This window comes from Dreissena polymorpha, chromosome 9 (genome assembly GCF_020536995.1).
Source record: "Dreissena polymorpha isolate Duluth1 chromosome 9, UMN_Dpol_1.0, whole genome shotgun sequence".
In the NCBI taxonomy this organism is placed as follows: domain Eukaryota; kingdom Metazoa; phylum Mollusca; class Bivalvia; order Myida; family Dreissenidae; genus Dreissena; species Dreissena polymorpha.
The window spans coordinates 12,882,754-13,022,318 of record NC_068363.1 but is presented as its reverse complement, the minus strand read 5'-3'; the positions used below and the strand labels follow the sequence as shown (position 1 = coordinate 13,022,318).

The following is a 139,565-nucleotide window of genomic DNA, read 5'->3' as shown; positions in this document are numbered from 1 at the left end:
TTTTGGATCCAGATGAGACCGCCACAGAACATGGCATTCATCAGGATCCAAACTGTCTGCTATAATTCTGATAGCATTCTTTGAAAATCGAAGAGAATGCTATTTTAGAAATCAGCAGGACAACATTTTAGCAGACGAAAAATTTCCCAGCATGCAAAGGGGTTAACAAGTGGCTCTTTAGTGTTCAGAATATTTTCCCTCAATTTTTAGAGACCTAGTTTTTGTGCAATGTAACGCAGTTTTGAACCAAGCCGAAACATAACATAAATATTTGACCAAGTTTCACTAAGTTTGGACGATAAATTTGCTCCTCAACTGTGTTCACATTTTGCTTAAATTTAATTGACCAAGTTTCATGCAGATTGGGAAACAAATGTGACCTCTAGTGTTTAAAAGCTGCTTTTTTAATTTGACCTTGTGACCTAGTTTTTGAAATATGTCACCAGTGTCCGCTCAGAGGAAGAATGTTCTGACTAAGTTTCATGTTGTTTGGGCAATAGATGTTAAGTGTTCAATACACTTTCTTTGATTTCACCTAGTGACCAACCATTCGTTTTAGTTTTGGGACCAATTTGGTGACCAAGTTTCATAAAAACTAATGGGAAATTAATGTTGCCTCTAGAGTGTTTACAAGAAAAATGTTAACAAAGTATGACCCTTTGAGTACGCTCACAACACCTAACCCTGAGCATGTGTGCTTAGGGGAACTCAAAATAAATGAAAATGTATGATGACAGTGTTAAATTGTAGAAATACTCATATTTTACATGTAATTACCCATTATTAAAAATAAAGACAAAATATTGTCATCTGAAATATTGCTGTCTGTTCAAATATTAAAATTAATGTTATGGTAGTAGTAAATACATTCTTCAACTGATATAGGCTATCAAATCACCATATGGATTTCGCTTTCTTAAAGAATTGTTTTCAAAAGTAAAATTTTACACTTGAACTGAAAAGTATCAGTCTTGAAATAGTGCAGATGATCACTCATGCCAATTTTAATTTAGTTCATACATGTATAAAACTTGTTTATAAATATACCAATTCCATGTTGATACAAAATAGCAGATTTGCTGTAATTATCTGTCTTTCTGAAATAAAAATGTTCATATTCAATTTAAAAGCATGGGTTACTTTAAATATTATTTAATGAACTGTTACTTCTCACATTTTGAAACAATTCACAAATTTCAGTTATTGCAAACACTACCATATGACAGTAAGGCAAGTAAATGCATCTTAAAAAAGCATATTGATTCTTGATTTGTTTATACAAAACATATATTTTAAACCATTTTAATGAAGAACATAATTTTTTTTAAACAGGTATTTGAATGTTTGTTTATTTATTGATGTAAAAATGCCATTTATTATTGTTGTTGTTTTTTTTTGCTTTATATTACTTTTATGGGAAAACAAATTAGAATTAAAGTGCAATTAAGGTCTATACGTGCAACCCATTCATTTGCTTAAGAGTTTTAAAGATAATGACCCTAATTAATTTATTAAAAAAAGTACAAATAACATACAAATGTATATCACTCTAAAAACAACACTAATTAAACTATTCCAACAACTAACACCAAGCTCAAAAATACAATTTTCTTATCCCTGTAAAGGTGCATTTTATACAGATTTGTCAGACTGAAATTTCACACCCATGTATACTTAAAGAAACATAAACAAATCATTGCACAGAAGTGGTCTTTTTATCAAAACTTAACATCAAAAGATCATAAGCAACTTGTTCCTAATTTAGAACAGAAATCATTGCAAACAGTTTATGACTTAATTTAATTTAAATATTTGCGTAAAGGCAGTTAATATACAACATAACAACAATTTTAGACATTTTCGAACAAAGAATGCAACATGGACAACTATTCTATCTATTCATTTGGGAAACAAGCTATTTGCCCGCTAAATCTAAATGTGTACATACATTCTATATAATATTCATTATATAAATAATGTTAAATGCCAAAAAATAAGCTCATCAGAAATTTAATAAATTACATTAAATGTTAGGTCTAAATAAACATCATGGCACAACAATTGATTAATTTTAATGATTAAACATTTCTAACTATTCCTTGCTTAGACCTCTTATTTGATATACATACACACTTGTTTAAGGTTTGTTGCATAAGTAACTAAATTACATATTTTAAAAGAAACCAAGTTAAATATGAGTTTTTAATAATTGACTTACAAACTTAAATCGATCATCCCCACCCCAACACAAAACAGTAAGAAAAAACAGTGTTTGTTTTTGTTAGTTTTTTTAATAATTTGTCTTATGAAAAGCAAATAAAATTACAGAGAACAGCAAAAAGTGGGCGACAATGGAAAATGTGACATTTTTTATTCAAGCATGCAATTAATTGCATACCTGATTTTTACCTTTTCTGTATTTTTTTACATATTTATATGAACTTTTCTTTTTTTTTTGTAATTTAAGAATAACTATAATACTCAAATTATGGATTCAAACTAAAGGCTAAACTTCAATAAATAGCATAGCAAATGTTTTTCTATAAAAATTTCAAATAGGAAGATTACATTTTAGTTCAACTAAACCAACAACAATACGTCAACACGTCAAAGTAAGCCATAAAACAAGGAAATAGTTTTACATATTCAACAGTGTAAAAATGCTCAAGATATTCACAAGCATCTAAAAATAACATGCTATCCTATTACTGCTTCTCCTCTGGGGTGTGCGTCCATTCATGCGACCGGATGGATTTCGTACACGATTCTTGCGAGAGATGTGCTTATCACAGACTGACACTTTATTCAGCTTCTCCAAACCCTTTTTGTTATTGCGTTTCGTTGTGCGCTGCTGCTGCAATTTTTGAGCATGTTTCACCTTGGATACCTGAGACATGAGTTCAGCCCGCGCAGAGATAGCCCGCGCGTGTTTCGGATCTTGTCTGCTTACCCCATGTAGATCTTTTTGACTTTACAACAACGATTTCACTGGAAGACTCGTCAGAACAGTTACTCTCCTCTCCTGCACTGCCCGAGCGTTGTACACAGACATGCTCGGGTGTTCAATCAGCAAATTCTCCAAGTCCGTAATTCCCACTTTCGGCATCTCGTCATGGCCTGCAGTAAAACATGAGGGTGGGGTAAGAAATCCAGGCCTCCATAGAGTGCCCATGGTTAGTACGAACAAACAAATGGCGGGAGTTACAAACGGGACTAAGAGAACCGGGAGTGGACAGTTTGGACGGACTCGAGGAGTCACTCTTACTACAGGCACTAAGGTCACTCAGAGTGCTGCACATGTCAAAGGCATCACCATGGTATTGGTTGCCAGGGTAACCATGGTATTGGTTGTCAGGGTAACAGGTCACGTTACTCCTCTGCGCTGTCGGTAGATGACCGAAGCAACAGTCTGCAAGAGACAAAATGACCCTTTTGCAAATGATCATCTTTTGATGTTGTAGATGTTTTCTACAATGATTGAATATTTATGAATGATGAAGCTGTTTGCTCTGTATGAACCATCTCATGTCTGGCAAAGGAATTTATTTTAAATCATGTTCAGTGCTCCAGCTAGGATTTGAAAAGGGCAGGGGGGCTTTTTGTCAAAGGGCACTTTCGACGCGCAGTATTTTGTCAAAAGGGCACTTTCGACGCGCAGTATTTTGTGAAAAGGGCACGTACGAGCGCGCGGGGTGTTTCTGGAATGCTTCCTATTGCATGTGAATTTATATATTATAAATAATTGTTATTATTCCCATTATTATTAAACCATTCAAATATAATGTCTACAATGAGGATTAAGTAATTACATTGTAATAAGAGATTTATGATAATCATATGTAAAAAAAAAAAAAAAATTTTTTTTTTTGGGGGGGGGGGCAGGGCGGAGGTTCGGGGGGGGGGGGGGGGGGCAGGGCGGAGGTGCGGGAGGGCAGGGTGCGGCGCCCTTCGATTTAGGCCTAGCTGGAGCACTGCATGTTGCTGCACGAGCAAGTGTGCATTCCTTAGACTGGCAGACTACTGTAAATTTAAGACTAGGCAAATCTAGACATTTCAACAAAGGGATCTAATAGGCATCGAAATTTAAGACTAGGCAAATCTAGACATTTCAACAAAGGGATCTAATAGGCATCGAAATTTAAGCTTAACCAGTTAAATCTGAGTCTACAAAGAGTGAGTATAATTATAAAGCATGTACTATATTAAAGTTTGCCAAGTTACATTAATTTGTATATTTGCAATTGGAAAACAAATAATTTATCTTTTTGTTTTCTGCAGTTTAAGAACATTTTTATTTAATTTTACCTTCAAAGGGAATATATATTGTACAACATACAGAAAATTTCATTATACTAATTATTTGATTTAAATATTATTTCTTTTGCACCAACAAGCATATGGCTAAATGTTTTTATTATAATTTTCTTTAATTTTATAGTAATATTTTAGGATATAGGATCCTTTCTGAAAAATTATAAAATTAACAGTTTCCAATTTTCAGACTCACTATGAGTGCTTTTACTACACATTCATATGCAAGTATAATTTACTAAAACATATATTACAACTTCATTTATTGACTATCAGGTTATTATAAATAATTATAGTTTGATGTTTTTTATTTTTCACTAAACAATTTCAGATTCAATTTTAATGTTGGATGCATATTATATGACATTAGATATAACAATGATTTAACATTGGAAATATAGTCACATAAGTAAAAATTTCTTGTTACATGTTACTTATCAATTACATTTAAGCCACACTCATGGATAAAGTATTGTCCCTGATTACCTTGTGCAGATTGCACAGGCTAATTTGGGATGATACTTTACGCAAATGCATTAACATGAGGATTTTCCAGAGGCCAGCTTGTATCAATAACCTTATTAAAATTTAAACTTTAGGAACTTAAATTTAATATACATTTTAATGTTATAAACATAAGTTCACAGATTTCCTAAAGGTTTAATATTCAATATACTGTTACCCTGGCTACCACTGGAATTCAGAACACCAACAAAGGTCATGCAATACATGGTGGAGTCTATTTTACAACTAACTAAATATAAACATGCACAGAAAAAGAAAATTATTAAAACTAAAGTGCATCAGACAATCCTTATTTAACCTTCATAAACCTTCATACATAATTAAAAAAGATTAGTTAGAACTAGAGGAAATCCACCAAAACAGTATTGCAGAAGCTTAATAACCAAGCTATTTTCAAGGGTATCGCTGCCGATCGCCACTGTCGCAAATTGTGACAAATTCTCTAAAGTGGCGACAAATTTTTCAAAGTGGTGAATTTCATTACATACACTTTAATATTAAGATTGTTTGTTGGTTTTAATGGTTAAAATGATAAGGCTCTGTGTTTAAGAGTCAATAACAAGATGCAACTGAAACATATAAGCTGCAGCATGCGAAAAATTGTTTTATGCCATGTGCCAACCAGTCTAATGTTTCGGACCAGTGTGTCCAATTACGCAATAGGATCTACCCTATCAGTCAAGCAAGGTTTCATGCTCAAAAGCAGATATGGTGGCTGTAACGTCTATACATATGGTACCTGGTCTTTAACTTTTGAAATCTAAAAGACTGAATTTTAGAGTCATGTTTTGGAAGACTTGCTAATAATATTAAAGATTCACAATGTTTGGAAGTTTTGACAGTGTTACTTAGTATTTTAGAAATTAAATTTAAGCATAAATGTCTTTGTTGATGGTATTGTTCATCAGAGTTCTACATGCTCATTCAGTCAAAGAGATTAACATTTAGATAAATGATTGAAATCTTTCTGCTCATTATACATCCATGCATGATGGAACTTCCATAAGCGCAACATTGAAATGCTTGAAATTCCATGGCAGCAAATTTAAGAAGTCCCAGTGCAAAAACGGATAATTTAATACATAACATTCAGTTGTTAATTTCTCATAAACTTCTGATAATGGCAGCCCTTTCAGATACTGCTTCTTTCAATCAGCTGAATCTAACAAAAGCTATTGCAATCCCACACACGCACAACTTGAGACATGTTTTTTGGAAAACAGGGCTTAATGCATGTGCATAGTTTCGTCTCAGTCTGGGCAGTCCCCACAGGCTAACTAGGGACAACACTTTCTGACTGTCTACATTTTCATATCAGAGACTTCCTATAAAACAACAATTCATAAAAGCCTACAGTCTTGTCCCTAACGAGCCTCTGCAGACTGCACAGGCTCATCTTGAATGACACTTAACATACTGTTATTGCATCAAGCCCCGTTTTCCCAGAAAGGCACTTTTATTCTCGAAATGTTTACCTGCATGGTCAACCACCACCCAGTCCTTGTCATTGGACGGAGTCTCTGTCTCCATGGCGACAGTCTGCTCAATATTCTGCTCTTCTGCGGTGGCAGACGACCCAAACAAGTAACTGGCCCAGCTAAGCATCTTACCTGCAAACAGAGATAACTATCATAATTATGAGTCGCACTCTGAGAAAATGGGGTTTAAATGCATGATTGTGCTTTAAGTGTTTTCCAGATCAGCCTGTGCAGTCTGCACAGGCTTATCTAGGATAAAAAAATCCCTGAACTGATTTTCATCAGAAGAGTCTTCTTATCTTGTAAACAAAAAATACAATAAAAACAGAAGTGTCATCCCTGATAAGCCTATATAACTGGCACCCGACTTATCTGGGATGACACTTGAACTTGAAGCGCATATACTTCAATGAAGCTAAATGGGTTATTTTTAAGTTATTAACAGGTGAGAGAATTCCCCTTTGGTCACAGTGACTGATCAGCACTTTATAAGATGAAACATGCCTGTTACAGTGGTTTAAGTAGTTTGAAATTAATCATGGCCTCCAAAGTGGCCAAGTTATGTCCAGATTGTAAGTCCATGTCCTGAGATGACTTGACTGGTCATGCACCAATCTTTCACCTGACTTTCACCTGTCCAGTTAAACAGTTAGTGCTGGCAGCAGTTGCTTTATATAAGATAAACACTCATAGGGTTAATGTCCACATAAACTGACCTATGGTCAAATACTGGGTATATCCAGCCAGCTCAAGGTCAGGCAAATATTAACAAACATGAACCACAGGTGGAAGTAACGTACCCTGGATAGTATTTTTTTTTTTTTTTTTTTTGGAGCCCAATATATTCAAATAAATATATAAAATCATGTTTAAAGAGAAAAAATGACAAAGAGCCATGAAAAAAAAATTCCCCACCCTCTGATATTGGAATCATAACTATGTTATGATTCCAATATCAGAGGGTGTTGTTTTTTTTTTCATGGCTCTTTGTCAATTTTTTCTCATTAAACATGATTTTATACATTAATTTGAATATATTGGGCTCCTAAAAAATATATATATGAAAAATACTATCCTGGGTACGTTACTTCCACCTGTGACATGAACTTGGCATTTGAAAAAAATATATATGAGATGGACTATTTGGGGGGGCCCTGAGGGGACATGCAATAATGCCGGTAATTATTTCACATTCTGTCGAAACACAATAATGCATATTGTTACCAAACAATTCAACATTTAATTTAGTTTTCATTATCATTGAAATAATTAAATCAAACTGATGTCACCAAAACAGATGCTTAAAGGCCAACATTTTTATATTTTTGGTTTGATAGGACTTTTTATTAAGTTTTGGACCAGATAAACAATAAAAATATTATAAAATAATAATTTACCAATGGAACACACTAATAAAATAAAATTTAAATTAATAAGGAGAAAGTTCTACAACCCTCTTCTTTCTTATTTTAAAAACAAGGAAAATTGTTAGCAATCATGGAAGAAAAACAATTCATTCAAGAAATATATATTTCTAACTTTTATACTTTCTCACACAAAAAATGTTTTGCACTTTGAGTGCAAGCAAATACTCAAAGCACATGAATTTTCAGAAAACTTGTATCATGTGATTTTGGGATGTGATTAAAAAGACACCTCAGGGAAGGAAATTAGAAGGCACAGGCCCCTTTGAGAAAAGATGTCACACTCATGCATTTATCTCTAGTTCCCAGAGCCAGGCTCTAATCTATTTTCATCACATGAAATTAAACCTAACAAGTAAAATAAAACTAGCTTTTCAATAAAATAATCACAATCAAGACCACCATCATTAATTAACAGTATCAATTTGCAATTTTGAACACCAAAATAATGATCTTTTTTTATCATCCACTAATGGCATTCTATAAAGCTGTAATTGAGCTTATCATTAACATGCTCCTTCAGTTTTCACTTACATTTCAACATTTGCTGAATATAAATACACACCCAAACAAACATGTATTTGCTAACAAACAATAAGATCATTCTGAAAACAGCAACATGCACATGATGTGCTGAGCTTGCATATTATTTAAGAGACCCTGACAAATTCAACCTTTTACATTCTTAGAACAGAAACCACAATTCAACCAGCAACACATAAATCTGCCATACATGTTTTCATCTCAATTCAATGTAATACATAACTGACATGCACAAGCATCATGTTTAAGCTGGTTTCCAGGCATGTACCGTAATTTTATTAATTTGAGTTTTATGATTTTGGCAGCTTAAAAAAACATCACTTATCGATTCACATGCTTACAGTTAACAGTTTAAAGAATTAATCACTTAATGATTTTCGAAAAGTCCTATGCTAAGTAAAAATACACATGTTTAATTGACATGGAATAATAAGTGTTCTAAAATTAGGTTGATTATTTAAAACAACAAGAAAAACATCTACAGTTAATATAATACTGAATAAAATGTTATTCAACTTACCCGTAGAGTCAAATCTGATCATGCTTCCTAAATAAAAATGGAATGCCTTGAACGTATGAAGTGCATATGGACAGCAAAATTGGGATTTGATTATATACCATGTTCCTTTGGTGTAATCTGTACCTTTTGTCTATAATAAAATCTCCCAAAATAAATCAATTTTCCAATAATAACATCAAAACATTCTGTTAACTGTTGACACCATGAAAAGGCCAATCAGAAAAATCAATATCTGCTAAACATGGAACAAAGGGCCAATAAGGGACAAAGGGCTTTAAAGCGAACAGAGGTAAAACTGATAACATCTGCCCAAGCACATTCCAAAACATGTTTGTAAATGCAAACAAGACATGTTTAAAATTTTTATACTTTACTTTTTATTGTTTCATTTTCATTAACATGTAATTCATTATTATTATTATACTTTAAATTTTATTGCATTAAATTTTGTTTAAAATATATCAGTTTGAAAAAAAACATTATAAGTACAATTACCAAATCTACACATTATGTAACAACCCCTCTTTTCAACATTTTGTGACAGAAAACGGATGAAACAGACGGAATGACAGATGGTTACAAGTCACTCAGAAAGTTAATTTTATTTTAAGACCTTTCTTACTTGATTTAAATATAAAGTCTTCATTTCAACTCTAAGATACTGATGAGCAGCAAACGGCACAAAACCTGAAGAGACTGCAAGTAAGTCATATAGCCATTTTCACCTTGCTTCTGAGTAAGAAAGGGTTAAAAATATTATAATGGCCCATCTTTAGTATCATAAATAAGCCTAGCCCCATAACACATGGGGATTCGTTTTCCAAAACTTTTCTACTATAAAGCCAGTAAGAAAGTGGTTAGTTAACCATATCATGTCAACTTAAAACTGCTGAGTTTTGGTCAAATTTGACCCCATTCTTGATATCCATAATAATATTTTCCCCAAATGAATGCTTTAAATTTCCAATTGAAATTTCAACACCAGACAATTCACCCCAAACAATAAAAGTTAACAGTTAGTTCATTTCTCTGCCCAGCCCTTTAATAATGTAAATATAATATTGAAAAACATTGTAATCTCAATTTTAAATTTATTATTTGCAAACTAACAACAACAAACAAACACAAATTTAACAAAATCAACCAAGTCAATTTTTCCCATTCCAAAATACTTGAAAAAAGCTGCACAATGACTGAACCCTGATTCCCAGAATATTGAAAATAAACTCACTGGAATGGTAAACTGCTTAGATCTGACAGTTAACCAGTGGACAGAAATGTATAGCCTTTGGAGTGTATGTCCAAGGGTTTAATAATAATCCATTTGATAATGTAGTCATGTGCATATGATTACCACTACAACATTAATATACACCCATGATTGGTCTTCACAGTAGTTGATTGACAGCTATCAACAGTTACTGGTCCATGTAGTTTTTTAGGAAGTGCCAGTACAATTGAGAAAGCTCAAATACCTGACCACTGTGATATCATTGATGACCTATACTGTTAAAAATGATGAAATCAAAATAAATACATCTCAATTTTGCTTGAGGCATATTACCTGACAATTTTATGACACTTAAAATACATCTGTTGGAAGATAAGATCTGTTGATAAGGGTTTGTCAATACAGAATTAGTATGTGTCAAACATCTAAAACTTTCTGCGAAAGCTATGCATTCTTTTAAAGACTTCCTTGCTTCAATTAAATAAATCATTCAAGGCATTCCATTTGCATAACATTTGTGTCAAGATAATTATCTATCTTTAGATCAATCTTAATTATCAAACTATTAAAATATGCTTAAGCATGCTGGCATGAAAAAAGATTACTTTATTGTTACTTGTATAGATGGGCTTTTGACGATAACTAACAAAAGCAATTTATTTACACCATTAATCCCATAAATGAAGAAAATCAGAGATAACATTTATTTTCTGAAGCTTAGTCAATAAAAATAAATAAACAACTTTAATTCCCTTATTGAAGCTTATTATTGAAAAAAACCTGTTTATGACAGCAAGCTGTTAACAGCTATTAATCTGCAAGATTTAATATAGATTTACCATGTCTTTTGTTCACATCTTGCATAACAATCAATGTGTAATTGGTTACAAGCTGGTTTAAACAACTCAAACAGCCTAAAGTTGTTGCCTTTGGCAAAAATATTGTGCAACATTTCACAATTAATGTGCAATTCCCTGTACTATTTTGAAACAACTTTGTAAAGGTTATCATAGAAGAGGCACATATATTCAGTCAGAACATGTCAATAATTTCACCCCAGAAAGAGTTAATTACCTGTCATTGACTTAAGTGGATCTGCACTTAATCAGTTTACTGCAGTAGTCTTCCTAGTTCTCACACTGCAATATTAGTTTATTTGCATTCTGACATTTTGTATGCATAACTTTGATTGCATGGTTACAACTTACACATCATAAAATTCATATTTATTTAACCAAAATGTCACTATTTTAAAGCTGTGTACTTCTTTTAATGTATACAAAGTTGAACAGTTGTATTTCGCAAAAACCATAATCAAATGATAGCCTTACTTCCAAAACATTCATTATTTGCATCAGCAGTTTGTAAGACCAACATGTTACAGTTTCAGGTATATCCAGCAATACTGCATTATCAGACATGCACCAGCAATTCTCAACAAGTTATACACATCAATACATGTATACAGGTATTCATCAGATTCAACAGCTGAGCTGAATTAGACTTTTTACAAGTAGCAATAGAAACTGTCTCTATATGTCAACAAGACCTGAGTTTGTGCCATAGCCACAGCTAATTTAGAGAAAACAGTTTTGTCCAAGACCCATAACTTTGCAATAAATCAATGGGACTGTACGAAACTCACACTTCATCTATAAGTCATGTCGGTAGACTTACATCCCAAAAATCTTATACTTTCTTAATTAATTAAGATGAGTTAATTATGGTGGTTGCCGAATCTATAAGAATAGATGAAACTTTAGGAAAGGATACCATAAACATACAAGTCATGCAATATATAAGTTCTGAATTGATTGGACTCGCTAGGATTCTCCGTTTCATTTGGGGTTGGGGTGGTGGGTCCTGGGGCTTGTCAAGTTATTACATTTTGTAGATCTCCAGCAATTAGGTAGATTTTGCTTCAAATGTTCATGACTGTACTCAAATTCTTAGTTGAAATTGACTGAAACTTTTATTTAACCATCCGCTTTCTATTAGCTTCCTGAAAACACTTCAGCATTAACTTGATTAAGAGCGTTATTTTGCCATACCCGTCATTTTAAGGCACTTTTCACCCAAAAAGTAGTGTGGGTCGTGTGACAAAACATAATACTTGTTTGCCTGCATGACAGTGTTATTGCATAATGTTCAGTACAATAGTTTATGTGAGCACTTAACATTGTTAAGGGAAATTACATGTTGAGCTGCAAACTCAGTCCGTTGCAAACCTCAAAGAACAATCGATCAAAGGAAAAAAACATGCCTCCGACTAGTTCATAGTAGATGTAAATTAATTAAGACAAAATTCTTTTAAGAATGACATTCCTGTACAAAAAAACAAGATCAGGCACAAACAAAGACAAAATCAATCTTCTAAATATAGATCAGTTTTTGCAAATTATGCATGAAACGAACACACCCAATCTGATTGCATCAGCAAAAAATACTATTTTGAATTAAAATCTTGCATATCTACACAGATTCTGATAGAAGAGATATTTAATTGTGTGATGCCAACTCGGTATCTCATTTAATGTAGTAGATAATAAGCATTTTGATCGTTAAAATCTTTGACATTTGTCTAGTTGTCAAGCAAAGTGAAGGTCAGCGCTTAGTGAACACAAATCAGCTGAGACGCTGGGATGTTACAACAAGAATATTCACCTAAAACAGCAAAAAATCCAATAGCCACTTACCAGACTCTTGTCAGGAGATCTCCTAGTTGCCGTTTTAAAAAAGTTTCCTATGTCTTCTGTCACGCAGAATGGAGATTTTCTTTAAATTTTCGACGGAAGATTTTCTTCTTAACTGTCAAACTATTCAGGTCGAGAGGGTCGCGCGCAACTGTTGTGTTTACGTTTTGAAATGCCGCTTTCTGATTGGTTGTCTCGATGTTACTGTTCTAAAAATAGTTCATACTGATAAATATTCATAAGCTTGACCTCACGTTGCATGTGTGTGCTTTTATTTACATCATGTGATTAACACGCTCTGTAACATGAGGTACCATACAGGGAATTCGTGCTAACATTCCGGTATAAAACAATACATGTATTATTTAAGGAAATGATTAAAAGTTTTCTTCTGTTTTTAACAAATAATTAACATTAGCACAAAGTATGTATTGACAGTGATTGCAATTTATGGTGGAAAACACTATCCTTGACAGCAATTGCAAGTCATTGTGAAACACACTCTACGACTGTTCAAAGGGTTATTGCGTATTTGAATTGGTAAAGAAGATGAGGTATTGCTGTTATTATTGCTATGTTAAATATGAAAGTAAACTGACCCCGGAACCTTACTGACCCTATTACTTTGTTCAATAAAATAAATAAAGTTGAGTAATTTTTGTTTATGAGTGATATCCCTTGTAGTTTTTAACACAAAATACTTCAATGTATTATTAATGATACGCTTTCACATAACGTATGACGATGATGATGCGAACCCAGCTAGACAGCTGTGTCTACAAGATGATAAGTGCAGTGCATTCATTATTGCTTATACACGCATGATCCATTGACTTTATGTTTGTATATAAGAAAACATAAAGTCAATGGATCATGCGTGTATAAGCAATAATGAATGCACTGCACTTATCATCTTGTAGACACAGCTGTCTAGCTGGGTTCGCATCATCATCGTCATACGTTATGTGAAAGCGTATCATTAATAATACATTGAAGTATTTTGTGTTAAAAACTACAAGGGATATCACTCATAAACAAAAATTATTCAACTTTATTTATTTTATTGAACAAAGTAATAAGGTCAGTAAGGTTTCATGTTTTATGATTGAAACTAATCTTATCATATTTTCGCCCACTCAACAATTCTTCTACAAATCTGATTTCAATACACCTCCGTAGCTCAGTGGAAAAGGCGCTTGCCTTGATATCCAGAGGCCGGGTTCGATCCCGGGTCGGGGCACACACATGCCAGTCATGTTTCAGCGGAATGCTGACTGACAATAAAGGCTTCGCCCGGCATTAAGACGTCCTTGTGTCAATCCGTCCATTCATCCAGGCCTCGCTTTACATCGGTCCCTCTTCCTCCATCCATCCATCCATTCATCCATTGTCATAATGTCATGTCATAATGTTGGTCATTATAATTATGTGTTTGTCAATCTTAAGAAATCCATAAGTTTGTATATACTTTTATTGCGTGTTACTGGTTCAATGGCTACTGTGAAGTGAAGCAACATACAGTATTAAATCAGTAGAAAAATAAATCAAGGGAAGTAAATACTACATGGTAGATATATAAAATCAGCAATGGATCAAGAGTTAAGGAATCAGAGGAATATGAAGGGAACATCCATAAAGCAATCCATCCAGCCATCCATCCAAGGAATCAAGCTATCCAGGCATCCTTCCTTCGAGACGGACTTCCGGCAGGAAATTAAGGCTTCCAGGAAGTTCTTCCTTCCTTCCTTCCTTAATTCCGGAATTAGAAGTTAAGGAAGTAAGTGCGGAGGTGAGTAAGGAAGGGAGGACTTCAGGGTTAATGTGAGTATTCCTTCTTGAATCCATAGGTGAATTCATTCCAGGAAGGCTTCCTAAGGACTCAATGCTTCCTTCCTGACGGAAGTCCTTCCTTCCTTCCTTCGTTATTCCTTAGTCTTCCTTATTCCTTCTTCCTTAGCTTTAATTCGTAGTTCGTTGTCCTTCCTTCTTGAGTCAGGGAAGGAGGGAAGGAGGAGGGTCCGGACAGGGGGAAGGAAGGAAGGAAGAAGGAGAAGGAGGAAGGAGGGAAGGAGGGGAAGGAAGGAAGGAAGGCCTTCCTTGAAGGAAGGAAGGAAGGACGGAGGCCTTCCGGGAAGGAGAATGGAAGGAAGGAAGGAAGGAAGTACTTTAATTATCCACCTGCCTTCCTTCCTTCAGTTCTTCCTTCCTTCTCCTTCACTGGTTCCTTCCTTCCGTGCGTTCGTTCCTATCCTTTTTCATTCCTTCTTCCTCCGACCTTCTTCCTTCCTCCTTCCTTCCTTCTTCCTTCCTTCCGTCCTTCCTTCCTTCCTTCCTTCCTTCCTTCCGTCCTTCCTTCCAGCCCTCCTTCGTTCATCTTTCTTTCTTTCCTTCCTTCCTTCCCTCCTTCAATCCATAGTCAGCCATCAATCGATCATCACTCCATTCGTCAATTATTTCCAACCCTTATGAACCAATCATTCAAAATTTATTTATAGCAGCACAAGTATTATAACTCATATTATTTTTTTGGTCGATTTGTTATTTAATTAAATTATGAAAATTCTCATGCACGGTGTAAGCTATTCTTTCCGGGAACCTAAATGTCTGATGCTGTACGTGCCTTTAATTAAAACACCTTTATACATTACAGGTATATGTCTAGCACGTCTATTGGATTAACGTTACTATAAACCTTAAGTTTAAACCTATTTATTTTAGCTCGATTGCATAGAAGCCTAAGGCTTCTTTCAAACGCTCTCGAGTCCGTTTCCTGTGCCTAGATCAATTACTTGGTGTCTATGGGGAGATCTACAGAACGCTCCCACTGTGCAGATCGAACTCGTGACCTCCCGGTCGCTAAGCGGACACCATCTCCACTACTCCACGGCGACCTTGAGGTGTAACGTTAATGTTTGTTTTGACTGTATCTTTATATTATAACAATTTTCGCGCTGGGTCATGTAACAGCGCAATCGTGATACTTCGGCTATATCCGGAATCCTAAGCAAGATTTATGCAATAAATCGTCTGCTGGCCCATAGTGCATTGGTCTTATAAGGAGCTCAAACCATGTTTACACACTCTGCCTTATAGTATACAAACTTGTAAAAGAATAAACATGACTTCAAGAAACATGCATTTTGCTATGAATTGTATTATGCTATGAATATTGTATTTATTCAAAATTACTTTTTTAACAAACTGTTTTAAGATAAAAAAAATATTCTTATAATTATGTGGTATTCACAATTGAACGTTAATGGATGTAAACACACCGATATGTGGTGCTTTTCTTCAAATAACTTTTTAAAACTATTTGTTTAAGAATTTAAACTTGTGCATTAAAGAAAGTTTTTTAATGCTGCTTAGTGTGATGCGAAATACATCAGAAACTAGATATGGCGCGGCAGAGGCAGACGCTTATCCCTAGGGTTGGTAATGGGGCCATGTATAGTTGAGATTGACCGTATTGTCATAAGAGATGTTCAGTATCAATTGGAAGTGAATCGATGTAGAAATGAAGAAGTTTATGAAAAATAACATAAAACAAGAGATGTGTTTGTCAGAAACACAATGCCCTCTCCTGCGCCGCTGATTTATTTAAAAAAAAATCATTTGGCAGGTTCATTACTTAGCTCCCTTTAAAGCTTATTACTTCTCATGGATTTGTTTTTTTTTACCTTGACCTTTCACCACTCTTAATGTGCAGCTCCATGAGCTACCCATGCACGCCAAATATCCCGTTGCTATCTTCAATATTGCAAAAGTTATGGCCAATGCACCATACCGGGGGCATAAAATGAGTGAAAATCTCTGACCCAGCCCCACCCCCAACGCCCATAACTGTTGACTCAGGTGTCAGATCAAAATTCCAAATAGTGGAGGGTCGCACGTATGCTCATAGCTACCATGTGCGTAAGTTTCAAGGTTCTAGTGCTTACAGTGTAGGAGGAGATAGTGGCAAGGACGGACGGACAGACAGACGGACGGCGGCGATAACCACAAAATACCCACGCTTTTCAAAAAGCGTGGGGACAATTACTTCTGATGCTTCTAAGCTTCTAAGCTTGTGTTTATGGCCAAATATTCGATGCGTAACGCATTGATGTACACGCCGTGACGGGTATGCTGCACGCGACGTGAAATGTTGGCACCGATTTCAGACTTGGTCAATGAATTATTCTTAAAGGGGCCTGTTCACAGATTTTGGCATATATTGAAGTTCGTCATTATATACTTTATATTGATAAATATAAACATTGGATCTAAAAGCACCAATAAACAACAAGAACAAACTTTAAGAAAGAAAAAAAAGTTACCACTGACCCCTCGAGTAAAACTCCTTCGCTTAGACCACTCGGCCATCCGTGCTCATACTATGTGTGATGTATTTATACTTTATATAAGAAATCCTCGTGGTATCACAAAATATAACGAAAAAAAAACAACAGAACTCTCCAAATATATATTCAATCGTTTCGCGTTGCAACGCTGTATAATTTTCATTTTTTAATCGTCAAAAGATGCCTATATTGGATATTTTAGAGCATGGTAAATGTTCAGTATTATTGTTTCCTCACAAATATCACAACTACAACAAAAATTTGCGAATCTGAAACAATTTTTTTAATTTACCAAAACGTGAAAAGGCCTCTTTAAATCCTCAGATATCAACAAAAACTGCAAGACAATCTGTACTTTTTCGCAAATGAATTTTAATACAAATGTATCTACAGATGTTGACAAAAATAACGTTCTTAACGGTGTGTTTACATTCTGTCCAGCCAGTGTGTAAACCTCTGTGAACCCCGTTGATCATGCACCCTGGTAATGGCTGGTATAGCTAATAATGATTGATAACTGCGACATAAGAACTTGTACTTTTTCATCCGGATTGAAGGGACCTAAACACGTAAGCCTGTTCTTAATTATGATGTTATCGAGTACATAGTTGTAGATAACTTGAGAGATATTAACCAGACGTGTAAAATCTTTGTTACATGTCGACGGTTTCTTAATATCAATATCCGTTTCTTAGTTTAACTGCTTTCAATTATATTGGTTGTCTATTTCTAAGGTAATATATCAGAAAATATACGCCAAAGACAAAGAACAGATTTTTTAAATGTGTGTGTAAATAAGATTATATTGAAATGTCACCGTCGGGTCTTCACGATTACTCAAGTTACTTATACTTGCCCATGTGACCTTTTAGGCAAGAAATTTTAATTATGAGCAAAAGAAGATTAAATTCACCCCGGTAACCGAGTATTCGCCAAAGAAATAATTTTGAGAAGACCAGATCGCGGGTGGTAATTGCGACTGTGCTTTTTCTGTAATGCCCTACAGGGCCCCACTTTAATTATGTACTCAAAGTAATTTACCATTCACTGCTCGGACCATCTGCATATTCCAATCACTGCAGCCTCAGCTATTGAACTAACACCGTCCTTAATGATTTATTAGCATAGCTGTTTATCTCATCGAGGATCGCTGTATCGGATATTGATAACCGCCTTGGGAATATGAGCCACGTTAAACGAGCTTAGGAACGGACGAAATCAAATAGCCTCGCTCCACATGCGCTCGATGGCAATGCCTCAATGATCGACTATCCGCTATGACGCAATTTTAGTTACCCGTTGTTTATTATTATGCATACACATACTTCGGTAAATAAATAAAAATCTTCCGACAAAACGTCTTCTTAAAAAAAGATAGTTCGACTTTGTATATAGATGTCAATATCTATTTCGGATAGTCGATCATTTAGGCATTGCCATCGAGCGCCAGCGAATCGCTCTACGAACTTGCGGCTTATTGCATTTGCCTAAAGCACGGCCGTTTATCACAAGCGCCACCTCTTTTTTGCGTTGCATAAATAAATGAGCCAATGCTACTTCCGAGGGTGGCGCTAAGGACCGGATGTTATGAAAATTCAAGGATAATTCTACATGATGAGTAAGTTTTATTTGTTTTTGAACATATTTCGGACTACTTTTAATAATTAATATGCGCCGAATCGCTCTTCATTGTCCGATTTTTTAAATAATGCGAAATATGTTGAAAACACTTATAAAATCTACTCGCCCTGAAGCATAATCCTTTAAATTTAAAGAGAAAATAGTATAATGGTTATATGTCAGTCATACTTTATGATACATTTCTTTAAGAAAGGTTTTAAATGTTAAAGTTGCTTCCTTTTTTCATCAAACATCATACATTTCTGAAATTTTATGCTTTAAGCTTTTGACTTCAGAAAGGTGCTGATTTACTTGTTATATTCCATAAATTTATATTTCAAAATAAGTTTTCAAGCATTAAAATTCACCATAACTGGTGCCAAATTAAAAAAAAATATATGGCAGGGGAGACCCCTCCCGCACCCTCCCCGGTTGGGCCCCCAGTCTAAAATTCCTGCATAAGGCCATGCACTTCACTGAAGTAAATTTATTTAACCATTAAAAAAAGTTATTGATTTTATTTAACATTTCCCGCTTATTTGCATGGTTTGGTTTAAGATTACGAACATTAAATGTTGACGTAGAATCAAATATACTCGCTCTATTTATAAGTATTTATTGCAAAGATGCACTTTCAAAATATTATGTTTAATTAGAAGTATTTGGACAAATACACATACTTGTTCTGTAAACATCACTGAACTATTTAATATACATACCAATAATATTTCATTTTCACTCCCACGGCAGTTTGAAATAAAGGCCAATCAGAAACAACGTTATTTATAAACAAGAGATGTGTTTGCCAGAAAACACAATGCCCCCTTTGATTGATTTTTCTTTTATTATATCCCTAAATATTTTTTATCATTTACCTAGAAGGATGACATTAACCTTGACCTTTCACCACTCAAAATGTGCAGCTTCATTAGATACACATGATGTCAAATATCAAGTTGCTATCTTCAATATTGCAGAAGTTATGGCCAATGTTAAAGTTTTCGGACGGACGAACGGACGGACAGTTTAAATGCTATATGCCATCCTACCGGGGGCATCAAAAACTAAATTAGGAACAGTGCAATAAACAATGGATATAAACAACTTTCTGCGGATGATGGATATTTATGTTTGATTTCATCTTATAAACCATGATGTGCTTAAATATTGAATATAGCTTTACATTTATTAACCTGTTTTGTAAAAAATAAGCTCTGCACCTCATACAAAAATATTATATTAACGGTAAATATAAGAGTAATAACAACAGGGTAATTCAGCAACGGTTTATTTGTATAAAATGCCATAAAATCCAAGGCCATCACCCAAGTAAATTTTAAAATGAGTTGCGGATTGCAAAAAACAAACAGTGAATAGAACACAACAGGTAATATATTTTTTATATTGAATACATTACAAATAACATATATTGCACGGTCAGCAGAATAAAATATAAAAAAAAACATAACAAAGCTGATTTCAATAAAATGGATTAAACATGCGCATGTTAATATCAAAATATTTTACACATGAAAACTTATGGTATTTGATCTTTAAACAATTTGAAATTACATAGAACATTCGCGAATAGTTTTTTATGGCATACGAGCCAGAAATAAATTGTTTTGTATTTAACGTCTGCAAATTTTATGTTTATTTTAAAGCGTTTTTCTGTTTAGTCCCCCCAAGCGATGTAACCGTATGGGACTATGTGTTTACTCTCGATTCATCTGGTGTCTGTCTTAACGTGTGTCCGTTCGAACTTGGCTTAAACATAACTTAAAAAGTTCACGTTTGTTGAAGAAACAATAGCTTTGCTTGAAAAACTTGTGGATACCTGTGGATGCTAATGGAGAAATGTAATGTTTGAGATGCATAGATGTATCATTATACGTTATTGATCTTGCACGGTGAATCCAGCAATATGTAGACGAATAATAACATTAAACATTGTTGATGAGATAACGAGTATTTTACAAGCGTCGATTACAATATTTACAAGCGTCGATTACAATATTTACAAGCGTCGATTACAATATTTACAAGCGTCGATAACAATAATGTAAATTTCACAATCGCACAACAGTAAAGCGGTAAAGCAAGCATGTGTTATTGACATTCTCAAAGTCTTTATACATTTTATATAACACAAACATTTTATCGACATTTTTAAGTCTTTATACAAATCAAAACAACAACACATTGGTTTACAGTCTGGTAGACTGTTGGTCGTCGCCATCATAGTCATCCATGGCAGCCAGCGAAGCAGCCAGAAGGTCGTCCGCAGGCGGTGTTTCCTCACCGGAAGAAGCATCTTGCGGTTCCGTTTGAGGCTCAGGAAGGACAATAATTGGCGCATCAACAATGGCGTCGATTCTTTCCCGTGACATCTCGCGAGATTTCGTCAGATCATACGAATCGACAGGTCCCGTACTGCCTAAAGAGTCAGTGTCTTCCTCGGAATCGGAGATGGAGAGAATCCGCGATTGTGGGGACGCCCGGGATGACTTATCGTCTGGAAGACCTTCGAGAATCTGCAGCAGAGATATCGATCCACGTTTCTCTTTGTAAAAGTCGGATTCATCCGAGACCGATAGCATGTTTCCGGAGTTCTTTGGCGGAGGCCCGTAGCCCCCTTCGTTGCTTGACCCCGACTGTGGTAACAAGGGGCCGCGCCCGCCCAGCTCATTTTCGTCTTGGTTATGTAGACCGAATATGAAGCGCCTATGCTTCTCCTGCCATCGCTTCTGTTTCAACTTCTCGACCTTGCGTTTCTTTTCTACTTCCTAGCCCCCAAATAAAATTGTAAATAAACATTTAGAAATTCTGAAAATCCAGCATTTTACAATTTGATTACAGTTTACAGAAATACATATTATGAAGAAATACTTGTATTTGTATATAAACTTAGTTTGGTTGGAAAGGTGTTTTATAAGAAATTGAACAACACTTATTATTAAAAAAATTAAAATATTTCAACGGGCCATTTGACATTCAGAATCCTATACATAAATCATTCCGTGAATTTGGTTTGAATGTATCTCTCTCTGATCCATTATGACACTTGCCGCTTTTTCAGTTTAACGGAAGTCTTTTCTAAACGAAAATCAATTAAGTACATGCGGAGAATGTGGTCCCAGATTAGCCTGTGCATACTGCTCTTATCGCACATGCATAAAGCCCCATTTTCCCTGAGCGCGGCTCTGGTCTGAAGCAACTTACATCGTCCCGCTGCTTTTGTGCGATGGTAGTGACCTGGAACAGCAATTCGTCGATTTTGGACTCAGTGGAGTCGATATCAATGGAGGACAGGCACAGGGCTCGGTTCATCGGGAAAAAGTCGTAGCTCTCCTGGTCCAGCTGTTGACAAAGGTAAATAAAATGAAAAACATATAAAAATATTTACTTTTTTTTACAGAAAAAAACGTGTTTGATGTTTTTCGATTTATCTTTTTTTCGACCCTAAAATAGTTTGCATTTCCGATGCGTGGCATACGAATTGATTTTTTCTATGAACAATTTGCAAAATTAATCATTATTATTGAAAAACATATTTTTAATGTTTTTTTTTATTACTATGTATACTGATTTCTTCCATATCGGCCTGGTGTTTCGGCGGGTTGAAATGACGCCAAAACGCCGGAACGACTTATTCCGAAGCAATACAAGACGTTTTGGCGTCTCCGCTTGTAGGCGTGTTGGCGGATATGAAAGACTCCGAAACGACGCCACGCCAGAACGTTAATTAAACGCGCCGATAAGAATATTAGATCTTCGTTCTTTGGTCGACACATTTGAGGTGCGCCAATACGCGGACATGCCAGAATGACCATTACCTTCATGTGTCATTACGGCACCCTTTCAGCCCGCCAATGCCCCAGAACGATATGGCAAAATCAGCCACCACATTTAACTGAATTGTCATGCTGTACATTCGACAGGACCTCATTGTATACATGTTCAGCCACGCTGTGGGAAAACCGATCTTAACGCATGTGCGTAAAGTGTCACCCAAGATAATCATGTGCAGTTCGCACAGGCTAATCAGGGACGACACTTTTCGCGTGTCTTTTTCGTTGAAAGGAAGCCTCTTCTTAGCTTAGCGTGAATCGAATTAAGGTGGATAGAATCGTCCCTGATTAGCCTGTGCGGACATCACATGCGTATCTGGGACGACACTTTACGCATATGCATTAAACCCCGTTTTTCCAGATCGCGACTCAATTATGTTCCTCAGTCATTCTGAGAGCCTACTTGTTTGCTGACGTAGAGCTCTATGGCCGTGTAGTCGCTCGTCTTCATATCGTTGAGGTGGATAAAGAAGAACACATAGGACCACATGTTGTGTTCGTTACGCACGTGATAGTCAAAGCCCTACAATAGAAATACGAATTCAAGGCTGTTAACGTATGTACACAGATGTACATGTATGTTTAATTAATTCATTTTATGTGCATGAAAGTGAGTTGTCATAATCTTCGCTTCAATGAAATAAAAACTATAACTGAAATTTATTATTATGATTATTTTAAATATCATCCCTCGAAAATGATTATTTCAAAATTCAAATATATGAGTGGCGAATTGTGGGAACCGGGCCTTTATGCATTTGCGTAAAGTGTCATCCCAGATGAGCCTCTGCGGTCCGCACAGGCTGATCACGGACGGCACTTTCCGCTGTTGTGGTATTGTTCGTTTAAAGTAAGTCTCTTCTTCGCGAAATTACAATATAGGCGGAAAGTGCCGTCCGCACAGGCTAATCAGGGACGGCACTTTACGCACATAAATTAAGCCCGGTTTGTACAAAGCGCGGCTCATTTAATTATTCCATTTCCCAGCTGAAAATGTCATTGTAACAAAATTATCTTCCATGAAACTGAAAATTCGAACTGAATGGCAGAATTGTGTAATGATAATTTATTATTTCGATTCATTTTAAACACAGACGATACCATATAGTAAAAATAATCTTGACCTATAATCCCTACCTTGCCGTGATGCTCAAAATCGTAACTATTTCTGCTACAGATAAAGCAGGTATCTTTCATGTCCGATTCTGCCCTCCACTGCCAATAAAAATAAATAGTGTATGTAGGTTTCAACTTTATCATAGAGACATGATGTAGTTTGAAAACGCCCTCCCTACAAAATAATATTTTTAACGAGATTTTCAATGAAACTAATAATACATATAATAAATATACGTGCATCTCCTTCGTTTACATAAGTGTTAATGCAACAGGCATTGTGTCTATTTGAATAGTGGATACAGTATTTGTTGCCGAGAGTATGTTTGCTGACATTAAGTGAGATAAAGATTTAGTTTTATAAACAATGTTATCTATTGGATGGTTCATAGGGGTGAAACTTTTAGACATCACGCTTGTTCTATATTCGTTATCGAAAAAATAATCGAGTAGTATAATGCACAACTTACTGTAAATAAATTGTTTAAAATAAAATGTGTTAGTAACAAATAATGAATGGGCATCGCTCTGAGAAAATGAACCATAATGCATGCTCTTATGTAGTGACGACACTTTACGCCTAAACTGGATTTTCGCTAAGAAAATAATTCCGTTCAACAAAAATACCATTTAAGCGGAAAGTATCACCGATTTTCCAGTGCATGGGCTAATTTGTTACAACACTTTACGCAAATGCATTAAGCCCAGTTATTCCCAAAACGCGTTCAAATGAGTCGCGTTCTGAGAAAACTGTGAATAATGCATGTGCGAAAAGTGTCGTCACAGATTAGCCTGTGCAGTCCGCACAGGCTAATCAGGGACGACACTCCACCAAAATGGATTTTTGCTAAGAAGAGACTTCATTTTAACGAAAAATGTCATACAAGCGGAAAGTGTCGTCCCTTATTAGTCTGTGCGGACTGCACAGGTAAAATTGGGACGACACTTTACGCACATGCATTAAGTCCAATTTTCTCAGAACACGACTCAATTTATGAATAACACAACCTTTACACACCTTCAGATCCCTCAGCTCGGAGAAGGTGTCGACAATAATACCGAAGATGATGTTGAGGCCAATAGTCGTGATGAATATGAAGAAGGACACGTGGTACAACACGATGGGCCAAAACGTCGCAAACGTTCTCTCGTGTTCGGACTGTTTGACCACCTACAAAACAATACACAGGTTAACTTAACATACAAAGCAATATAGAGTATAAATTAACCTATAAAACATTATAGAGTATAACTTTACCAAACTATACAGAGTATCAAATAATCTACATAACAATACAGAGTATAACTTAACCAACAATACAGAGTATAAATTAATCTATAAAACAGTGCAGAGTATAACTTACAAATCAAGGCGGGTTATTATTGTATAACCTAACCTTCAAAACAATACAGAGTATTACAGTATTACTTACACGATTCATGCCTGGGAGGACTTAAATAAATTTAGGCCTTTCCTTAATATAACTTAATGATGGTATGATTTATTTCTTAAATTTAGATAATTAATTTCAACCCATGTCGTGAAAGTGCGTTGTAATAATAGTCTTTCTATTTTGTGTAGAACACAGCACGGTTTTGATCAAGAGGTATAAGGTAAATCTTTGAAATGACATTAAACATAAATTGGACTAAAAAAGCGTAATGCGCCATGGCATACAAAGGTCTGTGACACAAGATATATTGTGTCCTCATTAGGCATTTCACACTCAGCAGCAAAGTGAAAATGGCTATATACAACCAGCATAAAACCAGAACAGCCTTGGAGTAACTCCGGTTTTATGCTGTTTCATGCACATCAGTACCGTAACTAATATGTTGTAAATGAAGCCTTTAAAACGTGACTCTATGAATGAATGTTTTACATTTAATTTGGTTTTCTTGGTTAACAAACGCCTTAAAGTTCGTGTCTGAGTGGCCAAGAGTTAATAAAAAACAAGTTGTACCTCAAACATGTCTCCTATGAGTCCATATCGTATCACGGTGACCGTACACTGCCAGAGGGTGGAGCAATACAGGTAGTCTCCGGGGGCGAAGTAGGCCCGCAGCAGGGAGAATCCGACCAAGGAGTAGATGTAGATGACGATGAAACCAAGGATACCGACCCAAAGTAAGGACACGCCTGAAACGATATACAATGTAATGCGATCAATTAAATAAAGCCGCGATCTGGAAAAACGGAACAAATGCATGTGCGTGAAGTGTCGTCCCATATTAGCCTGTGCAGTTGGAACGGGCTAATCAGGGACGACACTTTCCGCCCTGACTGGATTTTCGGTAATTAGAGACGCCCTATAAACGAAAAATCCAGCAAAGCGGAAAGTGTCGTCCCTGTTCAGTCTATGCGGGATGCACAGGCTAATATGGGATGACAGTTTAAGCACATTAATTAAGCCCCGTTTTCACAGATTGAGACTCATTTGGATGTCATTTCTTACACGATGAAATCCAGTACGTGTAAGATAGGAATGACTCTATTAGCCTGGATAAATATGTGGTTGGTTTTTATGTGGACAGTATATGTTGTTTTTTCTGCGTAGTTGTCTAAACTCACTTTTATTGCGATAATCTATGCAGCGGTAACATCGACAGCTGACAAAATTGGGAAGTTTCTAAATTTAAGGGAATGCGAACATAATGCACTCGTTTAATGTAAACCAATAACTGTTTAATTCTATCTGACGAGTATAATTTACTCAATAGGCCAAATTAAGCCTTTAAAATAAAAGTACGCAGGTATCTATAGTCACTCCCACCCCCACCAAAGGCTGAACATATTTTGCCAAATTTACATCATTTAATGTTATGCTCAGAATAAATTGTTCGTTCATATGATGAAATAACTAATTTATTTGGCCTAAGAAGCCGCGGCGTGAAAAACAATGACGATTCTGACAGAAGAGTTCAATACACACAATGGAGGGTACAAAAAAGTAAAAAGTATAAATACAGCGTTGTTTGGTTACCGTTTTGTGTGACGGCCTTTATGACCCCGCTGAGGAGCTGATTATTGTTCACGATGTTAAGCAGGTGGAATGCAAAGAAATATCCATGAAACAACGTCCCGGCTACCGACGTTCCAAGGAACAGCTGAAAATAGCGCATGCATCGCTTTGGGTAAAAAGGGTTAAAAATATGGCGCACCAAAGGGGTCGAAACTTTAACTCCTGCTGCAGCAGAAAAATCCTGCTCGACCTGCATTTATTTTTAGATTATGGCATTAGCCAATCAGAATCAGATTACACATAGGCATAAATCATGTAACGTTGGAGCAATTGATCAACCAAATTGGCATATGTTTCTACATGACTTATAGATTTTAAAGCTTAATCATTATTTTATGAACAACTACGAAAAAAGGATGAGAATTTAAAAATAATTGATTAAAACACAGATTATGAGTTCGTTGCAGTTTTTCTTAAGTTATTTTCAGGTCTATTTCGTTTCCGTAGAGGTAGCTTATGTCGTCTGTTTGTAAGCTCAAATTTGAATGGCTGACGGGTTCAATGGCTTATTCTAAAAATAAATGCTGGTCGAGCAGGATTTTTCTGAAAAAAATGCTGCTCGGGCAGGAATTTTGCTGGTCGAGCAGCATCTAGGTACTGCTCGAGCAGCGAATTGCTGCCCGAGCAGTTATTAGCTGCTCGAGCAGCATTTACAGCATTTTTTTTCTGCTGCAGCAGAAGTTAAAGTTTCGACCCCTTTGGTGCGCCATACAAAAGTACAGCAGACTTTTCATGGACAACAGTTCCCGCTTTAATATAATTTTGTTTTTAAAGCAAGTTACTTCTTAGCATAAATCAAGTATATTCGGAAAGTGTCGTCCATGAGTAGCCTGTGATAAGCTACAGGCTAATCTATGATGACACTTTACGCATATACATTAAGACCCGTTTTCCCAGAGCGAGGCTCAATAACCTGAGTTATATTGACAAACATTGGTATAATATTGCATGTAGTAAACATTAGACAGGTTCGTTCAATCCATGTAATAAATTATGAACCTCTACTTACAATGGAATACGTGAATATCCAGTAAACATAAATGTTAAATATAATAATGCAAAAGAAATGCTCAGCAGGATGATGATCGAACGCGAAATATACTTTTTATGAGATAATGACGATGAATGCCAAATGAGAAAGCGACGATACAAAACCTAGCAAACATTTTTAATACAAATGAAATTATAACAAGTTTTGGAATTTGATTTATGCTATATGAGTTATCAAAATGCCGACTATAAGTGCTTTTTGTCGATAATTTAACGTCAGTTACACACCATATAATAAAAAGTGGTAAAACTCAAGAACTTGACGTCCAGCTTGGATGGTTTTTCCTCTGAACTTCTCTTCTGATCCGCTTCTTCGCCGTTGTCATCGCTCCGACAGCATCTGAAATAATTTTAGTCGTGCTCTGAAAAAACTGGGCTTAATGCATGTGCGTAGAGTGTCATCCCAGATTAGCCTGTGCAGTTCGCACAGGCTAATCTGGGACGACACTTTCCACCTAAACTTGATTTTCGGTAAGGAGGGACTTCCTTCAAACTAAAAATACCATAAAAGCGGAAAGTGTCGTCCCTGATTAACCTGTGCGACTGCACAGGCTAATGTGGGACAACAATTTACGCCCATGCATTAAGCCCAGTTTTCTCAGAATATGACTCATTCAATGAATGCGCGCCGTTATGGACAGTTTGGGCTCTTTGCATGTACTGACGGCAAGCATAAAATCTGCCATACACATTATGATTTTGGTAATGCGCGCGCATGTTTCTGCTGGTACAGAATGATTTTCTGTTCAATGTGCTCGGAAACAAGATTTAAATGGATGTGCGTTTAAATCGTCGTCCCAGATGAAGCTATGCAGTCCGCACAGGTTAATCAGGGACGACATTTGCGTCTAGACTGGATTTTCTTGTAAAAGAGACTTACATATGCGAAAAATTCCATAAAACGAAAAGTTCCGTCCCCGATTAGCCTGTGCGTTTTATCCACGCGCATTAATGCCTTTTTTGTTTTCAGAACGAGACTCAAATACAGAGAAACATTATGTACAAGAGGTAACATGCGCATGCTGAACCACAAGCATACCGTTTGTAGCAGATTGTATGCTTTAAATTGGCGTTGCAGGTCTCGTCTGCTGGTTTAAAAGATGGTTCAACCCTCATGTTAGTAATAAAGTATTTTAGCCTCGCTCTGTAGTCCGCACAGGTTAATCAAGGACGACACTTGAAGCTTTTACGGGGTTTTGTTTATCTCAAAGAAGTCTTTTCTAAACAAAATTCCAGTATATGCAGAAGTTGTTGTCCCTGACAAGCCTGTACGGACTGACCATGCTAATGTAGGACGACGCTTTACGCACGTGCATTAAGTCCCATTTTCCCAGAACGAGGCTATATATTTATCGGACGTCGGAAATGTGTATGCATTTATAAAGACTGACTTTATAGCATTAATTCAAAGCAAATGTGTCTAGCTAAGTGTATTAAGACTTTTATTCAATTGTTCAACAGCAAGCGAATGGGCGGCTACTGATGTTAGCCTATTAGAAACGCCACTTTAAGAGTCTACCCAAGGCCCCTAAACAAAATTTAAAAAAAAAACATAACAAAAAGAAGTTAGATAAAGTGACATCAGGCCAGAAAAGTTTGACGGAATTTATGATAAACAAACAAAACGAAAATAAACAAACCCATGTAGAAATGTCATGTGTTCAAAAAAGATTAGAAGAAATCAGCTCAAAAGTACTTACACAGAGCGATACTCTGACATTATGAAAACAGACATATAATAAACACTTTAAGGAATAAAAGAGAAATAGTTTGGATCAGTCGTTAAGCAAATTTTAGAAATTATCGAATGCTATATGCTCGAACAGGCACTATAATTGGCGTCGCTCAAATCTTCGTACTTAGTTAGCAGTCTTGAAATAACATGTGCTGGAAATAAACGTGAATTCCGCTAACTATAAAGACGAAGAGTATACATTTGCACTTACATCAACAGTTCCTTGATCTCAGATAGCGTCGGGAGTCGCGGATGATTAGACAGGAAATAGCTGATGAGGACGAACAGGGAAAAGAGATTGTGAAGTCCCATCAGAATGTACATTGTGATCGTGTACTCCTGAATGGGTAGGCCCTTTATCTCCGGGGTGGGACTGAAACATAAAGACACGTGCAATCGTTGTAACATGTAACCCACGTGATATCTAAACAAAATTAACTCATTTTCGGTATTTTAATGTATATGTATTTTTTTTTATATCATGACGTGTTGTTTAGAAAATCAGTACTTCCCCCAAAATAATGCAATATTTAATCAAATGACACTATTTTAGACACACTTGCTCACTTGGTTTAAAAATATCATAAGTACAAACATTCAGTTATGTGAACATAACGACATTAACTTGACATTACCACGTCTTTTGCATAGCACAGTTTTCCTCACATGCAACGCCATTGGCTTGCATTGGCTGTGGTTCCATTATGAACCACAATAGAAACAAAGAAGATGTCACAATGAGGTAAAAAAAAGTGCTGATTACGAAATACTTAAAGTTAATATTCTAAAGGACTACAAACAGGTCAACATGTGTATCTGAATTGAAAATATAACATAAATTCAGTGCAGTGCAACCTACTCTCTCAAAAGAGCCCAGTCAAAGGTCTGGTTGGTCGAATTGCCCAGTGCTTGCACTTTTTGGTAGTCTTCCACGGTCGCCTTGGCGTTCCACGTGAACAACATCATGATGTTGATGGCAAAACTAAGAAAGGTTACTAAGTGGTTCCATAGCAACCTGAAAGTGGAACGCTAGTTGATAACGTAACTGGATGGTAACCATGCAGTTCAATAAAAACATTTTCATCATATAACTGGAAGGTAACCATTTTGTTAAAATTGCTATTTTCGAAATCTATATTTGCCTCGTTCTTGGGAAACCATGCTAAATGTATGTGCGTAAAGTGTCCGGACAGGCTAATCAGAGTCGATACGTTCCGCATTTATGTAATCTTTCCTGATTAGTCCTTTTGAACTGAAGAGGCTAATCTGGGGCGACACTTTACGCACACGCTCATGCATTAAGCCGTGTTTTCTCTCATCCATGCTCATATCTAACTTACCAGCCTTTTGTGAACATTATAGCAATTGGGTTGAAGAGAATCTTCCGTTGGTATGAGATGTCCTGCATGATGTCACGTGTCCAGTCCATAAGGTCCCGGATCTTGTTGCTAGGCGACGTTCGGTCAACGTTCCACTTGAGCTTTTCTTTCACTTCTTCGCGGATGAGAATCTGTGTAACACATTTCATGCATCATCGTCAAAATGGAACTGATCAGGCTACTGATGATCATATCATCACCAGCATCATCATCAACGACGACAACACCATCACAATGATCTTAATGCTCAGTCTGACCATCGAAATCACCTGATCAGAATTTTAATATTGAATGTGCGAAGTGTCACAGGTCACAAGTAAGCCCGTGCAGTTTGCACAGGCTTGTCACATACGACATTGTCCGGTTAATTAAAAAATGTTTTAAGAAGGTCTCTTGAAAACGAAAATCCAGTGTAGGCGGAAAGTAACGCTCCTGATTAACCTGTGCGGACTGCACGGGCTAATTTCGGACGACACTTTACGCATATGCATTAAACCCCGTTTTCCAGTGAGGCTAATGTATTTATCATTTATAAGAACACTTGTTGCAACAAGTGTTACTTGCAAACTGTTAATACTTGCTACACAACAAATATAAAACTGTACATAATTCTTTGAACAGTTTGAAGATCTCGTGTAAAGATACACTACGTCACCTTGTTTTTAATTCTGAAGTTAATTTTTTGCAGCACGTCATCTTTCACTATTTCAACAGAAGTGGAATTCTTCTTGTAGTACTCAAATGCCTTCTCTTGTTCCGGTGTCAGATTTAGACCTGAAATATAAACATATACTAGTTATATGTAATATTTACATAATCATAATTGGATCCATGCTTGATTTCTTCATGGGTTTAATAAATGAAATATTAGTGACTGGAACGATTTGAAATCTTAAGTATAAATTACACTGTTAATTAACCATGGAAACTTTAAACTTAAAAACAAAATAATCATATCAAAACTCGCATGTCACTAAAGTTTCGAAAATCGATTTGGTTGGTATTTACGCTAATTAATAAAATAAGTAAAATACCTAAAAGTCAGTGTTGTTGATTATAAGTAACACGGCTGCAGAGTTTGTGTGTGAAGGCATGAAATCACGAAAGTAAAAATCATGAATATTTAAAAAAAGTGTTACATGTATATGGCAATGAATAGCGATTAAAAGATCATTTGGATGTGAGCCTCGGTCATGGGACACGGGGCTTCATTAATGTGCGTAAAACGTCGTCCGCAGGTTAGATCGCACCTATAGTTGTAGGCTAATCAGGGACGACGCTTTTTGCCTTTATCATTTTGTTGTTGAAAGGAAGTTTCTGCTGAATGAAAATCAAATTGAGGCGGAAAGTGTAATCCTAGGATAAAGTTAATCTCCCAGTCTTGGAAGAACGCGGCTCATTTGTATAGTATTTCTTAAAAAATTGTTTTACAGGACTTTCTGTTTTGGCGAATTTTTTGTAAGTTTATTTTTTTCAATATAAAACACAAGATCGTTGCCCCATACGTTCAGCGAGTTGCGGATGGATATCTGTCATCCTTGCAAGAATAAGGTAGTAGCGGAAACCAACTGCCATCAGTGACTCCTTTAGGGCATTCTTACTTGGTCCCTTCTGGAAATAGTTAAAAACAACAACAATCGTGTAAATATATTATTTTTATTATTATTTTTTTACGGTAGATCTATTACGAACGAAAAATAAGTCATTTACATACACTTACCTAATTTCAAAGACTAGTCACACGAATTTCTCTCCAGATTATGCTTTTGGACTTTAATATTTTCTTTATTTGAGCCTGGCTCTGGGAAAACCGGGCTTCATCCATGTGCAAAAAGTATCGTCCCAGATTAAAATGTGCAATCAAACCGGCTTATCAGAGAGGACACTTTCCGGCAAACTGGATTAACGTTAAGAAAAAACTTCAATTAAACAAAAGCCACCCTTAAAGCGGAAATCGTCGTCCCTGGTAAGAGTGTGAGGACTTCACAAGCTAATCTGGAACGACACTTAACGCACATGAATTAAGCCCCGTTTTCCAAGAGCGCGGCTCATTAACAACTTAATTCTGAATACGGATCTTAACTAATTGGTCATATATGTGGCGTAGTGGAAATGTTGTCCGCCTACCGACCGAAATGTCATGGGTTTGATATCCCGCTGTTGGAGTGTGCATTATTTTTTCCTCATAGACACAAAGTACTGGTTGTACCCAGGAAACAGACTCGATAGCGTTTCAATAAGTTGTATGCTTTAGATGCCATCGAGGTTAAATAAATAAGTTTGAAATGTAAAAACTGACCATCTACATACCACGACCCCCTGCAGTAGACTTCCACCGAGCGAGACCATGGACTTGGCGGACTTCATGTATCCCCCTTCAGACTTGACGATGTCCTCGAGTTTGGGCTTCTCTGATTGATGCATCTCGTGACACTGCGTCATGCAGCGGTATATTGCCTCCTTATCCAACGTGTCGGTTACCTCCTAATATATATTACTGGTTCACTACATACTATCGAACGAAAAATGTAGTTCCCTTTTGCGTGAATTTCGAAGTTAATGAGGCCCTTCGCGCACAAGACTGCATTATGGGAGAAGCCAGGGCGTGTTCCAACTAATTTGCTTACAATATCACAAAAATCGGCCACATTTAAAATTATCTCTGCAATTTCCAGCTATTTCGTTTTTTTATAAAAGATTTTCAATGTAGGGGTTGTCTCTTCTTGTGTGTGTGTGGAGGGGGGGCGCAGTACTCGGAGGAAATCACGCCTTTCCGGTATGATGACCACCAACCAAATTATGTAAATATATGTGTGCATTGATATTGCAACGTTAGTTTTAAGTGATTTTACAAGGAATTACAGATTTACGAATAGATTACATTGAATGTAAAATGATAGGTTACTCAAATTTGCAACCGGCCTTAAACTTGCCACGGTCCTTAAATAAAATACTAGCGTTGGTAAATACGAATTTTTCTCTAGATACTGTTGCTGGGGTTTCGTAATTAATATTTCTTGTATTAAATACTCGTGTAAACTTCAAGATACAGCAATAATGCATATAATTACGGTAAGGTCAATATCTCGAAAACTAACAACGATAGAAACCTAATTTGTTTTGAATTGTGTTACTAAAAGTAACTGGAAATAAAATATATAAAAACCTGAAAATACGACTTTTGAGCCATAATACCCATTTTCCCAGCCACTGCAACATATATCTAAATACAAGGTACAAAAGGCAGATACGACACACACACATTTCTAAGATTTATTATTCTTGTTTTGGAACTGTTATTAACGATGCTTTAAAGTGCCTAACATGAACGATTGGCAAAAGATCGCTCATTGCACGGACAGCTGTTGCAGATGCCTTCAATTGCGACATATTGCAACACAATCTCCGTGATAAAAACCCGCTACAAACCTTTGCAACTTGGGTAGCCGCAGGTCCGTTTTCTTCAATCAGAGACAGAATCAAACCTGCAATCGATTCTCGTAGTTCCAGGACCTAAAATGTCAAAGAAAATTCATATTTACTTCAGCAATAAAGCAACATACGAGTAAATGCTGATATGGTTTTCAATGTCCGATAGGAACGGAACTTTACTTCATTGGAGCCTCGCTCTGGAAAACTGGGCGTAATGCATGAGCGATAAGTGTCGAACGAGATCAGCCCTCGCAGTCCTCACAGGCTAATCAGGGACAACCGACTTACCGCCTAATCACGCTTTTCCTTTAGAAGAAAATTCCATAACAGCGGAAAGTGTCCGCGCAGGCTAATCATGGAGGACACTTAACGAACATGCATTAAGCCCAGGTTTCCGAGAGCGCGGCTCATTTGCCTTTAGATTCGTGACGGATTGGTACAACGTTGAATCCTCATAACGATTCCGGAGTTGAAGTAGTTTTAGTAGTGATATTTACCTTCTCTGGGGGACAGTCAGCGATTTCGCCCGCTCTCAGAATGAAGTTTATGTAATCGATGGCCTTCTTGTTGTAGATAACCTCTCGATTCTCTTGGTTGCCCTAATAACATACTCTCTGATGTTAAATTTTGATATACGCAGTTTAAAAATTAAATACAGTGGTGAAAATTGGTGTATTTAGTAAACAAACAGCTTTTACAATTTATTTGTTTTTGTTTGTTTGGTCATCTAGGCCTAGGGGCGACCTCAATATATACGTTGTTAATAATATGGGTTAAGTAGAGAAACTGTCAGCCAACATTATATAGCAAACAGCTTGATGGAATTTCCATCTACTGGTTGACATACATTGGATGTCAAGTGCAAAAATACTTTGATCAGTTATTGATTTTGTTCATACACTCCATTTATCACTGTTCTCAATTTTATCAAATTACATACACGGAGTACCTTTTATGCTTATATTTTTACTGGCAAAAAATCAGAAATGTGCGATAAATGGGGACAAAAAAAAGGACATACTGACAGTAATTGAATTTCATTTTCATCTCTTTCGAAATGTTGAATGTAGTTCGCTCTACAAAATAAGAACATATCACGCCGACAAATTACCCGACCGACCGACAAACGCACCCACATAATGATTCCGATATATCCCTCTAAAAGTTCGTTTTTTTGGGCAGGAGGTGTAAAAGGTATCTATAAATGACCGACGCTCTGGGAAAACGGGACTTTATGCATGAGCGTAAAGACTTTATGCATGAGCGTAAAGTGTCGTCCCAGAGTAGCCTGTGCGAACTGAGGGAAGACGCTTTACGCTTTTCGTTTAGAAGATATTTCATTATAACGAAAAATATCATAATAGCGGAAAGCAGTCTGCAAAGCCTTATCTGAGACGACACTTGACGCACATGCATTAAGCTCAGTTTCCCCAGAGCGAGACAAATATACTTGTCCCTGATGTGTGCGCTTACCGAGCAGAACTCGTTGAGGGTGCTGAAGAGCTGTATAACGAGGTCCACGGTGCGACTGTTGATGCTCGAGTAGACGACATTGAGGAACTGCGCGGTCTCGCCGATGATGTTGAATGACTTCACGTTGTCAGGCTGCTCTCTCAGATAGTTCTGAATATCGATGGTAATACATGTTAAGTTAAAGGGACATCATCCCAGATAAGCATGTGCGGACTGGACATGCTAATCTGAGATGACATTGTACGCACATACATTTCCGTGTTAACTACAGGTCTGTCACATTCTTCATATATATTGTTTTCGAACAACACTGTTTTTGTCATTTTAAAAGTTAATTAAGACCTGATGAGAAAAAATCGTGTAGGAAATTGGTCAAAAGGCTCAACAGATGGTGGCTTACGTACAAAACTGTTGAAAACTCGTTTGATAAAATAATATAAGTTTGTTATATGGACATATTAACGGATTCAGTATAAGATTGTTTTTCAAAAATGAAATCACATTGGTATTCTTTAAATTACTGCCTAAAACACAGCTGAATTCTCGTGATAATAAGAGCGTTGCACCGGGAAAACTGGGCGTAAAGACTCTATTCAGATGAGACTAGCCTCTGCCAGTACGGGAAAACTGGGCGTAAAGACTCTAATCAGATGAGACTAGCCTCTGCCAGTACGGGAAAACTGGGCGTAAAGACTCTAATCAGATGAGACTAGCCTCTGCCAGTACGGGAAAACTGGGCGTAAAGACTCTAATCAGATGAGACTAGCCTCTGCCAGTACAGTCTCTCAAGGCTAGTCAGGGACGACACTTACCAACAACACTCTTGAAAACTCCTTTGATAAAATATTATACATTTGTTATATGGACCTATTTACGTATTCAGTATTAGATTGTTTTTCAGCATAAATTGGATTTTCGATTTGAATACCTATAAACAATAGATGTGGTCCATGCACCAGTCTCTTTTTCAGGTGGAGTCCTCCTTCTAAAGAGACTTCTTATCAACCCAAGAAATCTTAAAAAGCGGGAAAAGTAGTCCCTGATTTGCCTGTGCAGACTACAAAGGCTAATCTGGGACGACACTTTAAGCTCATGCAGTTTGTCCAGTTTTCTCAAATTGCGATTAATAATACTTTTGTAAGATGCGAATTTACCTGAAGCCCCACATGCTGCCCGTCACAGATTCTGGCAAGGACCTTAAGTACCAGTTCTATGCAACCGTCGTCTTTGTACTGTAGCATATCCGCAACACTAGCGTCCATTTCGGCAGACATGGCCTCGGGACTTTCGTCATCAGCATCGTCCTGTAACAAGAAAATATGTGAATGATCATTCTTCTCATGAGAAAATGTTATGGTGAGTTAAAAAAAGCCTTGCCACAAGAAAACCGGACTAAATGCATGTGCGTTCAATGTCGGGACGACACTTTTCCTTCTCATAGAAGTTTTCGTTAAAAGGATTAAGCTTCTTAACAAAAACAGTGTAAGCGGAAAGTGTCTTCCCTGATAAGCTTGTGCGGACTCTAAATGCTGATTTGAAAAATACTGGCTCTGTATTAAGACGGAATAATTAACAAAGTAAAAGCTCAGGCACGTACAGGTAAAATACAATGTAAAACATGATTAAATGTCACGGTGTTCTATGTATTTATACTATTTATACAATATACATTGTCTTTATTTAATTGTAATCCGCTCTAACGTCATTTAACCAAAAGAGTAAAGTATTTCTCACGTACCTCCACTGCAACATTCACGAGTTCGATTTCACCAGTTGCGGGTTTGTAGTCAATGTTAAACTTATCCGGTGGTGACCGTGACTCCAGCAGGTTCTCGTGGCTTCGGTCAGTGATGACGTCACTGATGACGTCCTTCGTCATCCCATTCGTCATTTGCGTCTTCGACTGCTTCTTCGAGCTCTTCCGCTTCTTGGATCGTCGCCTCTCTTTGTCAGACATGGGTTCTTTTGCTCTGCTTAGGGCTCGCTGTGTTGAGAGAATGCCAATGTGTACAATATTTTTCGTGGACGATATCAGTGGATATCGCTTTATATTAAAATATAGTTTTGTTAGATCATTCATTTGTTTTTGGTTCACTTCATGTATTTCTGGGGCCGGCTAACTCAGTGGTAAGAGCGCTTGCTATAATATACCATAGATACAATTAAATTGTTATCTGGTGATCTTAAGTTTAAATCACAACCCGGATGTGTTGAGATTTCCTATGAAAATATTATATGGCCATTCTCATCCTACTTATGATTACAGTAAACCAGTTTTCAGTTACTGTCAGAGGAAGGGCACATATATTCTACAAATATTCGAATTTATTGCTGTTCAGAAGTGTTCATAAATAAACACACACACTAATTCAATGTCACACCACAATTTATTAATTTGTAAGTTTAGGCCGACTGTAAAATCGTGTATTTTTTAATTTATTTAAAAAAAGCTAACACCATATGTTTCGTGCTATGAATGACTAATCGCCAGAAATTATGCAACAACACAAAAAAGAATATAATGGATAAATATTCAACAATATTAAAACCAGACCCGACATACCCATCCTGACATACCCAGCCCGAAATACCCATTGCGATATACCCAGCCCGACAAACCCATCCCGACATTCCCATCCCGACATACCAATTCCAACATACATGCCCAACATAACCATCCCGACATACCTAGCCCGACATACCTAATCCGACAGACCCAGCCCGACATACCGAGCCAGATATACCCTTCCCGACATACCCAGCCCGAAAACCCGACCCGACATACCCATCCTGACATATCCAGCCCGTCATAGGGGCCCGACAAAACCAGCACGACATACCGAGCCCGACATATCCATCCCGACATACCCTTCCTGACATACCCAGCCCGACATACCCAGCCCGATATATAATCCTGATATACCCCTCCAACATACCCATCTCGACATACCAATCCTGATATACACATCCCGACATACCCATCCTGACATACTTATTCCGACATACCTAGCCAAACATACCCAGCCCGACAAACCCAGCCCGACATACCCAGCCCGACATACTCAGCCCGACATACCCAGCCCGACATACCCAGCCCGACATGCCCAGCCCGACATACCAATCCTGACATACCAATCCTGACATACCCATTCCGATATACCGAGCCCGGCATACCCATCCTGACATACCCAGCCCGACATACCCAGCCCGACATACCCAGCCCGACATACCAATCCTGACATACCCATTTCGATATTTCCAGCTCGACATACCCATCCTGACATACCCATTCCGACATACCCTTCCTGACATACCCATTCCGACATACCCAGCTCGACACACCCAGCTCGACATACGTATTCCGACATACCCAGCCCGACATACGCAGCCCAACATAACCCATCCTGACATACCCAGCCCGACATACCAATCCTGACATACCAAGCCCGAAATACCCATCATGACATACCCAGGCCGACATACCCAAGCCGACATTCCCAGCCCGACATACCCAGCTCGACATACCAAGCCAGAAATACCCATCATGACATACACAGCCCGACATACCCATTCCGACATACCGATACCGACATACCCGACATACCAAGCCCGAAATACCCAGCCCGACATACCCATCCTGAAATATCCAGGCCGACACACCCAGCCCGACATATCCAGCCCGAGATTCCCAGCTCGACATACCCATCCTGACATTCCCATTCCGACTTACCCATCCCGACATACCCAGCCTGACATACCCACCCCGACATACCCAGCTCGACATACCCTTCCGACATACCCATCCCGACATACCCAGCCTGACATACCAAGCCTGATATACCCATCCTGACATATCCAGCCTGGCATACGAATCTTGACATTCCCATTCCGACATACCCAGTCCGACATACCCAGCCCGACATACCCAGCCCGAAATAGCCCTCCCGATATACCCCTCCCGACATACCCATCCCGACATACCCAGCCCGTCATACCCAGCCAGACATACCCAACCCGTCATACCCAGTCCGACATAACCCATCCTGACATACCCAGCCCGACATACCAATCCTGACATGCCAAGCCCGACAAACCCATCCCGACATACCCAGCCCGACATACCCAACCCGACATACTCAGCCCGACATACACACCCCGACATACACACCCGACCAACCAATGCCGACATCCCATCCGGATATACCAAGCCCGATATACACATCCCGACAAACCCAGCCCGACATACCCATCCTTGCATTTTCTCTTTCTTCAATCTCAATTCATAATGTTGTATTTTCTGGAAGGCCTTTCTTCCCAAGGTCAAGGACGTATGAAGGCTACCAAAGTTGTTCATGAACTCGGCTCTCCTCATCTCATGCTGTGCTAGTAAGGCGCGCCTACAAATTGAAATTCAGTGCTTGTTTATCTAGAAAATTGTAATGCTTCTCTATGACTTTTGATATAGTTTATTCTAACAAGTAGTAATTCAGGTAGAAAATGATCACGTGGTCAAAGCTGCAGATCAATAAAATACGAAAAGGAACTATTCGAATATTGTGTTTACATTATCAACTGTTATATTGACGGCGGCACGAATGGATGAACAATTCATAAAAAAAATATAATACTTTACTTGAAATATAAAAAAATCACTCATTGATTACACAACATGAAAGCATTATAATGCAAAATAGATATTTACTCTTTTTTTCATATCAAACATTTCATCGATCTCTACACACACAGAACATCGGAGATTGGTATAAAAATAAGCGTTACCATTACAACATGCTTTTCTCTTTTTAAGTTTACTTTTTGAATGAAACCTAAACTGAAGACAAACAGTTATGAAGACCCCTATGGAACTGAGTCTGAATACAAACAGACATATCTTACATGCTTATAAACGTACAGCAAACGTGCATACTGTGATACCATAGTATCAACATAACATTTCTTCTAAACTACGTCTTGCATAAACAGAACTGCGTTCTTTATGAAAACTGGGCTTAAAGTGTGTGCGTATAGCGTCGTCTCAGATTACCCTGTACGGTCCGCACGTGCATAGACTGGAGTTTCGTTTAGAATAGACTTCCTTTAAAGGGATCTTTTCACAGATTTCGGCATATACTAGTTGAAGTTTCTCATTAAATGCTTTATATTGATAAATGTAAACATTGGATCTAAAAAGCTCTAGTAAAAACAAGAATGACCCCTGGAGAAAAGTCTTGTACTAAGACAATCCGTGCTCATACAATGTATGATGTATTTTATACTTTATATAAGAAATCCTCGTAGTGTCACAAAATATAACGACAGCAAAAGAACTCTCCAAATTATTCAATCGTTTCGCGTTGCAACGCTTTATAATTTTCAGGGTTTTAAATCGTCAAAAGATGAATATAGTGGATATTTTAGATCATGGTAAATGTTCATTGTTACTGTTTCCTCACCAATATCATAACTACAACGAACATTTGCGAATCTGAATCATTTTTATTTATTTTGTCAATTAACCAAAACGTGAATAAGTCCCTTTAAGCGAAAACATTAGTAAACGCGGATTATTCTGGGACAACACTTTACGCATATATGTTAAGCCCGGGTTGCCAAGAACGGGCCACAAAAGAGCCGCGTTCTGAAATAACTGGACATAATGCATGTGCGTAAAGTGTCGTCCCAGATTAGCCTGTGCAGTCCAAACAATCTTACCTTCGACGACACTTTCCGCCTAAATTGGATTTTTGCTAAGAAGAGACTTTGTTTAAACGAAAAATGACATAAAAGCGGAAAGTGTCGTCCCTGATTAGCCTGTGCGGATTGCACAGGCTAATCTAGGACGATACATTACGCACATGCATTAAGCCCTGTTTTCTCAGAACGCGGCTCAAACGATAAATCAAAACTAAACTGCATTGATACTAAACGCTTTTTACGATACCTATTGCTCCTTAATGACTTTTTTATCATGAAAAGCCTGTGTTGAAAAAAGTGTAACAATGGTAGATTATGTACAAAATTTGTCCAAATATCTTAATTAAGGTTTGATATTATTATTATATTTATTAGAATTATTATTATTATTATTATTATTATTATTATTATTATTATTATTATTATTATTATGCAAACAAACTGGTTAACCTGTAATAAACACATACACCATCATTGCTTACTGGTAACGCCTAAATACACTGTATGTATCATTGTCAAGCCGCAAGCGTTGATGGACAATTAAAATAACGTGAAAATACTTCACAAATGGCATGATATATGCATATGCACTCACTTCTCTTTGATGGAGTTTGTTGACACTTGCATTCTGTCCCTGACAGCCATGAAGAAAACTTCCTCTCGAGTGGAGAAAAAGTAATCCAGTAAGGATTTCTGGAAGAGAAATTGAATAATTTAATAAAGTTATTTCAAAATAAAGATAAAACAAAATGTAGTTTAATCGTAAAATATACTCTAAACAAACTCTGAAATCTCGGGAACGGAAGTCAAGCTAACGCTTTCAGAAATCTAGTTTTAACCAACTGAATCTTACGCGGAGGTCCAAAAAAGGAATGTATTCCAACATAAGTAATTCCATAATTAAGATTTGAAAATAAACATGGGTTTTCAAGAAGACATAAGTTAAACAAATAGTGTTTTACCGATAGTGTTCAAAATATTTAAATGGTTCAGTTTGGTTGTTAACCACATATTAGTATTTTTTGTTTCAAAATTTATGTTATTTTATGGTATTTTTCGTTTAAAGGAAATCTCTTCTAAACGAAAATCCGGATAAGGCGAAAAGTGACGTCCCTGATAGGCCTGTACGGACTGCACAGGAAAATTTGGACGAAAATGTGATCACAGCCCTGTTTTCCCAGACCTCGGCTCAGTTTATACCTGTACTTCTCTGTTTGCGTTGAACAACATGATGCTGACGAACGCCAGCACTTCACGTGCGATGGCGTCACTGCGTCGCGCCAGATGAGGGAGCACTTTGTTTACGACGTCATGTGCGTTGATTGCCGTCTGTATGTCACGGATGTGGTTCAGTTGCCTAGCAGTGGATTATATCAATCTATGTTAATAGTCCATATGTTGTTGGTGTTTAGTTTATCGAGCCAAACGATTTTTTTTTGACAAATTGTAAACAGGTCGATTTTAAAATACAAAATTTGCGCACAAGTATCCATTTATTATCATTCGGTATTCTTTGTTTATACTTGCATTCTGTGTCCTCCCAGATTAGCATGTGTAGTCCGGACATGAAAATCTGGGATGACACTTTCCGCTATTATGGACATTTTCGTTTAAAGAAGATCCCTTCTTATCGCAAATTCACTTTAAGCGGAAAGTGTCGTCCCTGTCCGTCCCTGTAAATCTGGGACGATACTTTACGCACATGCACTAGGTCAAGTTTCCCGGAACGATGCTCATTTGTATGGACTTATTGTCCACATTGAGAAATGAACCTACTTTTTGACTTTGACATCTGAGGCGCGGTTATGCCAGTCGTCCGGGAGTTTCCGCTCCTCATTGTGGATGAGGGTTCGCAGGATCTGGAGACACTTGACGTCCAGTTCCTCTTGGGCGCGTGACGACGACACGGCGAATCGAATCTTCGTAGAAGATATTCTATGTTAAGAAAACAAATATGCCTTCACCAACTTTTTCTAAGACTTAAAAACAAGAACTTTGAATACGTGTATTCCAATATATTGAAGAGAACTTGAAGAGAACTTTAATCTTTTTGATGTTTTATGTCACACTGAATGCTGTATCATCATGTACTATGTGCGTCAATTGCTTTAAATACTAGTAAAAAGACTAGCGTGGGTCAATACAAATTCCTCTCATGATAATGTTTCTTGAGTTTCATTTTTCCTTCAGTAAATTTAACCCATTTATGCCTTGTGGACTCTCCCATTCTTTGTAAATTGAATCAATTTATTTCCAAAAATAGGGATGTCTATATTATTTATTTCAATATTTAGAATATTTCTTACAGAAATTCCTTTTAGCAAACAGCGCAGACCCTGATGAGACGCCGCATTATGCGGCGTCTCATCTGGGTCTGCGCTGTTTGCCATGGCCTTTTTTTCTAGACGCTAGGCATAACTGGGTAAATTCGCAATCTTATTTCTGTTCATGTCTCTTTAAAGCATAATCAGCACTGGTTTCCATCAAGTTTTTTTTTCAATCGCATATGAATGCATGCGGTCTACAGTTTAGGAAGTTTCTCCATATTGTTTCGAGCAAGATGGCGAATACTTTGCTAAAGGGTTAACTCTTTCAGTGTGGGAACCGAATTTTGGAGGCCTTTGCAAACAGTTTGGATCCAGATGAGACGCCACAGAACGTGGCGTCTCATCTGGATCCAAACTGTTTGCTATTCTGATAGTATTCTTTGAAAAAAAATCGAAGAAAATGCTAATTTTAGAAATTCAGCAGACGACAATTAAGCAAGACGACACATTTCCCAGCATGCAAAGGGTTAAAAGAAAATAACGTAGTAATACAATGCATGTGAAAAACAAAACGATGGACATTGTTTGATGTAATAATTTGGCATCTTGGATCGACAAGGCTGCTCGTGCACTGAAAAACTGGAGCCTCGTTCTGGGAAAACCTGGCTCAATGCACGTGTGAAAAGTGTCGTCACAGTATAACCTGTGCAGTCCGCAAGGATTTACCAAGCACAACACTTTCTGCTTTCATGTTGTTTTTCGTTTAAAAGAAGTCTCTTCTTAGCGAAAATCAAGTAAAGGTGGAATGTGACGACTCTGATTGACATGTGCGGACTGTACAGGCATATCTGGTACAACACTTTGTTCACATGCATTTATCCCTGTTTTCACAGAGCGAGGCTCAAATGCGACTATCAGGATGTCAAGGAGTGTATCCCGTCTTTATGTTTTTTTCCAAATCTGTGTAGAAATACGTATACTCGTTCTATCACGGAAACAAGTTTACATAACAAATTTTAACAACAATTTTTTGCGTATTATATATTTTTGGTTATAAATGGGCAAACGGTGTCGAATTATGAATAGACACTAAGCTTCGTAAAATTTAAATTGATATCCCAAATGATTAACAAAACACGTCATGATAGTGCATTTAGCAACTTCGCAGAAGTGCGACACAGGCTGAATGACGTAGAGTTTTGAAATATTATAGTGTTTGCTGATATCATAAATATTACCCACAAATAACAAATACGGGACTTTATTCAATGCTATCCAGTGGTTTATATGGAAATGCAATTGATTTAAATAAGATAATTCACGGTTTTAAACCTTGAAATAACAGTGAAAGTTATCGTAAGGTAACACTGTTTGACTGTGAAATGACGTCGTTTTTCGACATCATGACGCCATTAATCCACTGATACTCTCTATTTTTACTCTTTTAACATGTAAATAAACGGTATACAATCATGAAAAAATAGTATATGTCGGTGTTCGGTAGGTTAACTCTTTTAATTCATTCGTAATCATAGAAAATAAATTGAACCATCAAATATCCTCGATATAAAATAGAAAAGAATGATCGGAGCCGTTGAATAACATCCAGATTATAAGTATGCCTTTGTCAAAAGTGAATACAAAAAATCTGTACATATAGAAAAAACAAGCAGCCAAGTACTAAAGTGCAAGACATATGCGCTTTCCGACCTTTTCTTAATACTTGCCCATACATTTATATTTACATTTAAAAAACTTATTACATGCATATTCAATAAAACGTGAACAAAATCACTACGAGGAGTGACAAAATGATTAGCACTGCATATTATTATTCATCAATTTTTAACACATGCCTAAAGCGTGGTACAAAGTTTTCTTTACTTCACGATATACAAAATACAATATTTGATCTAACATTTGGGCGTATTTTTTGTTTGTTTTAAAGGAAACATGCATAAAATGATTGTTATAATTCAAATTTATATTTAACAAAAAACCAAATCGGTGTAGCTGTTTAGGCATTCGAAATAAAACAATAACAACACTAACAACGATGCAATACAAAATTATGAACGCGATCGATCATGCAAATATAGTAAGACGGTGTGATGTGAATATACAATTCACACATACATGAGTGCATTGAGACAGATTAGAAGTTGCTGCATCCATAGCGCTACCTACCCACGGCCCTGGTTGCGACTGCGATAGTAACTGGCGCCTATGCTATATGATGGTATGAAAACATAATACTAGTCATCAGTCAATGCAAAATAGTTTTTCTTATACCACCCTCATAATGTGAATGTTTCATGTCTGCAAAATGGTATTCACATATTTTAAAAGCAGCTGCCCAATTAAACAAGGGCATTGTTTTGATTTAGATGATTATTTACAGTACTGAAAACGTTAACGCTCGCAAGGAGGCATTAACCTATTAATACCTAGTGGACTCTCCCATCCTTCTGAATTGGATCAATTTATTTCCAAAATTAGGGATGTCTAGTATATTTATTTCTATATTTATTATATTTCTTACAGAAATCCCTTTAAGCAAACAGCGCAGAAGAAAATAAAGCGTTTGCAAAGCTTTTCAACGATAATTTACAATAAAATTGTTTAACGACAATAGCGTTTAAACTTTATCATGAATTCTACAACAAGCGTGGTGTAGTGGCAGAGTGTTACCTTTTGCTTCAAGAGGCACAGGGTTCTTACATTTATTCTTTTTCTTGTTATTATATTACTTATAACTACTCAAATGATGCATTTTTTCTACGTAATTCATTTCAACCCGTTTGTCATACACAAATCTGTGAATGAGTTCATTTCAAATATAATCGAACTGGTGGTGTAATGGATGTGTTGTATGGAGTCGCAGTGGTGTCGTGGATATGGTGTCCGCCAAGCGATCGGCAGGTCATGGGTTGGATCCACATTGTGGGAGCGTTCTTTACATTTCCCCATAGACACTTTGTACTGGTTCAAGTCCTAGGAAACGGACTCGAGAGCGTTTCAAATAAGCATTAGGCTTTCTATGCAATTGAGATAAAATAAATATGTTTAAACTAAATAAAAGCGAACATAACCTATATAATACAAGTATCAATAAACTAACAAGCAGCAAGTTATGTTGTTTAACTTATAAAATAAATAAAATCATATGAACTTATTAAACAACGGTTGCAATTAAAGCGGGGCAAAACTTTAAAAATCACCACAACTGACTGAAACTTACGCAAGTTGTTCGAGCAGTTTATTCGTTAGTGCATAGCGTTTGTTAGCCTTCTTTTCCTTCGGGTCGATGAAACACTTGACCAGGTTCTGAAACTCCTCTCCCAGGGGTAACTCCTCGTTACTTCCAAGCTCAGTGTATTCTGTAATAATATAGGCCGCGTTCTGGGAAAACTGGGCTAAATGCATTCCGCACAGGCTAATCTGGGACGACACTTTCCGTTCTATGGATTTTTTCGTTCAAAGGAAGTCTCTTTTAAACAAATATTCTATCGAGGAGGAAAGCCTCTGAAAGCCTGTGCCGGCTGCACAAGCTAATCTGGGACGACACTGTGCCGGCTGCACAAGCTAATCTGGGACGACACTGTGCCGGCTGCACAAGCTAATCTGGGACGACACTGTGCCGGCTGCACAAGCTAATCTGGGACGACACTGTGCCGGCTGCACAAGCTAATCTGGGACGACACTGTGCCGGCTGCACAAGCTAATCTGGGACGACACTGTGCCGGCTGCACAAGCTAATCTGGGACGACACTGTGCCGGCTGCACAAGCTAATCTGGTCGACACTGTGCCGGCTGCACAAGCTAATCTGGGACGACACTGTGCCGACTGCACAAGCTAATCTGGGACGACACTGTGCCGGCTGCACAAGCTAATCTGGGACGACACTGTGCCGGCTGCACAAGCTAATCTGGGACGACACTGTGCAGGCTGCACAAGCTAATCTGGGACGACACTGTGCCGGCTGCACAAGCTAATCTGGGACGACACTGTGCCGGCTGCACAAGCTAATCTGGGACGACACTGTGCCGGCTGCACAAGCTAATCTGGGACGACAGTTTTCGCACATGCATGAAGCTTAGAACACACAGAAAGCGGTTCGTATTCTTAAATATGCTAAATAGCAGTTTCCATTTGTTGTCAGTTGAATACAAAATGTATATCGAGCACATTTTGACACGATTACTTTGTATTTGTGTGAGTAGTCAGTGCAATCTAGTACATGCCTATTAGCCATTGAAAACTTAGATGATTTGTATTTAGTTGTAAATGGATGAAACATCCATGAATTGCTATGTTTATATCATAAAAATAGGTGTTCTCTTCAATATTAAACTGCTTTCAACACGGAAAAATATGCAACCTTTACATAAATAATAGAATATGTCAGTGCCATACAATTACTTTTACAGCGTGGTGTAGTATAATTTGACCGCACTTAGGGAAAATAGAGCTTAATGAATGTGCCTTAAGCCTTTGTAATGCACACGAACATATCAATAAAGTGGAATGTTTCTTCCCTGATTAGCCTGTGCACACCGCACAGTTTTATCTGGGACGACACTTTACGCACATGCATTAAAGCCCTGTTTCTAGAGCGAGGCTGACTTTTCTTTTAGAAGAATGCCCAAAGTTCATTCAAGTACGATAAGCTATAAGCTGAAACTATGAAGGATTCTTCCGACCTACTATGAAGGATTCTTCCGACCTACCTCGTTTAGACTTGCTTCTGTATTTCAGTTGTTGAAGTACAGTGTTATGACCGACATGAACCCGGCTGCAGTTCTGTGCAAAGGTGTGGAACTTGGCATTCAGCTCTAACTCCGCTGCATAATACTCCATGTTGCCCTTCAGTAGTAATAATTATAATGATAACAAGATAAGTATTGATGCAAAGCATCAAAGGGCGTCGGGAATTTCAGTGTAAAAGGCACTCAATGAAGTTGCATGGAACGATTTTTTTTTCTACTGTAAATATGAATATATTGGGCGATTATTTTAAACAAAATAGAAAAAGATACTGGTATAACCATTATCTATGATTTTGTGTTATAACTCCCAAATGACCATTATTTATGATGTTGTGTTATAACCCCAAAATAACCATCATCTATGATTTTGTGTTGTAACCCCCAAATATTTTATAGTTCATTTCATTTACATTGGTTTCCCCTTTTTACTGGTATCCGCGTGCAGTACTTATTAATGGAACAGAACTGTGTAGATTTTAAAAAATCTGCTTCATCTTGTAAGCGTAATTTCATATTTTTCTCAACTTCAAGGGGAGATGATTCTGAACTTATTCTTACGTTGCTCATTTACGATAAGGGTTGAGTACTCATTGATATGAAAACACTGTAAAAGTGTGAAACAAAATTGGATGAAAACTGTAAATTGTATAAAGAAGCTGCATTTCACAATACTTTGAAATTAAGTAAAAGATCATAATAGATTTATTGATCCGATATTTATCATTTTCAGTAGGGTTCGAGTAATACTGATATAAAAACACTTCACAAGTTTGGAAAGATTCAGACGAAAGTTGTGTATCTTTTAAACAATTATTTAATAGAAAAAAATCTGGACTTATTGTGAATTTGTCCCGATGTTTCTCATTTTAAATGAGGTTAAAATGCTCATTGATATGAAGACACTGCAAGTTTGGAAAGAATCTGATGAAAAATGTTGACATAATCATCTAACCAAGCATTTGTTCACATTTATTTTTAAATTCAAAGAGACTTAATTCTGGACTTATTGTCCGATATTGCTCATATAGAGTTTGGGTTGGGTCCTCATTGATAAAAAATACCTGTGAAAGTTTGGGAACAATCGGATGAAAATTTTGGACTACGAACAAGGATTTCAAAATTTCTCAACTTCTAAGGAAGATAACTATGGACGTAATGGTCGGATAATGCTAAAGGGCACATACCACCTGGATAGTAATACGTGTCGCGCTTCGCGCTCTATATGTGTTTTTTTTTTATATTAAAAAAACTCCGAGGAGTGCTTGACTCTAGGGAAACGGGTTGCTGGGACACAGCTCATCCTTGATAAGCAGCTGCTTCCGTTATCGCAACTATTGTTACAATCAAAAATACGTGTCGCGCTTCGCGCTCTATATGTGGTAGTGATAGGCCTATGATAGACAACCATAAAAATACATGGATAAAAGATGTGTTGTTTGCATTTATTTGTTAATATAAAAACACGTGTATTTTTTATAAGATATTTAAGTGATGTAAGAAATTTTAATTAACGTTGTCACCACGTTGCATCCATTAATTTTGATAAAAATGTCCAATTGTAGTAAAATGGATTTTAAAATGTCTACATAAATAAAGCTTTGTTATATTTATTAACCTGACTGAAAAATGGTCAGCCGCCGAACTGTGCCGTGTCGTGCCGTGGAGTTGTGTATAGCGATCGTTATTATATGTCTATTAATAAACTAATACATTGTACGTGTTCGTACCACTACGCCTTCCAATAAACTTGCTTGCGCGATAGGTCGTCAAATATCGTACTACATTGATTCTCCACTAAATAAGCAAATTAGAAAAACCACAAAATGAATATATTTTGATTATGTTTTGTTTTATACAAAACAACATTTGTTTTTATACAAAACCAGAAAGTTTCGCGTATTTGCCCAGTCTCTGTGATCTTTCCCCTGTGATCAGTTGTGGATCAGTTATTAATTAAAACAATTAGCTTTGCATTGTTGGCAATGTTGTAATAAATGTAAAAGGCACAAATGCAGTACTTATTTACACTAATTTACTCAAAAAATCACCACTATGCAAGATTTGTGAAAACAAAAATATATACATTGATCCGTAAAATAACTTCTCTTCCCATAAGCGAAATAAAATCATTACATACTAGTCGACGCCCTCCAGGGTGACGCCAATAATAATAATAATAATAATAATAATAATAATAATAATAATAATAATAATAATAATGATGATGATGATGATGATGATGATGTTGTTGTTGATGATGATGCTGCTGCTGATGATGATTGATAATGATGATGATTGATGCTGCTGCTGATGATGATGATTGACGCTGCTGCTGATGATGTTGTTGATGGTGATGATGATGATGATGATGATGATGATGCAACAGTAACAGAAGGACAGGAAGAACTTTTATAACCTACATACATTACGTTTCATGCACAAACAGCATAAAGTAAATATAGGATCTGGCGGGAGTTGTCATATCATACCATATTTTAATATTAAACGAGTTCAGGAATTGTGTTAGTAAGCGAGCCTTGGGCGAGCTTACTAACGAATTTCCTAGAAGAGTTTAATAAAATATGGTATGATATGACAACGAGTGTCAGATCTTTTTTTATCACAGGCTTTTAAATGAGCAAATTAAATAAATATTTACGCAAACATAATGATAAATCCCGAATGATGTTTACATTTCGTGACGTCATTTGACGTTGCAACGTTATTTCAGTAAAATAACAAAATGCGATTGGTCAATAAACGAAATATAAACCAATGAAAACGCTTTAAAATGTTGTATTACACATGTGTTATATAAATAAATATGTTTTGGCTATATTTCATGGGAAATAGGGTATGACATGTGATAAACATAATTGTGTATCGGTAAAAAGCATAAATTCGTCACTTACCTTTCTAACCGCACTTTTTGTGTCACCAACTTTCATCTCATTGGTAAATTTTTCCAACACGTTGACAAGCACCTTCAAGCAAATAATGTTTTTCAGGCTTTCTGGTTTAGTTGTATTAGACAGACAATTAAACTTAATAATGTATCATAAGATATGTAACTATTGGTTTAGTTATACATGTATAACTCAAAATAATCGTTCGAAGAGAAAAAAGCGAATGGTTTATGATTGACATTTCAATAAACCCATTTTAATCACAGGTGGTTAGCGTGTGGCTATGATATTTATTAGTAAAAACATCATTTTGAATGATAAATAATCATATTATAACGAAAAATTAACTTTTCTGAAAAAACAATTTCACTATCAAATATATATATAACAAGGTATGCAACTCAAAATCAGCCAAAAACGGGGTGCATCGCTTTGAACAGCCATATCTTCATCAATTGTGCAGCGATTTTCACGATCTCGGTCTTATTCAACGCAGAAATGAATTTCCTTTCTGGAAATGTATATGTATTGCAATATTTTTACAAATGCTGTGTCAACTTTTAAGAAATAACACGATACACAACTCGCATGACCCAGTTGACAGTGATCATGCTGTCTTGAAGACTGAAATCTTCACGGAGTAAAGGGCAACTTCCCTACAAAGTTCATGTAGTTCGATACTATAATTCAATAAAACGTATGAAAAAAACATTATTACCGTTCCTGTCGTTACATTATGCACCAAGACTAACTGTCCAGCGCCGTTTGATACCTTTGTTTACATACATTTCAACTAACTGACATTTTAAACATACGAGTGATTTCATTGGTCCAATGCGGAGGTGTGTCTTTACAACTGGAGATTTCATTCATAAAGACTGCATGATCACTGTCAATTGGGTCATGCGAGTTGTGTATCGTGTTATTTCTTAAAAGTTGACCCAGCATTTGTAAAAATATTGCAAGACATATACATTTCCAAAAGGGAAATTTATTTCTGCGTTGAATAAGACCGAGATCGTGAAAATCGCTGTACATTTGATGAAGATATGGCTGTTCAAAGCGATGCACCCCGTTTTTGGCTGATTTTGAGTTGCATACCTTGTTATATATATATTTGATAGTGAAATTGTTTTTTCAGAAAAGTTAATTTTTCGTTATAATATGATTATTTATCATTCAAAATGATGTTTTCACTAATTAATATCATAGCCACACGCTAACCACCTGTGATTTTAATGAACCAAAATAAGGACAAACACAACTAATGGAAGTACTCACTTAACGTCTTTTTACTGGAAAACGACATCTATGCCAAAAGGTCAAAACCTCGATCCCGGCTACATTTATTGTTACATCTTTACATATGTGTCTTGTTCTGTGAAAATTGGGCAAAATGCTACGCACACGCACACACTAATCAGGGACGACACTTTCCGCTTTAATGATATTTTGCGTTTAAAGTAAGTCCCTTTTTACCATAAATCTAGTTTAAGCGGAACGTGTCGTCCCTGATTATCCTGTGTGGAATGCACAGGCTAATCTGGGACGACACTTTACGCACATGCATTATGCCCAGTTTTCTCAGAACAAGACACATATGTTTACTTTGTGTTATATTGTCAACGGCCCATTTGCACGTTTCAAAACACATTTACTACGCGTAAAATCAAAGTGCAGCATAGGGCAAGTTATATCATAACCACAGGTCTGCACCGTGAGGTGTAGCCTGGGTATTACAATAACGACATCAAACACTATGTTGAAATGGTATTTCATACCGACTTGGGTGTGCTGGAGGCTGTTACGACTGCTGTGAGGGATGTTACTACCGCTTTCATGTGCAAAGGTGAAGTCATCAAAGAACCAACGACGTCACTGAAGGACTGCAAAAAAGATATAATGTTTGAGCCGCGTTATGCGAAAATGAGTCTTATGCAATAAGCGGCCAGTGGAGATCCAGTCCAGACCGAACAATTGCGTGGTCTGTTCAGAAACTACCCTGTCCGCCACAAAAGTGACGCCGAGTTTCGTCGTCTCTTTTCGTCGTTTCAAGGTAGCTGCAGCTACGTTGACCGCATGTGGCGTTAGACCAATCTTCAAATGATATTGGTGAGCTATTTAATTTTATTACAATCCTATGACGACTTCAGTCGTGGAAGAATAGGAATTAATAAACAATTCTGCAATAATAACAGCCTTGTATGGCCGTAGTGTGGTCGCATGGCAAACGCCAGTGTCGCAGTATAGTTGTATTAAACACGCCCATAATGTAGTATCGGTGATGTTGGCCGCGTGAACGTAGGGGGAACAAAGTATAAACGTAATTGAAATGCTTACTACCACTATCTTTAAGAGGACGCCAGTCCAGTGTAATGGGGGTACAATGTACCGTCTAACAGTAAATAATCAAGTGTTTTACCACGAGGGCGGTAGCGAGACTGTCGGTGTTGAAGATTTCATCTGGATACAGATCTTTGTCTTGCACATAGAACGATGTGTAGAACACCTTTAAAATAAAACAAATACACTTATCAGAATAAACGTGAACGTAAACAGTGAAACATTAAAGGACAAGATTGAGGACTAACGTCATTGAAGAACAAATATAGTCATAGCGTTCTACTGAACAAGGGTAGTCGGCAAATTCGTTAACCCGAAAAATTAATGAATGGTAAGTTATGTGCGTGTCGATTAACTATAAAAAAGCAAATTGTTAGCCATTGGTATAAATAAGCACTACCTAAACATAATCCCAATATCAAAACTTATTTCAAAAGACAGTACAGTCACATTGTACCTAGCGACCGGGAGGTCCGGGATTCGAACCCTACTGTGGGGGAGTTCTTTAGGTCACCCCTAATACACCATACTAGCTTTACCAAGCAAACGGACTTAAGAGCGTTTCAATAAGCGTTCTGCTGTCGATGCAATCGAGCTAAAATAAATGGGTTTTACATTTTAAATATGCGTACCTCCAAAAACGGCATGACTCCCTCCAGAATGTAGAACAGGCCTCCATGCACGAGACTGGACATGTCCCTTGTACTAGAAACGTTGCTGCAAAACCAATTAATCGCGCTCAGAGAAAAGGGGGTTAAATGCATGTGCGTAAAAAATGTCGTTCCAGATTAGCCTGTGCAGTTCGCACAGTCGAATCAGGGACGACACTTTCCGCTTCAATTGGATGTTTGTCAATAGGAATCTTCGTTTTTTACGAAAAAAATACAATAAAGGCGGAAAGTGTCGTCCCTGATGAGCCTTTGCGAACAACATGCTTCTTTATTAAAATAAAAGTGTTACACAAGAAGAGATAGATCAATCTGCCATAGTGTCTTTTCTTCGAAATGACTTACATTTACGTTCCATTAAGTAGTGATGTATACCCAACAACCTACTACAAAGCAGATAAAAGCAGATTAAACAAACACATAAAAGGAACCTTTTTGACGGAGATGCTTTAAGCAGCTCAAACGACTTTTCTCTGTGGTTTTTCACGTTCTCTGTCAGTTGATTGATCTCACCAACAACCGTTTCAATGAAATCCCAGAGTTGCCTGCAAGTATAAGAGACGACAACTGCTACTGCTGAAGATTACTGCGTGTTAAAATGAAGTGATATATATATACAATATAGATGTTAGTTCAATAATTCAGATTGTTAACTTACAGAGCTTGTATATATTACACGTAATTTTTTCCAGATATACTATGTTTACGTTCATGATGATATCCTTCACAAAGACGACAGTAGCATGTACTCGTATGGCTTTATATAACTGTAAAACATCCGTGTTTATATTGTATTATCCTACATATATTACATGGACATTTTCACAGATCAAACGATATTTTGTGTAGAGACATTGTGCTGTATCAACAAAAGCATAAACATGATTAAACCATTTATTCCTAGTGGACCCTCATATCCTTTTAAATTGGATTAATTTATTTCCACCATAAGGGATGTCTAGTGTATTTATTTCTATATTTAGAATATTTCTTACAGGAATTCCTTTAAGCAAACAGTGCAGACCCTGATGAGACGCCGCATCATGCTGTTTACGCTGTTTGCCAAGGCCTTTTTCTAGACGCTAGGCATTAATGGGTTAAAACAAACTTTGTTCTCATTATACTATTTAGAGGTGTATATCAACTATCAAAATATTTGCTTTGAATAAAGTTCCTAGACAAATGTCAAATTGTTAAAAACAACACACATTTTCGAAAGATTGCAACCGCAGATTTTCCCTCCATAGTCAACATGTGTCACTCGCGAATGCCTGACAGAAGACTAAAAGCGAATGCTTGCTTTTTAGCAACAACTTTTTAATGCTTTTAAAAAAGACTTAACATGTCTACTGAATTTAATAGACGCCTTTTATTATACAAATATATACTAGTATAGGAGTAATAAATAAATACATAAACTCAACTCTGAAACTGTTACCGCCTGGACTGGATTTTCTTAAAGAAGATAATTCCTTTTAACGAAAAATTTCATTAAAGCGGAGGAAGAGACTTTCTTTTAACGAAACATTTCTTCAAAGTGGAAAATGTCGTCCCAGATTTGACTGTGCGGACTTCATATGAAATCTGGGACGACACTAAAAGAAAAAAACTATTAAGCCCAGTTTTCCCAAGAGCGCGACTCTCGTCTGTTATCACGTACTTGTGGTGCTGCAGGTCGGCCGCCCCGCTCTCGATGATGTTCTCGGCGGGCTTCATGTAGACCCACATCATGAACTTGATGAAGGGACGCTTGATGTTACAGTCGATATCGGGGTGATTGATCACCCAAAGGATCTCGTCCACCGGAAGTATGGTCTGGCACAGGGACTCGATGAACTTGTTTTCACCCTTGGTGGAAAAATATCTATTTAGTTATTCGTAAACACATATTAGCAATGTAATGCAAACACATATACTACCTTCGACAAAATATGCTCAACAGTAAGACTGCAAAGTAAATGTGACTGAATTCAGACAAAAAGCTCGAGGCTTATAAACGTTAACTACAAATAATTGCTGTTTTATTTTCTAAATGCTTGATCACAGAAAAAACACTTTATGTTTGAAAGTAGCATTAACAAGTTGGCTTTATTAAATGATCACACAAAACACTGAATATTGAGATTAACATTAAATGATGAAACTAATTTAACAATGTGACATTATTAGACTTCGAATGTTCGATTTCATACTAACTGTTGAAATCACGCAAATGTTATCTCACGGATATGATTCATTGAATATTGATAAGCACTTTATGTTCGTTTTTCATGATCATGTTATTTTTCATTTAGCGCAGAATCAATGTCAAGAATAAATATAACAAACATTATATAGCATCATATAACCTTTATTTTAGATTTGGTATGTGTTATCTTTGCTTTTTGCAATGGACACCGAGTAAATACCAAATGACAAAAAGGCTCACTCATAACTCATCACTTACCTCAGCACAAGTGGCCAATAGATCAACAAGGTGAGCGAAGTACGACAGATGTCCTTCCTCGCCTCTGTTGGTCAAGATCAGCTCCCTACAAGATGTATGTTGTTCATATAAAACTTATACAGAAATCTTCTTGTAATCTACATGTATACCGAGGTCCAGCACAAAACTAAGAAAAAAACAAGCTATGGTTAAATTTGAAATACGAAGAATTTAGTTCTTTTGCGAAAAGGAAACCTACTTTAATATCAGTAATCTCAAACAAGAAATCGAACAAATCACATTGCTTCTCTGGATTGGTCAAGTTCATATGCCGCTTTTTTGAACGCTCTATGAAAACGGGGCTTAATGCATGTGCGAAAAGTGTCGTCCCAGATTTGTATGTGTAATCCGTACAGGCTAATCAAGGACGACACTTTCCGCCTATAAAGACTGCACAGGCTTATCTCTGATGACACCTAACGTACATGCATTACTATTTTACAGTATGATAATAAGGTATCAATAAATCACCTGGCTTCTCTGGACTGGTCGAGTACATATGCCGCTTTTTTGAACGTCTGCATGATGTACTTCATGACGAGAGCCTGGTTGCGCTTGATGGTAAGGTCAAGACCCTCGACCTTGACCAGGACGTTTAGAAGGTCAAGGAACTCCGATGCGTTGTGTTGGTGTTCGGCCGCTAGGCGGACAATCTTCTTGACCTGCTGGGGGTGGACCTTGAGGCACGTAGCTTGATTCGCAATGAACACCTGAAGTGGGAAATGAACTCGTTTGGAGTTGGATAATCAAGTCTTTAAGTCTTTAACGGTCATTTATATAGGCTTAGATGTTCTAAGGTGCAAACGTGCGATGATTGTAATAACACATTGCATGGGAACTCATCTTATTGATAATAGCTTAAATTCTTCCAATAATTTGGATTTTTTATTTTCGCGTGCTAGTGTGCAAACATCTTAATTAACTCAACTCGCAAATATGTTAAGAAACTAAACTGAACTTTATTTACAAAATGATTTCGTAATGGTAGTTTTTTTTCCAAATTTATTTCTTCGTGTATGATTGCATTAAACATATCTAGTATCCGAACGAAAACATGCAATATAATACGGACTTTTTTATCTTTCAACATAAAAAGCATTTAGATACATTACAAACAACTCCTTGTATAATAATTGCTTACGAAATTGAGTTTATTGTGATATACAACACAAATACTTTAAAGCGACTTTTTCATAGCTAACAAAATCTACGAACAACTATTTATACAAACAGCCTTCTGGGAAAAGTAGGCTTAACCCTTTGCATGCTGGGAAATTTGTCGTCTGCTAAAATGTCGTCTGCTTAATTTCTAAAATTAGCATTTTCTTCGATTTTTTTTCAAAGAATACTATCAGAATAGCAAACAGTTTGGATCCAGATGAGACGCCACGTTCTGTGGCGTCTCATCTGGATCCAAACTGTTTGCAAAGGCCTTCACAACTCGGTTCCCGCACTGTAAGGGTTAATACATCTGCGTTAAGTGTCGTCCTAGATAAGCATGTGGAGTCTACACGCACTAATCAGGGACGACGCTCTCCCCTAGACTGGATTTTCCTTTAAAAGAGATTTCCTTTAAAAACGAAATCCTAAAGAGGGAAAAATGTCATCCCTAATTAGCCTGTGCGAACAGCAGAGGCTAATATGTGACGAAACTTTACGCACATGCATTAAGCCCCGTTTCTGAAGAGCGCGGCTCATTTTGTTGCTAATTTGAATTTTGTAAAAATGTGGAAAAAATCCTGTTAAAGTGTTACTGTTGTTATTATACAATAAACTTGTGTGTGAATTAGCCTCATCAATCACCTCTTTCAGTGCCAACGCGAGATCTGACGGCACCACGGTGACGTCAAGAAGCACGTCGAGGTGGTTGAAGATCCGGAACTGCACGTTGTCGTTCTCTCGGATGAGGAGTTGCAGAAGGTACAGCGTCTTCTGGAAGATCACGCGCATCCCGCAGTACTGATCCTTCTGGGCGGAAGGCAGCGCGTTAACAAATGTCTCGTGTATCAGTTACCGTACCGCATGCATTGTATAATGTTTAAATTATTTCTTGAATTTTAGAACAAATATATTCATAAAAATATTCACAATACAATAAAAATTAACTTAATATTGCAACTGATTCCATACCGGAAAATTGCCTTATTCAAAACCGCACTTCAATGTATCATATTAAATGTATACATTTTGAATGGAACAGCAAAATTTTGGAACAATTAACTCAAGGAATGACTATGTATAAAGATATAAATATTTCGCGATCGTTTTGCTCTTATAAATTAAGTGGACCAAATGCCACAAGGCCCATAGCTTAAGCTTCAAACAACGGATGTTTTAATGCCGTTTGCAAGTTTAACAAGAAGTGGTTTCAATATTTGATTTGAACAGCGTTCAAATGGTTTTACGACAGCCTTTTAAACGAAAACTGCCCCCGCTTACGGAGGCTGTATTTTCCAATGTCCTAATTTAATTTGACCATATGATATTATTATTATTATTATTATTATTATTATTATTATTATTATTATTATTATTATTATTACTATTATTATTACTATTATTATTATTATTATTAATTTATTATTATTATTATTATTATCATATTATTATTATTAAACTTATACTAAAACTAATACTAAAATAAAACAAATAATCAAATCGGACTTCACTTTTCCAGTTAATTAAAACAATATACCATTGCGCAACGTTTTGCGCGTTTGAATATTGAAGGGCGACATAACGTTACAAAACCGAAAAACATAACAAAATAAAGCTCATTTTGAAGCAAAATGGCAGACTGTATAAAATACGTAAGTACTAAGTAGCATCTATACAGCGAAGAATGTAATACTATGCACAATTAGGAAGAAGCTATCTATCGCATTGATAAGAATACCTAGACTAAACATGAGTAGTTAATTGGACCGTTCTAATTTTACTACCTAATAAACTTACTTCAGATCCTTTTGTGTCTGCCTGATGCATATTTAAAAAAAATTATTAAAGTAGAAAACTGATTTACTCATAATTGCGTGATAATTATAATAATGCACACATATTGTAAATTCACATTAAATATGATGCTAACTACTTACTAAAAGTTTGGCGTCGATTTCCTGGGACAGTATGTCGAGAACGATGTCCAATATTCCTAAAATTTAAATGTAAATACAAATTGATTGACGTCCAGTAAATGAATACGGGCAGAGTGTAACATTGCAGAAGAATTGATAATATAATATAATATAAGTCGCGTCGTGCGAAAATAGGTCCTATGCCATATGCGGACAACATAGCTTCAGTCCAGCCGTCTGGTCAGGAGCTTTCCTGTTCGCATATTAGACCACGAAACCTTGCGAGACTTTATAGCGGAGGGCATTACTCGTGACAAGACTACGCGATACCACAGGCTGGAGCTACGCTGGCCGCCTATGGCAGAAGACTTGTTTCAACATGACACGGCTCGGCTGGAGCTACGCTGGCCGCCTATGGCAGAAGACTTGTTTCAACATGACACGGCTCGGCTGGAGCTACGCTGGCCGCCTATGGCAGAAGACTTGTTTCAACATGACACGGCTCGGCTGGAGCTACGCTGGCCGCCTATGGCAGAAGACTTGTTTCAACGTGACACGGCTCGGCTGGAGCTACGCTGGCCGCCTATGGCAGAAGACTTGTTTCAACATGACACGGCTCGGCTGGAGCTACGCTGGCCGCATATGGCAGAAGACCTGTTTCAACATGACACGGCTCGGCTGGAGCTACGCTGGCCGCATATGGCAGAAGACTTGTTTCAACATGACACGGCTCGGCTGGAGCTACGCTGGCCGCATATGGCAGAAGACCTGTTTCAACATGACGCGGCTCGGCTGGAGCTCCGCTGGCCGCATATAACAGAAGACTTGTTTCAACATGACGCGGCTCGGCTGGAGCTACGCTGGCCGCATATGGCAGAAGACCTGTTTCAACATGACGCGGCTCGGCTGGAGCTACGCTGGCCGCATATGGCAGAAGACTTGTTTCAACATGACGCGCCTCGGCTGGAGCTACGCTGGCCGCCTATGACAGAAGACTTGTTTCAACATGACGCGGCTCGGCTGGAGCTACGCTGGCCGCCTATGGCAGAAGACTTGTTTCAACATGAAGCGGCTCGGCTGGAGCTACGCTGGCCGCCTAAGGCAGAAAACTTGTTTCAACATGACGCGGCTCGGCTGGAGCTACGCTGGCCGCCTATGGCAGAAGACCTGTTTCAACATAACACGGCTCGGCTGGAGCTACGCTGGCCGCCTATGGCAGAAGACCTGTTTCAACATGACACGGCTCGGTTGGAGCTACGCTGGCCGCCTATTGCAGAAGACTTGTTTCAACATGACGCGGCTCGGCTGGAGCTACGCTGGCCGCCTATGGCAGAAGACTTGTTCAACATGACGCGACACATTGTAATTGTTATCGCTCAGCAGTCTGTATGTATGATTTACCCATTTATGCCTAGTGGAATCTCCCATCCCTCTAAATTGGATCAATTTATTTCTAAAATTTGGGATGTCTAGTCAATTTATTTCTATATTTAGAATATTTCTTACAGAAATTCCTTTAAGCAAACAGCTCAGACCCTGATGAGACGCCGCATCATGCGGCGTCTCATCTGGGTTTACGCTGTTTGCCAAGGCCTTTTTTCTAGACGCTAGGCATAAATGGGTTAAGTATACAGAAATACTGTTTGAACAAACCACAAGTGATTTTATTACAAATCAAATCGTCAGATTTAGTGTAATTGATGTAAAAATAGCTTTTTACTCATAATAAAATAATGTACTCACCATGGCTGATCATTATGTTTTGGTTCATGAAATGAGGCTCTTGTGGATTCTTTGGCAAATGACAGAACCTGCAAAGAAATGAATTGCATCACATGACAAAAAAAATAATAATCCAAAAGATTTCAAAATATAAGCTTGTATTCCACGTGTCGTACATAAATATCGATTGCGCGAATTCAATAATGCATGAGCCAATTATAAATCAATTAAACCAGTTGCATGACTTCAATCTAAGGAAAATATAACAACAAATTATCGAGTGAGTCAATGACAACATTTAATCACAGTGACTATAAAAGGCATTAAAATAACAACAACAGCTAACGCAACTTGCGTCTGTTGAATTTGAAAGTTAGAGTTTATATCCCTATACATCTACGTTAATCGAACCTTATACATGTCGTCAAACAATATTAGACAATTAGAAGAAAACTCCAAAAAGAGATCAACTGATGAAATAAGTTGAAAGCTAAACCATATTCCCGCGTTAACTCTTTACTGCTTAGATACGCATATTGATACGTTTGTTGTTCTTAATAAAATCAAACTAAACTAACGAATTTTCTTCTGAATAGATTCAAATTGTGGAGGCTTCATTTCCAACCCTAACGTACTGATGAGAGGCAAACAGATTAAAGCCTGAATAGACTGCAAGTTACTCGCAGGCAATTCTGGTTTTATACTGGTTGCATATAGACTTGTTCACTTTGCTAGTGAGTTTGAAAAGATATAAAGACACTAATTAATTACTCTGCCAGCTCATCCAGTATCTCGCTCATGAGCAGGACTTGTTGGTCGTTGAGTTTCTGTTTCGCTAGCCGACGCAACACGGGCAGGCTACGCTGAACCTCTCTGTGCACGCGGGCCGAGTCTTGCGACAGAAGAATCTATGTACCAGACGACAAGTTAGTAGAATCTATGGACCAGACGATATAGTAGCAGCATATATTAACCAAACGAAATGTTAGTAGAATACAAGATGTATATAACCCGACGAAATGTTCTAAGAATATATGCACGAGATGAAACATTAATAGAATCTGTGTATCAGACGTAATGTTAGAAGAATCTATAAACCAGACGACATGTTAGCAGAATCTATGAACCGTACTAAATGACAGCAGAATCTATGAACCAGACGACATATTAGCAGATTTTTTTTAAATTTCTCGTTTAAAGTAAGTCTCTTTTAAACATACATCGAGTTAAGTCGAATAGTGTCGTCCCTGATAAGCCTGTGTGCACTTCACAGGCTAATATGGGACGACACTTTACGCACATGCATTCGGTCCGGTTTTCCCAGAACGAGACTCATATAGTGGACTCTTATCGTGAATTTGCGAGTTCGACGAGTTTTTAAAATCATGTGATTAACCTGAGCCTCTACTGCTAACCGGAACATTACCTGAGCCTTAACCGCTAACAAGATTATTACCTGAGCCCCTAATGCTAACCGGAACATGACCTGAGCATCTACAGCGAACCGGAACATTAACCTGAGCCTCTACAGCTAACCGGAACATTACCTGGGCCTCTACCGCTAACCGGAACATTACCTGAGCCTCTACCGCTAACCGGAACATTACCTGAACATCGACCGCGAACTGGAAAATTACCTGGGCCTCTTTCGCTAACCGGAACATTACCTGAGCATCTACCACTAACCGGAACATTACCTGAGCCTCTACCGCTAACCGGAACATTACCTGAGCCTCTACCGCTAACTGGAACATAACCCGAGCCTCTACCGCGAACCGGAACATTACCTGGGCCTCTACCGCTGACAAGAACATTACCTGAGCATTGACCTCTAACCGGAATATTACCTGAGCCTCTACCGCTAACCGGAACATGTCGCTCTGGGAGGAGTACAGCTTGTTCAGAATATCCAGAGATTTAGTCACCATGATATCGTACTTGTAGTTGGACAGATCCTGCAAATGTGGTCCATTTTTGTTAACAATACACAACACCACCTGTTTTATCGCCATTCTTATAAAAACTCAAATAACGGGCCGCTTATGAATTTTCTACAAACATGATTTTGTTCATCTTAAAGCTTTGATCGTGCTGCTTTTAATTGAAAAAAAATGGTTTTCAATTGACTGTGCTGACTAACTTAACTTATCAGTTTGTTCATTTATTGTTTACAATATACACAAATTGCCAACACATTATAACTAAGTTCATCTAAAATAATAGGCTAATAAGTTTTCTCTAAACAAGATGTTTTTAATCGTAAATCTTGGTACATGATGCCAATTCAATTCTTCATTTTTTAATAACTGCAATTACTAAATACAATAAAATATTCATTAAGAAAAAGTAATACGACTTTATATGGATTTACTATTGCATTATCCGCGGATTTGACGTTAAAATAAAAGTAAGAGAATTTTAAGATATGACTTTTATTGAGCATTATTCTGGGTTAACTGGGTTAAATGCATAATCTTTGAGCGTCGTATTAGATTATTAGCCTGTGCAGCATACACAGGCTAATGAGGGGCGGCACTTTCCGCATCGACTGGATTTTCATAAAGAAGAGACTTTATTCAAAGGAAATTTTCATAAAAGAGGAAAGAGTCTTCCTTGAGTTCCCTGTGTCGACTGCACTGGCTAATCTGGGACGACGCTTTCCGCAAATGGATTGAGCCCAGTTTTCCCAGAACGAGGCTAAATTGAACAAGAGACTTGTGCGTAAATGTCAAATTTTGACTCACTAAGAGGACGGAGGTTGTGTGATCGATGTCAAATATGGCGGATGCGTGAAACATGTCTTTCAGTTCGCGCAAAACTTCCTTCTGCTTTTTCAACGCTTTTCTGTAATCGACGTACACGGTAATCAAGTTTAATTTGACTTGCTAAAATATTTTGTGTACATCTTATTTATAATAAAATGTTTGCAATTACCTGAAATTTGTACTTATAACCAAGCAAACAAGCACTGTATTGGAAAGATCCAGGTATATAAAAGATTATTTATTAGACATTTAAATAAAAAAGGACAAAACATGAATTTGCCACAATTACTTACTTGGTCGTATCTTGTGGGTTAAATGATTCATACAGCAAGGGCTCCATTGTGGTCTGGTTCCTCCTCTTGAGCGCATTCTGCTCTGCCACTTTGAACTTCTCCACAAATGTCTAAAATAGAGCCAAATGGGCAAATTGAGCCTCGTTCTGTGAAAACGGGGCAGAATGGATTTGAGTAAAGTATCGTCCCAGATTAACATGTGCAATCTGCACAGTGTAATAAAGGATGAAATATTTTGCCAGACTTGATCAACGGTTAGAAGAGACTCCTTAAATCGAAAAATGTCATACAAGCGGAAAATGTCGTCCCTGATTAGCATGTGCGTTTTGCACTGGCTAATCTGGAGCGAAAAGTTTCGCACATGCATTAAGCACCGTTTCCTCAGGGCGAGTTAAATTTTCTTTCATCGTTGATACATGTTTATCATGTATTTTGTATAAACACATGAACACCATTTTAATGTTGCATTTTTTATTCGACGTATTCTATCGAAAATAAGTATGTCCAGATTGCTTAATTTAAAGATTATGTTATTTGTATTCATGTCGTAATCATCTGTTAGAGTTAAATTTAATAACAACACATACACGAATTCACATACTGCTGTGCAATAATCCATCAATGTACGGTTATTTGATATCTCCTAATTTCGGGCCAGCAAGTTTTCCATTTCCGCTACACGCCGAAAAAAGGCACATATAATTTGCAGCTTAACTTCTTATTTAAGAGATGAAGTTGCATGTGATAAGACTGCCCTTACCATGACAACGTCAAATGAGTTAAAATGAGCAGCGTTCTGTGAAAACTGGGAATAATGCACGTGCGTTAAGTGTCATCCCAGATTAGCCTCTGCAGTCTGCACAAGCTTATCAAGGACGACATTTTCCGCCTAAACTGGAGACTTCTTTTAAACGAAACATTCAATAAACGTCGAAAGTGTCCCTGATAAGCCTCTGTTGACTGCACAGGCTAATCTAGGATGACACTTCACGTACATGCAGTAAGACCAGTTTTCCCCAAATGAGGCTCAAATAATACCTTGTGTATAGAAAGGGTCCTACCTTTAGACGGATATTTCTTTGAAACGTCAATAAAAGATCAAGCACTTCCATAGCTCTGAAAATATGTATATATATATATAGACATTAGGGAGTTAAATGATGAAAATGAATATATATAGAATTCCATAATCTTTAAGCATTCAGTATTTATAGAATATACAAGGCTTCTCAATGGTGTGATGAACCAATGAGTAAATTAACGCGCTAATAGTAAAAACATAAATAATGAATACAATACATAATAATGTATGCATACTGGAATTTTGCTTTCACGACGGCTTCCGTTTCGGGACATATATCAAATCTGCCCGATTCTCTGTATTTGTTGACAGTCTTCTGGCCTTCCTTTGAATAGCCTGTAGTGCAGAAGTACCAACAAAATTGATACGAGCCTCGCTCTGGGAAAACGCGGCTTAATGCATGTTCGTAAAGTGTCGTCCCGCCTGAGTGTCCTTTCGACACTTTCCGCCTTGATTGTATTTATTAGTTTAAAGGAAGTATTTTCTTAACGAAAATCCTGTCTAGGCGGAAAGAGTCGTCCCTGATTAGCATGCAGACTGCACAGGCAAATCTGACTTAACTTTACGCACGTGCATTTAGCCCCGTTTTCCCAAAGCGAGGTTTATGATATCTGATTAATGCATTTAAGTCTGCTTCAGACTTTAAGGATATATCCTCATAAAGGTTTCAGTCATTCAATCATTATTTCATGAAAGAGCAAATCTTACAAATACCACAAACAAGCAGTAGAATTAAAAATACAAAACGCATGACACACAAATCATGTAAATGATTTTTGACCTTTGCCTTTATCTTTCGGAAAGGGGACGTCATGGCGTCCATCCAGTTGACTAAGAAGTGGCGTTAGGAGACGTCTGACGTCATCCAGGTCGCTATAGTAACCAAACTTAACCAGATGTTGTAACAGTCGCAGAACCTGGAACAAAAGCAACAAAAGATAAAGAATGTCTTTGCTTACTTCAAAAGTTATGTGATGTGTTTCACGTGTTTGAATTAACGCATCTTGTAAACGCGTTGAACGTTTTCAGCGAGTTTGCTTTGTTTCGTAAACAAATAAAATGGCGTGCGTCATTCGAAATACCATATGCGGCCCGCGAAGTCCCTGATCAGCCTAAGCATATGCCAAGTCTGGAGCTTCACTGACCGTTAATGAGACCACAAAACCTTGCGTGACTTTATAGTGGTCAGTATAGCGATCGCGCGGGCTGGGCTGGAGCAACGCTGGTCGCATTTTTAACTGGTACTCACCTGTTCAATGAGGAGATTGTGGCCAATGTCAGAAGCTGTCATGATGCAGTTGTCATTCAGAAACTCGGCAAGCCAGTCTCGTAACACCGGAAATATCGTCACCAAGTCCTTCACCACCTTTCAAATAACAAACGTATCTTTTAAATGAGTCGCGCTCGGTAAAAAGGTGGCTTAATGCATGTGCGTTCAGTATCGTCCTAGATAAGCCTGTGTAGTCCACACTGGCTAATCAGGGACGACACTTTCCGCGTAAACAAGATTTGTGTTTGTAGGAGATTTCCTTAAAACGAACAGTTCCATTAAAGCGGAAAGTGACGCCCATAAGTAGTCTGTGCGGACTGTAGACTGCGTACTGCTCATTCTAATTTTAACATCAACACTGTAATAGTGTTTCGACTAAAATACGATAAAGAAGGTGTGAACATAAAAATTATAAAACTCATGAAACATGATCTGCAGAAAAGGTTATGTTTACCACCCGCTTGAGTTGTATTTAACGCAAACGACCGATTGCCTGCACAGTGTGTAAAAATATATGTGTCGCGTTCCGCACAGGCTAATCAGGGACGACACTTTCCGCCTTAATTGGATTTTTGCTAAGAAGAGACTTCATTTAATCGAAAAATGTCATAAAAGCGGAAAGTTTTCTCAGAACACGACTCATATCTATATATATATATATATATATATATATATATATATATATATATATATATATATATATATATATATATATATATATATATATATATATATATATATATATATATATATATATATATATATATATATATATATATATATATAGGATCTTGCATGATGAGTGGTCGTTTTGTATTGAATTTATTAAACAAGTCATCTAAATAAAGATAACAAGAGTGCCAAACTGTCACAAGATACGCCCGTTCGAAGGTTTTGGACACCATGCTCAATGCTTGAAATGCACTAAGTGACCTCAAGACCTAGTTATTGACTTGGCATGACCCATATTTGAACTTGACCTAGATATCATTTAGATGTAACATCTGACTAAATTTGGTGAAGATCAGATGAAAACTACTTCAATTAGAGAGCGGACACCATGCTAAATGCTTTAAATGCACCATGTGACCTCGTTTTTGACCGGGCATGACCCATATTCGAACTTGACCTACATATCATCTAGACACAACTTGTAACCAAATTAGGTGAAGATCAGATGAAAACTACTTCAATTAGAGAGCGGACACCATGCTAAATGCTTGAAATGCACTAAGTAACCTCGTGACCTAGTTTTTGACCCGGCATGACCCATATTTAAACCTGACCTACATATCATATAGACACAACTTTTGACCAAATTTGGTGAAGATCGGGTGAAAACTACTTCATTTAGAGAGCGGACACCATGAAATCCTTGAAATGCACTAAGTGACCCCATGACCTAGTTTTTGACCCGGCATGACCCATATTCCAACTTGGCCTAGATATTGTCTAGACTCAACTTCTGAGCAAGTTTGGTGAAGATCGGATGAAAACTATTTGAATTAGAGTCCGGACAAAGTGGCGCCGTTGAAAATGCACTAATTGACCCTATGACCTAGTTTTTGACCCGGCATGACCCATATTCGAACTTGGCCTATATATCAACTAGATGCAACTGCTGACCAAGTTTGGTGAAGATCGGATGAATACAATTTGAAATAGAGTCCGGACAAAGTGGCCCCTTTGAAAATGCACTTATTGACCCTATGACCTAGTTTTTGACCCGGCATGACCCATATTCGAACTTGGCCAAGATATCAACTAGATGCAACTGCTGACCAAGTTTGGTGAAGATCGGATGAATACAATTTGAATTAGAGTCCGGACAAAGTGATGCCTTCCGCCCGCCGCCCGCCGCCCGCCCCCCGCCCGCCCGCCCGCCAAGGGGTTTCACATAATACGTCCCGTATTTTATACGGGCGTATAAAAACGAGGCTTGCCGAGTTTTTATCTTTATTTAGATGACGAGTTTAATAAGTTCAATACAAAATGACCACGAATCTAAGATTCTATTTATAACATAACCAACAAATTTTCTTTTTATTTAATGCTCTTTTCACCGTTTATTCACATTGTAAAAGAGTTAAACTGACGAAAATCGCTGGAATAACGCCGTCATTTTGTCAAAAATTGACGTCATTTCACAGATATATATTTAGTGTAATAACACCCGTGTAATAAACCAAATTTAGCATTACGTTATTTCACTCCTGGAGCTTAGGTCATGATATAAATAGAGGATATTTGTTGGATTCGGTGGAATATCGATTTTATTTCACGAGTGGAAAATATTTTATATTTTCTATGATCTCGAGTGAAATAAAATCGATATTCCATCGAATCCAACAAATTTTCTATTTATTTTATGCTTTTTTCACCGTTTATTTACATTGTAAATGAGCTAAACTAGATACTTTCGCTGAATTTATGACGTCATTTCGTTGAAAAAATGACGTCATTTCACAGTAAAACAGTGACAAATATCGATATTTTTCACTGTTATTTTTCACTGTTTAAAACAGTGGAATACCAGTTTTATTTCACTGATATTGCTCTATAAACCACCGGAAAGCATAAAATAAAAGACAATAATAAAACATAGACATGGTTGAAGCTGTGTTCAGCCATAAATGTTGGTTGCTTGGTTGATTGACAAACATTACAACATATGATGTTTCTTTTGCTACAAGAATTGTTCAAGGGTCATCATATATTTAAGAAAAAAGAACAGGTGAACATTGCATGCAAACACGATATCAATGAAGAGAAGTTTCTACGTACAGACTGACAGACAGGTGATTTACGTACAAACGTGCAAACATAAATTGATTTGAGCTCCCTCTTGTACAACGGACGTTATGCATGTACATAGTGTCGTCACAGATGAGCCTCTGCAGTTCGCACAGGCTAATCTGGATAACACTTTACCCACATGCATTAAGCACTGTTTCCGTAGAACGAGACTCAGTTGCTATAGATACCTGGGCGTTTCCAGCAGATCCGCTTGAGGACTAAGGAGTGCATGGAAAGGTAAGCCATAACATGCGATTAGTAAGCGTGGCATTTTAAACGAATTCGGTAGAGATTGAAACTCAACCATTGTATTATATAATTGTTATAGTGATATAGTACATACGTAAAGACCTAACACTTTTCCTGTGATTTGAACTTCAATACACGTGTACCGTTTATTTACAATGTTACAAAATATATTTTGTTATCGATATCAATATCTTTACAATGTTTCAAATTATATTTTGATATCGATATCAATATATACATATAAATAAATAAAATATATTTACTGCGTTCATGGAAATGGCAGGTTTTATAATAAAGCTGTATGATTTCTACAAAAACTACTCAAGTCAATCCCATGCAATTTCAGTAAAGCTATCTACGGTGGATAGTATACATAAGAACGAGATAAGTGAACAATCATACGAAATAATAGTAAAAAATGGTTTAAGTTTCAGCCTGGGAAATCTGGGATTAATGCATGTGCGCAAAGTGTCGTCCCAGATTAGCACAGGCTCACCAGGGTCGACACTTTCTGCTTTTACTGGATTTTCGTTTAGAAGCCACTTCCACCAAACGAAAAAGCGGAAAGTGTCGTGTCCCTGCGGACAGCACAGGCTAATCTGGGAAGTCACTTTCTGCACATGCATGCAGCTCGTGTTTTACCAGAGCGAGGCTCGTTTGATAACATTGAAAGAATGAGGACATACAAACTGGCTCTGTTCCCGCTCCGCGTCCTTTGAGCCGACATACTCGTAGACGAAGCAGATGTTGGGATTGTCCAGGACAGAGTAGTTGTTGCCGACATCCACAAACAGACCTGATGATAATAACACACACACACATCGATCAAATTTTATAAATATTCAGTTATTTTTATGGTGACTCACATATCGATCAAATTTTATAAAGATTCAGTTATTTTTATGGTGACTCAATTAAACTTGTGATAATAACGCCCAGTGCAGTATTGCGCAAGTTGGCAAGGCGATTTCAGTTTAGCAAATTTGACCAACAATACAAAAATTCGTTCAGCTGATAAAAAAAATGTCTATTAAAGGACACGTAACCAACTTTGTTGCGAATAAAGTAACTGAGTTACAGTTTTGAAGTGTTATTTAACAGTTGACAACACACATTTATCATTGCACACCAAATATATATCGAACAACAACACTTTACAATAAATTTATCATACACTATAAACTTCGGAATGCATAAATTAAGCCTCGTTCTGGGAAACCAAGGCTTAATGCATGTGCGTAAAGTGTCGATTCAGATTAGCCTGAGCAGTCCGCGCAGGCTTTTAAGGGACGACACTTTCCGCTTTTATAGCATTTTTCGATAAAGCAGGTCACTTCTAAACGAAAATTCAGTCTAGGCGGAAAGTGTTTTCCTTGATAAGACTGAGCGGACTACACAGGCTAATCAAGGACGAAACTTTCCGCACAAACATTAATTCAAGTTTCATAAGAACGCGGCCCAATGTAAGACTACTGTTCGAAATGTTCCGCTGGGTATTTGTGTAACTCACCGATAATCAGTTCGCAGTATCTCGCCCGGATGCTGTCGGGCAGGAGGTTTGATGTGATGCAAAGGAAGGCGTCCTCCCAGGTGAGGTAGCCGAACTCACGCGTGATCACGTGGATACCGAAGTCATTCCGGCCCTAAATGTATACAATAACTCGTTATACTTCACAATTTTTCAACTAAATGATCCAGACAGTTCATTAAGTTTCTGTTAGAATGGTCCGTAAAGATACTTTGTCACAACTACCGGTACTCGCAATCAATAATATCATATCACGTCTGAATAGAGACTCATTCTAGGAACAGTAGGTTTAAACCATGTGACCAAGTGTCATTCTAGATTAGTTGAAGTAGTCGCACGAGCTTGTCAGGAACCACCATCTAAACTTGATTTTTTAAATAAAATAAATTTCCTTTAAACGAAAAGTACCGTTCATGCGAACAGTGTTTTTCCTGCCTTAGCTTGTGCGGAAATATGGGACAAAACTTTTCGCAAATGCATTAAGACGAGTTTTCCCGAAGCATGGCTCTAAATTACTTACGTAAGTTAGGGCTTTGAAGAGCTCCAGCTGATGAATGAGAAAGTCATACTGTTCTTGGTTGTATTCTGGACTGTCCGGCTAGAATGGCAACATTCACGGATTGTTACAATAAACATAACAAAATGTATTGTCATAAGCATAGATATATCTATGACCTTCCTTATTCGTGTTCAAATAGACAACTTTGTCGTAGTTTTCCGATCATTAAAAAATAATAATTTGATATTTTCTATATAAAATGCAGTCGTAGTATTTTGTCCTGTTTTATTTATTCAATTTATTCAGATTTATTCAAATAAATAAGACATATTTTAGCTAAAGCATGGCCAGCTCATGATTTCAAAAGCCTGTCCAATATGTTAGAAAGAAACAAACAAATGCCTTTTATTTGGCGCCAGGTATGCACATGCGTGTATAACTTACATTCACAAATTCATGCAAAGTGACCCAACTCTGAGTGTTGTTTGTGGAGACATAGATAATGTTTGGTCGTTTGTTGATGTTCTGACCCCGGTCAGTGAGGAAAACGCTGTCCTGTATTGAACGAACGAGAAAGAATACACAATACGACATTACAATAAATGTTATAATATAATCAAATGTCATTCATATATTAATTGAACATCTACGTATATAAGAGGATATCTGGTTGGATTGTATCTATGTTAATACATCATGCACCCAGCGTTCACTTCTGTATTTATCAGTATATTGTCTTATAGTCCTTAACAAATATATGTATAAAATGTGCACATACATATATCAGTCCTTAACAAATACTGATTAAGATCACGAGTTAGCTTCTATGAGCATTTTAAGTTTGCTTATTGTTTTACCTTTTCTGATCGAAAATTAAATTTAAATAAGAGTCATTTTTTATCAGCATATTAATTCAGCATATGAAAGTCTTACCTTATATGTCCTCAGCCATTTCTCTGTGATGTACGTCTGATTGTTAGGAATAGATACCCCATCGCACACACACAGCACTTGTAACAGGTCCAGGAACCGGTAGTTCTACACGTATGGGAAAACGAGGCTTAATGCTATTGCTTAAAGTGTTGTCCCACATATGAATGTGAAGTCCGCACAGGCTAATCAGGGATGAAACTTTCCGCATGTATGGTATTTTTCGTTTGAAAAAGTCTCTTCCTCTCGAAAATCCAGTTTTAGCGGAAAGTGTCGTCCCCTATTAGCATGTGCGAAATGCAGAGGCTAATCTGGGACGAAAGTTTACGTATATGCATTAAGTCCCGTTTTCCCAGATCTAATTGCACAAACAAAGCACACGTTACAGATTCAGAAACCAATAGTTCTTAACTTATCGAGGTAGCAAAATAAAAAACTAACTTTAATTTACTATATTTTTTATTTCCGATCTTAGATGCGCACTCGTCATTTATATAAATTGCATGCATTATTCGTTATTCCTACACTGAATAAAGGATTAAAATATATAAGGCTCAACGAATGCTTTACTTTACTTAGATGACCATAGCTACCAAATAACCTGCTCAATGAAATGGCCCTTATTTCTTAAAAAAGATAACATTTCAGCTGCATCAGCAATTGATAATATTTCGTCACCTGTTCCTGAATGTATTACCAACTCATTGTAATACAATAATGCCGCTATTTTGCAGTATATGCTCAAGTATGCATTTATGTACACATGAATGTAATTCACAGATTGATTAATGCAACATTCTATACCTGGTGTTTTCTGAGGAGGTCGATATATATGTCCAGGTGGTTTTTCGTGATGCGGTCTACGATCTTCCTCTTGTCCCTTATTAGCTCTACAATCATCTGTGCCACGTTGAGGCCGATTCCCCCCTAAAACACACAAGAATGTTACGTACTGAAGGTATGAACCTCTTGCAATGGCCTAAAACACACGAGAATGTACTGAAGGTATGAGTCTCTGTCAATGGCCTAAAACACACGAGAATGTACTGAAGGTATGAGCCTCTGTCAAGGGAAAATCGGGCTTCCTGCATGTGCGTTAAGTGTCGTCATAGATTAGCGTGTGCAGTACGCACAAGTTAATCTGGGATTACACTTTTCGTCTACGCAAGATTTTTGCAAAGAAGATAATTCATATGAACGAAAAATACAATAGCAGCGTTCAGTGTCGTTTCCTATTAGACAGTGCGGTCTTATCTCGGAATTCACGTTACGAACATACATTTGAGTCGCGAAAACTGGGCATAATTCATGTGCCTAAAGTGTCGTCCCAGGTTAGCTTGTGCAGTCCGCACACGCTAATCAGGGACGACACTTTCCGCCCAAATTGGATTTTTTGCTATGAAAAGACTTCATTTAAACAAAAAATGTCATAAAAGCGGAAAGTTTCGTCCCTGATTAGCCTGTGCGGATTGCACAGGCTTATCTGGGACGCCACTTTACGAACATGTGTTATGTCCAGTTTTCTCAGAACGCGGCTCATTTAATCTTGTATTCCGATAGCGAGGCTCTTATTGAGAGACATGGTGAATAGTTTGAATATGCTGTCATGTGATTTGGTATAATATTATTGACATACAATTGCGAATTCGGTACATTTTTTTACACAAATGTAAGCAAATTGTAATCTAGGTGGAAAATTATAATATATTTGCTTTTCAAACTGTTTTTTTTCGTAATAACGTATTAGAGCAACACTTCTATCAAAATTATTTAAAAATCACTTATATACGTTTAAATAGTTTTACTTAAATAGTAATTTCTCGATGGGCCCAGACAACGGACTTAATGACCGCCATTTGCAATTTTGGTTACAGTTGTGTAAAAAACGGCTTGCTTCGAACCGCATTATCGTTCAGTTACTTTTAGACAAAGTTTATTTGTCTATTAACATTACATTTTACGCACGGTTGCTCTATCAAACACGAATAATTCGTCAATATACGTTAAACTCTGAAGCAATGCGTCTTTTGTGTGGTATGTGAGCATATATTTCACAACGACCTACTGACACAACAATCGTTTTATAGAATGCATTTTTATTGAAATATTAGCATTTAGACAGCGCTGTAAAGGGGATTAAAATACCATTTTATTAATTATCTATACCTATAACACAGCGGAATTAGAATTAAAATTCAAAACAAAGATACACAAGAAGAATATTAATCGTTTATTTTTTGTTTCAAAATGCTCTAATGCATTCAATATATTTCGTGAATTAGACAAGTTAATTTGTGTATGTGAAATGAGACTGAACATGATCTGCGTATTTTTAAATACGTTTCATAATAATACTTAAACGTTCTTTTTATGTTTTTGTGCTAATTTGTACTGAAACGAATTGCTGTTATTGTAAACGTTAGCTTAGCCTGACGGCGCCAGCACAAGGCTGAATACAGGTAGACCGTACAAACTATCGCGGATGAATATGTATCACCTATTAAAACATAACTTTCAATATGTCACACGAACGTGTTGTCCTAATTGCAAATGAAATACATATAACTATAACAATGTACTAATTCGTGAGCTTTTACCAGGAAAAAAAATAAGTGAATGTTTAAAAAAAACTACGCTATAAATGGCCTTGGCAAGCACACTAATTCAAGCACAGAATTCAAGAATTTACGGAAATAAAGAACAACATTTACAACGACCTAGCCAGGCGGAATTGTGTTAGTATTCTTTTAAATTTTCCCTTTATAATATAACGTAAGGCAGACATCTCGAGTAGCCCCGTTGTTACAATCGGAGATTTGGTTGATGCCAGATATTTGCCACGATATAGCCGGTAATATGTAAGTATCGGGTACCAAACTAAATGCGCCTTATTCTAGCTAATCTATGACGACACTCTCTGCGTTAATGGTATTGTTCGTTTTAAAAGAAGTCTTTTGTAAGCGAAAATCCCGTTTCGGGCAAAAGTGTCGTCCAAGATAAGCCTGTGCGGTTGTTGCACGATTATGCATTAAGCCCAGTTTTCACAGAACGACGCCAAACTAAAGCCCTCGTTCAAAACGAAAATATACATGCTTGCGTTTCGTGTAAAGTGTGTATGTTTTTGATTGAGATTGACAGAAGTTGTTGTACTAAAATTGTACTGCACATAAGACACAAACATATGATTACTTTCTGAGTAAACAAAGTCGGGAAGAAGTCGACGCAATCAAAATAAGTACTGAGCATAAGAAACAAACAAATTCTTTCTATGGAAATAGAGGCTTAAACAAAATCGAGTCTGTAACATCAAAGTACTATCCGTAAGAAACAATCAAATGATTGTAGTCTGTGTTATATGTGCATTGCTATGTTGTCTTTAAAACTAGAAATAAGCAAGTTTTCTTGCTGTGTCACCAGAGTGAAAGGAATCGATTCTACCGACGCAAAGGTTACTTATGAAGCAAGATAAAGCGAAGGCTGATCAGGGACGACACTTTACGCCTAAACTGGATTTTTACTAAGAAGGGACTTCTTTCGAACGAAAAATACGACTAAAGCGGACAGTATCGTCCCTGATTAGCCTGTGAAGACTGCACATGCGTAAAGCCGAGATTTCCCATAGCGCGGGCGGCTTTTATAATTACTTTCTGGGTGAACTGGGTCTGAAAGAAGTCGATGTATTTGGCGAAGTAGAGCGCGTTCTTGCGGCTCTTCCCGATCATGTACGCATGCAGGACGTCGTAAGCCTCCTTGAATATGCGGATCATGTGTGTCTCCTCGTCGCCTTCCTTCAGCGAACATTGCAGCAGCTTCACCAGCAGGTCTATCACCTAACAAGCAGTTACAATATTAACCCATTGATGCCTAGTGGACTCTCCCATTCTTCTTAATTGGATCAATTTATTTCCAAAATCAGGGATGTCTAGTATACTTATTTCTATATTTAGAATATTTCTTACAGAAATTCCTTTAAGCTAATAGCGCAGACATTGATGAGACGCCGCATCATGCGGCGTCTCATCTGGGTCTACGCTGTTTGCAAAGGCCTTTTTTTCTAGACGCTAGGCATAAATGGGTTAATTCTAAGCAATAAAGCAAGGTCTACCAGTTTGGCATATTTTGTCAAGTATGTTGTAAAACACATTATTAAATAAATATATATAAACCAAAAGTAGTTTGTTTGTTTGTATTATATTGCTTACATGTGTAGACGAATAACAAATGCATTACCGTTTGGTAAGATACTCTACATGTTTTCTTAGCCTGAACAACAGATGTGCCAACATTTATATGTAATAATTTAAACTTCAGAATATTTGACCCACGACAGGCGAAAATGGGCGTTATACCTTGTTTTGCCCATCGTATCTCCAGCCCAGCCTGCGCATCCGCGAAGTCTTATCAGAAGCTACCCAGTCCGATAATAAGACACCAAAACCATTCGTGACTTTAAAGTGGACAGGGTAGCTCCTGATCTTGAGCTACGCTGGCTGCATATGGCATAACACCCATTTTCGCATGACGTAGGTCAGATGTTATACATACAGAGTATTCAGTCACTTCTTGTTTACTTCTCGTTTCCAAATACTACAAACCCAAATTCAGTTAAATGGCGTAAGGGTAGCCGTTGATAACGTTACGATGTAGGTCTATAATAATATGAATACTTTGAACTATGTGAAAACTCACAATGCAGAATTTACTTATTTTTTCTTGTAAATAGTATTTTCTGATATAATATGTAACTATATATCAGGGATCAAACTGCAAGAGCTCCGTTCTGAGAAAACGGGGTTTAATGTGTGTGCGTAAATTACCGTCCCAGGTGAGACAGTGCTGTAGGCACAGGTTTGTCAGGGACGATGCTTTTTTGGTATACTTCATTTAAAGGAAGTCTCGTTTTAGCAAATATCCAGATTTGGCAAAACGTGTCGTCCCTGATTAGCCTATTTTGGACTGCACAGACTAATATGGGACGACACTTTGTGCATGTGCATTAAGGTCCGTTTTCCCAGAGAGAGAGGTATTTTACCCTCAGATTCCTCATTAGCTTCTGCCTATCCTTCACCGGTTGTCCCTCTATGATCATGAACGTCTTCAGTTCTTTCACAGCCTGGTGTAATTTCAAATCAACAGTATTAAAATATCAAACACAACACATCGTTCAATATTGTATATCACCAAGAAATACGAGATCTTTCCAGAGCAAAACAAAACGGGATAAGCACACACATACCAAGTCTGAATAAACGATATCATGGACATACAACATTCAGTTATTACTATTCATCAATAGGTGAAGATCCTTTGTTTCGGTCTTTAGGGTGTAATCCTAGTTTAGATGAGCCTCGTTCTGTGAAAAATTGGGTTTTATGCATGTGCGTTAACTGACGTCCAATAAAAGCATAAATTTGCTGTCCGCAAGAGGCTATTCAAGGACGACACTTTCCGAGCTTATGGTATGTTTCGTTTAAATGAAGTCTTTTTTTTAGCGTTAAGTCTGTTGAGTCAGAAAGTGTCGTCGCTTATAAGACTGTGCGGACTACACAGACTAATCACGGGCGACACTTTTCGTACATACAATATACCCGTTTCCGAGAGCGAGGCTCACATATCTTGTGTCGTAATTTAAAAAGAGTAAGACACATCATAGCATATTAGAATGTATGAGCCAGTTTGTAAAACTGTGTATTCTTTTTGCAGTGAAAACTGTTAAATATTATTTGCAATACATTGACTTAAATAAATTGGTTAAAATTCTCCGAGTGTTCAAGAATAATTACCGCTATAATTCCATGAGTCTTTTTGGCGGTCAGGGATGCACCATTCTGGAACTGAAAGATAAGTAAAAGTCAATTTAGATAAGCATAAAGATTATCGTAGGTCAAAAATACGTTCTTTAGATATTGAGATGAAACTAATTTATACAAGCCACCTTCCCCACGTGACCTTTTTTGACGTGGCGACCTCAAATTCAAAATGCGTTATCGTAGATATAAGCGTTAGCGCTATCAAAAATAGTTCAGAAACGAATTTTCTGCTACAAGCCCATGTGACATTGACAAAGGGCATGGTGACATCAACATGAGTAGGCGTCGTTCCGTTCTGTTCTCTTTACTAGACATTTTTCTAATTTGCATGCTTTTATATCAAATCATTCTCATTTTATCGTGCGGAAAGTCATTGTCTCTAACATGCCCCTGTGACCCTTGACAGGAGGATTTCAAAATCAATCGGCGTCTTTATTTCTTAACAAACCAACATCATACCCATTGGTATGGTTTAAGATGAAAGCGTTTTCAAAATATCGTGGTGAAACGAATGGTGAAACGAATTGTCTACAGACCGATATTCCGACAAAGCAACCGACAGACCAAGCCTATCGAAAAACCGAAGGAAATGGGAAATGAATATATCATCTCATCTACGAAATGGAGAACCGACCAATTTACCGAAAAGCCGACGGACAGGGGCAAGCTATATATCATCTCATCTACGAAGTGGAGCGTTTTCAAAAATATATCATCCCTCCTTGCCTAGCCACATTTCTGATTTTGAACACGTAGGAATATTGATACTTGGCTTTATTCCAGCAAAAGAATACAGTTGCAATAGATACTTTAACCATAAATGGTATGATGTTCGGCTATTAAATATATATATATATACATATATATATATATATATATTTTTTTATAAACTGTTTTTTTTACTAAAAATGTTTCCTTACATCCTGGATAAGATTGTACAGGAAAGGGACCATGCCGGCGACGTAGTTCAGGTTCATGACGTCACGTTTCTCCACGAGCTGTAGCGTGTAGGCGTCATCATACATACTCTCGCCGCTGGCGGACACCTGCGAGATTAGTTAATTGAAAACTGGGCTTAATGAATATGCGTTAAGTGTCGTCCTATACATACGTGTACAGTCCGCACAGACTTATCAAGGACGACACTTTAAGCCTGGATTCGATTTTAATTTAGAAGATACTACCTTGAAACGAAAAATTTAATAACATCGGAAAGTGTGAACCCTTACTAACTTGTGCGGACTGCAGATGCTAATATGGAAGACACTTTACGCACAAGCATTAAGCCCAGTTTTCACAGAGCGCGGCTAGAGTAATGTGTTTGCTGTCACTGTTGTGTTTTCTGATTTATACAAAGGGAGAACATTTTATCGCTTAATTGACATTGTCCAAACAAGGTTCATATTTGAGTTTGACCGACCATCTTTATCATAAAACTTGTAGAAACATACTGTTCCAGTACACTAAGTTGTTGGTTGTTAAACGAGTAATTGATAATCATACACAAACATAATTATCATGTAATCTAAATTCGGTCAAAATTTGTATCCAGTCTTGTATGTAAATAATCAAAATAATGCCAAGGGAATGATCTTTCTACATATCATGAGTTTTTTTTGTACCTATAAATTGCAAACTGATAGACAGAATATAGTTTATTCGTTTGCGGCATTTGTAAAACGTTTGTTTTTTCTGTAATACACTTGTGAAGCATGTGTTATAGCTGTCATACACTTGTGAAACATTGGTAACACTTGTCATACACTTGTGAAACATTGGTAACACTTGTCATACACTTGTGAAACATGTGTTATACATGGCATATACTTGGGTCACGTGTGTTCTTTCAGTTGCATATGGGTGACAAGTGTGTTCTAGGCATACACTCGATACATAAGTATACCAATTTAACACGCATGCCTCGTATGTCTTCCAGTTATCCCTTTCCGACTCAAAAGTAAAGTGAAAATGGTTATATGCAACCAACATAAAACTATAACATACTCGAAGGCTGTTAAGGTTTATTGCTATTTAGTTTAAACCTATTTATTTTAGCTCGATTGGATCGAAAGCCTGAGGCTTATTGAAACGCTTTCGAGTCCGTTTCCTGGGCCTAGAACTTGGTGTCTAAGGGGGAGATCTTAACAACGCTCCCACAGTGAGGATCGAACCCATGACCTCCCGGTCGCTAGGCGGACACCATATCCATTACACCACGGCGACCTGGCATATGCTATTTGATGTCTAGCAGTATCTTAGTCTAAGAGTTTGAAATAAAGCCTTTAAAGGGGCCTTTTCACGTTTTGGTAAATTGACAAGATTAAAAAAAAGGAGTTTCAGATTCGCAAATTTTCGTTTTAGTTATGATATTTGTGAGGAAACAGTAATACTGAACATTAACCGTGCTCTAAAATATTCATTATATGCATCTTTTGACGATTTAAAAACCTGAAAATTATAAAACGTTGCATTTCGAAACGATTGAATAATTTGGAAAGTTCTCTTGTTGTCGTTATATTTTGTGAAACTACGAGGATTGCTAATATATAGTATAAAATACATCACTAATTGTATGAGCACGGCTAGTCGAGTGGTATAAGTTGTAGACTTTTGTTCAAGTACTCCAGAGGTCAGTGGTTTGAGCCCAGTTGAGGGTTACTTTTCTTTTTTTATTGCATTCTTGTTTTTTTTTACTGGAGCTTTTTAGATTCAATGTTTACATTTATCAATATAAAGCATTTGATGACAAGCTTCATTACATGCCAAAATCTGTGAAAAGGCCCCTTTAAACTTTGAATTTATTTAGAAAGGTCTAACCTTTGTGTCATTTATAAGGGACTACAAATGGGTCAAAATGCGTATCTAAGGTTTAAACATGTAACCTTGCGCGTGGAGGCTCCGTCCCATCTCAGACCATACATAGACGTCTCCTCCGTGTCGTTCGTCCGGAACTCGCGCTTTTCATAGTCTTCATCTGTAAACGGGGAAAAACGATTGTCGATCTGAAGAGACTTACTTTAACGAAAAATACCATAAAATTGGAAAGTGTCGTCCCTGATTAGCCTGTGCGGACTGAGCAGGCTTATGTGGGACGACAATTAACGCACATGCGTTAAGCTCCGTTTTTACAGATTGAGGCTCAGTTATATTTTTGTATTATCATTGATTTGAATTTGATGCTATCAGATTAACCATAAATGTTTTGTGTAGAATTCTGGGTCAAGTCTGAGGTTTTAGTTCTCCTAAACCGGTTAGAAATGTCAATGCTTTGCACTTACTATTTTAATGCGACGGCCAAGTTTCATGTCTGTTGTGTTCATCTTTGCTAATTATTTTGTTAATACGTGATGCGTTTTATTTGTTCAATTAATAAATAACCAATGTAAGAAATATTCTAAACATATAAATAAATATACTAGATATCCCTTATTTTGGAAATAAATTGATTCAATTTAGAAGGATGGGAGAGTCCACTAGACATAAATGGGTTAAGAACTTTGCCGTTTTTTAATCGATGAACATACTTGAAAAATACCAAGAGACTTTTCCATAAATCCCTGTACATGAATTTACTCTTTCTGTAGGATTTTTTTTTATTTTCTTATTTCCATTTCGGTATTATTTTATACCAGTTCTGCAATTTAAGTGATGATGATGATGAGCGAACATGGACCAAAACGGTTGTTATCGCGTGGATTGATTTTAAAGATTGTAGCATATTCTGTTCAATCAAACGAATACCTTTGAGGGCATGCAGCCAACATCCAGTGAGGACATGCTCGATTCTGGCATAACTTTCATACTGAATTTCGTCTTGTTCCTGCAAAAAATATTAAATATATGCATACATTAATATCCTTTATTTCATTAATAGATTTTCTTTACTTCTATATACAAATTGGTGTAAACACTTTCTATTAATGATAACGCTTTGAAGTAAACATTATCATTATTTTGACAACACATGGCAATCTTAGCTATATAAACGAACGATTTTCCTTAAATATACGTTCAACCGAAATGTCATGCATAAAACGGCTTGAACGGATGTAAACGCTTGCTTGATGCCAAAATGTTATTTTAAAACAGAGATGAAACCTACGATCTGTTTAGCCGATTAACTTCTGCCAACACTACATTAATCTGGCATAAAGTATAAACGGAAGATCGATTGTGCAAGCAGACGACTTCAATGTTCACTTGTCAATTATATCATGTAATACATTCTAATTAATCGGACCATATCACTGTGCCATTAAAGAATAGTCAATATACACCATCGCTCTTAACTTTGGTTCCAATACCAGACTTGGGTCGGAACGAAATAACGTTGGAGATTAAACAGGATGTGAGTTTATTCACGAACGCGTCTAAAGAATTCCTGACATTATTTGATGTTTAATTGTACTTAATTACAAATGCATGTTGTGTTGGCGTCATTGAAAACGCAATTACTTCAAGAGATGTACTCAAATTGAAATTAATCAACATTTCTCTGTGAATGGGTGCAAAAAGCATTCCTATATCAATGTGACATACATATCAAAATACCTCTCTCTGGAACATGAATTACAATCAATACTAAATATTTCCCTTTGCCCGTATTAACCAATCAATTCTTAGACTTAAGAATAAAGAAAATATTTAGACACGAGAAACGTGCTGCAGAGTGGGAATAATACAGGTAAACAGTGGCGAATATGTCATTAACAAAATGTTCTTAATGAAGAATAATGTAATAAGAGGTCGTTAATACCAACTCAGACTCGAAATGAAAGCTCCAATATATCAATTTAAATTTATATATGAAATGAATGAATATTTTTCATATTTTAAATCTTATGGCTAAGAATTGAATGGTTATTACGGGCTCTGATTTTGTAATTGCTCTTTTTCATTCTGCAAGCGTAATTGTCCTTTCTAAAACATACGTAGGAACATCAAAGGTAATATTGAACATACTTTGAGGACGGAGTGTAGCCTAAACACAGTTCTAGGGTCGGCTGGGTCAAGCACCAAGGAAACCTCACTTCGAGAATCGATACACAAATATTGGCGCGTCAGCATATGACGTAGGCGGATTTGTTGTTCCCAACGCAAAACATCCCCTGAAAGCAACGACATACGCAAAGATGATTGATTTTCTTTTTATGCTTTCGTTTTATATAATTTGTTTGTAAATAATGGTCGTTTTAAAATGTCTTTTGGTATGATTTGTTTCATTTTGTTATCTTGCATATTGGCAAAATAAATTACCGTAATTAATCTAAGTTTTGTAACACTAAAAATATTTTTTTTCGTGTCTGAAAATTAAGATACGAAACATATTCAAAAATTACAGGTGTCCGAAAATTTAGAGACAAAAATTAAGGTGCCCAAAAAGTTTAATTATATTGAAATAAATGCAATAAATTAATGTACAGTAGTTTTCTTGTGACTAACGCTTTTTTCTGCTTAAAAAAAATAAAAACAAATTCACAGCATTGTTAACTCTTGCCAGAAAAGATATAGAGCAAAAACGTAAAAACAGAAAACATTCTGCTTCCTTAATAGGACGACATTGTTTCAAATGCTGTTGGTTATGTTGGTCTATATTATCGAAACTCATACTCAAAAAAAGAGAAGTTTGTTTAAGATAAACAATATTGTTATACGGTAATCGGTAGTGCTTTTTACGACATCGGATTTTTGGCGTGTAAACTCGGGTAGAGTCTAATATCGACCGGGTACGTTTAAGTATATTTACCGTTCTCGGGGTACATATAAGTATACTTAAGAGTACCCGGGGTACATGTAAGTAGTACCCGAGCCGACAATGACCAATCGAGCGTTGTTTACCCAATTTCGCGAATGTAATGGTCCATTTCCCTCAGGCATACATCTGCAAGCGTTTATGACCTTAATCCCGTTGTAAAAATCTATGATCGAAGTGTAAACAATAAGCGAAAACAGGGTCGAAATCTGTAGAAAAGCGTGGTAAAATATACTGTCCGAAAATTTAGCAACATTAACTAATGGAAGAAAACCCGTATGTCCGAAAATGTAGAGTCACCAACATAATTTTTTTTGCTAAAAAAGAGGGTGTCCGGAAACTTAGAGAGTCCGAAAACTTACAGTAATTACGGTACCCCACACGTTTTGATATATATAAATTTAGTGATCAATGCCTCTGCTGTTTTGACACGATAATTAACATCACACGCGTCACATAGTGCAATAACAGTTCCATGGTTTATTTTGCGACCCATGTAGAATGTAAGAAATCTAAACAACTTGCCAGACACGCGCAGTGTGCAGATGCACGGGATGTTTTCATTACCTTTTTTAAACGAGATTAATGGCATCACTTATGTTATGTTTAGAATCAACTTTCGCGCAGATATTTGACTGGAACCAGCATAGCTGGATCAAATCCCTGCCTTCATAACCAACTACGTGATGATAGCCTAGCCACGTGGTACATTAATTTTACCGTTGTTATGTTTCCTTTTTTTTTAATGAAGGTTATTTATTTTTAGTAGGGACCTAAATTTATACACTATTTTCAAAATATAAAAGAAAAATGAAATAACTTTTCATAATATAGTACTTAAACAAACCTGGTAGGATTGTCTTGTGATGGCAGAGGTTGTATGTGAAAGCATGAAACGACGACTTGCATGGAGATTGATTTAGAATATGATCGGAATCGGCACTATGTAATCAAACGTAATTTGTTCTGTACACGCATAAACAATGTTTACTTAATTCTTTTATGTAATGAAAAACATCAATATATTCATATATTTTCTACAAATGCATTTTGGAGCATGTCCTATTGGTAATTTAAATACAAAGTAAAATCTAGGACAACACTGCATATTAGACAATCAAGCTGAGTTATAAATGAAACCTATCTTTAAAAATTGATGTTTGTGTATTAGTGTATTAGTGCATGAAAGTTAGTTAGTAAGTGTAAAGTTAGTGAATTTTGCATATAAAAGACAACACATCTGTAACGGTATTGAAATACGTTTTCTTGCGTAATTGCGTAAGTTCAAACCATATCTTGCGTTGCAAAACAACATCCCATTCATTAATCATCTTACGAAATAGAATTGCATCGCATTATTTAAAACATTTCGTCAATTAGAAATATCATTTGTGCAATTTCATGTCCCACTGGGTTCACTTAAATCACTTGATAGATAAAATACAATGCCATGGCGATGTGGCTACAGCACAGGACATAGGACGATGCCGTGCGGTGATCCGGCCATCATGTCTGTTGGATACATTCGTTAAATGTCTATTTCCGACCGTTTAAGTAATTAAGTAATGAGTTAGTTTACAGGGAGAACTGCATGGCAAAAATATAAAATCAATTACTTCAATAATAATCACATCATACGTATTACTCAAATGAGTCGCGTTTTAAGAAAACTGGATTTAATGCATGTGCAGTCCGCACATGCAAATCAGGGACGACACTTTCCGCTTTTATGGTATTTTAAATTTCAAGGAAGTCCCTCCTTACCGAAAATCAAGTTTGGGCGGAATGTGTCGTCCCTGATTAGCATGTGCGGACTGCACAGGCTAATCTGGAGCGACACTTTACGCACATGCAAGAAGCCCAGTTTTTGCACAACGCGACTCAAATCAACTGCAGTCGATTAAAAAAGTATCAAACTCAAATTGGTTTTCTGGTGAATCTTATCAGCCTTCTCAGTGCTTACAGCTGATGGATTATGTATGTATCCGAAAACAGGTAGTACGCGACACATGCGCCATTTATTGAACTGCGCCGTGCGAAAATGGGTATAATGCCTAGTGTGTCCAGCGTTGCCCCAGACCTGACTATGGCATTACGCAACCTGGTCAGGAGCTGGGCTGTCCGCTATAAAGTCATACAAGGTTTCATGGTGATAATAAGCGGTCAGGGGAGCTCCCGATCACACTGCGTGGATGCGCAGGCTTTGATTGAGATACGTTGGCATAAACCCATCTGCGCGTGACGCTGGTATATTAAAACTTTCCAATTGACGTTGTATATATACAATACGGACATTTGATTGACTAAAAAAGCCTCATGTTAACAATCTATTTTTGTATGTGTTTTATTACGACACTTTGTTAGGTTATACATTACACAATCCAGACTCTTCTCGTTTGTACAATAAAGAGCACTGTCCTTTACCGCTAAGCCTATATTCAAACAGTGTTCTGGTTTTCGCACTCTGTTGTCAATACTTACGGGGCTTAAAGTAACAATAAACAATCGACGTTATTTGCATATTACAGATACAGCTATGATTATGTTTCTCAAACTTATACTTGATTTCTTGTTGAGGTTCTTATAAAAAATAGGATTCTTTTTATTTATTCGCATTTAGCACCAAATGAAAAATCTTTGGTTTATCCAGTATATTAAAATTTTGCCGCGCTTTGGGAAAACGGGGCTTAAAATATGGATTAAGTGTTGTCGTATATCAGCATGTGAATTCCGCACAGGCTAATCAGGTAAGACACTTTCCGCCTAGACAGGATGTTCATTTGAAAATACTTAATTTAAACGGAATATTTCATAAAAAGACTGCACATGCTAATCTAGAATAACAATTTAGGCACGTGCATTAAACCCCGTTTTCCCAGAGAGCGTGTAAATTAGTAATCAGCATGATACATTTCAACATTCAGTTCTCAAAGGTCTGCCCAGTGTATTTCCAAACAAACAAGCATTAGTATCTATTGAAGTAGCGGAAACCACTTCCCCAAAAATACAGCCCATCAGGTTTCATTATTGCTCGCGGGTCCGGATGTATTACAGGTGCATCTGTTTTGTAATACCTGCCAACATTGCGCTCTCAGCGTGACGCTGGAACATGCGTTTCATGACTTTTTTTACGTCTGCAAGGTGATTAGTCGCGCGCAATTACAGGTGTGCTTTAAGCCATCCGTTTACAAACGAATTCCAAGAAATTAATGTCAGATTGAAACGTTTTACCAACAAACATTCGAACTATGATGCCAGATTGTGTTTCCAAACTTCAACATATTACGCCTACTTGAGATGAATAAAGAAATTGCAGTAATTATGGCACTTAAACAGATTAAACAGATTTTGATGACTTTTGCACAACAAATTCAAAATGTTTTTTTTTCTGGGAGAGCTATTTAAAAATAGTTGATTCACATATTTCTGAGGACAGAATACTGTAAAATAATTAGTTTTCGCGGGGCATTACATTTCGTGGATTTCGTGGATTGACCGATCAACAAATTTAAACGAAAACACATAAGAAAATAACCGACGAATTTCACTTGTTTTTCACCGAAATGAGAAATCCGCAAACTACCGTGATCACAAAAACAGTTATCTTGGGATAAAAACACACGAAATTTCATGCCGAAAAATATAAATCGACTTTACAGTGCATGTATTCCCACAAGCGAGCAGTGCCCAAATACACGACTGACAACATTATATATGCACTACCTCAACTTGTTCAGATTCGGACAATTCGCGTAATTAATTACAACAGATGTGCGCAACACGGATAATTCACTTCATTAACCCATGTATACATAGCGTCTATTTAAAAGGCCTAAGCAAACAGCGTAGACCCAGATGAGACGCCGCATGATGCGGCGTCTCATCAGGGTCTATGCTGTTTGCGTAAAGGAAAAATTTCGTAAGAAATATTTTAAATATAAAAATAAATATACTAGACATCCCTAATTTTGGAAATAAATTGATCCAATTTTGAAGGATGGGAGAGTCCACTCGGCATAAATGGGTTAATTACAATAGATGAGCGCAAATCATTCGTGACGTTTCTTACCATCCAGCACGCTGTGTTCGGACTCGATCTGCCAGTATGTGATTCCGGAAGTGGACGGCGACAGAGACTTTGGCCGATGCTGGTCGATCACCCGGATGCGGAAATGGACTGGTAAATAGATAAGATGTAGTAATAAAAATAAACACATAATTCACTGATGCCGTGTGTTTTATTTTATAATCCTAATAGAAGCCAATCTTATACAAATTAAATAAACAACCACCATTTATATATTATTTTTGATGTAGAAATTAGAAGACCTAAGAATGAATAAAAAATTGTAATTATTTGTTGGTGTTCGCATCGTTTTGGGAAAACTGGTCTTAATGCATAAGCGTAGACTGTCGTCATAGATCAGCCCGTGCAGTCCACACAGGCTTATCGGGGAATGAAATTATTCACGTTTCTACATTGGTTCTATTTATAGTTTTCGGTATTGATCGTACTTGTTCGTTTTACCATTTGATTTGGCGGGAAATGAGCTCGTGCATTGCAAGGTTTCGTGGCGTCATAAAGGTGTATAGAGGCGTTTTTTGTCATTCGAGCTTTTATTGGTAGCAAAGAAAGGTCGTTAGATTAATTTCACTATGTCTGATTCAGAAAATGATAAAAAAAAAGAAGTTGTGAATGATTTAAATGGCTACTTTGACGGCGAATTTAAGGATTTGAAGAGAAGCTTCCAGGAAGAGTAGGACTGGATTTGAGAGAACGTGCGGGAAAAGGTCAGACTATAGTCTAACATGGTGTTTAAATCGGCTGCTAACAGCTCTTTTGTATTTTCTTAGGTAATGAATGTTTAATTGCATAAGGTATTATTATTTTTACTTTTACTTATTTTTTTTCGTTTTTGTTTTAACTTGTTAGATGTTGACGTCGGTTTAGTACAGTTGATGCAAAATTTCGCCATATGCATATATATATTACTCTGAATACTTTTTATCTACACTCTTTTTAGGTATTAATTTATGGATTTAACGTTTGAGTGATTTGTTTGATTCTTGTTGATGTTCGGGGTGCATGCGGGGTGCTTTTGATGTTTGTTTGTTATGTTAATTTGCGCAATTAGTTTGATAATGTGTCATTTACACGTTTTTGCTAAAGAATACTTAATTTTACAATACAATAATAGCTGCTTATTTGTGTGTCCTGTGTGCGCTTTGGGCATCGGCGTGGATCAGTTTATTCAAACCTTAACTCTTGATTTTAGTTTTCGACTTGCCGTCTGATTTGTATGAATATATAAATTTGCACTATTCACTTGCCACACATCTGCATATTAAGTATACATAATGACATGTCCTACATAATTTAATTAGTATCGTTTCAGTTCTTTAGACATCTGAACAAGGATGTTACAACGTTTACAGTCGGCTCGAGGCTAATCAACTGAAGTTATGTGCTCTGCAATTGGCGGAATGCCAAGTTATGTGCTCTGCAATAGGCGAAATGCTAAGTTATGCGCTCTGCATTTGGCGGAATGCCAAGTTATGTGCTCTGCCATTGGCGGAATACCAAGTTATGTGCTCTGCAATTGGCGGAATGCCAAGTTATGTGCTCTGTAATCGCCCGATTGCCTAGTTATGTGCTCTGCAATCGACCGAATGCATAGTTACTTGTATGTGCTCTGCAATTGGCGGAATGCCAAGTTATGGGCTCTGCAATTGGCGGAATGCCAAGTTATGTGCTCTGCAATTGGCGGAATGCCTAGATATGTGCTCTGCAATCGGCCGAATGCCTAGTTATGTGCTCTGCAATTGGCCGAATGCATAGTTACAGTTATGTGCTCTGCAATTGGCGGAATGCCAAGTTGTGTGCTCTGCAATTGGCGGAATGCCAAGTTATGTGCTCTGCAATTGGTGGAATGCCAAAGTGATGTGCTCTGTAATTGGCGGAATGCTTAGGTACGTGCTCTGCAGAAGAAGCGCTCATTCTGATGTCGGTTGCTGTAAGAGGATGAGGATAGACCTCTGGCTGTCTAGATATTTGCAATAGTACAGAATGGTGATAAAATTGGCTAAGTATACTTTCTATTTAATTTATTTTAATAACTAAGTTTAAAATTACATAATTTTATACTGACACAGGAACCTCTCTTTGTTTTACTCGATATTGTGCCAATAACATGCCTTATACCTATCTGTTGTGTTGTTGTTAGTTTTTGTTTTGTGAAGCAATTTAGATTAGGGAATAATTGATTTTCTCACAATGAAATAGTGAGTAACTACACTTTCCGCTTGTATGGTATGTTTCGTTAAAAGGAAGTCTTTATAAGAAATATCAAGTGTAGGTTGGAATTGTCGTCAATGATTAGCCTGTGTGGACTCTACGTGCTAATTTTGGGCGACACTTCACGCCAAGTTTCCCCAGACCGATGGTATTTTTGTTGTATTTACCGTCCTCCGTGACCCCCTCATCAAACAGGCCCTCTGCCACCAGGTAAGCCTCCAACTCCTTGTGGAACAGGCGTATCACGGAACCGCCCTTGAAATTGAAAACAAGATTTGGTAATTAAATAAGCCTGGGAGACGTTGGGCTTGTTAATCATGACATTGTCAGCATTTGCACGTAATATTGCTAAACTACGGGATTTTTTACATTGTTGTCGTGGTTGTCAAAACTGAAAATGATGACTCAATAAATTATTTTGAGAAGTATAATGAACATAACATTTACGGACATAAATACCATTAAACCTGATATAACAATTATAACAGTCACCTTGGTATAAGGTCGCTAACAACGCTGTAGTATGAAACAATTATTAAAAAGCATACAATTCCAGAGTGGCACTTACCCTAACGAACCTCTCCTGTTCTAAAGTCTCTCCAAAGCTGCCAATAAGAGTGAAGCTAAACCTCTCCTGTTCTAAAGTCTCTCTCTAAAGCTGCCAATAAGAGTGAAGCTAAACCTCTCCTGTTCTAAAGTCTCTCTAAAGCTGCCAATAAGAGTGAAGCTAAACCTCTCCTGTTCTAAAGTCTCTCTAAAGCTGCCAATAAGAGTGAAGCTAGACCTCTCCTGTTCTAAAGTCTCTCTAAAGCTGCCAATAAGAGTGAAGCTAAACCTCTCCTGTTCTAAAGTCTCTCTAAAGCTGCCAATAAGAGTGAAGCTAGACCTCTCCTGTTCTAAAGTCTCTCTAAAGCTGCCAATAAGAGTGAAGTTAGACCTCTCACTAACCCTAACGAACCTCTCCTGTTCTAAAGTCTCTCTAAAGCTGCCAATAAGAGTGAAGCTAGACCTCTCCTGTTTTAAAGTCTCTCTAAAGCTGCCAATAAGAGTGAAGCCACTAACCCTAACGAACCTCCCCTGTTCTAAAGTCTCTCTAAAGCTGCCAATAAGAGTGAAGCTAAACCTCTCCTGTTCTAAAGTCTCTCTAAAGCTGTCAATAAGAGTGAAGCTAGACCTCTCCTGTTCTAAAGTCTCTCTAAAGCTGCCAAAAAGAGTGAAGCTAGACCTCTCCTGTTCTAAAGTCTCTCTAAAGCTGCCAATAAGAGTGAAGCTAGACCTCTCCTGTTCTAAAGTCTCTCTAAAGCTGCCAATAAGAGTGAAGCTAGACCTCTCCTGTTCTAAAGTCTCTCTAAAGCTGCCAATAAGAGTGAAGCTAGACCTCTCCTGTTCTAAAGTCTCTCTAAAGCTGCCAATAAGAGTGAAGCTACTTACCCTAACGAACCTCTCCTGTTCTAAAGTCTCTCTAAAGCTGCCAATAAGAGTGAAGCTAAACCTCTCCTGTTCTAAAGTCTCTCTAAATCTGCCAATAAGAGTGAAGCTAGACCTCTCCTGTTCTAAAGTCTCTCTAAAGCTGCCAATAAGAGTGAAGCTAGACCTCTCCTGTTCTAAAGTCTCTCTAAAGCTGCCAATAAGAGTGAAGCTAAACCTCTCCTGTTCTAAAGTCTCCCTAAAGCTGCCAATAAGAGTGAAGTTAGACCTCTCCTGTTTTAAAGTCTCTCTAAAGCTGCCAATAAGAGTGAAGCCACTAACCCTAACGAACCTCCCCTGTTCTAAAGTCTCTCTAAAGCTGCCAATAAGAGTGAAGCTAGACCTCTCAACTTACCCTAACGAACCTCTCCTGTTCTAAAGTCTCTCTAAAGCTGCCAATAAGAGTGAAGCTAGACCTCTCAACTTACCCTAACGAACCTCTCCTGTTCTAAAGTCTCTCTAAAGCTGCCAATAAGAGTGAAGCTAGACCTCTCAACCTACCCTTACGAACCTCTCCTGTTCTAAAGTCTCTCTAAAGCTGCCAATAAGAGTGAAGCTAGACCTCTTACACTTACCCAAACGAACCTCTTCTGTTCTAAAGTCTCTCTAAAGCTGCCAATAAGAGTGAAGCTAGACCTCTCAACTTACCCTAACGAACCTCTCCTGTTCTAAAGTCTCTCTAAAGCTGCCAATAAGAGTGAAGCTAGACCTCTCAACTTACCCTAACGAACCTCTCCTGTTCTAAAGTCTCTCTAAAGCTGCCAATAAGAGTGAAGCTAGACCTCTCAACCTACCCTTACGAACCTCTCCTGTTCTAAAGTCTCTCTAAAGCTGCCAATAAGAGTGAAGCTAGACCTCTCCTGTTCTAAAGTCTCTCTAAAGCTGCCAATAAGAGTGAAGCTAGACCTCTCCTGTTCTAAAGTCTCTCTAAAGCTGCCAATAAGAGTGAAGCTAGACCTCTCCTGTTCTAAAGTCTCTCTAAAGCTGCCAATAAGAGTGAAGCTAGACCTCTCCTGTTCTAAAGTCTCTCTAAAGCTGCCAATAAGAGTGAAGCTACTTACCCTAACGAACCTCTCCTGTTCTAAAGTCTCTCTAAAGCTGCCAATAAGAGTGAAGCTAAACCTCTCCTGTTCTAAAGTCTCTCTAAATCTGCCAATAAGAGTGAAGCTAGACCTCTCCTGTTCTAAAGTCTCTCTAAAGCTGCCAATAAGAGTGAAGCTAAACCTCTCCTGTTCTAAAGTCTCCCTAAAGCTGCCAATAAGAGTGAAGTTAGACCTCTCAACTAACCCTAACGAACCTCTCCTGTTCTAAAGTCTCTCTAAAGCTGCCAATAAGAGTGAAGCTAGACCTCTCCTGTTTTAAAGTCTCTCTAAAGCTGCCAATAAGAGTGAAGCCACTAACCCTAACGAACCTCCCCTGTTCTAAAGTCTCTCTAAAGCTGCCAATAAGAGTGAAGCTAGACCTCTCAACTTACCCTAACGAACCTCTCCTGTTCTAAAGTCTCTCTAAAGCTGCCAATAAGAGTGAAGCTAGACCTCTCAACTTACCCTAACGAACCTCTCCTGTTCTAAAGTCTCTCTAAAGCTGCCAATAAGAGTGAAGCTAGACCTCTCAACCTACCCTTACGAACCTCTCCTGTTCTAAAGTCTCTCTAAAGCTGCCAATAAGAGTGAAGCTAGACCTCTTACACTTACCCAAACGAACCTCTTCTGTTCTAAAGTCTCTCTAAAGCTGCCAATAAGAGTGAAGCTAGACCTCTCAACTTACCCTAACGAACCTCTCCTGTTCTAAAGTCTCTCTAAAGCTGCCAATAAGAGTGAAGCTAGACCTCTCAACTTACCCTAACGAACCTCTCCTGTTCTAAAGTCTCTCTAAAGCTGCCAATAAGAGTGAAGCTAGACCTCTCAACCTACCCTTACGAACCTCTCCTGTTCTAAAGTCTCTCTAAAGCTGCCAATAAGAGTGAAGCTAGACCTCTTACACTTACCCTAACGAACCTTTTCTGTTCTAAAGTCTCTCTAAAGCTGCCAATAAGAGTGAAGCTAGACCTCTCAACTTACCCTAACGAACCTCTCCTGTTCTAAAGTCTCTCTAAAGCTGCCAATAAGAGTGAAGCTAGACCTCTCAACGCCAAGATTAAGCTCCGACCTGGATCGTTTTCATACAAACATGGTGTTAATAATTTTCTTTTCTCATGATATCAATAACATAATGAAAATAGATATAGACCGTGCTGTGTAAAAAAGGGGTTTAATGCATGTGCGTAAAGTGTCGTCGTAGGAGAGCATGTGCAGTCCGCACAGGCTAACCTGGGACGACACTTTCCGCTTTTATGATATTTTATGTTTCAAAAAAGTATCTTTTTTTGCAAAAAGCAAGTTCAGGCGGAAAGTATCGTACCTGATTAGCATGAGCCGACTGCACCGGCTTATCTGGTACGACACTTTACGCGCATGCAGTAACCCCCCCTTCACAGAGCAAGGCTCACATATATTTGTTGTCAGAGGCTGGACTCTCAACGCTAAGATATTAAGCTCCGATCTGCATATTTTTCTTTTCTTATGCTATCAATCACCTTTTTAGAAGTACATATTTTTTACCTCAAATGTCATTAACATTGAATTTTAAAACGATGTATGTTTTCGTGTGTGTTTGTTCAGATATGCATGCGTAATGGCGATATAGGAACATCGTAATAAAGGCTGGTATTGATGAGCCTCACTGGATTATTGCTAAGAAGATATTGCCATAAAATGTATAACACCATAAAAGGAGAAGGGGTACTGTATACCCATGTGACTTGTAGTCGATCTGATGTGGCTCGCTGGCATGGAAGTAATGTCCGGGAGACTTGACACTTTCAAACACGATCTGGTCATATAACTGCACCTGATTGAGGTATTAAGTGGTTCGTTAAAATCTTAAAACAAGCATAAAACAAACAATGTTACATGTATAGCAACATCAAACAGATTAAGAGGCGTAAATATTACACCAAATCCTATTAAATTAAAGCGTGCTAAAAGTATTTTTAAATACAAAACCAAAGCAAAACTCTAAAGCGACGACATACTTTGATGATTAGAATTTTATAAGTGAACCAACATCTACTTTCTATTTTGGACAGTTAGAAATCATAAAAAGACCAAATTAAGCCGCTCTCTGTGAGTGCTTTTCGACGTGATTTTATAGGTGATTAAGTAGATGAGGCTGCATTATGTGAGGACCCGGAGTGCATTAAGTAGATGAGGCTGCATACTGTGAGGACCCGGAGTGCATTAAATAGATGAGGCTGCATTATGTGAGGACCCGGAGTGCATTAAGTAGATGAGGCTGCATTATGTGAGGACCCGGAGTGCATTAAGTAGATGAGGCTGCATTATGTTAGGACCCGGAGTGCATTAAGTAGATGAGGCTGCATTATGTGAGGACCCGGAGTGCATTAAGTAGATGAGGCTGCATTATGTTAGGACCCGGAGTGCATTAAGTAGATGAGGCTGCATTATGTTAGGACCCGGAGTGCATTATGTAGATGAGGCTGCATTATGTGAGGACCCGGAGTGCATTAAGTAGATGAGGCTGCATTATGTGAGGACCCGGAGTGTATTAAGTAGATGAGGCTGCATTATGTGAGGACCCGGAGTGCATTAAGTAGATGAGGCTGCATTATGTGAGGACCCGGAGTGCATTAAGTAGATGAGGCTGCATTATGTGAGGACCCGGAGTGCATTATGTAGATGAGGCTGCATTATGTTAGGACCCGGAGTGCATTAAGTAGATGAGGCTGCATTATGTGAGGACCCGGAGTGTATTAAGTAGATGAGGCTGCATTATGTGAGGACCCGGAGTGCATTAAGTAGATGAGGCTGCATTATGTTAGGACCCGGAGTGCATTAAGTAGATGAGGCTGCATTATGTTAGGACCCGGAGTGCATTATGTAGATGAGGCTGCATTATGTTAGGACCCGGAGTGCATTAAGTAGATGAGGCTGCATTATGTGAGGACCCGGAGTGTATTAAGTAGATGAGGCTGCATTATGTGAGGACCCGGAGTGCATTAAGTAGATGAGGCTGCATTATGTTAGGACCCGGAGTGCATTAAGTAGATGAGGCTGCATTATGTGAGGACCCGGAGTGCATTAAGTAGATGAGGCTGCATTATGTTAGGACCCGGAGTGCATTAAGTAGATGAGGCTGCATTATGTGAGGACCCGGAGTGTATTAAGTAGATGAGGCTGCATTATGTTAGGACCCGGAGTGCATTAAGTAGATGAGGCTGCATTATGTTAGGACCCGGAGTGCATTAAGTAGATGAGGCTGCATTATGTTAGGACCCGGAGTGCATTAAGTAGATGAGGCTGCATTATGTGAGGACCCGGAGTGCATTAAGTAGATGAGGCTGCATTATGTGAGGACCCGGAGTGCATTAAGTAGATGAGGCTGCATTATGTTAGGACCCGGAGTGCATTAAGTAGATGAGGCTGCATTATGTTAGGACCCGGAGTGCATTAAGTAGATGAGGCTGCATTATGTTAGGACCCGGAGTGCATTATGTAGATGAGGCTGCATTATGTTAGGACCCGGAGTGCATTAAGTAGATGAGGCTGCATTATGTGAGGACCCGGAGTGTGCACCAGCACTCGTACACAATGAACTAATCTCGACTCACAAAAGTTAGGGCGGATTTTGAATTATCTCTGTTAATTGCAGATATTAAGTTTTTACTGAAAGGTATTTATTTGTGGGTGGTCGTTTTTTTGTGGGGGAAGACGGTAGCAACCGGTCGAAACGCCCCCTGTCCAATATGGTGACCACCAGCCATGCTAACATGCGCCGGGAGCGCAGATTAAAACCGGGTCGCCCAAAGAGAAACGCGTTTAACAACTACTGCGCTAGCCGGTAAGCCTGTTCAAGTTGCTCTAGGTAAACGACTTGCGTTATATTTTCTCTGCTATAAAAATCTTTATGAGTCTTGCTCTAGGAAAAAAAGGCTTAACACATGTGCTTAAAGTGTCGTCCCGGATTAGCCTGTGCTGTTCACACAAGCTAATCAGAACGACATTTTCAGCTTTTAAGGTATTCTTCGTTCAAAGAAAGTATCGAAAATCCAGTTAAGTCGCAAAGTGTCGTCCCTGATTAGTTTTTTCGGATTGCACAGGCTAATCTGTGACGACACATTACGCACACGCGTCATTCCCCGTTTTCCAAGAGCGAGATTCATGTATTTTCTGTATTACTTACAACTTCTCCTTCCGACTTGACCTTATAGCGCGGCAGGATCCTGAATTGAGCGTTCTTTGCGTTGAAATCATGCAGAGACACCTGCGGAGTAATATGGGAAACACATTTCAAATACCCTCACACTGAATGATTGAGGCGCAGGGTGGAACTGACCCATAGGGGAAGAAAAGTGCTAACGCATGAGCCAAGTTGATAGATAAATAGACCGATATACCAAAGCAAGTAAACAAAGCGAAGTGGCCTAAGGTGAGTTCGAAGTGTGCCGTTAATTGGACATCACTTATGTTATTTGTGACCCGGATAAAAGCCGTTTGCGATTGTTTTATAAACAAGTTCTTGAAGCAAAGGTTAACCTCCAATTCATGTTGGTATTTTAAATTCACCACAAAGAATGTTATTGTTCATAACTCCGAACTTGCATCGCCCCGTCTAAATAAGAAAACATAAATTTAACAAATAAGAGACACTGTTGGTTTCCGTAAGTTATCGGTTTTAATTCACAAGTGAAAATAAAATAATATCGGACGCACGCATTACAAAGCCACGTGTAACACTATTTATTTTCTTTCATCACGCGTGGGCAAATCAATATTTTACCGAAATCAATGAACATAATTTATTACGCCCGGAGTTAATGTTACTTCTAATTGGATAGACATTTATGCATTCTCTTGATTTAATAAACGTTATCATTACATCCTTACTACATGTATTTACGAGACTGAACGACCTGTTCATTCGGAAGCTAAGGTCAAAGTTATATCTAGATTTTTTTTATTGATTTGTTTGTCAATATTCATTATACTGTTATGATCGCTTCATTCTCATTTCAGAAGAAAGAAACAATTCGTTGTTGTGTTGTTGTTGTTCTTGCTGTTGTTATATATACCGACTTGGTTACATGCGCAAAATATTGCATGCATGCTATATTTTGGAGTGTTTAATCCTTATTCAAATTATTAAAATATGTACGAATAACATGCAACACAATTTGCAGATTAATATCAATATACTGTAATTTGATCCCCTCTCTTGCGCGAGGTCAATTTTAAACGTTACAAAATGTAATGATATTACAGCCCTGAAAAAACTCGATATTCTTTTGCAAGAAACAAAACAATTTTCTAATCGTTAAAACTATAACAGTAACGTTCCCCATAAATAAATACATTTAAAAAGTTTGTCGAAATCAAATACGATGATTCACTTTGTAAAAAAACAACTCTGAGTATACAAAATAAGCAAAGATTGTTAGGAACATATTTATTGGAACTTATTGGAATTATGGCATATGAAACAATCGGAACTTCGATAATTAAATAAAAAATCTCTTTCCCATCCACGTTTATATGGGCATTGTTTTGGCTCTTTTTTCAAATGTCATTTGATATGATTGCTTAATAATATTTAATGTTTTAACAGACTTAACTAATTTTTATAGTAAACAAACAATGAACGAAAAAACTGACGTCGTCGGTATTAAAACCATTTTCGTCCACAGGTGATTAGCGTGTGGCTATGCTATTAATTAGTGAAAACATCATTTTAAATGATAAATAATGATATTAAAACGAAAATTAAACTTTTCAGAAAAAAAATATTTTGACTAGCAAATATATATAACAAGGTATTCAACTCGAAATCACCCGGAAACAGGATGCATCGCTTTTAACAGCCATGATGTCATCAATTTTGCAGCGTTGTTCACGAACCCGGTCTTATTTAACGCAAAAATGAAAAATGAATTTCCTTTCTGGAAATGTATATATCTTGTTATATTTCTACACATGCTGGGTCAAATTTTAAGAAATAAAACGATACACGATTCGCTTGACTTTAAGGCGATCAGACAGTATTTATGAATGAAAACTCCAGTTGTAAAGAAACACCTTCGCATTGGACCAATCAAATCACTCGTGTGTTTTAAGAGTCAGTAAGTTGAAATGTATGTAAACAAAGGTCTAAAACTGCGCTGGACAGTTAGTTTTGATGCATAATGCAACGGCAAGCACGGTAAGAATGTTTGTTCATACGTTTTATTGAATTATGGTATCGAGGTCCGTGAACTTTGCAGGGAAAATTCCCTTTTCTCCGTGAAGATTTCAGTCTGAAATCATGTCGGTATCAAGTGGGTCACGCGTGTTGTTTATCGTTTTATTTCTTAAAAGTTGACCCAGTATTTGTAAAAATATTGCAAGAAATGTACATTTCCAGAAATTAATGCGTTAATTAATGCGTTAAATAGGACCGAGTACGTAAAAATTGCTGCAATATTGATAAAGTAATGGCTGTTCAAAGCGATGCACCCTGTTTTCGGGTGAATTCGAGTTGAATACCTTGTTATCTAGTGATTTTTTTTTCAGAAAAGTTGAGTTTTCGTTATAATATGATTATTGATCATTCAAAATGATGTTTTCACTAATTAATATCAAAGCCACACGCTAATCACCTGGGTTTTCGTCAGGATTCGAAGGCGTATGCGCTCTAACACTGCCCCACGCTTACTATCATGACCTGTTGCAAAACATATTACCTATTGTAAACGTTATTTAGTTTTGCCAAAAACAGAATTTTTATTCACGACCTAAATTAATTCATAGTCTTAGAACGTTTTTTTCACCAAAATGGTCTTAAAACATTCACTAAAAATGGTCTTATAAAAAAATGCACAAAAGAAAATCTTCGAAAAAGTTTTTAAGTGAAACATTGTAAATATTATAAAATTACTTTTAAAAATCGTATCTATTTTGTCTGCCAACATCAAACTACATCCGGCATTTTTATCCGGCTAAACACGCAACCGACCGCGGAACGTATTTCTGATTTGCGGTAATATAGTTGATTGGCTAAAGCAAATGACATAAAAATGATTATAAAGAGTGGAATTTACTTTAAGATGAACGAGTGTCGATCCCTTTTAAAAGAGGAAAGAGAGTCATTCACTTAAAGCACGGACGTTAATCACGGGCGCCGCCAAGGTAAAGTTGAACTAGAAAAGATATCTTACAAAAAGTATGCAATAATGAAAAGCACAAAGACCTTATTATATAAACCTTCTTTACTGAATAAAACAAAGACAACATATGATTAGGCCATCAATCATTTACCGGTAAGCATCGTGTATATTATATTTCTGGTAATTGAAACGCGCTGGTCGACATACCTTCATGTAATTCTTGTCTATCTGACTGGTCTGTGTGGTGCTCATGTGCACAAACTTGCCGGTGAACATGTGTTTTAACTGGAGCAGGAATGAAACAACATATTGCAATGCGTTAACGTGTAATTGGTTCAACCTAATAACGTAATTTAACAACGCCATTACTATTATCGTAAGTTCGTTTTCTGGTTATGTAAATACTTTAGATAATTATTTAAGCAAGAAGAAATAAACGTAGTGGTTAAGTTACGGTAATTAATCGTAATAGTGGGCAAACTTCTTTATATATAGAAATTCCTATGTAGAGTATTATACTTTTTTTTGTTTTATCATTTAAGCGAATTAAAATTGTGTTTTTTTTAATGAAAAACAGTAAGTTCAACTTTTTAGTTTAACTTGAACGTGGTTATCAAAACATAGAATAAAAGGACAATTAAAATTCAGTTGATAGTCCATACAAATGTAATGATTTTTCCAACTAGCTTAAAGTTACTCTATAAATGTAAGTGAAAAACGATGCTTTTTTTCAGACAGATCTTTGTTTCAAACACTGGTAAGATGTTATTTGTCACCTGGACTATTTCTCCATATCTGACACGTTTTCCATGCTGACGTTTCTGCTCCAACTCATTGTCGTTGTCTTCTGCCTGCGCTGCCGCCTGCAAGAATGGTATATCATGACGTCATCATAAATACAGCCGTGCCATGGGAAAACAGAGCTTAATGCGTGTGCGTAAAGAGTCGTCCTAGATTACCGAGGGCGGGCCGCACATGCTCATCAGGGACAACACTGTACGCTTTTACTGGATTTTCGTATGGAATAGACTTCATTTAAACGAAAAATACAATAAACGTGGTAAATTAGTCTCGCACAGGCAATTGCGGGACGACACTTTACGCATATGTATTAAGCGGGGCTCTTTTTTTCCGTGGTATAACGTGATTCACTGTTTAATGCGAGTTTACAAGGAGCTATGCTATCATATAAACGCGTTTGTTATCAATTCGGGTTATAAAAAATATTGCAAATACAAACAAAAGCGCAAACACATCTTGTTTGAAAAAACAATACACTAAAGTACAAACTTTTTAGTAGTTTACATCATTCCAGTAAGTTACATAATGTTTCTTATCATTTAAAGAAATATGCAAACAATTAGACATTAATCAAAAACATCATAATACAAGTATTTTCTATTACACATCATTAAACAATAAGGCAAAATTTACATAAACAGAATGTTGAAGTGTCTTGACCTTCGATTGTGCAAGAACCGATTTAATGTTGAACTCCGCGCCATCGTTGGCCACTGTGGACAGCCACTTCCGGTACTTTTTGTTCAGCTTGTAGCGGTTCTGAATGCACACTTGGAACACCACCACTGCAAGATAAACAAATAAAATAATTATACCTCAATATGGCTTGTCTAAAACATTGGAACATGGAAATATTAATTTCCTAGGGTACTTATTTCTGATACAGAAGATTATTAAGTGTAAACAGGTGTACAAGTGCAGTGAGGTACATATTAATGTACAGTCCACAAAAATGTTTTCAAATCATGCATTAAAATATCTGTTTTCGTTTTATTTGCTACTATTAATACGTATTATTTACAATCCTATATGAACTAGCAAAAATGATAATTCAAATGGGCGAGTATCATACCATTGTGTAATTTTGCTGAATTAAATTTAATTACCATCAGAAGGCATTTTAAACATTGAACCACGCGGTCAAGGTCAAACTCACCTTGTTGATTCGGTATGTTCGTTGGCCGATTTCTGTCTTGGTTGTTGTAAATGCATAGACCGTTATCGGTGGCACTGAAATATAGACATTCGCCACTTTACAACACATTACTGGGTTTATTAAAACCACGTGTATAGGCTTATCATGACGAGTTCCAGATACATACGATTAACGAGAATAATTACCCTTTCTTCCAACCCGAGCCATAAAGAAGTTATTTCTAATTTCGAATCTAATTGGTCGTCAAAAACAGTTAATTATGTACCTGAGGGGAAATTGTCATTGTATCATCTTTTATTTCAAACAAATGAATTTGCATTTATCATACAAGGGCTTTGGTTTATAACATAGAAAAATGAATTTTTAATTGAGCACGTTTTTAGTCCGATCACTGTTAATAGTTTCGTTCTGTCATGCTTTACATTGTTTCCGGTTAAATACAACCAACACTAAACATGTTAAACTTTGAGCGTTTTAATGGTTACGCTTTCCTTAAATGACCCATTAATAAAACTATTTTATTTAATGTCAACGTTAAATTTAAAATGTATTTGGATTATCAGCATATCTTCGTAAAGATGAGAACTCTTGTCTTTGGAGCTCATGTGATAAAAATATTAAGACTCCTTTTTACGACAAAACTTTATTTAACTCGTTACGGAATGCGTTTAATAATGCATTTATTATACTAACAAAAAGCTGGCATACTCAAACATGAAATCGTCATTTAAAGCATGGTATAAACTGACAAGTCTTGTCAGATCCTATGTATTCATTTCAGAGGTATTGCCTGAAGATTAATATATCCGTTCTGTTATTCTAAGCCTCGCCCGATATATTGCACAACGAAATGGCAGTAGCCTGTTATTATTTATGTTTCAGTACCTTATTCATTGTACACCAACATGTACAAGAAGCCTAAAGCAATGTTGCATGGTTATAAAGTATTTTTTACATTTTCTATTAACGAGATTAACGCTCCGTTTGTTCAGCTGATAAGAAACGTATAACTTGTTTCTACTTAATTTATGTTGTACTAGTAAATTAATTAATAATGTATTTTGGAAACTGTCATATCTCAGATACACACGAAGTATAACTTTTTTATTGGACATCGTCGGTATAATGTCGAAGATGTATTCATTAGACTAATGTAAGTAACAATTTGCATCGCATTCACAAAATATGAGACAAACACTGTCTTAGACACATATTCCTAAAAGTATATACATCATTTCAAAGGTAAAGTAGCCTTACAATATCTTATAATTTCCGTAACTGGTTTTTGATCGGACCCATTTAAATTAAATTGCATTTGAACTTTTCTTTTCTTTTTATTTGTGCATTTAGACTGAATAAGCTGGCGGTAAACGGTCCAAAGAGCAAACCGTACAAAATCTTATGATTTCCAATCTGTGTTTTGATCGGAGAGGTATTAAACATTGTACACCAAGTTAAATTAAAATACCATTTCCATTTCAACATTTATATTTCTGAATTCTAGAGACTGAATTAGCTGGCGGCAAACGGTCCAAAGAGCGGATCACAGTAGCTCTGTGTGCGTCTATGACAGGGGAGAAGCTGCCACCTCTTGCCATTGGTAAATCTGCAAAGCCACGGTGTTTTGGGAAAATCAAGACAGAGAAACTTCCTGTTGTGTACAGAAACAATAAAAAGGCATGGATGAACACAGATTTAATGAAATAGTGGTTAACGTCCGTTGACCAGAAGATGCGCCGACAAGGTAGAAAAGTGCTCCTGTTTCTTGACAACGCCCAATCCCATCCCAAAATCAACCTACAGAACGTGAAAATTGTGTTCTTTCCGGCAAACACAACGTCGTTGTCCCAGCCAATCGATCAGGGAATCATCCAAACCCTGAAACTGAAGTACCGAAAACGACAGCTTCAGTACATTCTAACTTAGATGGAGAGAAATGACAAGGTTGGATCTCATGTATTGCAGCAGATATCCATTCTAGATGCGATCTATTGGATCAATGGGTCATGGAAAGACATCGAAGTGTCAACGATCCAAAAGTGTTTCGCCAGATGTGGGTTCGTCATGACCATGTTTCCCAGTGATTGTCCAGTTGTCAGTGCTAGTGAAAAAACTGATGATAAAATTGATGAGGTCAGTGTTGAATTCGACGATGATGATGTGCCATTGGCAGCCTTGAAAATGTCAAATGAGTTGTTTGGGGTTAGTTTCAGTGATCTTGTCGAGATTGATAAGTGTGCCCCAGTGTGTGAAACTGAAACTTATGGGAAGAGAATGCAACAGACATTTTGAAGTCATTGAAGTCATCTGAAAATGTTGATTAAAATTATGAAGATGATGCGTTGGATACTGGGACATCTGCAGATGAAACTGTAACTATGGATGAAGCATGTGATATGGTAGAGAAATTGAAAAGATTCGCACTAACCATGGGGCAAGACAAAATGCTAACAAACATCATGGAATTGCAGGAGCTTTTTGTCGCTGTTTGGTGCGAAGTGCACAGCAAGCAAACAAAAATTGAAGACTTCTTCTACGCAGAGAAAGCAATATAGAAACAGAAAGAGAAATTATAATTATGTGATAAAATATCATAAGTTTTGATTTCTGACATTCATTTCTAGTTTTAGATGTACACATGTATATGTACACTGTTCCACATTTTTAGCCAAATTCTTTGTTCTCAGGAAACAAAATCCTTGTCTATGTTGTTTTTACAAATAAATATATACAAAAAATTCATTTATAATAAATAATAATTTATAATAAGAGGAAAAATAAAACACATTATAAGTAAAATATTGTTTATGTATTGTGTTTATATTCATTTTTTTATATAAAAGTTGAAATCATTGTGGATAAAAGAGATTATCCTTCATATAGATTAAAATTGAGGGTAAGCATTCTTCCAGAATAGCTTTTTTATTTAAAAACCATTTTATTAAGAGATCACTTTTGGTTACTCCCTTGAGTGGTCTTTAAATACAAGATTGACTGTACGAACGTTTCTAACCAACGAATGGGAAACTTCAAAAGAAAGAAAGAGTTATTCTTAAACCTATTTCTTTTCTGTTTATAGAAGCAACATCAATAACGCTTGGTGCATATTTATAAGCCCACTATAGCCGATGCAGCCGATTATCGTAATTATTCAGGCGTCTGTCAGGTGATTATAACATACTTTTTTCTCAGGTAATTGCTATATCACGTGTAATTTTGTTTGTATAACAAATACTCCTCAAGAATGTAACGTTTATAAATCTTCCGTTGTTATTGTGATATTGGTATAGTAATGGGAACTTCACTTGTATGATACATTTTCTACCATTTAACCTGTCTTCGTATGGAGCCAACAAACTGAAAATATAGGTACTATCTCCTGCAGATAATGTTTATTCACCGTGGTGATAAATTACTTTTGTTTTCTTCATTGTTACGATTGTTCAAGTCTCCGTTCGCGGAGATATTTATGGGCAGAATCGTAAGAAAACGTGTTTTTATTGAGGATATCACTGAAAATCCGGTTAAAGTCGGTTGAAAACAAACACTAAAGCGATTTTTATTTTGCAGTCGAGTACGGTAATGTACGAAAACGACCTAATTAATATTCATTTATCGACACGTTATTTCATACCTAAACAAACACAATTGCGGATACAGGCGAATTTTATCGGAGAGAAGGGAAGAACAAAATGCAAATACATCTGTTACAGACGGAAACTGAGTTGCAACGCTACGTTTTTGCTAAATCTATGTATTTATCTTTCATATGCTTATAATGTTAAGCGAAAGCTAAATATAGATATAATTTGCATAACTCGCGACGCTGCAATGATTTTCGCCTATTGCATGCATTTATGATCATTTATATATTATTGTATCCATTCAAAACCGATTTGACCAGGTTTTCGATGTCAACCTCAATAAAAAATTTCAATGAATTTATGTAAAGTTTATTTCTCGCTATACGATTTATATGCAAAACAACGATCTATTCCGCGAACGGGACTTTAATTAAAGTATTGCATAAGTTTATCATATTTCATAGTAAAAACACTCTTTTATTAATATTTCGCCCAAACGGGCTTTATCAAAGTTTACAAACACGAATTCACTACATAGTTATAACTGTCGTATACACCAATAAAGTAAATGTAAATTGGTGTATACGACAGTTATAACTATGTAGTGAATTCGTGTTTGTAAACTTTGATAAAGCCCGTTTGGGCGAAATATTAATAAAAGAGTGTTTTTACTATGAAATATGTATATCTTTATCCCTACTGGATATAAAACTAAGTTTATCATATTAACTATTCATCATATAAGAATTACTGCATAATTATAATTATTATATATTCGTGACCGATATGAGCACATTAACGAAACGTTGGGAAGGTTCTAATTTTGTATCTTTTTATTGGGTGTGTATATATGGTCCGTGCTCTACGAAAAGGGAGTTTCATGCATGTGCGGAAAGTGTCGTCCTAGATTGGTCTGTGCAGTCCGCACAGGCTAATCAAGGACGACACTTTCCGCTTTTCTGATATTTTTCGTTTCAAGAAAGTTTCTTAGCAAAACATTAGTTTAAGCGGAAAGTGTCGTCCCAGATTAGCCTGTGCCGACTCTTTACGCACATGCATTATACCCCATTTTCATAGAACTAGGCTCATATATATTTTATGTTAGCCACTGAAAATAGCAAACTTAAATCAGGGATTCGCTATTTTACTTAGTTCAATTATCAAGCAGTTTGTATACAAATATGCATCACAGCCCCATAAAATATACATTCACATACATATGTATCTTGGGCACATGCTCTTTATTATGGTTTTATTACACATCAAACATCAAATTCTTTACCTGCATAGCTTATTTAAGAGGAACTAGAGCAATGTAAAGCCTTAATTACAAGGGTACGGTTAAAAAGGATTATAAGTAATAACACAGTAGTTATTTTATTACTAAGTTGCCCTCATACGCAATTGCAAACCAAATGGTATATCGCATGCAACGTTTTAAAGGTAGCACGCGGGGTAGCAAGGCTTTTGTTAATGACAAGATTTGATGATATTTGTATATACCAATTCAAGTTTATTGGAGAAATTGAAATAATTATTTTGGCCCAATTTTAGTTCGGTGATTTAGTCATCACTTTGCTTTTTATGAATTGATAAACCCGTTCACACATGTTTGTTATTTGAGTAGAAAACTTTCACAATTTCATGTTTATCGTATATTTCTTGGTATATTTATTGATCCATCCACACTGATTTCAGCATGTTTCCGCAGGTTTGTTTGGTTAAACTTAGTCCTAAGTGTTTTTGCATCTTACTTCGTTATATTAAGTGGTATTTAGTGGCATAAAGGGATTTTATAAAAATAATGGCTTGTAAAATCACTTACTACGGCACTATTACACGTACCCCTCTGTCTAGAAAGTTAATACAAGGACGCTTTACAAAATTTGACCACTATCAAGGACAAGTTCCATCCATATGGGCTGCTCATTGTATACGAATCCCTCCGGGCTGTTATTGATAGCTATATGAAAACCGACCCCTGGCAGAAACATGCTTCAGGATCATTATATTCTTGCTGCATACACAATCGTTGGTCTTCTTAGCAACGACTTAACCGAGTTGCTTCATGAACACAGGACCCTACCTTAATTGATTGCTGCTTAAACTAACTTTAATATGTACAGTTACTATAATGACGGTTTATAGACATGGGTGCCAGGTCAAACACGTGCTCTTCCCATATGTACTGTTTGTAGACCCCAACTCGACAATATGTACCAAGACTTCTCACTGTGCACCTATCTATCTGTCTCATAAATTGGACAATACTAAGGCGCGCTATGACTTCTGATCCGAAGCAGTGCGAACTTAGACAGCCCGCTACAGACGCATCAATAATTTTCGTCAGTTATGATAATAATAAGACGTTTCATGAAATTTCGCCCCCAACTACATATATAAACACTATCAGAGACGACATATTTCGCTTTTTCATTTAAAGGGAGTCTCTTCTTATATAATATCTAGTTAAGACGGAAAGTGTCGTCCCTGTTAGGCTGTGCGAACTGCACAGGCTTATCTGGGACGACACTTTACGCACATGCATTTAACCCAGATTTCCCAGAACGAGGCTCATAAAATGACGGTTAATAGACATGAATCCCAGCATAGACATGCCCTGGCTCCTACTCAACACTACGTACATTAACTGCTCGCTGTACACATATCCATCTGTCTCTTAAGTTATGGAAAATAAATCAATACATACTTAGACTGTCCGATGAAGAACTACCCATCGTTTTCATAAGTTAGGACCATACTAAGACACTTTAAGGTATCTGACCCCAAGCACTACGTACCGGTACTTGGTTCGTCGGCTGCATACCTACCTTCGTTCTCGTAAGTTAAGATAATGCTGAGATGCTTAATGAAATCTGTCCAGCAAATATCAACAAATGAAGTCCCAATTACAGGTCTGCAGCTGAACGTACCTAGATTGCTCGCTGTAGACATATCCCTCTGTCTCCTCGCAATACAGGCAGATGTAGTCCCCGATACACAGGTACTCTCCCATCATGCCGCCTTGGCAGTACTCGTTCAACTGAAAAACAAAAACAACAACAGCATTGATTAAAAATGATAACACAAGACGTCAAAATTGTAGTAACATGAACATGCGTTTACATGCCAATGCGCGTTATGCACTCTCGACTTCCGCTCAGAAATTGAATGACTCCGATCAAACATGGCTGCAGCCTGCCACAACAAACCACGTGATGATGATCCGTAAGGGTCTTGCTCTGGGACTGTGCATGTGCGTAAAGAGTCGTTCCAGATAAGACTGTGTAATAGTCAAAGGCTAATCTGGTACTACGTTAAGTGTCGTACCAGATTAGACTGTGTGATAGTCAAAGGCTTATCTGGTACTACGTAAAGTATCGTACAAGATTAGACTGTGTAATATTCAAAGGCTAATCTGGTACTACGTTAAGTGTCGTACCAGATTAGACTGTGTAATAGTCAAAGGCTAATTTGGTACTACGTTAAGTGTCGTACCAGATTAGACTGTGTAATCGTCAAAGGCTAATCTGGAACTACGTTAAGTGTCGTACCAGATTAGACTGTGTAATATTCAAAGGCTAATCTGGTACTACGTTAAGTGTCGTACCAGATTAGACTGTGTAATAGTCAAAGGCTAATCTGGTACTACGTTAAGAGTCGTACCAGATTAGACTGTGTGATAGTCAAAGGCTAATCTGGTACTACGTTAAGAGTCGTACCAGATTATACTGTGTGATAGTCAAAGGCAAATCTGGTACTACGTTAAGAGTCGTACCAGATTAGACTATGTAATATTCAAAGGCTAATCTGGTACTACGTTAAGTGTCGTACCAGATTAGACTGTGTAATAGTCAAAGGCTAATCTGATACTACACGCATTTAAAGTATTTCTCTTTTAAACAAAGTCACTTCTTAGCAAAAAAACAACAGTTTTTGCAGAAAGTGTAGTCTGTACTTATCATGTTCGGAACGCACATGCTAATCTGGTACTACGTGTAAAAGATACGTGTATACGCGCATACAAATATAGCTACCATATCGGTATTTGCACAAAATAACAAAAAGTAAAGAAATAAATATTCGTAACATTCGTGTTTATTCGGATGTCACACTTTTGCACGTAGTCATAGATGTAGACCGAATCCTACTTCTCATAACTCTCCTAATATGGCAAATTAGATTTTAAAGTAACTTTGTAATGGACAGTTGACCTATGAGGTATTTTATTGAAGTATTTTACTAAGGCGTAGTTTTTATTTCCACGCATTCAAATGTTGAAAAAAATAAACAAATATAAATTCGATTTACATTATATCTCATTGCGTCTTGAAAACAGATAATAGATACTTTACTAATGTAAAACATTTGAGACAGAGTTATAGGCAAACGCGCAAATATAGATTGTTAAATGCTCAATACTTAGCAATAATTGTCAACATAACAATATTTTCTCTGTTTTGTTAGAACATAATGATGCTCCATAAGGAAACAATAATATTTTTGTAGTAAAAACCATAGTGTATTTCGAAAGTTGAGCGTGAAACGGGTGCACCCGTTAACCCATTTGTTATGCCTAGCGCCTAGAAAAGGCCTCGTCAAACAGCGTAGACCCAGATGAGACGCTGCATGCTCATCTAGGTCTGCGCTGTTTGCTTAAAGTAATTTCCGTAAGAAATATTTAAGCAGGATTCAAGCACTAGGCATAAATGGGTTAAACCTTTATTATTTATAAACGATATTCATGTGCACTAGTTTCCCGATCTGCATCGTGGCAAAACGCAATTCTGATTTCCTTATATTTTTTTAAAACAGCATGTGCGAAATGAGAATGTATTTATTTGAGCTTTGAGAATGGCTTTAACTTGTCTTCGTTGTATATACTTAAGTATTAAACAAGGACACGTCCCAGCATTTCAATTGTAACAGCATTAACATCATTATGCAGACAATGACGTTGAAATAGTCTATGATAGCATATATTCAGATAACGACATTTATCGAATGATCGTGAAATACAAGGAATGGTGCTCCGACTTAACACCGTATTACATAATATAACCGAATTACACGTTCATAAATCAAACATGTGATTTTCAATTAATAATATGTTTAATAAACCAAAGTTTACATATTTAATTTAAATGTACAGTCTATAATCCAAATAATTATAAACACCAGAGTCAGTTCTGTCTTAACGTCCAGTACATAACAAGTAACACCGTCGATTATCGAATTTAGTTTATGAGTTATTTTTCTAATATGCATCATATAAGAGTGTAAAAATGGTTCACAGTAAAAGTGAAAGTAAAATGGTTCACAGCACAAACCTCTGTCAGAGACGTCCCAATATTCCAGTTCATGAGAAGCATGATAATCTCAATTAACCATTTGTTGAATGTAGGTAAAATTGTTGGCAACCGAACAGACAAAATTTCGAAGTGCCAAATGGTCAGCATGTAAACACTTGCACACGAAACCTATACTTAGCGCCTCGAAAGGGCTATGCTAACCAGAACACGCTTTGCACGTGGTGAAAGCTCGTTTTTTGTTTGAACAAGACGTACTTGATGGGTTTATCGGACGCCTTGTTCTGGGATCATTGTTTGAACTATCCATACCCTTGCCGATTATCTGAAGGCCATCAGGTACCAGCCCGATAATGAACTTATAATAAGCCAATAATGGCGATATTTTTATCCTCTAAAATGATGTCGTTATCACATATCCCATCGTGAATCCGTGCTCATGATTGATATTGTTGACTTTTTTATTGTTGTATTTGTGTTGTTTATATTTTCTGAATATTTTTTATTTTTTTGTTGATGACAATCACAGTCTCCATGTGCAATAAATGACCGTGTTTTCCTGCCAGACAGCCGTACAGTTGCTCGTGAAGTGGCTTTCTTCACAGACTGGCCACACACGTTTCGGTCTGTCAGCACGTGTCAGTTTAAACACCAAGATTAGCACTAAGAATGAACTCTCTATCTGCCGTCTGGACATAAATGCTTAAACGGTCTAACAAAACATCCATTGATAAGGGCATCCTAAAACAGGACCAGTTGCTGCTGCTGAGTTAAACGAAATAAAATGTATACTAAAATTACCTTTAGTTCAAGGCCAACATTTTAAGACGTTTTACAAGTTTGTTATTGTTCATTAAAGGGGCCTTTTCACAGATTTTGGCATGTTTTCAAGTTTGTCATGTATATTGATAAATGTTAACACTGGATCTAAAAAGCTCAGTAAAAAATCAAGAATAAAATTTAAAAAAGAAAAAAGTAACCCTCAGCACGGCTCAAACCACTGACCCCTGGAGACCTGGAGTAAAAAGTATCCAGTTAGACCACTCAGCCATTCTTCCTGATACAAGGGCAGATGCAAGGGTATACTTGATATAAGCAATCATCGTAGTTTCACAAAATATAACGACGACAACTCTCAAAATTATTCATTCGTTTCGCGTTGCAACGCTTTATAATTTTCAGGTTTTCAAATCGTCAAAAAGTGCATATAATGGCTATTTTGGCTATTTTAGAGCATTGTAAATGTTCAGTATTACTGTTTCCTCACAAATATCATAACTAAAACGAAAATTTGCGAATCTGAAACAACATTTTTTCAATTTTGTCAATTTACCAAAACGTGAAAAGGCCCTTTCAAGTGTGTGGTGCTGTATAAGGGTGTTATATATTGGCGTCGGTGACGTTGACTTAAAATACGACATGACGCAGTTTAGCATAACCTATATCTATTGGGTATTTTGTAAGTAATTCCATCTTTCTCAACGTGTATGGAAAATATTAGTAAAACATATTACTCCATTTCACATACTTACAAACGAATATTTATTTTTATGTTTATAAAATTACAAACAAACTTTATTCATGTAAATGTGATTAGAAGATTGTAATTCTTATATATTCATTTTGTTGTAAAACTCTACCCACTGTTCTTTTTTGTCCAATTAATAATATTTTCATAGTTTCTGTTAACAACATTTGTGGCTCATTAATTGAGTCGTGTTCTGAGATAACTGGGCTTAATGAATGTGCGTAAAGTGAAATCCCAGATTAGCAGTCCGCACAGGCTAATCAGGGACGACACTTTCCGCCTAAACTTGATTTTCGGTAAGCAGGGACTTCCTTGAAACATAAAATACTATAAAAGCGGAAAGTGTCGTCCTTGGACGACAATTAACGCACATGAATTATGCCCAGTTTTCTCAGAATACGACTCAATTATAACCGTCGGTACTCGTTTGTTCCATAGCACAGTATCGCTTTGGTTGGATATTGGCTATTCTCAACAATTAACACTCAAGAAAACTGTTTGTCTTACCTCGTCCCAGGTATTTCAATTCCCAGGAGCCTAAACGTGGTCCGGAGCTTATTGATCAATTGCATTCACCCATGTTTTACAAGGTAGAATCATGGCGTTTGTCAGAACCATCGTGTTACAAGTCTAATAGTTACATGCGCCATAAAATCCACACCACGCACTAACCAGTCACGATAGACCGATTTCATTGGTGCTTTATTCAGCATCAAAGCGCTTGCAGAAACATTCACATATGTTTGTGTTTTTTTTTTAATTTCGGTCTTTAAAACAACTTTTCGTTTTTTATGAGATATATCCAAATTTTTCGTAGTATACGTTGCAACACAAACATTTTATCTCGTGTACAACAAAGAATCTTCTCATAGCTTATGAGCCAATATAATTGTAAATCGGCTCATATGTGATATAAAATCCAGATACATTCGTTCTTTGTTAATATAACTGTAATTATTGTGGGGGGATGGCAATTGCTTGAAAATTTGTTCGGATGAAAATTGTTTTACTTAATGATCTCCTTTACATTGCAAAGACGTAACATTTCGCGATGTGCCGATGGACGGAAGGTTGGAAAGTCGACTACAATGCACAGTACGGCCACGTTGTTAGGGCAAAACAGAACCGCACATGTTGCTTTAATTAAATCGTTGAAATGTTATTATTTCAAACAATACCATCTCCGTCCGTTTGTAGCTAAAACTTCTTATTTAATTCGAAAAAATATGTTTATTATTTAAATTTTTTGGTAAAACCCCACATTATATATACCGAATACATGGTTAGTGTCGTATGATAAAAGATTGATATCGGACGAGGATAATATCGGCAAAGGAAAGATTGCCGAGGTTTTCCTGCTGATATCAATTCGAGTTTATGTATTAACATACGAAAGCAACAGGCTGCAATGTACACACACAGTTGGGTTAAATTCTATGAAATGTAAATATTGGATAATTACACAAAACATTAAATACCCGGATTCTAAATAGTGAAAATCAGCGGATTTGTTTAGACAAGGGAGTTTTAAATTGACTTAACACGGGAACGCAAATTCACATTAGTAATAGAAATATATATTCTTTATTAAGTTGGTTGTATAGTCCTCTGTACGTTAGTTGTCGTCGTTTGCAAAGAACTTGCAACGCGTAAGTCGTTAATATTTTTAATAAGACGTATTTCCGTCCGAGAAATATAAATTACATTCGTTGCTGCTGTGTGTTTTTGGCATACATGTCCCACAAACCAATTTGGTATTTCCGGCGAAAGTAAAACATCAAGTAATCTCACTTGCTCCTGGGCGATGACAAAAGTCCACGTAGGAACTCGGGCGGTTACGAACGTGAAAACGGGTTTAAACAGGTTTTTAAAATTTTTGTTTTTTCCCACCACGCAATGATTTAATTCAAGATACGCTTTAAACGGCCCTTAAAAATAATCCCTTTCTTTATTGATCTTTATTCTGAATACACAATTAAAAAAATACAACACTAGTTCACAATCAATGTTCACGCAGAGTTGTCGTTTCTTGCTCTCACATACAATCTCTGACATCACAAGAAAATCCTACCAGATTTGGAAGGATTTTTATGTGAGTATTATTTAATGAAAAGTAGTATTTTTTATTTTGAAAATAATGTACAGTATAAGTTTAGGCTGATAATAAACAAATAATTACATAAATTTTAAAAAAGCGAAAATACCAACGGTAAAATTATTGTACAACGTTGCTAGGCTATCATCACGTGGTTAGTTATGAAGGCAGGGCTTTGATCCAGCTAAGCTGGTTCCAGTCAAATCTCTGCGCAGAGGTTGGTTCAGAATTATCCTTGTTCTGATTACAATTTCCATGCATATTGTAAAAGGCCTTACAAACAGGGTGCAGAATCAACGGTGTTTTCAGGGGATCACATACGGGCTGGACAGAATGTAGTCACACCGTTAAGAACTTAGTTTTTCGGCGTAAGCTGCATAAGCCAGCTTTTCACCTTAGCCTGACCTTTGTAAGTGTCCAATAAAATTCCAATAAAAGTTCCCGCGGCTAGGTACGAATGAATACACTTCATTTATTCCATTGGCTGATTTGAGTATACCACCAGAACATTGGAAACATATCCGCGTCTTTGTAACACTGTTTTACTGTATGAAACAATTTTATCTCGAATGAAAAGGCTTAATAGATAGAACAGTTTTACACTCAATTCTCGACATCAATACAGTTTGTGCGTACACCTTTTATTTTCAGAGTATTACTAGCGCAAGAGCGTTTATATTTAAAAGGCTATGTTCTCATATTTAGTACTTACTTCCTTATTCCTGTCAACATGTTAACATGTAAAAGTATAAAGAGCAATGGAAGCGAGGCCTCACTTTAAAGCATTGCATTTCAACCCGCGAGGTATATCGGGTCAATTCGCGGACATTCAGAGTTTATATACAGGTCATCACCGGAGTTGGCGGCCAGTAAAATAATCGTTATATAATAAAGACGCTATCCGTGAACTAGGTGACCTGGAACTTTCTTTAGACCAGAAATATGTTAAATGAAGATATTCAGCAATATAATTATGGTATGTAAATAATAGATTCTTAATGTGTTTTCAACAATACAATGATAAATATTATTGTTGATAAATTTAACAATAATTATTCGTCCATATTGCCTAATGTACTAAAGTGATATTATGAGCATGTAACAGTTTATAGGTGTCTATCGCAACCGTTGATTATTTTTGATGTTTCTACTTCATATACACTTATATTAATTAATGCAGCATCATCATACTAAAACAATATACCAGAAAGAGAAAAATAATGCATTTGAATATCAACCGTACTTTCGTTTGACAACTGATCATGCGTTTACGAGTTGAACCTAAATTTAGTTTTAGTGCAGATTTGTTCATACGACACAAAGACACGAAATTGTTTTACGGATCATTTCAGCTTACAGGACTGGGTGGGTCACGTAAGAATATCGAATATAAAATATATTTTTATAAACAACTGGTAGCAAGGTGAGTTGCAGATAATTAATCAGTAACCACATTTTAACTAACTATTTTGACCTGTTAATTCTTTTCAGCTCAATTCAACAGTGCAAAATGCCCATAATATCACTTTAAGCATTAGCACGATGATAATTGATACTGTTAATAATCGTAATAAAAAAGCAATGCCCGACAAACCACTAAAACAGGTTTGTTCGAAGAACGCGCCTATAAATACGGATACTTCTCGTGTGGCCGGCTGACTCATATGTTTAAATTTCACTTCCATTCTTCTTTTGGTTTTCTGTTTTGTATCTATAGGTTTATGACCAGCAATATGTTATAATGTAAAATAAGCCGCGAAAACTCCCCGTAACATCCCGTACTGCGTGTGATGCAGCTAAGAACTGCACAGAAAAAGACTTTCGCTATCCTTGATCTCATTCATTAAACTATTTACGCCGTATATCTTTTTTAAAGATATTTCTTGTTGGAAATATCGTAAGTTATTGAAATACATTTGCAAAGCTCTATTGTGCATAAAAGACAGTTGTTCTTGCAGTTTGTGCCCATATCTTAAGGTATAAGAATAAATCCTTGAATACTTCTGAAATCGGTGACAAAAGTGTACGTTGCGTGAAGCCATTGATCGTGTACAACATATGCAGTAAGAATGATTTTTTTACAAGAACAATTGCTTATTTAATAAAGTAATTCTGATGTATTTAACATTGCCATAAGCAGCATAAAATCTGTCTTTTATGCAATAGTTAAAATTCTTAAGAAAACTTGTTTTAAAAGGTTATTCGAAATAAAGCACCGTTTACCGTCGTGTTAAATCTATTTAAGTTAAAAAGTGGAACCCGAAAAAGTCACGTGATCACGCACCTTGCAACAAGTTCGGTGCAAGATTAGAATTGTCGATCACCGCCAAAGCGCATTAGACGCGAAACGCGTCATAAACTTAAATTAACGAGAAACAAACATTGAACGAACAAATTAACGTCACATTTGTATTGCAATGCATCGAATTACTCCGGACAAAAATATCCTCATAGATTATCGAAACAGCGGATAATTTGAAAATTCACCGGCAATGTCCAACGTATCCGGTGTATTCCGTTAACGCTGTGTAACAGTAAGGAGGCAGAGTAAGTTTGTGTTATCAATCAGTGTTCTAGTAACACTGTTTACCAAAAAAATATCTGAAAGATGTAATCGGTCGTTATCATGAACAATGCATTATAAATTACGCTACGACTTTATAACATCAAGAAACAAAACAGATCTTAGAGTTTGCTATGAAGATGCTTTATTCTAAAAAATAAACATTTATTTCTTTTATCTTGTTCCCTCTTCAGAAGAAAAAATCTATAAAAAGAAGAGCGAGTAATCCTGCACAAAACCGTCAACCAGGACGTAATAACATTATGTACCGCAACGCAAATATACTTATGCCAAATTGACGCCACATACACATGCCAGAATGACGTCACATACACATGCCAGAATGACGTCACATACACATGCCAAAATGAAGTCCTTGTGAGGCGATTGAATTGTCCGTGTGTGTTTTTCAGCAATTGAACACTTAAACAAGAATATGTATTGTTATATATGAGAATATGTTATAGACTACAGTATTTTACACTGAAAATAAAAAAAGTATTTGAGTCGTATTACCAAGTATTTAATAATATTATTTATATTTTTTGTACGTCTGTTTTGGTCGCTATAATAAAATAATAATTTGAGTGCGATTAAGTACGATAGTGTTATTGCATAAACTCACTTCATTGCATTTTGATTGCATGTAATAATTCAGTTTCTTTATTATAGTGTAAATCTGATACGTGAGAAAAAAAATCTTACAAAACGTCATATTTTTAGCGTGAAATTTACCTTACCTTGACCTGACTACCAGTATCTTGTAACGATGGAGACCTGGGTCGAATCGACGCTGACCTTGCGCGGGTCATGGTTGACCTACGACGCTCCATTTTGTAACGTTAGATATAAAAAAAAACAATTTATGCACGTCGGTGTGTATCAAAATGACGTTATTGTGTACATAGTAATGCAAAATATGAATGTGTTAACAAACGCATATTATATATTCCTAGAGTTTTTACATTTATATTTTAATATTGCCAGTCCATTTCACCTCGAAGTAAGCTGTTTAGCAATTGTTTTGTTTCGCTTTCACGGTCCTTGAGGTTCGTTCAATTTTTTGATTAAAACTTTGACATTTTCGTGTTCCACAAAATAACACTAATTTGTAATTGACTCTATTCATCAAGGTATTGAATTTGTTTCGAGAACGATGCCCACATGAGTCGGAGTCAGCATGGATGCATTTTTTCGACACATTAACTTGATTGATCAGAACCTATGTTGAGAGCTTGCTCTGTATAGAGAGCAAATTCTAATTATATTAATCCGCTGATTGTTTCCTCAGACGCGCAAAACATCCAGCGGGCATATCTGTATTTCAAGGAGTTATGAGCTGACGAATCATTGAAAATGAATGTTTTCAAACACAAACGCATATATTTGAATTTGTGTTTATGTTATTTCAAGAGCTATTGCATTTTGTAAATAGACGAGTTTTCCTTCAATTAATTATTTTGTTGATGCGCGCAGAATATTTTCTTTGCAACTTAATCCCGTCCACATTTGCAAAAATCTCTGACTAAGTATGCACTTCTTTCATTCACATTAAAACAAAATAACTACAAAATGTACTTTGCATTGAACAATATGTAACATCTTGAAAAACACTAACTGAACTGTAAGTCCGATTCAAGTACAATAACCAACTTCTGCAAAGACAATTCTGATACAAAGCCAAGAGCAAACGCTTTTCCTATCATCCGGTGTAGAGATTTTTGTCAGTCATACGCTTAACATTACTTTATTATTATTGCGCGGTAACGGCTTATTGTTCTGCACAATGCGCACATAGAATAACAATATTGTCTTTATTGCTTCTGCAGAATTACTGAAACCGAGTTCCGTTTGTTAGTTAATTAATAAACCGATCACATTACACTCATCTCTTGGCACACCACACTATATTTGTATGTGCAGTGTCTATCATAGGACAGTTTTAAGTGAGAGCCCATCATGAATCCCACTGGCATAAATGCTAAATCTGCAAGTGGCACACGTGTAATACAACCATCACCTTGCAAGTTTTAGTGGTTTCGTATCCGCTGTAAAATGCCATGTACTATCATAACATAATACATGACAAGACAAACGGGTAAAATTAGTTGTTGTGACGTGCTTTGTTACAAATGTAAGGTAATTTATCTTGGTATGTGAAGCGAATGCCGCTTTGTTTTAGTGTACTGTCAATTAACCAGAGAGATTTAGCGCAAAATCACAGCATTCCTTTAATATGTTTGTTTTCTTAATATATAGCGCTGTTCTAGCTAATGATATTTTATAGTAAAGCAATATTTATAAACTGGTTTACGGATTATTACTATTTTTAAATAAAACATAAGATGAGTGAACGGTAAAAACTAATTAAAGTACATTTAAGGGATTAAATGAAGTCCACTTTTCATATCATAAGAATACATGTATTGTTTTGCTGTCTTCGCTGCACCTTTTCAATTACAAAGTTATAGATCGCACATGATATTAGCCGTACAAAAATAAAAAATAAAATAAAACATTTTTTTGCAGCGACAGAAGGTAGGTCAAGTTGTGAGTTTAAGCTCTCTGAGTAAATATAATAGGTCGCGTTCTATGAAAACGGGGCTAAATTCATGTTGGTAAAGTGTCTGCACAGGCTAATCAGGGACGAGTCTATCCTCTTTTATGAAATTTAATGTTAAAAGAAACTCTCTTTTTAGTTTGAACCCCACCTTAAATTAAAGATAGAAAAGATGATAATCCAGAAACTGACAGTTCTCGCCCTAAGAACAAAAATCAAGGAAATAACGTTGGAGGCGGAATGATCCTTGATTCTAAAGTTTGAGACCTTACACAGATTAAAGGCAGATTCTAAACGACATCGACCTGTTCTTACTGATCCATCAATTAAATCATGGTTTGCTCATCCTACGTTGTAGCAGCTATATGTATACAATTGAACTGGTTCTCCAGCGTTTGAAGAGCTTAGGAAACGAACGAGTACTCGGAAACAAGAGCTTTGTCATAGGAGTGTGGCAAACCAAACCAAAGCGCTTTAACATGGAGCCCTTGACATTTACCCGAAATGAGGTCGGGGTCCTAAAGATATTGGTAATCATTTTTACAAATTTAGAGGAACTAGAAAAACAAGGATATCAGTAAAACTGATGGATGCTACAATGATGCTTTGTCGATATATGGTTTAATTGTGTGGAAAAAAGTATGACCTTGAGAGAATCTATTATTGACCCCAGTGACCTCAAACCTCATCAAAAAGGTAGAGGTCCATGCAAGGTACCTACATCCCAAATATATTAGAGATCGATCACATATTACAGGCGCTATGAGAAACTGTAACCAAAGTGTGACCTTGAGAAAATCTATTATTAGCCTCGGTGACTTGACCTTGACCCCAAAGACATCAAACCTCATCAAAAGGTAGAGGTCCATGCAAGGTACCTACGTGGCAAATATGTTAGAGATCGGTAAAGTATTGAAGGCCCTATGAAAAACTATAACAAAAGCGTGACGGACAATCTATTATTAACCTCGGTGACCTTGACCCCAGTGACCTATAACCTCAACAAAAGGTAGAGGTCCATGCAAAGAACCTACATTGCAAATATGTAAGAGATCGGTAAAGTATTGAAGGCGCTATTAGAAACTGTAACAAAAGCGTGACGGAAAATCTATTATTAGCCACTGTGACCTTGACCTTGAACCCAGTGACCTCAAACCTCATCAAAAGGTAGAGGTCCATGCAAGGTACGTACATGCCAAATATGAAAGAGATTGGTAAAGTATTGAAGGCCCTTTGAGAAACTAATAAAAAAGCGCGACAGAAAATCTATTAATTGCCTCGGTGACCTTGACCTTGAACCCAGTGACCCCAAACCTTATCAAAAGGTAAAGGTCCATGCAAGGTACCTACATGCCAAATATGAAAGAGATCGGTAAAGTATTGAAGGGGCTGTGAGAAACGGTAACAATTGTGTGACGGAAGGAAGGAAGGAAGGAACCTCAAACTGGCAACTATATACTCCCCATATATATATTACTACTTTTTTCCACAAAACATTTGCTAAGTACCAATTGCATAACGTCGCATATGACATAACTTTAAACATACACAAATATATTTAATGTAATCACTACCAAAATACTGATTCTTATACAGTGTATGTGATCAAAACACAAACATAGTCGTATCAAATGTGCACGCCTTTTAGAACAAATAAAGCAATATTTCGAGCATTGAATATTGATATAATGTTATGTCATCGAGTTTAGACAACGCTTTTGTAAGAATATAGGACATTATGCTTGTTTAAATCAATCATATCATTCACCTGCGAACCGAATCCTACTGTATGCTCTGTAATGCTCATTAAGCTTAATCTGCTGTGAGAAATATCACTCTGGTATAGAGGTACAAACAAAGCGACCTTACACCGCTATAAATTGAATCATTATCAACCAACCGGGTCATACTGGCCATATGGACGCTGCAGTCTATATATATATATAATTAAATGGGGTTGTCAGAGTTAGATCCCAATGGCTAGAAATTAATTTATCAATAATTAGTAATAGCTACTGAAAATCGTTAACATCGAGAGTATATACGAAAACCATTTGATATATACGCTAGATGTATATGTACAGATTAAGAACGTCGATTGTCAAGGAAATGACAAGATTTACTGCGGAGTACTGAATCTAAAATAATATGAATACAAAATATAAAGAGTCGTTGTATTTCATAAGGTCAAATGACTGAGTTAAAACACATACATTACTTTTGAAACCACATAAATACAATATTTGTTCAAACTCTTGCCAGAGTATACACCTCCACTAAAGGAGTAAAGGCAGCTACTGCCGGTTGGAGAACTGTACTAACAGTTGAATGACAAGAGCCAGCAAAATAATATATTCCATTCGCTTTTCGGAGAACTTTTAGATGCTTTAATCGCTTACTCTATATGTGGTTAATCTTGGTCTGCAAAATGACGCTTATAATAAGCAAAAATGCATTATAAAGATTCAAGATTGTCCTTGATAACGAATTAGAGACTTTCTACGATACAATTGTGTTTAATTTATTCAGATTTAATATTCTTATGAAACGATATTTAAGATACAACTGTGAAACTATTATCGACGCAAGGCAAAATATGCGTACTGTCATTGATTTGTTTGGTTTGAAAAATATCAATAACACAGACACCCGTATTGTATACCATTTATTTACAAACAAATGAAGTTCAACGATACGAACTAAGATACTTATTTTCAGTTTTGAATTAACAATGTATTACAACAAGCACAAAGTTGTTGACAAACGTTAAAATGCAATTCTTATTCGATACGACATGTATAGTTCGACAATATAACTGCACATTGATAATACATTTATTAACGAACAAAATCGAAAGTCTTAGTATAATATTTATGTAAGCTATGAGTATTGTGTATTATAAATACCGGGACACTGACCTCGTACAATATGAATGAATACGGCAGTAGCTAAGGCATTGTCATTTGCGAAATATACCCGTACACTATGAATTCGTCAAAAGCCAGGAAGTGTCTTTTAGCGCTTTATATTTGTACAACAGGGATACGGAAATAGGTAGGGCAGTGTGCTTACTTCGAAATATACCTATACAATATGAATACGGCGATAGCTAGGACAGTGTCTTATTGCACTTTATACTCGTACAATATGAAAATGGTAATAGCGACAGTGTCTTCTTGCGCTTTATACTCGTACAACATGGATACGGAAATAGCTAGGACTGTGTGCTTACTTAGAAATATACCCGTAAAATATTAATATGGATATATACAGGACAGTATCTTATTGTAAAATATACCCGTAAAATATGAAAACGGCAAAAGCGACAGTGTCTTATTGCGCTTTATACTCGAACATTATGAAAAAGGCAATAGCTAGGACAGTGTCTTATTGCTCTTTATACCCGTACAATATGAATACGACAATAGCTATGACAGCGTCTTATTGCGAAATATTCCCGTACAATATGAATACGGCAATAGCAAGGGCAGTGTCTAATTGCGAAATATACTCGTACAATATAAATACGGCAATAGCTATGGAAGCATCTTATTTCGCATAATACTCGTACAATATGAATACAAAACAGCCAGGACAGTGTCTTTTTGCGCTTTGTACTCGAACAATATGAATATGAAAATAGCTAGTGCAGTTTCCTATTGCGAAATATACCCATACAATATGAATACGGGCATAGCTAGGACAGTGTCTTATTGCGCTTTTTTCTCGTACAATATGAAAACGACAAGAGCTAGATGTATCTATCGCAGAGTGAACTATACTAAAACAATATGAATACGTTTATTGTGAACTATCTTCACACAGTATAAATACGAGAAGAGACATTGACGTATTGTGTACTGCATCCTTACAATATAAATACGATAAAAAGCTTGGGCAATGTCTTACTTTGATCTATCCATCCAGAGAAAAGATTTTATTGTTCAGGTCTATACTATTATTGGTAAAGCTATGGGTATGGAAAATGGCAATACGGAGACGGATTTATTGAGAACCATTATCATGCATACACGTTTTTAATATGTTTTGCATATTTGACTGCATAATTTAGCAAGAGTGAGGAGTATATGTAAGTTAAGCTTCTGCCACAATCCGGTTGCGTCGATCTAACGTTCAGTTTGCATCGAGTTAATAGTATAAACGTTCGTCAGACACGACGACCGTGGGTCTTTTGCGTTATTCGGATGTCTCAAATGGATTCAAGTCAATATACTTCAACTAGAAAGTATCGCGATCTAGTTGTTTGTAAGTTGATTAGACATACTTTGACTTACTTCAGAATTAGCTTTGTACAGACAAGTTTCCAAGAGAAATGAATCCGACCGTTAATGAACTCTTGCCTTTTTTTTGTTATAATACCTATGGTACCTAAACATATTTAGTTTATTGCAAGGGTTCAAAGATGGTCTTACTCCATAGTCTTCCCAAGTCTTCAAATGCTGTCTGCACAGATTAAATTCAAGCTCTTAATAGTTTATGTGCACTAAATGTAAAGCGTAAACATGTTATTGCCTTGAAGAGAGTTTTACCTGAATGCATACGAATTAAATTCCAATGTATATCATGGTATTTTATGACAATAATTATAAAAAAACGTACGTAAACCTAACGTTTTACATTGTATTTATGCAAGCTCGATTTTAGCCCGTGCCAATTCATGGGCACTTAATAGCAAGAGTGAACAAGGTACTGTTGTATAGAGAGAGAGAGCTACACGTGAAATAATATGACATCATCATCATTATGAACAGATAAGAACAGAACAGAAGAGTACTTTTTTCGTTTCACAGGTTACAACACAGTGACATTTTGTAACAACACGTGGGCTTATTTATCCAAGAATTACACAAATATGTTATGCAGCACGATTGAATACTAGTTTTTCACAAGTTTTTTGACATTGTGTACCTTGATGGCTGACAATGACCTTTGTCGATTCATGTCAGAAAAATGAGAAGAGTTAACAAGCTACTACCGTTATTATTTCTGCAGGGATCGAAGTCAGTGGTTGAACGTTCGCCCGGGGCGAGTAAATTCAGAACAGGTCAAGTCAATGTCAATAGTTGGTCGTCCATTTTATCATGGCAATAATTAAAGACAATTACATTTACTATAAAGATTACATAGTAATTATGTAGTTTAGTTTGTTTTAATTAATCCGATCGAACATTTGTATGGCCGTTCATTTATGGAGCTGTTTTGAATGTCTGTGCATAACCTTTATTGATTAGATCACATGTTTAAACACCAGTGTTGCTATCGGAGAGAAAAACCTACAACTATGTATATAAGGTTATCGAAAAGGACATTCATTATAGCGATCAACGTATTTGAATTGACTGTTTCCATCTCGTGGAATATCCTCTCTCACAAGTGATACACATTTTAACCAGCTGTATACTACTTTATACTTATTATTTGAACATCAAACGAATTAATATATCAATAGAAGCTGTTCTTTAATGCCCGCTTTTCATGTTGGCCTCTTAGTCTCCTAATTGTTTATTTGGATCCGTGTTGTGTATATAAATTACAAAAGGTTAATCTTAGATTTTGTTGAATGCGTCATTCATACATTTACACCACCATTAGCGTGAAACACATTTACAGACACGTGCGTTCTATTGCAATAACTCTTAGTGCTTTTAAAGATAACACAATATACAGCTTATTCAGTATTTAAATTATATATTTTTTTATTTAGCCTACAGCGAATAATCGATAGAACCTAATAGCCTCGTAATAACCTAAATGCGTAGTTTCAATATCATTTGCAGTAACGTTAATCCTTTAATTAATTTTACGTTCCTATCTCCGCATGAAAAAAAGATCATAACAAAACCAGGCATAACTCTCAGCAGGATAGTATTGTTTATGTATTTCGCTATTGAAGTGTCCTTGTTTTTTGGATTTTTTTCATCAACATACATCTTACGCTGAACATGATGAAGCCAAACAATCATTTGTGTTTTTTGTCCTGCATATTGCTCAATAACTCACAAGCTCTGCATAATGAGGTTAAGGTTTAAACCGAAGTCATAAAGTGACATGTTCACAGTTTAACAAAATGACAAAAACAAATTTAAAAATTCAGAAAACAAAGTATGACTTATACTTGACAACCAAACTAAAACATTGCTTATGGAAAATGTTTTACAAATTAAGTTCGCTTATATACAATCATCATTATGAATCGGGAAAATAATAAAGTGCCTGTAACGCTTTTCGTCGATATGTTAGAAAAAACGTTAATTACCAACATAGCCTTTTAACTACGATATAGTTTTAAGGGGCTGTGTAGTGTAATGGTTGCGTGTCAGATATTTCTTTAAGAGATCAAAAGGCATGCACATTAAAAAAATTGCATTTCCTTATAATATAATAAGTTATTTTTTTTCCTATTAGGACAGATGTGTTTGTTTATTCATTTAATAAAGTATGTAACAAATACGAGCATCTGTTAACACGTCCTTTAAACAGCTAATATAAATGTGTGCAAAAAACGTTCAATACATGGAAAAAAACGTTGTATCCAGTAATAATAATGAAAATACACTCGGAATATATGCACGCATTAATGCTCATTTACATAAAAACAACCAATAAATAAAGTCTGAAAAATATAAAATAACTATTTGAATTGTGTTTTCCGAATACATACGAACGTAACTCACCAACGACTTCTGTAAATCCACGACACATATAACAGTTGTCGGATTATTTATATTTTATATCCATTTGCTTGTCAAATATTGTCCGAAGTCGATTTGATTCTTTTCAGTGCATTATTATATAAGTGCACTTAGGATTTACTATCAGCACAAATCAACACGCCAAGTTATATAATAATTTAATTTTCCATTGGATTGACTTCTATGATTAATGATCACACACTAGTTTTAAACACGTTTCACACATTTTTACGTATACTCTTATTCTCCTAATAAGTTTAAGTGAAAAAACGATTTTATGAAATAAAGTTATATTTTGATTTCTCAAAAAAATAAAATAACCGTGTATTCTAGTATCCGTATGAAAAACAGTATAATTTACATTTTCACATTTTTTACAATATTAAATATTACTAGCTTTTTCCAAGTTAATATTGTTTTTTTCTTAATTTTATTATAATTGTGCTTACCAAATATTATAAATTATTATTAAACATAATTTTCAAGAACAGAAACTTCAATCTTCTTCAACATAAATCTGTATGACTCTTAATTTAAATTTAATACATTGTCATAATTTTAGCAATATTGCTCTTGACATTTATTTCCAATCATTCTGTCCATACTCATCCCATGATAAAACAAGAAATAAAAAGAAAGACCCACGTATGCATGTTTCAACCACATCAGACTGATAATCCTTATGTCCAATACGTGAATACATTGCCTTCAATGTGGGAAGGGTCCCAACAGCCATCCTAATCGAATCCTTCACTTTAAACATGTGTTGCTACCTGAGTACTTTAACATGATTGACATACACCTGGTTATTGGAATGGGAGCACAAGCTGATTAAATTACGAGGAGCAAATAAAACCATTAGTCGGTTTCAAAGATGATGATCTAACAAGCAATAAAAAAACGAGCTTAGAAACACTGCAAAGTTAACGAATTTAGGCGCATGCGCTGATTGCACTTTCATTTGCCACTGAACACGCGATATGAGTGAATACATATTTTCTCTATTTCGAGTCCTTCCTGTATTTGAAAGCATGTACGTGGTGTTTATTTACTTACGACATTTGTTTTCATATCTATATCGTTGTTTATAAAGCGTTTTATTTCATTACACGCTGTATGTCTCAAGCATAGACAAAGCATTATACATGTGTACATTTAATTGGTTCTGTTTTATATTTTTCGATAATATAACGTACAACATTATTTCTTGTATGCTTATGGAATAAGGTGTATGACGTCACAAGAATATTTCACTTACTTTGGAACTTTTTTGCACATGACATCCAATATAACAATGTTTAAAGGTGTTATTGCTCTCGTAATTTGGTCTTGCATTATTCAGGCTATTGGATAGGTGTGATCCATTATAAAAAATCTAAGAAATTTATGACATTATGTGTTAACACGCATATTTCTAAAGACACAGTTGGCCATCTAGAAACAGGCGGTACAAAATGGTTATATTAACATGCCTTGGACGAGAATAAATGGAGAAAAAAAACTTGAATCGTAAGCCTTTACAATAAGAGTGGTTTCTCATGTAAAAAAGCACATAAATATTCCACAAACATGAAATGAAAAGCAAAACGTACAAACCATAAACAAGAGCAATTATTTTTCCAACTTAAGAACGCCAAAGTAATGTTTGTTTTAAGTATGGTTGTACCAGCTAAACATGGTTAACGTTTAAGTCTTAATTTGATCCATTCACAATACTGGTGTGGTACAGATAACAACGCAGATTAACAAATGGCACATTTTGTGCGTACTCTGAATTTAAAATCCGTGAAACTGTTCCAATAGAGAAATGAATTACAGTGCTTGTTCTCTTTCTTCTTATATGCATATGTTGCTTCCGGTTGTCCACCCTACTAACCTAAACATACTTGTTTTTCATTAGTTATCGCGCTACACGTGTGATAACATTACTGTTCTTTACACATGGGATAAATTACATATTCACTTTCATTTAGTGTTATCATTCAAAACCACGTACACACATAACTGGTAATGCTTTTAGATCACCTAAAACATGCTCATGGGGAGTTGTTATGTTTGCATTTTGTCCGTCGTGCGTCGTCTGCTTTGCGTCGTCAACATTTGCTTTGTTACCACATTTATTGTCCGATCTTCATGAAACATGGTCAAAGGTTTCGTCCGAATGATATACCTGACGAGTTCGAAAATGGTTCTGATTGATTGAAAAACATTGCACTCGAGGGGGGCATTTAGTGCCCTTTATGGCTATAGTAAAACATTGTTAGCACTATATAAGTCATATTTATTTTCCAAACTTCATGATACTTGGTCAGAACATTTGTTCTAATTACATGTTGGATGAGTTCGAAAAAGGCTACAGTCTATTGCAAACCTTGGTCGTCAGAGGGCGGCACATTTTTCCTTATATGGCTTTAGTTAAAACTTGCTCACTCTAAAAGTCAAATTAATTGTGCAATCTTCATGACACTTTGCCAGAACATTTGTTATAAGGATATTTTGGATGCGTTAAAAAATGGTTCCGGTCTGTTGAAAAACATGGTCGCCATGGGCGGGGCATTTTTCCGTGTAATGGCTATAATTAAACCTTGTTTACTAACTCGAAGTCACATTTATGGTCCAATCTTAATGAAACTTGGTCAGCACATTTGATAGCTCGGCTGAGTTGACAAATGGTTAGGGTTTACATATTGCCACAAGGTATCGGGTCGTTTGTCCTTGTATGGCTATTGAAAACCTTGCTAGGAATCTAGAAGTCACATTTAAGTCCAATCTTTATGAAACTTGATCAGAACATTTGTTCTCCTGATATCTGGGCTGAGTCCGAAAATGGTTCTCGTCCGTTGAAAAAATGGCCGCCCCAGAGGGCTAGGCATTTTTCCTTATATGGCGGAAGTAAAACAATATTAATACTTTAGAAGTCGCCTTTATGGTCCAATCTTCATTACTTGTTTAAAACAATTGTTCTAATGAAAGCTATACTGAATTGAGAAAATGGCTGCAATAGAACATTTTGATAAGAAAAAGACTGCATTTTTTCAATGATGTGATGAAAGAACGGATAGGTATTTTCCAATGCATACTTTACTGAAACGACGTGAAGCAACGTTTCTTATAAGTAACGCAGCCACAATGCAACCATACATACAAAAGTAATGTTGAAACCTTCAAGAAAACATGCAGATGCTCAGCACATTTCTTGAAGTTACATCATAATTACATTATGATGTATGCTCTTAATACGCTTCATTAAAAATTATTTATCGTTTGGTGCTATTAAGACATATTATTGATTTAATCATATAATCTCGTAAGTATAACCAACCAATTATGCGGTTAATAATTATGTGTGTTTTGCTTTTGATACAGTAATTATATTACATATCAAACATTACTTACATAACATATCTAAAATCTGCATAAGGTTGTTCATTAATTTTATGTTGAACCCGCATACTGTTTGTTTTTATCTTTGATAAATCATCCTAAAACCATGTGATGCTCAGTATTTTGTTGACATAAGTGTACTTAAATCAGTGCTGTACCTTTTGCATAATGCCAAGCTAATTTCGAGAAATATTTCGCTCATTTGCCTCTAAAGAAACTCTATACAACTATTCAACCGAATAGAATATTTTCTTCAGTTTCTATCTGACTTCAATGACAGTGATTTTAACGAGTACACATATCTGTAAACAATAATTTATCGTATTAGTTTCAATTGTCTGTTTTGTAAACATCGGTGCTTAGTGATATTATCTGCGAGGGTTTTATTATGTAGAAATCCCACGATATCCACAAAATGTACATCAAAGTAACTCCGTTCATAAAATCTTCGTGGTGCTTTTTTCTTCTTCACTTGATGCATAACAATCTAGGCTTCCGGTGCATCCGTATCTAACACCCACACGATTTCCGCTTTGAAGCCATAGTATTCATTTAATCATAGAATCTCGTAAATACAAACGTTGAGTTATGCGATTTATATTAGCATTTATTTTTCCTTTTCATTCAGTAATTGAATTGCATGTCTTTTATTGCTTAAGATCTTTTTTTTCGAGCATTCTACTATTACTTTTGCGCGTTAGACTTAAAAGAATAAGATAATTAGTAAAAGTATTGACAAAACATACACGAATCCGCGTTGTACCTTAATTTAGATGTTAGGCTACTTTTGATACATCTTTCGCTATTTTGCCTAGAAAGAAAACACTTTCGAACTATGAACCCGTGTGCAGAATACAATAGTTTCCACAATTTCCAACTCACTTTTATGATTTCAACGTAAAAACATATTTGTGCAAAATGTTTAATATGTTTCGTTAGTCATTTTTGTTTACTTTGGTGCCTAGTGGTTTTATCTTTAAGGGTTATCTAGAAATCTAAAAAATACCCATCAATTAAGATAGCCATCAAAGAAACTCGGTCAGTACATTATTTGTGGTTCCACTCATTATCATTCACAAGCGTGCATGATAAGTGTCTAGCCTCCGGTGCATTCATATCTAACTCCAACACGATTTCTGACAAACCCGGAAAAAACCACCGCCGATGATTGGACAAGCAAACGATTTCAAACGCAGTCAACAGGTACTATCGATATCATTGTATTACCAAAAGACAATCGATATATCCAGGATTATCGCCCGTGAATACTCACATGCACCGCCATTACGGTACAGAATAACAATACAGGAACATATATGTTTGTATAGAACAAAAAAGGAAGTAAAGCGAATATATTTAATATATATATGAAAATTTAAATAGTTTATTTTATCGATTTGATAATCACATAATAGTTCGTATTTTTATATTCAATATTGTGATTAGTTATATGGTGATTAATATAACAAGTTTCATCTGCATGTTTTAAGAGTCATACAACTCAGCATGGATTATGCCTTGATTGTCATTTTACATGTTATATGAAGATGACGCCTGGAATCTTATCTTAATAAAGGCATCTACACATGTGCAGAAAAGGGTGTCACAGACATACCAATAAACACTTTTAATTCACACATGGGACATTGTTTCCCACTAAGCGAATGCTTTCGTGCCTCGTTCGCATGTGTTTTGTTTCAAAACCATTATCTTGCTTAAATTGACAATCCGTAATAAACAAACAAAAACATAGCTTATTTTGTTCGAGTTTTAAGTGTAAATTTTTTATCTTAACTTAAAATTATTACGTTTATGGAATGTATCGAACATAATTGTCACTCTTAAAGTTTACTTAAGGCTCCATATGTGTCATGTTGAACATTTTATCGTAACTTTATATTTTATTAAGAAAATAAAATAAAGCAAGAAATCAGTTAAGTAAATATTGAGATAAACACATAAAAATGTTTTTTTAGGCTATAGTCTTTGAGTCATATCTGTGGTCTGTTTCATTAATAAATATTGTGTGTTCGACTTCAGTTCGTGCGCATAATTAACTTAATTCACAATTAAATGATTCACAAACGTGTAACTTAGTTGGAGACCTTTGTAACTTTACAACTGTTATCATCCGTTGGGCAGTTAAGCTGACTATTTCGATTTCATACTCGTATAACTATTCACTTCTAAATCAACACATTCTCTTTAGATACATTGATAGGAGTGAATGGAACGTGTGAACTCATAATTTGTATTGCAAAATGATATAGCGACTAACGATGCAAACATTTCAATTGAATTGAATATATAATCCAGGTATTGCGTTTCAAAACTATAAACACGTCACGGTTCAACTTGTTGTATATCAACAACATTCTAAAAATCAACATATACTTTTTTTTAAACTTCAACACACTTTACAAAATTTCTCCGTGTCATGAATGCAACCGTTGCAGAACTGACGTGTGTGTTTCATTATAAACGTAACTCTTAGTGTGGCAAGAATTCATGTCTACACGATTGAATATAATTACAGAAATACAACACGTAACACAAATGGAAGGCCAACACTATTTATAACTTACTACCAACGTTCAAATTGTTTAGACAAATACTGAAAGGTAAATAAGAAAGCTATGATATATACATGGAATACATTTAATGGCAGGACGTTGTCAGTAAAATAAAAATACCGTGTGTAAATTACATAAATAACAATATGAACAAAACAAAATTGGAAGCCGATTGTTTACGACGAGTATAAATAAAGATAGGTTGTAAACAAGGTTCGATCATATCTTGCAAAGGAAGCCGCATTTGTGGCTGGCCCAAATGAAAACCTGATCGCATCAAATGTTTCATTGAATTATCACTCAAATGCCTATGCAATACAACATTATATTTGTTAACGCATTAAATGTTCTATCGTCTTGCTTCCTATCACTTCAATAAGGTGATTATATAAGAACACAATTAACACATTTGAAGTCAAATTGTTACTTATGAGTTTACACTTGACAAAGTGTAATTACACCATTTATTAATGAAATTTACATACGAGATACGCTGATTCAATCGTGTCTTTCAAACATTTATTTAATCCCATTTTATGTTTCTTTGAATTTACTTTGCACTCTACTAAAACCTGAACAACATGATGAATATCGTGAACTATTCGAGAAAGTAACTGAAAAATCTTTGGCAATTAATTGTGTGTAGTGAACATGATTGTTCCAAATGTATACACCCCATATGGTTTAAGGAATTTATTCTCAAGGGTTATAATTAGTCTAAATACTTTTTATTTTTTGTTGCATTTTGTTTATTTGTTTTTTTTTTATGATTGACATACACAAACTTGCGACTTCTTATATTACTTGTTTTATTTTTTTGCAAAGGTCCAATGTTCTGAAATAGTGTAGTTAGAATTGTTATTGCAGGTTATTTTGTCAAGTCAAGTTGTATCCGTCTATATATTTTAATTACATAATAGTCAAGTATTCTTTAAATGGCGTGCGTAAAATAAGGCTAGAATAGAACACTTTTTGTGAATAACTATATATCAGTTATGGATAGACAAGACCACACACACTTCTATTGAAAATAAATGTATGTACCATGTTATGTGAATGTTTAGAGTATATGCTGTCTGCATGTAACAAATTATGTAGCAGAAGATAAATCATTACCTGCAGCTCTAATGGGATTTTATGACAGGGCTGGTAAGTATACCAGCGTTTTCACTGCTTCTGGTATTGCAACTTAAATTCAACATGTGTAATATATATATATTACTTTGTTAATCGTTTAATCAGAGGTTGTTAGATCTATATGCGTTTATATAAAGTACGAATTTTGCCATTAAACAATCATTCATTTTATAGCTGTTTGCACTGTACTTTTAAGCATTTTAATATGTATATGCTCAATGAATTATTGAGCATTCCAATACATTTCAGATCAGTTAATGCAAAATAAATATTAGCAATAACGTAATTAGAAGTACAGAAATATAGCATATATATCACTTTGAAAAAAATCAGTTTTTTTCTTTCATTGAATTGTGTACGTACTAACATTAAAATGGCTGATGTAACGTTACACAACAATGTGAAGCATACAATTTACAACTAAACAGGGAAGTTATAACTTACGCTCATTCTTATTAAGGTCTTGATACAACTTTACCACTATTACATAATATATAATTAACGTGATTAGATCTACGGTAATATTGGATCTATTTGTTTTAACAAAAACAGTCTGCTTTGTTATTATTTTATGAAAATCAAATTAGTAAAATTCTTAAAAGCCCGGAGAGACGAGAGATCTTAGTAGACGTTTAAACATGATAGGGAGGAATACACAGAAACATAAACAACCAACTATTAGACCAGAGGTGTTTTACATTCTTATTTTATGATTCAATGACTCGTCACTGAAACCCAAGCACATACCGGAAAAACGATCAGTCTGAGACACTAACATTAAATTCAGTTATTGTATTTCAACTATATGCAGGATGCCTTTATTTCAATGCACGAGTTGGAACATTTTTGGGCGAAATAAATGCTTCTGATGTATTATTATTATTTAAAGTCTGGTATGACCAATAACCCGAGCAAAACGTGAACATAAACTCTTTTAAAATAGTACGCTCTAGACAATCATTTTACATATATTGCTGTTTACTCTAGTCCCAAATTAAGCCACCAATTCTACATAGGTTGGCGTCGGTATCAATTTCAAGCCTATTTCAATCTACCGTTATATATCTGCTTATTGAACTTTATGATAATAATATCAAAGCCACAACCTCTTTAATTGTCTAATTATGTCCTAAATAACGCTATTTTAGCTAGATTTATATAAACCTAAATCAATGACAATATCATCGTAAATTGAGATATATGCGTATGGTATAAAAAGTTTATTACTTTTAAACATTCACTTTCGCCCATGGACACTTGTTTATGCTAGTAATACGTTTCCGTTACAGAAAAAGCTTTTATAAAATTGCTGTTCATCGTCCTATGAAGAAAATACATAAATCAAAATACGCAACTGCGAAAGTACACGTCCAGGTTAATATGTCTTTTAACTTAAATAACACACGCAGCAATACTCTTCCAGTAAAGAGAATCGAGCTAAAATAATCGCTAAAACAGGCATAAACCTGCTAATTGCGAAAGCAAACGCATCAATTTGCATAAGTCGAAACCAAACACTCCAACATAGCATAATGCGCAAGTTGACTTAAGTATTTTAATCTTGCTGGCTTTTAATATCAAGTCTGGATTAAATAGGCTTATTTAACTTAAACATCAAACTATCTCATATACGATAATGGTTATTGTTGTTCCCGCAACAAGCCAGAGTATGCACTAAATTCCTTAGCTACAAATACATTGGTCTCACCTTAAAATCTTATCTTGACTAATTAAAATACCCGACATGCCTTTAAGGAAGCTGTGTATTTTCAATTTGTTGTTTTATACTCCTCTGTTAACAATGATATCTTAATCGACACCCTAATAGTATAATGCGACTTTAAATGAAATAAATTAAAAAGGAAACACAGTTTTTGGATATCAAGAATGCTTCCGTTCGTGTGTACATGATTTCAGAAAACGATACCATATTAGTACAGAATTCAGATCATCGTTATGCACCTCATAAAGAAACTTCACATATTGAAACCAATTAATCAGGACAGGTCACTTCTCCAATGCCATCTCAAAAGTGACACTTCTTTTCATACGATGACGATTTGTTTACTAGATCTGATTTTACGGATGACTGACGATATATAATGAAAGAAGCATTTCACGTTTTTGATTTGTGGTACTTACGTTTCCTGCTTGCGTCGCATTCGAACAAATGGTTAAGCCAATTTGTGTGATATGAATTGTGCAATGCAATTTAAAATGATACGTTTAAAAACACTTACAAAGCGTCATATTTGTTGGGGAGAGAATTCACGTTACCTTGAACTGACTACCAGCATCTGGTAACGATGGAGACATGGGTTGAATCGACGTTGACCGTGCGCGGGTCATGGTTGACATACGACGCTCCATTTTGTAATGTTTTGTATATTAGTTTTTACAACGTATGTACATCTGCGTGTATTATATTACAATGATGGTGTTATTATGAATTGTAATGTTATATGAATATGCAATCGACTCATACTATGTATTCATGGCTGTTGTTGTTTTCTATGTATTCTTATTATATATTTTATTGCGTCATTCCAACCCAAACTAAATTATTACGTACCAGTTTAGGTTTGCTTTCACTGTCCTGGTAATCAATCTAATTAAATTATAAGATGTTCCCTGTACAGGTGTGACAAATCTAGTGCTTGTGTAAATATGGTTTCTGTATTAAAATCATGTGATGTTTTTGTTGGTTTACAACTCTTTTTAAATTATGGGATGAGTGGAATTATGGGATAAGCACACATAAATGTTCCGATATAGACCAGTCCAACCAGTTATCGATGAAATATTGTTCTCTTATATGAAGATAAGCAGGGCATAGTAATAAAAGGTGATACTCATTTTCAATACTTTACACATTCCCACGTAATACTATAATCGTGTACGCTCTAAAAACAGATCATTTCAAACTATATTATGCGGTGCTATTAAGCCATAATATTCATTTTATCATAGAATCTCGTAAATAAAGCCATACCATTATGCGGGTAATATTAATTTGTTTGTTTTCTTTTGATCTAGTAATTGAATTTCATATCCAAAATTAATTACTTGACATATCTAACATCTGCTAACGATTTTTCATTTATTTAAACCCCGCATACTGTTCGTTTTCATCTTTTATAGGTCGTCCTAAAATCATCTGATGAACAGTTTTTGTTATCATAAGTAAATCTAAGTCAGTGCTGAATCTTCTGCATCTTATTTCAGGTGTCAAGCTGAGTTCGTTACATATTGCGCTTATTTGCCTCTTAAGACACACTGTGAAACTATTCAATCGAATAGAATATTTTTTCTTCAGTTTCTATCTGACTTCAATGATTGTGATTTTAACGAGAAGACGTATTTGTTAACAATAATAATGTTATTAATTTGAATGGTCAGTTGTGTAAACATCGGTGCATAGTGATATTATCTTCGATGGTTTTATTATCTAGAAATCGCATGATATCCACAATTAAGACATACATCGAGGCAAATAAGTGCATAAAATCATCGTGGTGATACTTATTGTGTTTCACTTGATGCAGTATCTAGGCATCCGGTTCAGTCATATCTAACACCCACACGAGTTCCGCTATCAAGCATTAGTATTCATTTAAAAATAGAATCTCGTAAATACAACCATTGAGTTATGCGATTAATATGAGCGTTCATGTTTTCTTTTGATTCAGTTATTAAATTACATGTTGTTTATTGCTAAAAATCTATTTTTCCGAGCATACTTCTCGTTTTTATTTGAACATGGACATTGGAAAACAATAACATTTTGGAAATTGTTGATGTTATGTTTGTTTCTGTTGATGGGATAGTGGTTGATCCTTTTTTTCTCAGAATGCTTCTCGTTTTTATTCTTGCTCGTTCGACCTTAAATAATAAAATGCACTGTTAAGTATTTTCAAAACCTACACAGATCTGTGCTGTACCTTATTGCAGATGTCGCGCTAATTTTGAAACATATTTCGTTCTTTTGCCTAGAAAGAAAACACTTTCACACTATGAAACCGTATGCAGAGTTTACGTTATTTTCTTCAATTTCAAACGCACTTTAATGACAATTATTTCAACGTCAAAACATATTTGTGAAAAATATTTTATATGTTTTATCAGTCATTTTTGTGAACATTTGTGTCTAGTGGTTTCATCTGCAAGGGTTTGTAGAAATCTAAAGATTAAGATAGCCATCAAAGTAACTAAGTGCAAACATTATTTTTGGTAACACGCAAGTTCATTCACCAGTGTGCATAAGTGTTTAGCCTCCGGAAATTCTTTTAATACTCCCACATGATTTCCGTCAGAACCAGGAACACCCACCGCCGATGATTGGACAAGGAAACGATTTCAAACGAAGTTAACAGGTACCATCGATATCATCGTATAACCTATACACAATCCAAGAGATTGATAACTCCCGGATTACCGCCCCCTGAATACTCGCATGCGCCGCAGTTACGGTACTGAATAACAATACAGGGACCTGTGATGGGATATGTTTGTATAGGTCCATGAGCAATAAAAGGATGTGAAGAAATTATATTTGATATATTTGAAGATTTAAATAGTTTCTTTTATTGATTTGATTATCACATAAATATGTTTATCAGTTATTTGGTGATTAATAGAAACAAGGTTCATCTGCATTTTTTAAGAATCATAATACTCAGCATAAAATGAGCCTTGATTGTCAGCTTACATGTTATATGAAGGTGACGCATTGTTACGTATCTTATCTTAATGTGCAGAATGTGGTGTCACAGACATACCAATTAACACTTTTAGTCCACACTTGGGACATTGTCTCCCACTGTGCGGATGCTTTCGTGCCTCGATAACAGATTTTTTTTGCAAGACCAATCTTGCTTAAATAGACAATCCGTAATTAACAAGCAAAAAAACCACTCATTGTGTTCGAGTTATAAGTGTTAATTTTAAATCTAAACTTAAAAGCTCAGTTTAATTATCCTAAGGGATATTAAATCATTATAACTCTCTGATTATACTCCTTTAATTGACGTTTCGGCATACTGCCTTTATCAAAACAATGGAAATTATATGTTAACTACATTTTAACGTCTTTTGACTGCACAATTTAAATATCAAATTATTATTTAAATAATTAATTATTTAAATTGTGCAGTCAAACGACGTAAACATTTCTAAACTTAAAATTGAAAAATATAAAAAAATACGTTTATGAAATGTATCAAACATTATTGGAACGGTTTATGTTTATTTAAGGCTCCATATGTGTCATGTTGAATATTGATATTTTAAAGTTATATTTTATAAATAAAATAAAGCAAAACATCAGTCCAGTAAATATTGAGGTATACACAAAAATGGTTGTTTAGGCTATAGACTGTAAGTAATATATGCGGTCTGTATTATGAATAAATATTGTGTGTTCGTGTTCAGTTCATGTGCATCTATAATGTGATTCACAGTTAAATGATTCACAAACATATAACGTTGAACTTGATTGGAGATCTTCGTAACTTGACAAATGCAACCGTTTGGTAATTAATCTGACTGTTGTAAT

At 36.4% G+C, this 139,565-nt stretch overlaps 1 protein-coding gene and 1 pseudogene across 1 annotated transcript; both read right to left on the bottom strand.

Annotated features, from left to right (window-relative positions):
* Positions 1–1,696: 1,696 nt before the first annotated feature.
* On the bottom strand, positions 1,697–12,895 carry LOC127846663 (uncharacterized; annotated as a pseudogene).
* A 6,931-nt stretch (positions 12,896–19,826) lies between these two features.
* LOC127845039 (inositol 1,4,5-trisphosphate receptor type 3-like) lies at positions 19,827–109,188 on the bottom strand. The gene is made up of 68 exons (XM_052375659.1): positions 109,083–109,188; positions 102,566–102,639; positions 102,070–102,194; positions 101,385–101,471; positions 100,816–100,893; positions 97,653–97,733; positions 95,203–95,300; positions 94,472–94,559; positions 91,112–91,199; positions 88,719–88,826; positions 83,860–84,005; positions 82,639–82,717; positions 81,780–81,871; positions 79,818–79,943; positions 78,871–78,921; positions 78,120–78,200; positions 76,732–76,917; positions 73,892–74,014; positions 73,091–73,195; positions 72,602–72,712; positions 72,179–72,256; positions 71,641–71,773; positions 70,817–70,926; positions 67,065–67,181; positions 66,597–66,732; positions 66,052–66,151; positions 65,796–65,850; positions 64,735–64,844; positions 64,421–64,520; positions 63,524–63,631; positions 62,448–62,584; positions 61,698–61,765; positions 59,976–60,031; positions 58,684–58,845; positions 57,352–57,590; positions 56,842–56,926; positions 56,056–56,243; positions 54,827–54,940; positions 54,360–54,444; positions 53,807–53,893; positions 53,166–53,270; positions 51,391–51,462; positions 48,440–48,575; positions 46,950–47,088; positions 43,218–43,376; positions 42,642–42,798; positions 42,037–42,134; positions 41,689–41,724; positions 39,994–40,144; positions 37,486–37,731; positions 36,902–37,051; positions 35,748–35,897; positions 34,772–34,873; positions 34,272–34,355; positions 33,153–33,326; positions 32,348–32,453; positions 31,498–31,616; positions 30,804–30,973; positions 30,323–30,478; positions 29,675–29,836; positions 27,957–28,068; positions 26,640–26,763; positions 25,620–25,795; positions 24,674–24,826; positions 23,677–23,754; positions 22,943–23,062; positions 21,911–22,048; positions 19,827–21,474 (listed from the first exon to the last, which is right to left on the bottom strand). Exons 1-68 carry the CDS (start codon positions 109,166–109,168, stop codon positions 20,896–20,898), a joined length of 8,433 nt encoding a protein of 2,810 aa, XP_052231619.1. The 5' UTR covers positions 109,169–109,188; the 3' UTR covers positions 19,827–20,895.
* Between the last annotated feature and the right edge of the window lie 30,377 nt (positions 109,189–139,565).

Excerpts from the sequence above, each read along its gene's own strand:
- LOC127845039 (XM_052375659.1), bottom strand. The coding sequence starts at position 109,168 with ATGATGGGAGAGTACCTGTGTATCGGGGACTACATCTGCCTGTATTGC. Across the intron at positions 60,032-61,697 it reads AAACATAATGATCAGCCATG|GAATATTGGACATCGTTCTC; the intron begins GTGAGTACATTA and ends TTTAAATTTTAG. Across the intron at positions 51,463-53,165 it reads CCTCCAGCACACCCAAGTCG|GTGCTTGTCAACGTGTTGGA; the intron begins GTATGAAATACC and ends ATTTGCTTGAAG.